The 112,198-nt window shown below is 54.1% G+C and overlaps 2 protein-coding genes and 1 long non-coding RNA gene across 10 annotated transcripts; 2 read left to right on the top strand and 1 right to left on the bottom strand.

The window, feature by feature from the left end:
* Positions 1 to 8,680: 8,680 nt before the first annotated feature.
* Positions 8,681 to 20,472, top strand: TBATA (thymus, brain and testes associated; the record flags this gene model as incomplete). Its single annotated transcript, XM_081268230.1, has 10 exons — positions 8,681 to 8,771; positions 9,575 to 9,590; positions 9,913 to 10,148; positions 11,660 to 11,815; positions 12,726 to 12,805; positions 13,988 to 14,164; positions 16,066 to 16,147; positions 16,876 to 17,020; positions 19,398 to 19,450; positions 20,432 to 20,472. 10 exons carry the CDS (start codon positions 8,681 to 8,683, stop codon positions 20,470 to 20,472), a joined length of 1,077 nt encoding a protein of 358 aa, XP_081124356.1.
* Positions 20,473 to 30,701: 10,229 nt separating this feature from the next.
* On the bottom strand, positions 30,702 to 109,419 carry ADAMTS14 (ADAM metallopeptidase with thrombospondin type 1 motif 14). 8 transcript variants are annotated; one of them, XM_081266912.1, is made up of 23 exons: positions 109,150 to 109,419; positions 107,173 to 107,606; positions 86,392 to 86,548; positions 82,121 to 82,311; positions 64,937 to 65,020; positions 64,188 to 64,344; positions 61,708 to 61,813; positions 61,087 to 61,179; positions 60,048 to 60,191; positions 59,079 to 59,211; positions 57,716 to 57,829; positions 55,546 to 55,694; positions 53,667 to 53,842; positions 51,368 to 51,501; positions 50,864 to 50,987; positions 49,752 to 49,835; positions 45,202 to 45,365; positions 43,029 to 43,197; positions 42,449 to 42,581; positions 40,762 to 40,969; positions 38,482 to 38,581; positions 37,206 to 37,310; positions 30,703 to 35,097 (listed from the first exon to the last, which is right to left on the bottom strand). In XM_081266912.1, the coding sequence occupies exons 1-23, from the start codon at positions 109,229 to 109,231 to the stop codon at positions 34,604 to 34,606; spliced, it is 3,735 nt and encodes a 1,244-aa protein (XP_081123038.1). In that variant the 5' UTR covers positions 109,232 to 109,419; the 3' UTR covers positions 30,703 to 34,603. The 8 variants fall into 8 exon arrangements, 7 of the variants coding, with proteins under 7 accessions (XP_081123039.1, XP_081123042.1, XP_081123041.1 ...); XM_081266910.1 differs by having other exon boundaries at positions 30,704 to 35,097; positions 38,482 to 38,611; XM_081266911.1 differs by having other exon boundaries at positions 30,704 to 35,097; positions 38,482 to 38,611; positions 64,197 to 64,344.
* On the top strand, positions 107,499 to 109,125 carry LOC308633816. The gene is made up of 3 exons (XR_014018876.1): positions 107,499 to 107,615; positions 108,535 to 108,646; positions 109,002 to 109,125. It is a non-coding gene; the product is annotated as an uncharacterized lncRNA (long non-coding RNA).
* Positions 109,420 to 112,198: the final 2,779 nt, after the last annotated feature.

Genomic DNA, 112,198 nt, shown 5'->3' with positions numbered 1-112,198 from the left:
TAGTGTACATCCACAAGACTGGGGTCCTATTTAGAATAAGATATATTCCATAGTTGAATAATTACATCAAAATGGACGAATGTATAACTAAAAAAACCCCAAAAAACCCCATAGGCTTTCCTTATCTTGATGTTTTTAAATTACTGCTGTGCCTAATATGGCTCTAAATATATATGAAATATATATATATATATATATTTATAAACAGGGAAGGCTAAAGAGACATAAAGGGAAGTAAGCCTCTATACTTCACCTGAACTGGTAAAGCAAGAGTACTAATGGTCTGTGATAAATTATATGCATATAATATAATACCTAATGCAATCACCAGTAACTACACAAAGAGATATGCTCAAAAACATTATAGATAAATCAAAATATGATTCTTCAAAAAGTCCAAATAATCCACAGGAAAGCAGGAAAAATAAAACAAAAAAAATTGGTTAAGTGAATCTAAAAACCTTATATACACTGTCTATAAGAAACTCACTTAATATTATCAATATAGATGCCCTTCAATAGACAAATGGGTAAATAAAATGTGGTATATATATACACAATGGAATATTGCTCAGCATTAAAAGAGAATAAAATTATGGCATTTGCAGGTAAACGGATGGAGTTGGAGAATATCATACTAAGCAAAGTATGCCAATCCCCCCAAACCAAAGGTTGAATGTTCTCTCTGATAAGTGGATGCTAATCTATAATGAGGGGGATGGGGCATGAGAAAAATGGAGGAACTTTGGGCAAAGGAGAGGAAGGGGAGAAGAGGGGGTATGGGGCAGGAAAGATGGTGGAATGAGATGGACATCATTACCCTAGGTACATGTATGACTGCACATATGAAGTGACACTACATCATGTACAACCAGATAAATGAAAAGTTGTGCTGCAGTTGTGTACAATGAATCAAAATGCATTCTGCTGTCATATATACCTAATTAAAATTAATTAATTAATTAATTAAAAAATAAAAGAACATTGAAGAAAAATATAGATAGGTTGAAAGTAAAATGATGGAACAAGATGAATCATGCAAACATTAATAAAGGAAAATAGGAATGGCTATGTTAATATCAGATAAAGTACACTTCAGAGCAAAGAAAACCACTGGAGACGGAGGGGAAATCATATAATGATGAGTGCCAACCCACTAAAAAGACAAAAAATTTCTAAATGTGTAGGCACCAAAAAAGAGTCATAAAAGAAAAAAATGATAAAAATGAAAAGAGAACTAAGTAGACATATTCACAATTACAGTTGGAAGTTCCTAACGTCTCTCAGTACTTGATAGAACCAGCCAGAAAATCAGCAAGGGTGTAGAAGAACCCAATAACATGACCAGTCAACAGATCTAATCAGCATTATAGAAAACTTTACCCAGAAACAGCATAATACACATTCCTTCAAGAATATGTAGAATATTTTATAGAATGTATATTAATATAGACCATATCCTGAGCCATTAAACAAACCTCAACAAATTAAAATAATTCAAATTCTAGTGGAATCAAACTAGAAACCAATAGTAGGATGATAACAGGGTAATCTCCAAATATTTGAAAATTAAATAATAGACTTCTAAACAACTCATGGGTCAAAGAGGAAGTTTCAAAGGAATTTAAAATATACATTGAACTGAATGAAAAAAGGAGATAGCACATATCCAAATTTGTGACACATTACTAAAGCAGGGTCCGGAGGAAATTTTAGAGTGTTAAATGCATACATTAGAAAAGAGAAAAAGTGTAACTCCTTCATCCTACATGAAAAAAAATTGATGGTTTAGGAGTAATGGACCACGTCCTTGAAAAACACAAACTATTACAACTCACTCGATGTGAAGTAGATCATGGGAAGAGTAATATAACAAGCAAATGAATTTATAATTTTAACCTTTCCCTCAAATAAATCTCCAGACCCAGATGGTTTTGCAGAAGAAATCTAACAAATGTTTTTAGAGAGGAATTAACACAAATATTGCACAACTTCTTTCAGAAAATAGAAAACTTCTAAATTCATTTTATGAAGCTAGAATTACTCTAATACCAAAATGAGACAAAGTCAGTACATAAATTCAATAATCCTTAAGAAAATATTAGCAAATAGAATTCTGTAAAATATAAAAGATACTATACACCATGACCATTTGGGATTTATTTCAGGGATACAAGACTCGTTCACTATTCGAATATCTGTAATCAATCACAATAATAGGTTAAAGAAGAAAAATCAAATAATCAGGGCTGGGGATATGGCTCAAGCGGTAGCGCGCTCGCCTGGCATGAGTGCGGCCCAGGTTGGATCCTCAGCACCACATACAAAGATGTTGTGTCTGCCGAGAACTAAAAAATAAACATTAAAAAAAAAGAGAAAAAAAAAGAAAAATCAAATAATCATATAAACTGATGCAGAAAAAGTACTTGACAAAATTTAATACTCATTCATGACAAAAAAAATTATCAGAAAAATGGAACAAGAAGGGAATTTCTTCAATTTGATACAAAACATTTGCAAAAATCCTAAAATTACCATGATATTTAGTGATTAAGACTTAATGCTTACCTCCTGAGATTAGGAAGAAGGCAATGATGTCCACTTTCACCACTTATTCAACATAGTATTAGAAGCTGTAGGAGTTCAATAAGGCAAGAAAGGGGAACTAAAAGCATATAGATTAGAAAGAAAGAAATGAAATTATTTCTATTTGCAGATGATATTATTATTTACATCGAAAATCTCAGTGAATCTACAACCCATCTCCCAGAATTAATAAATGAGTTCAGTCAGATAATAGGATACAAAACTAATATACAAAAATCAATTGTATTTTCATATACTAACAATGTACACATGGACATCAAAATAAAAATTGAATACCATTTACAATCATAAAAGTACTTGAAATAGGTAAAAATCTCACGTGGTTTATATTACGAAAACTACACAACATTGACCGAAGAAAGCAAAGAAGATTGAAATAAATAGGGGCTGGGGTGTAGTTCAGTGGTAGAGTGCGAATTTAGCATAAATGGGGCTGAGTTCAATCCCTAGCACCAATAAATAAATGGCAACATACCATGTTCACGGATTGAAAGATTCAATATAGTAAAGACTTTAATTCTTCTCAAATAGACGCACAGGATTAACTCAACTACCTATTAAAATTCCAGCAAAGTCCTAGGCATGGTGGCATATGCCTATAATTCCAAGTACTCAGGAGGCTAAGGCAGGAGGATCACAAGTTCAAGGTCAGCTTGGGCAATTTAGTGAACCCTGTCTCAAAATAAAATAATAAATAAGGGCCAGGGATACAGCTTAGTTGGAGAATGCCCCTGGGTTCAATCCCAGCACTGCAAAACAAAAGCAAAATCAAAATCCAGCAAAATTTGTTGTAGATATTGATATGATCACTCTAAAATTTATATGGAAAGGCAAAGGAAATAGAATAGTCAGATAATCTTGAAAAACAAAGATGGAGGTCTTACACCACCAAATATCAAGATGTATTTATAGGTACGGTAATTAAGAGAGTATAGTATTGGTGCAATGACAGGTGAAGTCCAGTCCCACAGATATATGGACCCTTGAATTTGGATGAAGATGGTACTACAGGAAAGCAGGACAATGATAGTGTTTTAAATAATAATGCTGGGTTAAAAGAACATTTGTGTGGAAAAAAAATATGAATCTTGACCCCTATTTTACACCACACTCAAAAACCTATTTCCAATTGATCATAGATATAAATTTGAAAGGTCAAACAATGAATCTTCTAGAAAACAATATGGAAACTGTCTTCATAAACTCAAGTAGGCAAAGATCTCTTAAATAGAACACATGACCCATTAACTATTAAGGACAAGGTTAATAAATTGGGCTATACTGGAATTAGAAATTTATCTTTCTCAGGAAATTGCATTAGAGACCAAAGAACAAGTCACAGGTGGAGAATACAGTAGCAACATAGAGCCAAGGATTCCTCTGATCATCAGTTTCCTCATCTACAGGATTAAACGAGATAATCCACCTGAAGGCTTAGCACAGTGCTTGGTACAAAGGAAGTGCTCCTCAAAGCTTACATTGCTACTCTTACAACTGAGGCATCGAAGCAAAGGACTGTACCCCAAACCATTCCCAAGTGGACAGATCTCTCTCCTGTTCCTGGTGTTCTGCAAAGAAGAACCTCAGAGGGTTCTTCAGCTCTTCCAGGGTTAAAGATGGGTCTTTCGGCACCCCTCCCTCCCCCTCAGCTGCAGCTGGCTTGCAGACTCCCCGTTCAGCTCTGAACACAAGGGAAGCCATCAAAGGAGCCCGGGGAGGATGGGAGTGGGGGTATTGCATTCAGGTGTGTCAGCTCACAAGGTGGAAATTCCCCCAGAGAACTGAAAGCCACAGAGAGGGACTGGTCACAAGGAAGAAAGCTTCTTTTCTTTCAAACCCAATATTATTTATCTCAATAGTCACTAGGATACCCAAAAGCAATGCAAGAGGGGGTTTTCCGAATGATTTCTAAAAGGTCACCTCAATCCTGGGCAGACTGGCCCAGGAAGTCAAAATTCAGGGAACATTCTGACCTGAGTGGATGGAGAAGCATTCGGAGCAAGGCCAAGACCAGAGGCCACCCTCCCTTCCTGGCTGGGAGGAACAGAACTTCAGAAGAGCTTGGGTTTGCCTCCAGCGGCCCACCTTCCTATCCTTGCTTCCCAAGGGTTAGCCAGAGAATCAGACTCCTCAAGGTGCTGGTCTGAAGCCCCAGGTGCTGAGTACCAAGCCCCTTGAATATTCAGGTTTTGAGGGCCAGCAGCCTCATTCCCGGGCCAGCACCACCTGCAAACCTTCTGTAGTGTACACAGCCTGTGGCACCCCGCACGGCCTCTGATCTCATCACAGCCCCGTGGGCCAGGGGTTGTCCTTACCCCCTTTCTACAGAGGAGTCCTCACTGAGCTTCAGAAATAAAGTGAATTATCCAAGGTGGTTCCGACTAAGTGTTATGGAAAATCCCACTCGGCAAGAGACCAAGCGCCACTCGGAGGGTTGGAGAAGTCAAGTTTGTTTTCACCGAGGGACCCAGACGAGCTAGTGCTCTGAAGTTCTGAGTCATGAGCTGGGGTTAAGGGCGCTCTTTTTTTTTTTTTTAAAGAGAGAGTGAGAGAGGAGAGAGAGAGAGAGAGAGAGAGAGAGAGAGAGAGAGAGAGAATTTTTAATATTTATTTATTTATGTTTTTTAGTTCTCGGCGGACACAACATCTTTGTTGGTATGTGGTGCTGAGGATCGAACCCGGGCCGTACGCATGCCAGGCGAGCGCGCTACCGCTTGAGCCACATCCCCAGCCCTGGGGCGCTCTTTATAGGAAACTTGACATCAATCCTTAACCATTACAGCGTTGGTGGGTTAGAGCTCTTGACCTTAGGATCAAGGACTTTGTACAGAAATTCTACAATAAGTAGTTCACAGGCGCAGAACAAAGATGGCAAAGCATTTTTGTTTGTTTTGTTTTGCTTTTTTTTGGGGGGGGGGTGGGTACCAGAACATTTTCAAGTGTCATCATGAAGTGTCCTTTTCCACCGGCAGCAGCTACTCAAGATGACTTGAGTTTATCTCCCTAAGAGCTCTATTTCTAAGAACTGAGCCTATGCGGTTACAGTTTAGACGGCAGTTAATTGGCATAATGACCTAAAAATTATACTAACCATTAAGTGATGTAGCTACATTCCCAGAAGGCTTACAGAGTAGGAGAAGAAACTTCACGGGCATCTGTTGCATCTCTGGCCTTGAAATCCTGTCTCAGAGATGTTAAGTTATCCAGGGAAAGTGGTCAGTCTCCTTGAGATAGCTATTTACAACCCAATAGGTAGGGACCCAGGGTTAATTAGGCTCTCTGAAGAGAGGCTGGCCTGGGGACAGGGGGAATGAACCCTCTCCCCAGGCCTTGATTCTTTATCATAATGTTCTGATAATTTCATTTATAATCGAGTCTGGTATCTCCGCTACATAAAGACTTTCTGCTTGTATAATTCTGTCTTCATCAAGTTACCCTAACAATAATAATGATCATCTTTGGTAGGCATCTCTTATATACCAGGCTGATAACTAGGCACTTCACTTCCATTAGCTCTTCAGAACAAACCCCGGAGTAGGCGGAGGCCCCGTTTTACAGGCCCGATGAGCTAACACTAGCCAGAGATCCTAGTCGGTGCCACACGCACTATTCTAAATGCTTTAACGTGTATCGACTCACTTAATAGTTCCAAGAGAGAATAAGTGGGAGTGTCATCTCTATTTCAGAGGCAGGGAAACTGGAGCTCAGAGACATTATGTAAACTGTCTGGGACCACACAGCTAGGAAGGAGCAGAACGGGAATTTAAGCAGAGTGTTCTCCCCACTGTCCCTCATCTCTGGAGGTACAGGCACCTCACCCAGGTGACACATCTCAGAGGTGTAGAACTCTGATGGAACCTTAGCCTAGTTGAAAACTCAGTCTCTTCACCCAGCTATCGAGTGAGACTGCAGGGGACACTCTGGAGCTCTCAGTCGGTTTCCTGTTCTCTAAGTGACATCCTTTGGGCGTGCATCCCCAGAACCACGTGCACAGAGGCAGAGCTGTACGCGGCAGCACCGGGTTGGGTTGGGTTGACAAGGCTGGGCCCCCACCCAGCCAGCATCCTTGGCCAGACTTCCTCAGCCTGCCCGGTGCCTGGTGCTGAACCAGATATTCCATCCCAGGGGGTTGGGGGGGTCCCCATTGGAAGCTTTGATGGGAGGTGGAGGAGAAGCGGGGAGGGAAGAGAGCAAGAGGGAAAGAGGAGCTGGTGGGTGGTGAGGGCGAGGGGTTCTGGGGAGTGCCTCTGGAGTTGTGGGGAGGGGTAACCTAGCAACCACCAGACTCACGGAGTCACAAAGCACAGACTTGCCCACAGACCGACAAAACCCACTCCTGGCTTGTCCTCGTGCTCCCTCCTGCTCGGTAAGCAGGGGCTTCTTGCTCACATGCTATAGCAGCCACCTTCCCGGTGAGTCCAGGGACCTTTCCCAGAGGAAAGAGATCCTGGAGCCCCAGACGGGGACCCAGGGAGGACCCAGGGGAGGGACAGAGGTGGTGGCTGGATTGGTAGAAGCCTTGTGGCTGGCTCTCTGGAGCCCAGGGACAGAGGCAGGACAGGGCAGACACTGGTCACAGTGGTCCCCCCTGTGCCGCCCTGGAGATGGCAGACCTGGCCTGAGTCCCAGCTGACCTCTCTGAAGCAGCTGTGGGTAGGGATTCATCAGAAGCTTGTTGAAGCACTTTAATGAGCCATGTCTAATAGTCACCAATGAAAACAAAAATCAGTGTGTGTCCCACGAACGTCTCTGTTACAAAGAGTCCCTTTTTTTGGTAGGCAGGTGGATTCGGGGCTTCCAAACACCCCCTCCTCAAGCATCAGCATCTAATGTGCCAGGGGCCGCCTCCTGTCTTCAGGATGCCCAAGCCTTCCTTAAAAGGAAGATGAGAGGTCTGAGAGTCCCCTGGGCTCTGGTCCCCTGGCTATGTGGCCTCAGCAAGTCTTTCCCCTTCCGTGATCTCAGACAAGGCCAGCCCATTGTACCCTAACCCAGCAGAGGTGGGCACTGCGGCGGTTCTCTGGGGTCCATTTTCAGAATATGCTGATTTCCTAACCCAACCCCATCCCTAGCACTTTGGGATATATTTATTTATTTGTCAGGTCAATAGATTTAGCTAGATCATAATTTTTGGTTTCAGCCTCTGCCATCTTTCCCCTCCCCCTCACTTAGTTTATTTAATAGTCGAGCAAGCGCCCGTCAATGTAGTGCCCACACCAAGGACTAGAATGTCTGCACTGGACATCTCCGCTCTTTCCCTACCCAGAAATAGCCGCACTGGGAATTTTACATTTCCTTGTTTTTTTTTGTTTTGTTTTGTTTTTGCTTTTGTTTTGTCATTTGATCAAATTTATGATCATTTTGCTTGTCTTTGAACTTCTATTTATAGAAAGCCTTTTGTGCTACAAGGTCTTCTGAAACATACTTTCCTCAACCTAGCATTGTATTTTTTGGGGGTTGGGGGTGTTGGGGATTGAACTCAGGGGCACTCGACCACTGAGCCACATTCCCCAGCCCTATTTTGTATTTTATGTAGAGACAGGGTCTCACTGAGTTGTGTAGTGGCTCGTCATTGCTGAGGCTGGCTTTGAATTCACGACCTCCTGCCTCAGCCTCCCAAGCCACCGGTATGACAGGTGTGCGCCACTGCACCCGGCCTAGCATTATATTTAAAAGCGACGTCATGTGTAGCCATGGTTCTCTTATTTTCCATAGCAACAGAATGTTCCCTGGTCTGAAGGTAACACAGCCTATTAGTTCACTCTCCTGTCGTTGTACTCTTGGGTTGATGCAAGTCTTTGCTATTTGAGACAATGTAAGGAATATTCTTAAGAATGGCTAGGTGATATAGAAGTCAAGGTTCAATTTCACAAGATATTGTCCCCTTTGGTTCTGTTTCTCCCTCCTGCCGCTAGTCCATGAGAGCTCCGGTTAACCATCTGGTACGCCGGGCTTACCCATTAGAAATCTTACAATGGCCACGGAGGTGAGGTCTCTGGATGAACAGCCACTGAGGTAAAGCCCTGAATTGTCACCTGCAGACTGAGGAGTGGGGGCAGAGCAGGGCAGGTGGATGACCAAGGCCACCCTGGGGAAACTCCAAGAGTGGGGCTCCAAGAGAAGCAGCCTCTCCTCGCCTTCTGAGGCCAACAGCCAGGACCCCAGTGGGTCTTCAGCTAAGTGAACACAGGGTGCAGGCACCCCACCCCACACCCCTGCCCCAGCTGCCACCAGACAGGGAGAAGACATTAACAAGAGACAGTGCGCTGATCGCTGGCATGTGGGGACTTCAGGAGGCGGCTTCTGGGACAGAGGAAGCAGCTAACTGTGGCTTTCAGAGAAGGTTTGCTTTATTTCTTTAACTCTCAGATACCACAGAAGCAAATCAAGAATGGGACAGGAAACGCAGGGGCCCAGGCACCAACATCCTCCTCGGAGGGTCCAAGGACATCCAGACCTGCTGAACATATCCAGGGTCCACCTACACGCCTCCAGAGGGATTTCCTTCAGCCAGGGACACCTGGAGAAGGAAATACAGACAACCACCAGGCAGGTGGGAGTGGCCCGCTTTGGATCCTTGCTGAACTGACCTTGACCTCTCCCTGTGGGGCAGAGACAGCTCCTCCAGAAGTGGCAGGGGGCAGGGACCTGAGAGGCTGGCCTTTAGCCGAGTCCAGTGAGAGCCTGTGGGAGGCTTCCCTGCAGTGTCACAGCCCTGACATGTGCCCATCAGCTCTGCGTCTCCTGGGAAGGGGCCCTAATGGGGGGCAGGGGCTTGCCTGACTCCAGATCTTGTTCCTGGACGCTGGGTCTGGGCCAGGACTGTCCCTGAGGGCCTGGGGGAGGATGACAGCCTGCAGCTGGCTTCTCTGGAGCTGCCAACAGTTTGGCTTGGGGAGAGGCCCTTGCTGGGGCCAGCCCCCCTGCCCCGGTGGGTGTACATAAGGGGCCTGCGGCTCCATCCCAGCTGTCTGGAAAACTGGGTGGGTCTGAGGCTTCTCTTTCTGGTTTTAAATTTGATCTCTGGGAGAAAACTGGGGTCTTGAGAGATTTCCTCTGAGCTCTCTCAAATGGATCCTAGTTCCCTGCGGAGGCATCTTAGGAAGACAGAGGCTTCCCAGGACTGGATTGCACCATTGGGAAAGACTCTGGGGGAGCTAAGCTGGATGCCGTGGGTGGGGGGAGAGGTTTGATTTCTGAGTGTCTGGGGACCGGGCTCTAGGATGAGCTCAGAGCACTGGGTTTGGGTGGGCCCTGATGCCAGGAGGAGGCGCTGTTCATTTCTCTTTAAACACTCTCCTCCAGTCCAAAGGCTGAGCTGAACCTCGAGAAGAAGCCAAGGCACTGGCCACAGAGCCTAGGGGACAGTGGGCCACAGAAAGAGTCGGTGGTCCCAGGCATTGTGGATTTGGAGCTGACCCGAGAGAAGATGAGGAGCCCCAAGGCCATGCCCTCTGGCACCTACCGCTTTGGCCGGCTCAGCCACCACTCCTTCTTCTCCCGGCACCACCCCCACCCCCATCACGTGACCCACATCCCAGGTAGGGCCAGGTCAACTGGGTCTGGCTGGGGGTGGGGGGATGACTGGGGAGACCACTAATTGACCCTGAGGACTGAGTCCAGCCCACTTCCAGGCCCAGGCCCAGAGAGCAGGGGCCTGGCCAGTGACCAAGCCAGGATGAGTGAAGCACAGGCTCCAAAGGCAGCCCTGGGGTCCCCCATGGGGTTCCCTCACTGCTCTCTAGCACAGGCCCTCGGCCACCCGCTTGCCCGTCACCAGCATTGACTGGGTTTGAACTAGAGGATGATGCTTTCGAGGTCCTGGGGATAAAACAGGCACAGGGGCTGCTGCCTGGGAGCTGGCACCCAGAAGGGAAAGGGTCGGAAGCAGGTCGGGGCAAGTGCCATTTTTAAAAGGTGTCAGGCAAGACCAGGCCAATAACCAGACATTGAGTCAGGAACCAAAGGAAAGAAGTGTGGGGACTGTGTGCGTATCAGGGACAAGCATGCCCCAGGCGGAGGGATCAGCACATACAGAAGCCCCGAGGCCAGAACACCCTGGTTGTGCCCGAGGGACAGCCAGGAGAAGTCCCCGCTCTGACCACAGCAGAGGAAGGACAGGGAGATGAAATGACATCAGAGGGCAGCAGGGCCAGATCAGGTGGGCCTTGCCGGCCACTGGGTTAACCATTAAGCCACCTCGCTGCATCAGATGGCATCTCCATACCGCTCAGTGTACAGAAGTGAAGGAAGTGAGATATTTTTCTGGGCACAGTGGCATAAGCCTGTCATCATCCCTGCCACTCAGGAGCTGAGGTGGGATGGCGAGTTGGAGGCCAGCCTCAGAACTTGGCAAGACCTTGGCTCAAAATTTAAAAATAAAAAGGGCCGGGGAGGTAGCTCAGTGGTAGCCCCCTGGGTTCAATCTCCAAGGCTGCAAAAAGTAGAAAATTAAACAAAGAGGTGAGGCCTGGGGAGGGTGGGGAGGAACTGGTGTGGGTCATGGGCAGGAGAGAAGTGAAATGCCAGGTGGCGTTCAGACGACAGGTGGAGGTTGATCCAGGTGGAAGCTGATTGAAGTCAGAGGGAGGTGTAAATGTGACGGCCATGAGAGGACAGCTGGTGTTTGAAGTCACAGTCACCCGCACTCTAGGGGGACAGGTTCTCCACCCGTGAGCCACCCCTCCCCATCTCCAGACTGATAGAAGGCCAAAGTTCTCTCCAGAGGGTCTCTCCATCTCTTTCCCTGTGGATCCATGGCCCTGCCATAGGAAGCCAGAAGGACCCCAGGACCCGGGTCCCATGAAGGATGGGATCTTGTCTCGCCTCTGCCCAACTTGCTGCATGACCCTGAGCAGGTCTCCCCTGACCCCCACCGATTCTCAGTGTCCTGTGGCTGAGGCGGTGGTTGGTTCCGGGGGTTGCAGGGGCCCTCCTGCCTCTGACGACCTATGGAGCCAGAGCTCTCCCTGCCCCACAGCCTTTCTCTGGCCTCCCAGAGTTCCCAGGGTCCACTCAGACCCTCCATCCCACAACCTCTAACTCTTCACAGATTTCACAGGGAGGCCTGTCTGTATCGTCAGGAACAAGCTCTCTGCAAGCCCCTTGCCTCATTCCTCAATCTTATCCCAGTGTCTGAAGGTGGTACCCAGCATCTCTGTCCCCATTGGGGACCCACAGTCCAATCGGAACCCCCAGCTTTCTTATGGTGGGTACTTGGGCCACACCCTTCTCCTTGGGGGCTCCCACCTGTACCCCAGGGCTGCCTCACTTGGGTGGATGTCTGAGAAGGAAAGGGCCATTTCTCTTAGGTCAGCTGAGTCCATCAGGAGGACCCTGCTTCCCCCCACTTTCTTGGTGGGCCTCATCTCTGTATCCCTACCTCAGCCCCAGGTCCTAGTCCTCAGAGAGGCACCCCTGCTTGGATTTGAGGTGATTGACGAATAATAAAAAGCAGAAGACAAGTTGATACTGGCAAAGTCATGTGACCGACAGCTACAGACAGGAATGACATTTAAAATATTTAGTATTTCAAATACGCACAGGCCCCAGCCCATCCGAGCCAACCACCTGGGTGCTAGAGCAGCACTCCGCGGCTTCCCCCTGCCAAGCCCGCCCTCCCTCTGCTACTGCCGGGTGGGAGAGTCAGGTTAGTGGGGGGGGGGGGGCCTGGGGAAAGGGCTGGCCAGACAGGCTTGGAGGGCTGGCTGCAGAGCTTTATGCCCACCCCTCTCAGAGTTGCTTGGGGTCTTAATAACTGGCTCAGCATACCTCCCGAATCTCAGTCCTGGCCTCAGGTTCCCCAGGAGGCACAGCTAGACAGACCACAGGTATGTAGTCGCAGTAGCCCAGTGTCTCCTGGACCTCCCAGCAATGCCGCAGGCAGGACAATCCACATCATCAGTCCCTTGTAGAAGTGAAGTGACCACACACCTCCCACCTGTGGGGCAATTCCTAAGGCTCCTCCTCCAGGACCCCACCCCCCCTCTCCCTTGAGACTGGGCAGGGAAGCCTGGAAAGGAGTGGGGAACTCTTCTACCTAGAACCTTCCCCACCCTCCCAGCCCTGGGGCCCACAGGGGAGGAGCAGGGGCCCAGGATCTTCTCCCCTCCTCTCAGAGGCCTGGAAGAAGGAGCTGAAGGAGCTGACTTCAAGGGTGGTCACGTTCACCAAGGAGACAGAGCAGAACAACAAAGAGGTGGGTGCGGAACAAAAGTGCCAGGCTAGGGTGACAGGAAGTCGATCCGCACCTTTGTACAGAAGTTCCTTCAGAGCATGGCTGGAGGCCCTGGGAGAAGGGGCCAGAACACAGGCACTAGGAGCGGGGTGAGGGTCAGAGGAGGACAGGAACAGACCTCCTGGGGAAACCCAAGCAGGGCTCCCTGAGAAGTGGGTGTTTCCCAGGGAGGCCTTCTGAGCAAGATCTCAGACGCTGGCAGCTGCAGGACCTCTCTAGACACCAGGAGCTGGAGGACAGGGAAGGAGTGGGCAGCGATAGGGGAGGAGGAGCCTGACTTTGAATGTGGGGAGCACTTCACTTCCCAGCTTGGAGGGTCTGACCTCACAAGGAGCAGAGAATCATGGGAAGGCTTCAAACCAGATGGGGTGACCTCATGGGTACGTTTGATAAAATGGCAGAGACAATTCAAAGGCAGCTGAAGGTGCTCCAAGGACAGGCCTGGACTCTTGCAGCAGAGGCTTGGACTCTTGCAGCTGAGGCTGGCCCTGACCCTTGTCTTGGGCAACCAGAATGGAAAGGCCGGGGCCTGGCTTCTGGTTCCTACACTGAGTGCACTCATTCAGGGCAACTGAGCTGTCTGGGCCTCCGTTTCTTATCTTTTAAACGGGGAGATGGATACTACAAGACTTAGCTGAAATTTTAAGGGAAGGAGGCCCCAGGCCTTGTGCCCAGAGGCCAGACTGTCCGAGACAGAGAGTGGCAAGCGGAGGGGCCTGACTGGAGGTATCTGAGCTATGAATGGAGGTGGGCAGAGGGTCCTTGATGCAGGGTGCTGTGTTCCAATCTCTGATGGGCTGAGGGGAGGGGCAGCCAGGAGGTCCGGCCTGAGAGGAAGAAGCAGAGCCACTAGGTGTCCCAGCTGCCAATCTTAGATACTGCGTTACTGGGAAAAAAGGCTCTGCAAGGTTGAGCCTGTGGTGAAGGGCTCACTGGGGCTGAGCCTGGGATACTCAAAGATGGGCCTAGGACAGGGTGGGCGTGGCCTGGCTGGCATCCTGGGTCCCCAGCAATGCTATGACACTGGGATTTGGGGAGGCAGGTAGCACCCAAGAAGTGTGAACTGGCCTCCTCATCTTGTCCCCTCTGTCCTCTCCCTACCTTCTCACTGGCTCCTGGAGTCTCTGGTCACTTTTGTCCCAGCAGAAAGAGGAGCCTTCGAGGGAGCAGGGAGCAAGGTACTCAGCGGAGACGGGTAGGCTCATCCCGGCTTCCGCCCAAGCTCTCAATCGCCATGGCTCCCAGCAGGACCAGCGGAGCCACCTTTCCAGCAGAGATAGAGGAGTCCAGACCTCTGTCTTGCAGAACCAGGAGCTGCTGGTGAGCCCCACTCTGGGGGCAGAGACTGTCGAAGTCCCTGTCCCCAGGCTACCACTCTTCCAGACTGCTTTAGGGCATGGCCTGTCCTGGGAATGCCCACTCCAGCAACTGTCAGGAAAACCCCCACCCTGGGAGTCAGCAGCCTGGGCTCCAGGGCCCTCTGCCTCTGGAGGACCCTGTCCCGTTCTGTGTAAGTCCTTCCCTCTTCTGGGCCTTGGTTACCTGATGCATCCAAACTGGGCGCAGGCGCACGTTCCCCCGGAAGGTGCCTTAGGCTGTTCATGAAGGCCGCTGCAGGGGTGGAGGACTGAGACCCCTGCAGGTGGAGGTCCTGCCTGGGGCACTGGCAGATCACCCTGGAGGCTGAGTCTCGCAGCCTGCAGACCCCACTGAGAGGGGTTTAGCCTGCTCAGAGCCCCCTTCTCCATGCTCAAGTTTACCATCACAGCTGAGATGAGTCCTTGCCTCATCCAGGGGGTCAGCACACTGCAGGTCCCTGGGACGCTGACCTATGTCTTCTAGGAAAGGTCAGACTAGCATCTCGTCACCTTCCTGCCACCAGTGTACTCAGGCAGGCCGGGCCTTTGGGGCCTTCTGACTGTCTAGCACCGTGGACAGAGCAGACAGGGCCGGGGATCCCCATTCCACAGATGGGGGGAAGTGGCTGCTGAGGCCTTGCCAAGTGGGTTCTGTGGCCCAGGTCCCCAAAGAAGGAGCAGCATAGCAGGTACTAGAACCAGCACTTTCTCCACCGCAGGGCGGCCCCACCGCGCCTGGAGTTAGGTTCTCAGGTCCTGTGGGGAGGGGGCACAGGGCAGGTAAGTTGGATGCGGAGCACGGAGAAGGGCCCAGGGGCAGATCAGGGTGGGTCATACACAAGTAGGTCTTGGGGGTGAGGGTGGGCACCCAAGCAGGCAGAGGCCTGGGGAGGGGTCCAGCCCATTTCCCATTCTGCCAAGGACAAGACAGACCTGCTGGGGTCTGAGAGGCCCCAGGAAGACTGCCCGCCAACTACTGAGGGAACCCACGTTTCCTAGGACTCCAGGGGCTCCATCTCCCTCCATGGGCCCAAACTCCAGTCCGCCATAGCCACTTCCACCGTAAACCGCTCGGCCGAGGAAGCACTTGGGTCTCATCCGAGGCCGAGGTGGAGCTCCTCCTGATGCTACCTGGCTGGCGAGCACAGGGGAAAACGGGCCCCGAAGTGGCAAAGATGCCAGAGGCTGAGGATGCGGGGATGAGCCCTGGGTGCCCACTGACCGGCAGGAAGGAGTCCCACGCTGAGCAGCTTGCAGAACCAGCCTGCCCCGACCCTCAGGCTGCCCACCGCCAACTCCCCACCACTTTGATATCACCTTCAGGCACTGAGAGCTCGGGTGGGATGGCCTCTGGGGTACCCGGAATTCCCAGATAACGGACCCGGGCTTGTGGGACTCAGTGCGTCTCTGAGGAGGTGACTGGCCAGCTCTGCCTGTGCCTTCCCAGGGAGGGACCCTGGGGTACAGCCGGCCCAATGAGGCTCTGGGAATGAGGTGTCCAGGGAGCTGATGTGTGAGGCTTCCCTCCGCCAGACTCCCTGTCGGGGGTCTTCCTCTCTCCAGGCCTTGGAGTCCTTCCCTGTCCAGTGAGGAGGTTAAGAATCTCCCTCCAGGGGACTAGGGGGGTGACTCAGTGGTAGAGCACTTGCCTAGCATGTGTGAGGCCCAGGGTTTGGAAAAAAAGGAATCCATGGCGTTGTGAGAGGAAGTCCTCCATAAGAGGCAGACAAAAACCTCTTGCTGGTTTGGGAACAGCTTGTGGCTCTGGGAGCCCACTGCAGGGGGAGGAGCCCTTGGTGCCCCAAGTCCACACCTGCCCGCACTCCTGGCTGGGCCTGAGTCAGGCCCGTCATCCGCCTGCAGATCCTGGAGCTCCTTTGTCAGATCCTTCAGACGGATTCGCTGAGTGCCGTCCAGTACTGGCTGCTGTATGCCACCCCCACGGGTGAGGACCTGGCCACAGGGCCCCCTGCCTGAGTGGACACTGCCAAGGCCCCGCCCTTCTTCTTGGGCTCTGCAGGACTCAGATGTCCCAGAACTCCCGCCCCAGGGCCTTCCCTCCAATTTTCTGCAGCTCCAAAGTAGCCTTCCCCTCCTCCCTGCGCCGCAGCAGGTTTCTGAGGCCACCTTGGAGTTGACCCCTCCTTTGAGCTGACCCCAGGGCTAAGCAAGGAGGGAAACATTCAAAGATCACACTTAGCAGACATAGTCCTTCACACATCACAGTGGGAAACACACACACACGTGCAAATACAAGAACACTCGTGCACTCACAAGAGAGTACAAATACACTCCAGATACAGATTGGGACAGTGGACGGAGGGCGCCTCTCAGGGGCAAGGTGAGGACTGGGGAGAGCTGTGAGACGGAGAAGACTTCCTGGGTGGGAGAGTGAAGGAGGAGGGAGAGGGGGACGGGAAGGAGGAGGAGGAGGACCCCCAGGGGAGGATGGTGGCCAAGGAGGGGGGTGGGCAGGATGGAGTGGGGATGGAGGCAGAGACGGACGTGGAAGGACTAAGTGCTTCCCGAGGCGGGAGAGGTAGGGGCCTCCTCTGCAGGGACCCGTGGGCAGAACGTGGGATGGTTACAGAAGGCTGCCCTTGACCTTGGCGCTAGACACCCGTCGGGGACAGGAAGCGGCTGGGGCTGACTCTGCCTGTGCTGTGCTTTCAGAGAAGGACCTTGCTCTGGCCCTCCTGCAGAGGGAGGTGTCTCAGCTTCTCCCTCAGCCCTCAGCCTCCCCTCCAGCAGAAAGACTCTTGAACCAGCCTCAGCAAATTCAAGAAGCACCTCAAGAGAAGCTGCACTCACCCTCCAGGTGGGCCCCACACCTGCCCTTCTGTTCCTAGAACTGCTTCCTCAGGCTCAGCAGCTGGCCTCCGGGGTGAGGCCTGCAGAGCCCAGAGACGGGAGCTTGGCTTTGGCCAGCGCCTGGGCTGACAGTGACCGTCCTGGAGCAAGAGCCCCTCCCCCAGGAGGGACCCTGCGGTTGTAGCTGAGCTGTCTGGAGGTCCAGTCAGCCTAGACTCCGCTGCCTGCTGTGTGTGGGGAGGAATGGGTCCCAAGGCAGGGCGGGCAGGCTAAAGTAAATGTTCAGAGTTTTACTGGAGCAGCTGACTGGGTGTATTAATGCTGATGTGTATTGACTTGGGGCTGGCTTGGAAAGAATAAGTTAATTGGAAGCTGGAAAGGTTGGGGTATCTAGGAGGTATTTAGGTGACCCTTCTAGTCTAGAACTCTGAAGGCTGCCTGGGGGTAGTGGCATACACTTCAGTCCCCAATGGCTGGAGGAAAAAGGGATGAATCAGGAATTAGGGAAGGACCCACAAAGCAGGTGGCTGGAGTCTGCATTCAGGGAGGCTACCAGCAAGGTGGAGGGCACATTTGCTTGAAGCTACTGACATCTTACACATCTTGAGTTTAACAACAACCCACAGAGGCAGTATCATCTCCATTTCACAAATGAGAAAATGGGCTTAGGAACATTTGAATAATGTGCCCGAAGCCACCTGGCTAGTCAGCAGAAGAGCTGGGATTCAGCCTCAGGCCTGTCTGACCACCAGCCCAGGAGCACCCAGATTCATCCAGGAAGCTTGTTAAAAATGTACTAGCTCAGCGGCAGCATGTTTGGCCCGCACCAAGGCCCAGGTTCAATCTCCAGCTCTGTAGAAAAGAAAAGGGCAGATCCTTGGAGATTCTAATACAGCAGCATGTGGGTGAAGGAAGCAGGCTGTATTTGAAAAAAAAAAAAAAATGGTTGTTCTTTTTAGATACACATGACAGTAGAGTGTATTTTGATGTACCATACATACATGGAGCATAACTTCCCATTCTTGGGGTTGAACATGATGTGGAGATTCACTGTTTTGTATTCATATATGAGCAAAGGAAATTGATGTCTGATTCATTCTACTGTCTTTCCCATTCCCCTTCCCTTCGTTTCCCTTTGTCTGATCCAAAGAACTCCTAGTCTTCCCTCCCTCCACCCTTACTGTGAATCAGCACCTGCACATCAGAGAGAACATTCAGCCTTTGGTTTTTTGGGACTGGCTTATTTCACTTAGTATGATAATCTCCAGTTCCATCCATTTACTGGCAAATGCCATGATTTCATTCTTTTTTGAGGCTGAGCAATATTTTGTTGTATATATATGCCACAATTTCTTCACCCACTCATCTGTTGAAGGGCACCTAGTTTGGTTCCATAGCTTAGCTATCGTGAATTGAGCTGCTGTAAACATTGATGGCAGTGTCCCTGTAGTACGCTGTTTTATGTCGAGGAGTAGCATAAGTGGGTCAAATGGTGGTTCCATTCCTAGTTTTCTGAGGAATGGGAAGCTGTATTTTTAATAATCACCCAAGTATTTTTGGCAGAGACTAGGAACACTAATGGCATTTGAATGAGCAAATCAAAGGATGGGGAAAGGCCATCTCAGGGAGAGGGAGGAGCCCGGTGATGGCATGGATGTCAAGAATGCATGCATTTCTGGGAATGCACAGATTTCCCGGGAGGTGAAGCTTGGGATGGCTGGAGCGCCGGTTTGTGGGCTTGGGCAGGAGACAGCGCTAGAGAGAGGGCTGAGGCTTGTCGCGGGCCTGGGTTTTGTCACTGGCCCTGAACTTGGTTTGCTTTGCCTTGTGGAGCGTCCAGGGGAGGAACACCACAGTGAGAAAGGGAGGCCCACTGTGACCTTGGCCGAGCGATCCCTATGAGTGGCTGTTTCACCCTCTCTCTGCCCTCCCTGGAGTCACAGTGGGGAAATGACAGTCTGCCCAAGAGGTTGGGACTGCGTAAAGCCACATGAAACAGGGAGCTCTCCGCAGGCTTGGAGCTCAGGAGGGAGCTCTGTTCCTCACTCCAACCGAAGGCTGTGTTCTCCTGTCCTCCAGGAGGATGCCAGGGGCTGAGCCAGGGGCCACCTACTGTGGCACCATCCCACAACTTCAGGGATAGGAGGGCATGGTTCCCAGTGGCCACAGCAGGCATGGGATGGCATCACCTGAGTCCTGCTTGGGAGAGGGAGGCAGGCAGGCCGCCTGGGCCCAGCCACGGACAGCCCACTTCCAGCCCTCCAGGAGACGCGGTTTCCCTCTCTCCAGAGCATGCGGCTCAGTGCACATGTGTCACCCACCTCCCCGCCACCCACCCCCTCTGGGGCCTGCCTCCCTAGCCTCTCCTTTGTTTATGTTTATAGTCAACTTCTGAAGGCAATGAGAACATCACGGGTACTGAAAACCGGAAACCCAGGTAAGATTCCATGCAGCGGGGCATTCTGGGGGCTCACTGAGGCCGAGTCTGGCTGGATTCCTCAGGGCAGTCAAGGCAGCGTGGAGACGGGTCCCTGCCCAGGGAAGCTGCTCATTTCACCCATTCATTTAATATATATTTATTGAGCACCTACTATGTGCTGGGCTCTGGGGAGCCACTGGAGAAGAATTCCTGCACCCTGGGCTTGCACCTTAGTGAGGAGTACAGACACCTGAGGGGGTGCTCACTGTAGGGTGGATGCAGCGGGTGAGGAAGACTGGGGAGGGGAGGGTTCCCTGAGCTGCACCACAGGCAGGACCCAGCCCTGCTCAGCTCCACGAAGAGCCGCTAGCAGAACCCAGCCCCGACCTGGTGCATTGGTGGGGAGCAAGCAGGCCAGGGTGGCTGGGGCCTATGGATGGGTGACAGTGGCAAGAGGTAATAGGACCCAGGCAGGCAGGGCTGTCCTGTCAGACAACAGGTGTGTGGTGTCACAAAGAGGGCATGGGGTGCTCTGGAGGGTTATAGACAGGGTGGGGTGTGTCCCTCTGACTGCCTTGAGGGGGGTGGACCGTGGGAGACGAGAGGGGGTGAGGGAAATAAGGGCAGGGGCTGCCACACCATCCTGGTGCCTGAGACCAGGGGAGGGGATGGGTGGGCTAGAGGGGAGACAGGGGGACACTCAACCTCCATGTACCTAGGCCTTGAGGGCCTGGAACAGTGTGGCATACAGCAAGCACTTAATCGACAATGTTACCTGGAGTTGCAAGAAGAGAGGGAGGTGGCGAGGCTCAGAGTCCCAGGTCCCAGCACAACCAAGAGCGGAGGCTGGGCCTGACCCCGGCCTCCCTCCCTACATGTGCTCATGCAGTTAACTGAGGCCCTTTCCAGAAGAGGGGTCTGCCCTGGACTCTCGGGCAGCTGCTCAGGAGGCCCAGCCCTCCACGTTCTCTCCTGCTGCTCTCTCTCCCTGTCCCCCAGATTACGTGGGAAAAGCCCAAGTCCTCCGGGTGTACTCGTGAGAGGACACAGAGAAGGCGCCCCCGCTGAAGGCAGAGCGCAGAGGGGCCTCCAGCTGAGTCAGAAGACCCTGTGTTTCCGGTTCAAGCGCAGCCCCCCAGGTTCAGACCCTGCACCTCAACAGCAGCCCCGGCTTTCCTACCATAAAAAGTCTACTAAATAAAACCCTGGCCTCCCTGCCAGAGGGCAGTGCACTCTCCTCGCCGCAGCGGCTGTGTGCTGGGGGGTTGGTTCAGAGGGGGGAGGGCTGCGCTGAATCCCCCTCCCACCTGGAGCCCAGGCACCGCTGCTGCCTCCATGGGGCTGACCCGGTTCTTCTGTCTGGAGACCTGAAGGGCAGAGACCTGGGGTGGCCTGAGGAAGGTGCTCTGTCCTGCCTGGGGCCAGCGCACACAGTGCTGTGGGTGCTTAGCCCAGAGGTCAGGGAACCTACAGGCCCCCTGAGAACGGCCATTACCATTGTTGAGTTTCTACCATGTCCCGGGCACAGAGGCAGCGATAGGATGGCTGATAGCACTGTGTGAGCTGTCCTACCTAGTTCATATGCAGTGCTGTATTTGATTCTCCCCAAGCCCCACGAGGCCGAATATTGATATCATTGCTCCATTTTGTAGATGAATAAACTGAGGCTAGGACCCTAGAAGTCGGACTCTAGAATCCCAGCTCAGAACCCCTGCCCTCTACTGTCACCAAAGCCATGGTCACACTCCTGAAGAGCATGAGCATTCACTAAACGGCAGTTGGCAAAATCAAGGAGCAAAGGGACATTATATAAATGTCACCCAGGTGGTAGCTGAGATGTCTCTACCTTTTGAGGTCTGGAGACGCTGGGATTGTCTGCAAATTCCCTGGAAAGCTGGGGTGGGTGGGTGAGGGTCATGGTCCCCTGTGGCTCTGAACTCCTGCTCCGCACACTAGTTCCTGGGCCAAGTTCATGTGCTCCTGGTGACTTCCAAGCCGCCGTGCTGCTCCTCCGCAGGCTCAGGGGGATGCTGCTGCCACCCCCACCCCCAGCCTTCCCAAATACCCCACAGGACTTCCTGTGCAGTGGGCTTCGATCAGGATCAGCAGGTGGAAGGGGATTTGCAGTGAATCTGGCAAACAGCTTCACATTCACTGTCCAACACTGTTAATCCATCAGTTACCTGACACTGGGGACGGAGTTCAGGGGCAAATTCCCAAGGCTGGCCTTGAACCAGCTAACCGCCTTGTTTTTAAAGTCCTTGGTCACTCTTTTACTATGCCCTTGTCACCTCCCTGGCTTTATCCTCACCCCTGCCACAAGTTTGTCCCCAGAAAGCCCACATTTTCCTTCCAGTTTAAAAAAATTGTAATATAGGTATTCCATGATGTGTGTGTGTGTGTGTGTGTGTGTGTGTGTGTGTAAGGGAATTTACCATCATTTCTAAGGTCACAGTTCCAAGGCATTAAACTTGCTGTTGTTACAAAGCTGGGGGCTTCTGAGAAACTGAGGCAGTGTGAAGACCCCGCTTCAAACCCTGATTCTTGCCATCAAGTCAGAAAGATTTCAGACATGTCACTCGAGTAACAGGCATGAGTTTTACTGAAGGGTTAGGAAAGGGGAAGGGGACGCTCTCAAGGAAGAGGGTGGGTCCTTTCAGAGAAGAGAGGGACCATATGCCTCTCCCGCACTCCAGTTTTATTGGGGATCCTAGAGAAATTTCCAGAGAGTTCTGCCCAGACCCACCTCTTGGCTTTTGACTGACAGCAGGGTGACATCAGACTTTCAAGTCCCCATATATTCCTACAGATTTTATGGTTGGGGGGACTATCCTTATCTCCCAGAGTTTCAGGTCTCAAAGTTCTCCCCCTTGAGGGTAACTTGGGTTCCTCGTATGGACATTATTTGGGGCCTGTGTTTCTCCTGCAGGTAGCAGGTCGTTTGCTGAGGAATGTGACTGTCCTGTCCTCTGAGGCCAGGCAGGGCTGCAGGTAAACTGATTCTTGGGAAAGAAAGGATGTGGGGTCAGCACAGGGGGCCCACTCTCTTAACCGTGAGTTCCCACCGCCTCATCCAAGCTGCTGGGGTCACAGGTGGGTGCCACCGCCCGGCTCTCAGATTCCGGAGGCTGGACAGTGTAGAAAGGGTAGAGATTCATGCCTGGGGTTCTGAAGCTCGGCAGCCCGAGGTCGAGGGGCCCACATCTGGCAAGGGCTTCTTGCTGTGCCGTTCCAGAGCAGAAGGCGAAGGTCAAGCGCATGCACAAGTGAGAGACAGAAGGGAAGGGAGCCCACCGTCCTTTCACCAGGAACCCGCTGCAGAGACGACGTGTTGACCCATTTCCCAGGGCTCAGCCCTCGCTGACATTCACACCCCCAAGGTCCCACCTCTCAGCACTGCTGTGCCGGGGACTAGGCCCCCAGCACGTGAACTCTGGGGTCCCGCTCACACCAGAGCATGCTGCTCCTGTCCCGAGGAGGTCGCAGAGCTGTGGCCCAATCTCCTGTCGTTCCCACCCTGAATCCAGAGCACAGCTGCCCAGGCCCGTTTACGCAGAAGGGTAGCTTCTGCCTTCACTCTGCCAGGCTCCTGCTGCGGCCCACGGAAACGTGCTCGAGGGCCGAGGGCTCCTGGCTCCCATTCTGCGTTTCGACTTCAGCAGCCTGGGACAGAGGAGCTGGGGAAGACTGAGTCCGGGGAAGCCAGTAAATGAAGGGGGATCCACTCTCTTCATTTTTTATTTTTTAAAAACCTAAAATTTTGAACAGGTTTAGGTTTATAGAAGCTTTGTGAAAATAGAGAATTCGAACCTACTCCCTCACTCCATTGCCCATTTTATTTTTAATATAATAGTTCTATGGAGACATAATCCACACTCTGTAAAATTCACCCATTTAAAGTGTATGACTCAATGGCTTCAGTATGCACAATTCCAGAACATTCTCATGGCTCCAAGAAGAATTCTGGTTCAGCTGTCACTCCCCTCTTCCCTGCAAGCTCCCTTTGCCCTGGAAACCACTGATATTTTCTTGCCTCTGTCAATTTGCCTATTTTGGCTGTAAATGGAATCATGCAGTCTTTAGTGTCTGGCTTCCTTCATTCAGCATGATACTGTCAGGGTCCATCCACGTCGCAGTGTGCTATTACTATTTCATTTTTTAAGGCTGAGTAATATTCCAAGCATGGACAGACCACAGTTTGTTTATCCGTTCATCAGCCAATGGATTTTGGCTTATTTTCACCTTTCAGCTATTGTGAATACTGTTGCTAGGAACATTTCGTGTACAAGTTTTCTGTGTGTGTATGTGTGTGTGTGTGCATGTGAAGACACATTTTCAATTCTCAAGTATCTACCTAGGAGTAGATTATTGGGTCATATGATAACTCTACTTTTAACTTTTTGAGGAACTTCCAGACCATTTTCCAAAGTGACTACACCATTTTAATTCCCATCAGCAGGCATGAGTTTTGGATCTACATCCTGTCAATACCTGTCATTATCTAGCTTTCAAATTACAACCGTCCTCGTGAGCACAGAGTGGAGTATTGTTGTTCTGATCTGCATCCCCCTGATGGTTAAGGAGGTTGACCTGGTTGATGATGCTGAGCTGGTGCACGCCTGCAATCCCAGCAACTTGGGAGGCTGAGGCAGGAGGATTGCAAGTTCAAAGCCAGCCTCAGCAACTCACTGAGACCCTGTCTCTAAATAAAACACAAAATCGGGCTGGGGATATGGCTCAGTGGTCAAGTGCCCCTGAGTTCAATCCCTGGTACCCCCATCCCCCCCCCAAAAAAAGGGCTGGGGATGTGACTTAGTGGTGAAGCACCCCTGGGTGAAATACCTGGTAGTAATAATAATGATGATGATGTTGAGTTTCTTTCCATGAACTTTAGTGGCCATTTGTGATCTGCTTTGGAGAAACAGCTATTTAGATATAATCGTGTTTTTATAAGTAAAACTCCTGTGTGGCCCATGAGGATGCTCCATTTTGCTGGGACTTTCTAGCCCTCAAAGGAAAGCTCGTCGGACATGTTGGTACGAGGACCTGGTGTTTTTGTTTGCTTTGAGCTCCAGCCTGCTCAGGTCAATAATGGGAGATTATTAATACAGGGTAATTACTGCCTACTTACCTTCTTCCTGCCAGCCGGGGCGAAGACAATAGTGCACATGAGCAGTTTTTCTATCACCATCTGAGAGGCTCTTCGTCCCTAGTGGGAGAGGAGTGGCAGGAGTCCTGGGGCCCATCTTTTCCCTGGGCTCCCCAAACCCACCACTCTTTTTCCATCAAACCACAAGGTCTGCCGACTTCTCTCCGCGCACCGCTTTGGGGAACCAGTCTCCGGGGCACCCTGGAGTCCCCGCCCCACTGGGTCTCAGCCATTCCTTCTCCTTGACTCTTTACACAGCAGGTGCTTTTGATTGACACTCTGAGCGATGGGAGCCGTGCTCTGTGTCTGTCCCTGGGGTCAATCCCACAGGTGAAAGGCAGTGAAATCCCACAGAGACGCCATGGCCATGATTGCGCTTGCATGGTCACCGCCGGATTGGGAAGGAGTGAAAATCTGAACAGGACCGGAAGCACGGAAACCAACCCGGACCAGGAAAACAGCAGCCCTGCCGCTCCCCAAGCTGGGGACAGACAGGGAGGGACACGGCCAGCTGCAAAGCTAACAGGAAATGTGGTCCCTCCTGGCAGCTGTAGAATGCCATAATCACCCTCTCTCCAAGCAACTACTGGTCTTGCCAGGGCGGCCCCCAGAGCCACCGTGACTATCTCCAGGCATTCCTGTGGCTCCCCAGTGGCTTGGCCCCCTCTGTGGTTCCCAACCCCTAGTTAATCCTCGCAGCTCCGACTCTCCCTCCCAGGCCATCCAACCTGGAGCCGATCCTGCCTCTCTGGGAACCTCTGCAGCCTGCCTCAACGGACCCTGGAAGACACACTCCCGCCTCCCTCTTGGCCGTCCAGCCAGTCGACACATTAGATTGAACTCCGATGCCCTGGGCTGATTGGACTTTAATAGTTGGTATAGCCTCTGTGGAGCCCTGCTCTCTTTGGCCGCCGGTGCATTTTGTCCATCCAGCTAAGATTTGATTGCGGTTAGATCATGAATCCAGGGTGGCGATGGCTTAGGCTTGTCTTCCTGCAGCAGGAAGCTGGACAAAAAATCACACCTGTTGCTGGGTGTGGTGGCGCACACCTGTGATCCCAGCAGCTCAGGAGGCTGAGGCAGGAGGATGGTGAGTTCAAAGCCAGCCTCAGCAAAAAGCAAGGCGCTAAGCAACTCAGTGAGACCCTGTCTCTAAATAAAATGCAAAATAGGGCTGGGGGTGTGGCTCAGTGGTTGAGAGTCCCTGAGTGCAATCCCTGGCACCTCCCATCCCCCCCTCCCCCGGGGCTGCAAAAGAAAAATATGGCACCTGTGAGCTCCTTTCTCAATCTGGTCATTTCCAGATTAGGGGTGGACCACTAAAAATGCTGGCTTTTGACAGTTTCGTTGCCCATGCAGGATTGTGGACAATTGTCCAGCCCGGACGTTGGGCAGCACTTGGGTAAAGGGCTGATGATCAGCGTACACTGCAGAGCCACTCCCCAAGCCCCGCCAGGGACTGTGGTCACCTCACCCTGCCTCTGAATTCCCTCCCGTTTGTCCCTGAGCAAGTGTCTTCTCTCTTTGAGCCTTAGTCTGCCACTCAGCCATGCCCCTTCTTAAAAGGTGGAAAATCTGTGATTCTAAATTCAAACTCCAGAATCATGTGGGGTTCCCAGAAGTAAAAATCACTAGGATTTGTTTCATGCTTTCTATGTTCCCGACTCGAGGCTTAGCATTGTATACAAATTTTCCCACTTAGTCCTCATAACAAAGAAATTAAATGTTGTTTATTATTGTTACAGTTTCTTCTGACACGTCCCCAAAGGCTTGATCCACAGGGCACCAGTGTTCCAAGGGGGAAAGTCAACCTTTGTACTTCGCTGGAAAGAGACTGGATCGTGAGGGCTCTGAGCAACCAATGGGAGGTGGTGGAAACCTAAGAGGTGGAACCTCGTTGGAGGGAGAGAACTTTGAGAGCGTGTCCTTGGGGACTGTATCTTGTCCCTGGCCTCTCTCTGCTTTCTGGCCACAAGGAGGCGAGCAGCTTTCTTGTACCACAGTCTTCTGTCATAATGCTCTGTCACCTCAGGCCCAGAGCAGTGCAGTCAACCAACCGTGGGCTGAAAACTCTGACACTGTGCACCAAAATCAATATTTCATTTTTTTTTCCTCAGGTATTTTGTTATAGCAATGAAAAGCTGACTAATACAATTACACTCATTTTTGATAAGGAAGGTGAAGCAGAGAGAGGTTAAGTGATTTGATGTGCAGCTAGCAAGTGACACCTATGCATTTAATTGGCACAGCTCACTGCTTCCTTAAGTGTCACAGAGAAATCAAAAAGAAACCAAGGCATAGGGAGAGATGTGATTCCCCTCGGCCATACCACCAGAACCCAAGTGTCTTGGCTTCCTAGTCCAATACCCTCTCTCAGCCTCCCACTCTTTCCAGAATGGCCAGCAACATCCCTTCCAAGAGCCTGACCCTTTAAAACAGACTGACCTGGACCTGCCCACTTGAGACTTGGAAGCCAAGGCAAGGCCAAGGAGGATGGGGGAGGGGCTCCCAGGTAAGATGCTCCTTCGTTGGAGGCTCTGGGGGACTAGGCCCACCCAGTCCGGCAGGCCATCTTCTCTTCAGCAGCTCAGCAGCCCAGAGGTTGCTTACCAAAGCCACAGACCAAATCCAGAGCATTGATGGGTTTGCTGTGACCTTTGGAGGTTTTTGTAGTTGTTGTTTTGGTAACTCTCTGTCTATCTATGGCACCAGGGATTGAATCCAGGGCTCTCAACCCCTGAGCCACATCCCCAGCCCTTTTTGTATTTTATTTAGAGACAGGGTCTCACTGAGTTGCTCAGGGCTTTGCTAAGTTGCTGAAGCTGGCTTTGAACTCACGATCCTCCTGCCTCAGCCTCCTGAGCCACTGGGATTACAGGTGTGCGCCACTGTGCCTAGATGGAATATTTGTTTTTGAGAATTTGAAAATCAGTAGTTGGCACTAGGATTTCATCTCACTCCTGTCAGAATGGCAATCATCAATAATACAGGAAACAATGAATGTTGGCCAGGATGTGGGGGGAAAGGCACACTCATACACTGCTGGTGGGACTGCAAGTTGGTGCAACCACTCTGGAAAGCAGTATGGAGATTCCTCAGAAACCTGGGAATGGAACCACCATTTGACCCAGCTATCCCACTCCTCGGTTTATACCCAAAGGACTTAAAATCAGCACACTACAGTGACGCAGCCACATCAATGTTTATAGCAGCTCAATTCACAATAGCTAAACTGTGGAACCAACCTAGATGTCCCTCAATAGGACATAAAGAAAATGTGGTACATATACTCAGCTTTAAAGAAGAGTGAAATTATGGCATTTGCCAGTAAATGGTTGGAGTTGGAGAATATCATGCTAAGCGAAATAAGTCAATCCCACAAAATCAAAGGCCAAATGTTCTCTTTAATATGCAGATACTGATTCCCAATAAGGTGGAGGCACTTAGATTAGGTAGAGGGATGTGATGGGAGGGAAGGGGAGGGTTTGTGGGGTTAGGAGAGATAGTAGAATGACACAGACATTATAACTGTATGTACACATGTGACTGCATGACCCATATGATTCTGCAACATGTACACTCAGAAAATGAGAAATTATATCCCATCTACGTATGGTTCATCAAAGTGCATAAATGCATTCTACTGTCATGTATGACTAATCAAAACAAATTAAAAAGTTAATAAAAAAAAAGAAGAAAATCAGTAGCTGGGTCTTCCAACAAAGCCCCAGAAACACCGGGTCCTTGCTCCTCAAGGCCTCAGCCGAGGTGGACCCCACAGTCCCCATCCTCATTTACAAGGTCACTGGTGTTGGAGAGCCTTGCTGGCCGACCTGCCCTCCCCAGCAGGCCCCAGTGTGCCCAGCCCCCCGCACCCTGGCCTCCAGGCTCCACTCAGGCAGCTCAAGTGCTTCCCACCTTGTCCCGGCTGGACCCGTGGCCCTGGGAGCCTCCAGTCAATCACTGTTTTATAGAAGCAGCTGGGCCCCGGCCAGGGGAAGGGTTTTGCCCGCACTCACAGCAGGGTGATCTGTGAACTGTGTTTTATTGCGTTGTAAGTCACAGGAAATGAGCAGGGGATCCAATTCAGCCATTGCAAAAAGTGTCTGGTGATGGCTTAGCTTTTGTCTAGTGGCCAGTGCTGTAGTTCCTTGGCCAAGGGGAAGGAGGGCAGACTCCATGGCTCCAGAGCCAGGCTTGGCCACTCCCTCTTTTCTTGGAGCTGTTTCCAGCCAGAACATTAGATTTGGCACTGTCTTCTGTCCTGAGAGCCTCAGGTCTTGTTCTTTTTTCTCTTTTTTTGCAAACACTGTCACTTCCTAGATAGCAGGGGCTGTCCTCCGTACAGAGTTCCAGGTGTGTATTTTGTCAGCTGTGTGGTCTCTCCCCAGCTGCCTATATGGAGATTAGCTCTGTGCTCTTCTGGCTGTGTGACTTTAGATAAGTGACCCAATCTCTCTGAGCCTCAGTTTCTTCATCTGGGAAATAGGGACAATAAGAATACCAACTTCTAGGGTTATGGTAAGAATCTAGTGAAACATTAGGTCAAGGGTATTACATAGTGCCTGGCACAAGTCTCTGCTGCATACAACATCAGCTGGAATTAATCTAGAACAAAAGCCACGTTACTAGTACCACGCCACCTTCCTGACAACTTGTTATACAGGGGACAGGGGACGCTTACAAAGGCTGTCACAGCCACCTCCACGGAACCTTCACGGCTAGAGATCAGGCCAGAGGTGGTTGTCCCCCGTCTTGCAGGCTTGAAGGCAGCCACGGCCTCCCTCCCAGACGGTGCTCCACCCCCTGCATCCTGCCCAACACATGTGGGGAGCTCAGCTGATGCTGACGATTCAGAAAGCCCAGGAATGTCCCAGCTCATGGGGACATGGTCATGAATGCCAATTCTTGCCATGCAGATGGCAAATTCACAAGGTTCTGGAAATAGCATCTGTTCGGATGCCTAGGTCTTCTTCTGTAGGTGTTTTGAGAGAAGATAAAAATAAAACTTTTGCATGTTTGGGGTTATTGCAACAATTTGTAGGAGGCAGTTTGGAAACGCGTATGGAGTAATTTTGAGATGCAGTTTTGGTGCATTCTGCACCCGGTAAACTCTCCTTAGGTGTGATAAAAGTTTTCCCTACCCGCTGTTTATGATACCAAAATTGAGACATAACCAAAATTGACAGTGCTAGGGGATTGGGTTAAATAAATGATCACTTAGCCATAGGGTAAGGTACTGTGTGGTCCTTAGAATTGTAGACGCAGCTCAACATGTTTCAGGGTGAAAATGTGTCCTTATATTGTTGTGCAGTGGTGGGGGGAGGGGACAAGTTGCTGATGGCCTTAATAGCTGGTTGGTGTGTGTGTGTGAATATACACCTAAGCACATGTATCTAGAAGGGTGATCAAATTGTTAATGTGGTTTTTGCTATATTAAAAAAAATGGATTTTTTTATCATCAAGTTTTAAATTTTGTCAATAATAAACATATAATTTTTTTCCTGGGCTTTTGTTGTTGTTTTGGTACCAGAGATTGAACCCAGGGGTACTTAACCACTGAGCCACATCTCCAGTTCTTTAAAAAATTTTTTTGTTTTGAGACAGGGGCTCGCTAAGTTGCTTAGGACCTTGCTCAGATGCTGAGGCTGGTTTTGAACTTACAATCCTCCTGCCTCAGCCTCCAGAGCTGCTGGGATTATGGGTATATGCCACCACCACGTTCAGCCACAAATATGTAATTTTTTCATAATTTTTTTAAAAGAGAGAAGAAAGTGGGGGGCAGGCCCAGGAGATATCAAGTTAGTGACAGTACTGACCAGCTATGTTCTTATCTGTCCTTTCTCTTCCTCATCCCTCCACCCTGGGTGTCTCCACCTTTGCCCAAGCCTCAGGCACCTGAAGCCAGGTAGGGAGTAGGGGCTTCTAAGAAGAGCCCACAGAGTTCCAGGTCAGGTGACGCAGACTCTGTGCTGTCCCCGCTTCCCCTGCCACCAAACCCAGTGGTTTGCAAAAAGAAAGAGTCTAGAGGCCAAACTGCCCCGTGGAGACCAGGCTGCTCCCCAGGAACAGGACAAGGCTGAGTGGCCCGTCTTCCCCACTGGAAGAATGGGAAGGCCTTCCCATCCTCTCCCACCAAGAGCCCACAGGTCTGGTTAGCTGAGACCCAAATGAAATCACAGGCCAAAGTCCCAAAGAAGCCTGCTGGACAAAGACAGCCTTAGTGGAGGCCCGGGTAAGGGAGGCCCATTCTGCACCTCGATCACCTGGGGAAGCATGGCATCTTAACAACGGCAGGGCTGCTGACTTACTAACACGGTCTACTGTCATGTAGACAATCACACTTAAGTTCAGTGTTCTCTGTGATGCTGCAGAGATTTGGGTATACCAGTGTCTGCTGTTCGTGGTGCTCCTGGAAATGGATATTGCTTTTTAAACTTTCCCTCTGAAACTTGGTCAGGGTCTCAAGAAGGCCAGGGCTGTCCCGGGGCTCCTGTCCTGACTTACATGTTTCTTAGGCACATCCAGTGCAGGCCTGCAGAGGAGAGCCACGGTTGGGCACAGACTCCTCTCATGGCGGGGGCTGCCAATGCCTGTAAAGGCCACATTCACTATTAAACCTCTATCAACATTTCAGGTGGCTTTTCTTACCTGCTCTTAAGGCAGGTAAGAAACATCATAATAGCGTGCAGACCTCGTGCACACTGCCTGTGTCCTTGTCACCCTTTGGAATTCAGTTAGCTTGCTTGCTTTACAACCTCAGTTCTGAGGGACTCAAAGAGAACTTTGTAGGTTATCAGGTTTTGTTCATTATTAAGGTAGAGTGAGGAGTGAGGGGTTTTTTGTTTGTTTTGTTTTGTCTCAGTGCTGATGGTGGACACACAGGTCCTTGTGCATGCTAGGTCCACGCTCAGCAGCTGAACCACACCCCCTGCCCTCAGGCAGGGTGTAGGAAACCTGCCATCACGGTCCCAAGGCCCAGGCTGCCTGCCCAACACCTCAGAGCTGCAGAGAGGGGGACCAAAGAGAGATTGGAGAAGGGAGAGGACCCCACAGGCTGAGGTCAGGGGCTCTGGGACAAGCTCCCCTATCCCCAAGGTGATTTGATCCGTAATCCCTATTTAGGAAGACCCAATGATCCATCCCACCCCAGGAGGCACCCACGACACCATAATAGCCTGCATTTGCTGTCGCTCTCTCTTGGTTCTTCCACAGAGAGGCAAGGAAATAAATGCCTTCATTCTTTTCTTTTGGATGAACAGAGGGTCAATGTGTCCCCCCCACCCGAGTATGGGACAAATGCTAGAGTCCTGAAGTTCGCAGGCAATGTCTCCTCCCCATACTGGGCTCCGTGGGCCCTGGAGCTCCATGGCGGTTCCTCAGGATGGCTTCTAGAACCTTCTTCCTCCACGCCCATGTTGCAGCTCTGCTTCTAGATGTTAAGCTTCTGCCGGAGATGCTGATTAGTGAGGGTTTCCAGTGCTCTAAAATATAAATTTCTGACCCACCACCCCTGCTCCTTGTCCCTACAATAGCAAGATCAGTGGTCACTATGGGAAAAAAAGGATTCTTAGGGGAATCTGGCTCGGGAGGGAAGAGCGCAGTGATGGATTGGCAATGTCTGCCTTGGGCACAAGATGGGGAGACACATCAGCATAGGGTTTCCATGTGTTGTCCCTGCCCATGCAATGGACCAGCACTGCTGTTAGAGCTGGGCTACGGGGGCACTTAGAAGGCCCCCATCTGCCCATACGACCTCTTATGGCAGAAATTGTACTGGGCCAAGGGACACTCCCATCCAGGGCCCAGGCTCTCCATCTTAGCAGGCCCACAGAATTTCCTGCCGCAGCCATCCTGAGGCAGCCTCAGGGTCCTATGCCAGCACCTTCCAACGTCAGTCCCCTTGGGGTGTGACTGGGTCACCACATGCGTTCTCTGAGGCTCATGTGGCCGCCATTTGCAAACAGGTAGCTCTCAAGGAGGGGCAGTCTTCTGAAGGATGTAAATGGCACTTGGCCATGAGGGCTGGGTTGTCCACACACACGTTCAGTCCTTGGAGGTGGGAAGAGAAGGAGCATGTGCTCTGGGAACAAGGGTCTCTCTACTCTTTGGATCAAGAGTTAGAGTGAAGTGTGAAGAAGGGAACTGTGTATGTGCAGTGAAACAGTGTGGTGATTGATTAGTGATGTCTGACACGGACAGGACGGGGTGAGGTGGGATGGGCACTTTTAAATTACATAGCGGGCTCCCAATCAGCCCTCCTTGTCCAATAAGACATACTGAATTCCTTCCTACCACCTGGAATCCAATCCTGCCAGGATCCCTCCTAAGGAAAGAGTGTGCATCACCTTTCAAGGAAGCCGCCTCATGCAGGTTTGGAAAGCTCTGGCCATTTAAATACTTTTCTCACTGTGGAGCCCCAAACCACCTCCCAGGTATCGCCACCCTCTGAGTGGTGCTTTGCCCAGGGCTGCGCAGCTCCATCAGGTCCCCTCCCTGACTGTCTCCACCCCCAGATCTCGCCACAGCCCAGCCTGAGAGCTGGCTTCACTGTCTCCTTCCTCCAAAACACAGAAAAAAAAAAAAAGCACACACACACCAGCACTTTGGGGAAGGTTAAAACAAATCACCAAGAGCAATGTTAATAAATACACGACACTGGAAAGACCTGACCTCCCAGGCCAGGGGCTCACCTCCCCAACCCAGGCCCAGCTGGCTCTCACAGGAATGTTCGGTGTGTGCCCAGCAGTCTATGGAGGGGACCCCCCAGAGCTTCTGTTCTCCAGGAGGTCCCAGGCCAGGGCCCACTGCTCCCCTCCCACCAGCCCGGGAAGGCATGAACCACAAGCACCTCTAACCTGTGAAGGGTCTGAGAGAGACCCTCCAGCACCTTGGAGTGAGGACCCCCAGGAACAGCCTGAAAACCTGAGAGCCAAGGGGCCGAGGACTGGTACCTGCCCCTTGGAGGTGGCCAGGAGGCTGCTGACCTGACTGAGGCCCTAGAGCACCATGGGTCAATGTGTCCCCCCACCCGAGCATGGGACAGAGGCTGGCATCCTGGTCTGTCATCCCCAGAGCCTGGCTGGGTGGACTCTCTCCGCCTGGGAGCCCCTTGGAGCACCAGGCCTCTGGCTGAGCTCCAGTCAGGTGGGAGAGACCCCAACTCCAGCAGGAGTGGGCTCTGATGGAGGGCGCAGACTGAGGGACACGGCCTAGGAAATCACATCCCCCTCCCCGCCCCGTGTCCCAAGCCAGGCCCTCCAAACCCTGGAGTAAGGACTGAAGTCGCCATTCCTGGTCTCGCCAGGGATCAAGCACCAGTTTGGAGGCCCCTGACGAGGACGTGGGGTCAGGGTGCCCTGGGCCCTCTTCTCTGGACATCTGGGTCTGCAATTGCAAGGCCAATTTGTAACCTGGAGTCATCATAAATAGTAGAAGTGACATCTGCAGGGACAGAGTGTGGCCACAAGTGCTGCTCTCTAGTTGGCAAAGGTGAGGGGCCTCCGTCCTGGCCTCAGCCAGGGGAGCTGCGAGGGGAGCTGGGCCTGAGACCAACGAACTTGTCGCCTGCCACCCTGCAGCAGGGAGCCTCCCCCCAGGCCCACCCTGGCCCCTTCCTCAGCCTGCCCTCGGGGGAGCCCCCCAACTTCCCTCGGCCCCACTCTGCCTTTCTGGGGCCTGCATGGGGGCCCAGCAGCCCTAGGAAAGCAGAAGCCCTACAGCTCCCAGCACGGCTTTGGTCCTGCCTGGGCCCAGGGCTGTGGGGAGGGCTGTCACCAACCCTCAGTCCTGGTGGAGCCACCGCGGGAGGCCCTGAGAGGTCCTGTCTGGGCCCGGCTGGCTGAGGTATCCCACCCCCCAACGTGGGGGAAAGAGCCTCACGGCCCCAAACAAGAACAAAAAGGCAAATAACTTAAAAAGGAAGCCTGCGCTTGCCCCTATCCCTCAGTGGGTGTCCTGAGCTGGGGACACGGGGCAGCAACAGAGTGTGAACATGACTGGCCGGAGGCGTGTGGCATGGCTCATGTCACCGGGGAGGTGGCAGGAAGGCCAGTGCCTGGATGCCCTGGGTCTTCCCTGGACTGCCCTTGGCCCTCAGAGGCTGGTACAGGTGGCTGGGTCCAGCCCCAAGGTGGTCCCTGAGGAGTGGTAGGGGAGGTGCCCCCAAATGCTCTAGGGCTCAGAGTCTGGGAGGCCATGTGGAGCTGGGCCACTGAGGAGCCCCTGTCCCGTGGTCCCGGGAGCTGGGTGGGTCGGCCTTGCTGATGGCTGTCCAACTCTCCTGGCCCCCTGGTGGGCTGCACAGCCTCCGGAGTGGCCTTGGGTTCTGGTAAGGAGGTCCCAGGAGTGGAGAATGGAGGAGGCGAGGCCGGGCTGGGGTCCGGGCTAGTGGCAGGGCCCGAGGCCTTCTTGGTGCAGGATTCGCAGCACAGGCGGTGGTAGCCAGGGATGGTGCAGTAGCGACTGAGCACTTCCAGGTGGCAGAAGATGGACCTGTCCCCCGCGCAGGGCTCCACTGCATATACCACACAAGGACCAAGGCCGGGGCGTGCCCGTCAGCCAGGCGACCCTGCCACAGGGCCCCACCTCCCGCTCACCCACACCTGCCTGCCCTCCAGCCCCTACCCTGCCAGACTCACTACAGGGCTTTTCCTAGAGGGGCCACCACGGGTCCCCAGATAGGAGAGAACCCTCCTTGGTGGGCTGGAATGGTGATCTCAACGTGTGCCCCCTGCACACAGCATGGGCCTCCCCTGGCACTGGGTGGCCAGATAAACCATCAGGCCCACCAGGAACTCTGAGCCCCTGCAATGCTTTAACAGAACCCTCCAGGGACTCTGATGGGGGACCCGAGAGCCGTGCTCAGCACCATTCATCACAGGCCGTCCAGCGGAATCGAGGGGAGCCTCACAGACAGCCGTGCCTGCGTCCTTCCCAGAAAACCTGGGCACAGAGGCGCTTCCAACCTGCAGCAGAACGTGAGAGCCCCATTCTGGATGGAAGTGGGACTCCACACCCCTGACTGCCAGTCAACCCAGAGGACTCCGACCCCTCCAGGCATGGCCAGGCTAACGTCCAGGGAGCTCACACCTGGAACAAGCAGATGGACATTCAGCCACATCCGGGACAGCTGGGTCGTTAAGCTCTCTACCACTGACTCTGGAGTGAGGCAAATCAAGGCTCAAATCCAGGCTCTGCCACTTAACAGTGGTGAAACCTTGGGGAAAATCCCTTAAATTCCCCAAGCCTGGTTCTCCACCTGCCACGTCCCAGTGAATGACAACACTGCATTATAATAAACACCTGGCACGGAGGGGCACTCCCCATCCCAATTTGCTTTGCTTTAAATGGCATCTCGAATGTTTCTGTGATTAATCCAGGGAGGTGTCTCTAGGCGGAATAGGAAGACAAGAGCAGAGAGGGCTACTAATTTCGGCCAGAGAACACCGTGGGTGGTGGGTAGGCTACAGGAACAGATCACAGAAAACGGAAGCCCAGTAGCCTCTAGATGGCACCCAAGTTCCAGGACCTTCCTCTTCGCTTTTGGGAAGAGGAAGGAACCCCAGGAAATTGCCCAGCTTGAGCCTTAGCATAGGAGCAGAGAAACAGAGAAGTTCAGGGATTTCCCAAGGTCACACAGCTATCTGATCCTCTTTCTAGGAGCTGAGGTCTGATCTTTCTGCCACTCACTTTGTCAGACCCTGGATCTTGGGAGAGAAAAAGAGAGAAAACCTAAGAAGGGAGCAAAAAACATAAATCCTGCCATATAGCAGGTGCTCAGCAAATCTTTATTCATGGAGGACTGAATGGAGAGATGGGAGGATGAACTGACAGGCTCCCGGACATAAAGTAGAAAGAAATGGCTACTCCTATTTTGTTGGCCAACAGCTGGGTGGGGGCGTTCCTTCATTTAATTTTCTCAAGAGCCCTACAAAGGGGTGACCTATAGTTGCTCATCCAAAAATCGTGGAACCAGATGATTCAGAATTGGGACTTGGGCAAAGGGGGGTGGTCAGAAAATTAATCCTCTATGTATTTATATTACAGAACATCCTCAGTAGACTGATAGATATCACCTTGTAACCAAATATGGCAAAGTTTCAATAGCAAAAGACTAAGTCACCTCATTAGGTCTAGTCTGATTTTGCAACAAAAGGAGTTTGCACAAAATTTAGGATAAAAACTTTTCTAAGTTTGTTTGTGTGTGTGTTGTATTGGGGATTGAATCCAGGAGCGCTTAACCACTGAGCCACATCCCCAGTGATTTTTTGTACTTTATCTAGAGACAGGTCTCACTGAGTTGCTTAGGGTCTCACTAAGTTGCCGGGGCTGGCTTTGAATTCACGATCCTCCCGCCTCAGCCTCCCGAGCCCCTGGGATTGCAGGTGTGTGCCCAGTTGTTCCTAAGCATTTTGGAATCCCAGATAAGAGGTTATGGACCAGTACAGGACCATCCCACTTCCCAGCTGCAGACTTGGAGGCTCAAGAAGCTGAGGTCACACAGACAGATGTCAGGCTGGGTCCGCTTTGCTACATGCATGGCCCATGCTTAGATGCCTGGGCCCCCCGAAAGGTTTGGGGAGGGAGGGAGGGAGGGAGGGAGGAGTCCATTCAGTCACTTACCTGATGCTATCTTGTTCGTGGGAGGCGACGGCCCTGACTGTGGTACCCACTGCCCCTCTGGAGTCACAGGCTCCTTGGCCTTCACTGTGGAGTTCTGGAGATTTCCTGGGAGCAAGGAGAAGCAGCTCTAGTACAGGTAAGCACCCCTTATCCAAAATGCTTGAGACCAGAAATAGTTCACAGTGTAGATGATTTCAGATTTTTCAATATTTTCATGCACATAATGAAATATATTGGTGAAGACACAAGTCTAAACACGAGATTCACTTGCTCCTTGTACCATGGTGAGAGGGTAACTTTACACGATATTTTAAAGATAATTTGGGGAATGAAAGTTTGTGTATCACATTCCCCTTGAGGATGCTATGTTCTACATAGGAATTTTTTATTTGTATGTATGTTTTATTTTTGCAGCACCGAGGATTGAGCCCAGGTACTCCATCACTGAGCTACATCCACAGCTCCCCAGCCCTTTTAACTTTTATTTGAGACAGGGTCTCACCAAGTTTCCCAGGCTGGCCTCAAACTTGGTTGTTTTGTTTGTTTGGTTGGTTTTTATCTTTATTTTATTTATTTATTTCTATTCGGTGCTGAGGATCGAACCCAGGGCCTCGCACATGCTAGGCGAGCACTCTACTGCGGAGCCACAACCCCAGCCCTGAACTTGGTTGTTTTTTGTTTGTTTGGTCCAGGGATTAAACCCATGGGCACCTAACCATGGAGCCACATCCTTAACCCCCTTTAAAAATTTATTTATTTATTTATTTAGAGGCTGGATCTTGCTAAGTTGCTTATGGCCTCACTAAGTTGCTGAGGCTGGCCCTGAATTTTTTTTTTTTTAATATTTATTTTTTTTTTTAGTTTTCGGCAGACACAACACCTTTGTTTGTATGTGGTGCTGAGGATCGAACCCGGGCCGCACACATGCTAGGCGAGCGCGCTACCGCTTGAGCCACATCCCCAGCCCCTGGCCCTGAATTTTTGATCCTCCTGTCTCAGCCTCCTCAGTGGCTGGGTTTATAGGTGTGTGCCACCGTGCCAAGCTGTGCATCTGAGTTTTGACCATAGCTTGCCCCATGAGGTCAGATATGGACTTTTCTACTGTGGCATCATGCCAGCACTCAAAACGTTTTGGATTTTATAGCACTTTAGATTTCATATTTTTGGATTAGGGATGCTTAGCCTATATCTGGGATTCCTAAGGGCCACAATCCAAGGCAGGTCTGGGTACAAGGTCAAGGCCTTGCTGGGCCAGGCCTCCCCATCCCCGGCTCACCTCCACAGGCTGGCAGGCTGCAGACCTGGACAGTGTCTGGCTTGTCCCCCTCACACTGGCCAAGGCTGTTGGTGTTGGTCCGGCACACCACCTGCCGCTGCTGGATGCCCTCTCCGCAGGTGGCCGAGCACTGCCAGGAAAGGGTGGGGGCCAGGACGGCACCAGGCAGGACAGGTGGAAGGAGAGACAGAGGGAGGACCAGTGAGCTCAGAATCCAGCTAAAGCCGAAGGACAGAAAGGTACAAAGGAGGGTGCCATGCCTTCACCTGACCAAAGGGACTTGCAAGGACGGCTTCTAAGGAACCTCGCCCAGCCACCACACCATTGTCAGATTGTCCTTAATCAGTGATGAAGAGCAACTGCCCTGAGCTTGGGACTCCAAAGACCCTCCCACAATCTCCATGGTAAATTCTCATCTCAGGAGGGGACTTCTGGGACCCCCTTCCAGCTACTAACACCTGTGTTAATTGAGCCTGGTCTATGCTCCTCCTAGTCGTCGTCGTCGTCCTCCTCCTCCTCCTCCTCCTCCTCCTCCACTGCCTCCTTCTTCTTTTTTAATATTTTTAGTTGTAGTTGGACACAACACCTTTATTTTATTTGTTTATTTTTATGTGGTGCTGAGGATCGAACCCAGTGCCTCACATGGGCCAGGAAAGCGCTCCCCTCCTGAGCCCCAGCCCCAGCCCTGTGCCTGGGTTCTTAAATATTTTGTGTATCCCCCTAGCAAGCTCCCCTGCGGCCCACCCCATGGTGTGACCCAGGCAGGATGATTCACTCGATGGCACCTTGTTAAGGACACATAGGAGCCTTAACTAGCAGCCTCATTATTTCAGTTCCCAACTCTGTCAATCAAGAGACCTAAGGGACAGGGTCTCTCTGGCCCCTTCTAGCTCTGACATGCCATGATCTTGTGACTCAGTTTACCCCACTTGCAGAGGTCTGCCCAATGTCTCCTTCCCCCCAGGCATGAGTGCCAGAAGCAGAGGTAACAGGTATCAGGGGCTCGGGCTGTCACACATGCCACCTCTGGGTCGGACATACTTCCTACTCTGATAAATGGGTCACGGGGTGGGGGGGTGGGATTCTGGGGTGGAGAGGCAGGCCCCCAGAGAACAAGGCTGCCCAATCAGGTCACATTTTAGGCACTGACCACATCCTCCTAGCTTACTTCTCATCCTGGAGCATGTGACCACTGGGTGAGGCACAAGGGTCCCGGGGCCACAGACAACCACAGGACGAACATGGCTCCTCCCCCCAGGATGAATAATGACCAAGAGCAGCCTCCAGACCTGAGTGTTTACCAGGCTCACCATCCGTTTTCTCTCTGGGGCCTTGGAGGACTAGCAATCTTTATTTTATATCAAAATGAATGAAGCTGTATGTTATGGAGATAAATATAAAATCTGCACGAGTAGGGATTTTTGTCTTTTATTTATTTTTGCTTTTTATTTGTATTGGTACTGGGGCTGGCACTCAGAGGCCCTTACATGCTGGGCAAGTACTCTTCCACTGAGCTGCACCCGAGCCCTGGGTAGGAGGGTTGGACTCTCTTTTTCTTTTGGTACCGGGGATTGAAACTAGGGGGCTTAACCACGGTGCTATATTCTCAGCCCTTTTTATATTTTACTTAGAGACAGGGTCTTGCTGAATTGCTTAGGGTTTTGCTAAGTTACTGAGGCTGCCTCCGAACTTGCCATCCTCCTGCCTCAGCCTCCTGAGCTTCTGGGATTAAAGGCGTGCACAGCCATGCCTGGTGGGATTGGACTCTTTAAGAAGACCCGGTTAATACTCTTTCACGTAGGCCCTCCCTGACCACCCTCTGTCCTTGTCCTGGGTCACATTCCCTGTCACCCTGCACAGCTCCACCTGGATCTGTACTCTCGACCTTTGTCTACTCTGTCCCCCATCTGGACGGTGAGCTCCAGGAGGGCGAGGATCTTGCCTGGTGCTCTGTTCCCGGCATTCCTTGTACAATGCCTAGCATGCAGTTGGCACTCAGCATGTAAGAATATGCATTCATATGCTCATCTGGGACTTGGGGATATGGACCCGTGCCTCTTGATGCTGTGTGAGCCTTAAAGGAAAGGGACACGCCCCACACAGAGCCGCGTCCCTGTGTGTGGGAGCGTTCCATTTTGTTTTGAGAAAAACAGCATCAGATGCCAGGAGAGGTGCAGACAGAAGCTCTCTGCCTCCAGGGAGCCCCAGGAAGGCCCCTGGAGCCTCTCCACTCTGGCTCCCCCCTTTCCAAGCATGGCCAGCCTCCTGAGGCCAACTCACCTGGGACCAGGCTCCTGTCCGCCACTGGGCTGGGCAGGGCACGCGAAGGCAGGGCCTCCGGGCCTCGGGACGGTCACCAGGGCACACCTTGGCTGGCAGGGCTTTGCGAGTGCCATTGGAGAGGGGCAAAAAGCAGTGCACCTCCCGGGTCTGCACCCCCAGCTTCCCGCAGCTCCGGCTGCAGGTACTCCACTCATCGGTCACCCACCTGAGAAGGGGCAAGAGGCGGAGGGAAGGGGACCAAGGGAATGCTTCCCTCCAGGTGTCACCTCCCACCCCAAGAAGGCCACACAGAAGGGGTGCAGGGTGGGTTTGAGCTTCAAATGACCCTCCACCTGCTCTGCAGCTGCCTGGCTGGGTGACCTCAGGGAGGCCACTATTCTCCACCGCTCTGTCTCCTCATTGGCAAAACCAGAAAGAGGCATATTTAAATTCTGTACCCCGCATGTCCTGGGGTCAGCTGTTAAGGCCACTAAGCCTCAGTGACACCCCATCTTTACGTCAGGATATTTCAATATCCCATAAATATTCGAGGCACCATTCTGGGTCCTGAGACAGAGTGGTGCTCAAAACGGACCAAAGACATATTCCACACAAGAGCAAGTGTGTAGTACGGTCATCACCACCCTCAGGGGGGCAGCACCCGCAGCTCCACGGGTGGTCTGCAAACATCTCGGAGCAGCAAAGCAACTTCCACCAGCATCTCAAGCGGCCATGGCCATCATCGGAGGAGACAGACAAAAGCCAAACCGCTGGGTGGGGATGGGGGAGGGCAGCCCAACACCTTCTTCCCTGGGTTTCCTGAGGTCTCTTTTAGTCAACTAGAGCTCTTTGAAGCACATATTCAAAGTCAACCCCTTTCTTTAAAAAAAAAAAAGACTCAAGATTTGGGGGGAGGGGACAGCCCACCCAGGACCCCAGGCCGGTTCACCCTGCATGCAGGCCCTGTGAGCACCACATTTGTGGGACAGTGGTCTGAGTGACAGTGTAAAGGGACAAGTGGAAGGGAAGCACGGGGGCTGGTGATGAGGCTGTCCCTGGCACAGGACAGCCACCCAGCTCTTGTCCTGGCCCCTGATGGCATGTCCAGCCCAAGGGTACAGGAATGGCTCTAGTGTGGAGCCTTGGCCAGCACCCCCGCCCTGCCCCAGTCGTCCCCTGGGGGGTGGAGAGGAGAACAAGGGACAAGGCCCTCTGTACCTCCCTATGGGAAGCTGCCCTCGGTCCTGCGTGGGGGCACAGGGACGCCAGGTGGAGCTGAGGAGGTCCTGAGGCTGGATCCAAGGTCTGGGCCTGAGTCCTCCAAAAACCACTGCACTAACCTCCCCCTGAAGGTCCCTCCAAATAACCCCAAGGGCATGACCTTGTGCTCAGAAGGGCCTGTGCTCTCAGGCTAGGGAATCTTAAATCAGGCTAGGCCATGTTGGGGCTGGCAGGCCAGGTCCCTGGACTCCTGATGACCAGACTGAGGAGATGGTGGACACCACCGTGACCAGAGCCAGGGGCCTGGAGGCACTGAAAACTTGTCACTGAGGGGAAGTCAGTGATTCTGAAAGCCCAGAGTGCACGGCCAGGCACAGAGGGGCAGAACCTGCTGCACGGGCTGCTCTCTCCCTGGGAGACCTGGCCACAGGCTGTCCCCAGGAGGCAGTGCAGGGCCAGGCTCCCAGCATCCCTGAGCACTCACACAGGCTGGGAGCACGGGTGCTGGTTGCAGCGCCTGCGGATGGGCTTGGGTCGCTTCCTGTGGTCACACAGGTGTCTCTGCACCGTGTGGTGATCGCGTCTTCGCCGGCATCCATATTTGGTGAACTGGATGCCTGTGGAGGGCAGGCTGCTGTGAGTCTGCTCCAGGCTCCCACTGGCCTGTCCAAGTCCTCAGGAGGGGACCTTCTGGAGATGCTGGAGACTCCTCCTACCTCCCTCTGGGCCCCACAGCCCCTCCGGCCTGAGCTGCTTTCTGCAGAATACCCTCCTTGATGGGTCTCCCACGCTCCCAAGAAGGGCTGCTGGGGAAGTGACTTTGGATGCCACCTGTCCCGCTGAGGGGAAGCTCTTACAGGCCGGGTCCCCGGCCTGCAGACTGCTCCGGCAGCCCCTGGTCTCCGCCCCAAAGCCCTGCTCTGAACGTTTCCACACACTGGAGATCTTTAAAGAGAAACTGAGGCATGAGGAGGGACGGTCAACGTCCAGTGGAAACATCACCCCCACACTCTGCCTCCCCACTCCTCCCCCCACAAGGAGCTGGAGGGTCAGGGGGCTGGTACCTCCTCCGCAGGCCTTGGTGCAGGGTGCCCAGCTCTTGAGCGCCCACTCATAGGTGTCCGTCTCCTCTAGAAGGACGTTGTTGCTCCCGATGAGCGGCAGCAGGTCCTCGTGGATGACATACTTGTAGGCCAGGCTGCCGCGGGGGCCACCCTCAGTGGGAGGCAGTACCTAAAGGGAGATGAGAAGGAGGAGGTGGCACAGAACCAGAGAGAGAGGCAGGGCTGGTAGAGGGGGTGAAGGGGCCAAAGAGAAGGACAGGGTCAGGATTGGGAGGGGTCGGCTCTGGGACTGGCAGACGGGCAGGATTCACACCAGCAGCCAAGTGACAAACTTCTGCCCCCAAATTAAGCACCTACTATGTGTCAGGCCCTAGAGCAGCCCATGCTGGGCTCTGCGTGCTTTTCCCTCCCTGGGTTCTAGTGGGCAGGACCTGCTCCCTGGCTGACTCCAGAAGATGGCCAGCCGATGCCAAATCCTTATCAAATAATGAATTGCAAATGCTTTCTCCCATCTTGTGGCTGGTCTTTTCCTTTTTTGACAGGGCTCTTTGATGCACATAGTGTTTAATTTTTTGGAGGGGATAGGTACTGGGGATTGAACTCAGGGGCACTCGACCTCTGAGCCCCATCCCCAGCCCTATTTTGTATTTAGAGACAGGGTCTCGCTGAGTTGCTTAGGGCCTCGCCATTGCTGAGGCTGGCTTTGAACTCTCAGTCCTCCTGTCTCAGCCTCCCTAGCCACAGGGATTACAGGCGTGCACCACTGTGCCCAGCTATAAACTATAAGCGTTTAATTTTGATGAAGTCTAATTCATCTAGGTCTTCTTTTGTGGTTTATGCTTTTGACGTCGAGGAGGACCCAAGATCATGGAGATTTACCCCTCTGCTTTCTTCTAAGAGCTGTCTGGTTTCGGCCTCACATTTCGGTCTTTGATCTATTTGGATCTATTTTGAGCTAATAGCTGCCCGAGGGGTGAGGTGGAGGTACAACTCTGTCCTTTAGCATGTGAATATCCAGTGGTCTCACCACCATTTGTTGAAGAGACTATTTTTTTTTCTCCTTGAACAGCCTTTGTGCCCTTGAAAACCAGCTAGCCTAGATCAATGGCTGGTCCATAAAAACAAATTGAATAGAAAAGTACTGTGTTGGGTGGAATCTCCATGCCGACACCGACAGAGGCCGAGCCTGCCCTCCAGGCTTCCCTGACAGGAAGGGGCCGCACAGGAAGAAGCCCACCCAGGGTCTCCCCGCCACCCAAGGTTTCTCCCCGAAACCCAAGGGCACATGGTCACAGGTCTTGTGGGCCAATCTGCTGGCCTAACAATGCCTGGTCCACAAGCCCTGGCCAGGCCTAGGAAGGACGTGTGGGCAGAGATGGGCCCCATCCAGGACAATGGCCATGTCCCCCTTTTTTTAATATTTATTTTTTAGATATTTTTTTTAGGTGGACACAATATCTTTATTTTACATTTATGTGGTGCTGAGGATGGAACCCAGTGCCTCATGCATGTTAGGTGAGCACTCTACCACTGAGCCACAAATCCCAGCCCCCATGTCCCCTTTTTAGGAGGCCAACACTGCCAGATAGCACCCCCTGGTCAGTTGCCTTCAAGTCCTGAGAAAGCGATGTCAGGACTCACGTACTGACCATGCCGTGTGCACGCTGACTCTCAATGAAGCCAGGTGACCTGGGAGCCAGCCCTGCCCTCACCACACACCTCTGACCAGAACCCTTTCCAATATTGCTATAAAAAACAGACTTCCTGCGTGTGACCTCCTGGGGTGTGACATTGAGGGGACAACCATTTCCTTTTCCCTCCTCACTTGTCATCCTGCCAGCTTATGTGTGAGTGTGTTCACATACGTGCTCTCCCACTCCGCTACACCCTCAGCTCATTTTATCTTTTATTTCGAGAGTTAGAGGTAGAGGCTGGCCTTTAACTTAGGATCCTCCTGCCTCGGCCTCCTGAGAAGCCGGGATTACAGGGATATCCCACTGGGTCCCGCTCACCCTGACAGCTTTTAAGCACAAATGAGGAGCTGTCTCCAGAACAGAGGGTGCCATGGCCTCCTGCAGACACAGGAGTGGGCTCTTTCCTCTGGACTGGTGGAGTGGAGACGGTGAGGGGGTACAAGGAGCGGGCAGGGGCCACCTCAGGGAGCGGGGCTCACCAGGACAGCGATGGCTTCGGGCAGAGGCCCACTGGTCTTGAGGCTGTCTTTGGAGTCCTCCACCGTGTGCTCCCACTCCAGGCCCAGCGCGGTGAAGGTCCGGCCTGTGGCCTCCTTGCCCTTGGGGTTGAGGATGAAGCTGCCCGTGACCTGGTTCTTCACCACTGGGCGGGGGAGAGGGTCACACAGATTTCTATCCCCTGCTACGGGGGCCAGTGCATATGCCAGTCAAGGCCTTCCCATGGGGCCCTCGGGGCTCCTCTCCAGCTGCCCCGCCTTCCACCAGAGCCCTCTGTACACAGGTCAACACAGTGCCCCCTGCACGCGCTGTCCCTGCCTCTGGACCCTGCTGCACCACGGCTCCCCTTCACTGCCTTCCCTGCATCCTGACTCACCTCTGCCCACCACCAAGGCCCAGCATAACCCCCTCCTCAGATAGCCCGGCTCAGGGACGCGGCCCTCTCTGAAGCTTCTGCAGCAGAGCAGAGGCTGGGCCCAGGTTCTGGAGTCAGACCGACCAGGGGGAAGTCATGCAGCACGCCCGGATGCTGCCTCCGCCTCTCCACCTGTGAGATGGGACTGGTGATCGTCCCCAGTCCACAGGCTGCCATCCCAGGCGGATACTAGCATACCCCACCCCCTGTGGGGCTGCTGGGCAGGGAAGGAGTTCACAGGGGCAGGAGCCCTGGCAGAGGAGGCATGTGCCCAGGCACTGGGGGCTTCACAGGCTGTGGGTTATCACAGACGCCTCGCCCTGCCCAGCAGCCTGACGGCACAGCGCCAGCTCCCGCCCAGCCCAGGGCCACAGGGAGCAGGAGGTTTGAGAATATCCATGAATTTCTATCCCTATACGTCCCAGTCAGTGAGGAACTTGTTACTAAAGAGGCTGAGCGGCAGGTGGGTGGAGTCGTGCCCAAGCAGAGGCCCAGCCAAGGCCCGTGGGTGTTCCCTTGGCCACCCTAGAAGCAACCAAGGTAGGGGAAGGGTAGAAACATGGGACCCCAGCCCCTTAGCCGAAGAGTGAGAGGGGAGCAAAGGATTGGCGCCCTGGGGTGTCCAGATGGGAGGCCCTTCAGAGCCCCATCGTCTAGATTAAAATGAGGATAATCAAGCCGGGCACGGTGGCACAGGTCCCAGCGGCTCCCAAGCCTGAGGCAGGAGGATCTCGAGTTCAAAGCCAGCCTCAGCAACTTAGCAAGGCACTAAGCAACTCAGTGAGACCCTGTCTCTAAATAAAATACAAAATAGGGCTGGGGTGTGGATCAGAGTTAAGTACCCCTGGGTTCAGTCCCCAGTACCAAAAAATAATAATAAAAAATAATAAGAGGGTAGTTGCAACCAAAGAGCTAACCAGGAGCCAGTCACTCTGCTAGCTCTTCAGGTGACCCCTTGCTGACATCCTAAGGGCCAGGCTACTACAATGCACACAGGGGGTCTGAGGCTCCCTGGGGGCGGGGGTCTGCCCTGGCGGGAGGGGAGGCAGCAACCATAGGGAAGGGGGAAGGGAGCAGAGTCTCCCCTTCCTGGGAGCTGCCCCTCACCTCCTTCCCTCCAGGGCCTTTTCCACGCTGCCCAGTCCCTCTGCCCTCAGACTGCCTGCCCTAGTGCTGGGCAGCACCTCAGGCCAGGTTCAGCCCGAGTTCCCCACTGCCCTCGGCCACTCCTGCAGCTCATGGCCACTATCACGGTCACCTGGCTGTAACTTCTCATTCCAGGGGTGAGGTTGGGCCAGCGTGACTCTACCACCCAGACCCAGCTCTGCCCCGAGCTTCTTGTCACCACCAGCCACTACCTAACCTTTCTGAGCCTATTTCCTCAACTGTAAAAATGGGGTCACAGTTTCCTTCCTAGATTATCGTGAGGCTCACATAAGATAATGGAAGAAAGAGGGTTCAAGTTTGGACAGAGCCTTGGCCTTCAGTGCAGAGGCTGCTACCCGTCCCGGGCTTCTGCAGAGAGCACACGCCCTGCAGGCCATGCGCACGCATGCGCACACACACATGCACACGTACCTATTCTCACTCGTGTACCTACTGAGGGCCACCATGAACCTACACACATAAATGAGTGGCACAAATAGATCTCATCCCTAAGGTGGCCCTGCTCCTGCTCCCTCCAGGATCCCAGAATGTTCCCACCCTTCGCCTGGTCCCATGAGAACAGCTCAGCTACATGGACTGTTCCCCACCTGTGGGGATCAAGGACCTAGACTTCTGGAGGGTAGAGGGGCTGACTGCTAATGCAGCCTCATCTGCAGGGAGGCAGGAGAGGCATCTGGGGAAAACGTGCCTCCCCCCTGCCCCCGACCCAGCCCCATCCCCACATCCTGCAGGAGATCTCTGAACTGTCCCCAAAGCTCATGCTATAGCACAGACCCAGACTGGCTCTGCCCCCACTCCTGGGCTAACTGGAGCACACAGAGGGCCTGAGCGTCCATTCGTGCCTATGGCCTGTGTGTACCGCATCCTTTCGGGGGCCGCCCAGAGCAGGTGAGGCAAACATCTTCTCCAGGGAACACAAGTTCTCCAGGAAAAGTTTTAAAATTTTTATAGCATTATATTAACAATAATCTAAAAATCTGGTTGTTGGCATTTTCATGATATTTGAGCTCACCGATAAATGTTTCGTGTTAGTGTTTATGATGGAGAAGGTGCCAAGCAGTGCGACCTAGGGGCATAATAGAACAGAGGAGCCTCTGTGACAAACCAAGGTGACATTGCAGTGCTTGGGCCCTCTGTGAGGACTCTGAACGCAGGCGTGTGTTCAGAGGATAGCCCACCTGCTACCTGCTGCTGGTGGCCCCCAGGCCCTGCTCCAAACCGTGGAGCAACACGTCTGCCTCTCAGGTAGAGTTCACAGTGGCACAGTCCACCCTGAGGAAGTGTGCAATTCAGTGATGCTTTAGAACATTCACCACATCACTGTGTGTCAGGGTTTAGGTGTGGTGACCCCCGAGTGCTCACACGTGAGACAATGCAAGAAGGTTTGGAGGAGAAATGATTGGGTTACAGCTTTAACCTCATCAGTCAATCCCTGCAGTGGCAGGGAGTGGCTGCAGGAGGTGGGAACTGGGGCGTGGCTTTGGGGTATATATTTGTATCTGGCAAGTGGAGTCTCCCCTGCTCTCTGATCATGATGTGAGCTGCTTCCCTCTGCCACACTCTTCCACCATGATGGTCAGCCTCCCCTTGAACCCCAAAGAGCTGGCGGAGCCAGGCTTCTATGGACTAAGAACTCTGAAACCAAGAGCCTTCAAATAAACTTTTCCTCCTCTCCAGTTGTGCTGGTCATATCCTTTAGTCACAGCCATTGCAATTCCAGAACATTTTCATTACCCCCAAAAGAAACCCAATACCCATTACTTATTACCCATTTCCTCCCCGTGGGCCCTGGCCACCACAAATCTATTTTACATGGATGTGGATACGCTTATTTATTATTTTACTTTTGGTTCATGTGTTGCTGGGGATGGAACTCAGGGCCTAGCACATGCTAAGCACATACTTTACTACTGAGCTACACGCCCCCACCCCAAGGTCTGGATGCATTTATTTTTCTGACTGCCCAATTTGGTTTCATCAAAACTAAAACAAAATAAATCAACAAAAAATATCTCTTACATTATGTTAATATTCTTAGTTTGAATTATTTTAACTAATTTGAATCTTTTCATTTCTCTCAGGGTTCTAATTTTTAATCTGTCCTGGCTTCATAGCTCTGTGACCGTGACAAGCATGGAGGGTAGACACCTCACATAGTGACTGTGTTTAAGTATCATTATAACAGGAGTAACTTAAGGGTCTCCAGGTGGAAAGCAGAAATGCTACAAGTTCCCCCTATTCCTACAGGCAAGGCCCCCCGGTACTGTGACTTGACTATTTCTCCCAACCACAATCTGATTTTCTTCCCTTTGAGCTTGGCTGTGTGACTTGGACCAAAGGGACATTGGAAACATGCTGTGAATAATCCCAGTTAGCCTGTTGTCACATATGGCCCTGTCACCCTTATGACCCCAGCTGAGAACCAGCACCAACCTCACACATCCTAGACCAACTAGTCCCCAACAGACCTACCAGCTGACAGGATTTGCACAGGTCCATCTAAGCAGCAGCAGAACCACCCAGCTGAGCCCAGCCCTGAGACTGACTCATAGAACTGTGAGCTAAGAAATGACTGTTGTTTGGAGCTACTGTTTTGAGGGCTGTATGTTATGCAGCAAAAGCTGACAGATACACTCTGTGAAAATGGTTTTCCTTTAAAAGCCATCCACATGGACAAGAAGTTTAAACAGTGGTTTCCCCTGAGGAAAAAAACAATCTCTGTGTGACAGGGGTGCAAGGGGGACTCTTAACTAGATTTCCTTCTAGACCTTCTGAAATTTGAACCAAGGGACAAGTCACCCATTCAGCAGATGTTTAGAAATAAAATAAAAGGGATTCTGTGTCATCATTCAAGTCTGTGGACGTCCACCTGTCCTCTGTTCTCCCAGAATTCCTGGACCTGCAGGCAGGGCCTGGGGCCTGCCACCTCTCCCAGCACCCAGCACTCACCAATGCGGTGGGGGGCCTTCTCCAGCGCCTCCATCTGGATGTGCCTGGCACCTGCCGGGATCTGCACCAGTTTGGCAGCTGCTCCTGCACAGAAGGTTCCAGAAAAGCAGAAATCGCCCTGAGTTGGTGGCCCATTGCCTGTCACCCCACCTTATTCACTTGCAGAACCTCTAACTTAATCAGGAACATCTTACTTAACCCCAGAACCTCTCTGAACTTGTGTCCTCCTCGGCAAAGCAGGGATGGGACCTGCTCCCCTAGGGGATCCAATGGCAGGTCACAGCTTCAGGCACCCTATAAACACGTGGGCAAGGTGTGGCTATTATGTCCCCCTCCCTTGGCCCAGTTCTGTCACTTCTCCCCTGTCTCCTCCTTTCCCCCCTCTGGCCTCAGCTCCCCTTCTTTTCACACCTTAGAATACTAGGGGGATTTCAATGAAATAGGCCACAAGATCCCAGGTGGCTGTCCTGGGCCCCCGTGGCCCTCCCACTCCGAGGCCTGGAACCAAGCCTTTCTCAGAGTCGCCAACCTTCTGCCGTCACATACAAGGAAAGACAAAGCAAAACTATAAAATCCCCACCCCGGGGACCTAGAGAGGGAGATCTAGTTCACACTAACATGTAAAGGACTACTACCAGATGCCCTTTCCACTTCGAGTTTGATCAGATTGGAGGTGGGGAGCCAAGGAACTCAGAGATACCAGGAGTCCAAAGCCAGAGGTACCACAGGTTTAAAGAAGATGAGAGAGGGGAGAAGGAGGAAGAGGAGAATGAGGAGGAGGAGGAGGAGAAAGAGGAAGAAGAAGACAGATGACCAATCTTGTGGCCCTGGCCACACTTTCAGACCTATCTGACCCTCGCCCCACCAACAGCCCTGATGCCAATGAGACGGCGGGGCTCCCAGCGTGACACACCACCCAGCAGGAGGGTGCTTCTCTGAGATCCCAGGCCCAGTGTGCAGCCGCAGCATGCCCGGAAGACGGGGTGAGGGCTGCTGCTTCTGGCTCACCAACCCCTGGGCAGCCTGGAGAGGTCTGGGGACAGGCTCAGGGGCCCCTCCACCCCACACTGAACCATGGCACAGATCAAGGAGGAGGGCCCAGCCCAGCTCACCTGCCTGCTTGGAAGCTTTGCCCAGAGTCCCCTTCACGGTCCTGCAGTGGGAGTTGTCACCGCCGCAGACCCCACACTTGTCATCAGCCTTCATGGACCCCACCTCCTTGTCACAGCCAACAGGCTGCGGCCAGAGGTGAGATGAGCGGAAAGAACCCTGCACCCAGCCCCTGAAGCCCCTGGCTCCCTCCCGGTCCCCAGGCCTCAGCCTAGAGAGGAACTCTACGCAGAAAGTATCCAAAGACAGGTCGCCCACAGATTTGCCATGAAACCTGGTCTTGAACCCCGTGTGGTGAGGATTTTTGACATCTCCTCTCCCCTTGAATGGGCTAGACAGTAAGTGACCCCTTCTAGCACCCCAGGACTGTGTCAAGGACCAAGGGGGTGTCCTGAGTGCAGCAGGTGCAGGCATGCTTATCTTCCTAAGGAGCACGGGACGGGGATGGAGCCCCCCTCCAGTCTCCAAGAACCAGCAGAGGTGGGTGACCTGGAGGGGGCACCCACCACACACTCGCCACGGGCACAGAGGCTGTAAGGGTCCCGGTAGCTGCAGCGCGTCCCGTCGTGGACCACCTGGTTCATGAACACCACGTCTCCCGTGTCTGCCGACTGGCAGATGAGCTCACACTTCTGGGTGTCTGTGGGGAGAGATACCACGGTGATCCCCGCACTGGGCTTGCAGAGAGCAGGCAGCCCAGGACGACATCAGCCTGCCATCAGCCTGCGGTGCAGCCCAGAAGCCCCCCCACAACCCCGTACACCACCCCCCACCGGCTCTGCACAGCAGGGGGATCACTGTGTGTGTGTGTGTGTGTGTGTGTGTGTGTGTGTGGAGCCTGGGCAGAAAATCCCTGCTCTGGTGCGTGTTAATTAGTCACGTCTGTCTCCGTCTCCCGTCTCCCAGGGCGAGTGCTTTGGCCTCTCACAGCTTATTTCATTATCCCTGGTCAGCAGAGTGCCACATCGGGATATCGAGAAAAATCAAGTGACAAAATAATACCCAAAATAATAAGCCAAGGCTTAGTGGCTGCTTCCTAGGTATCAAAGCCTACGCATACCCTGATGTACAACCTGAAATGCTTTTTGTGAAACTAACTCGTTTAACCCTCTCAACACCCCAGGGAGGTAGGTTCTAGAATGACAGAGGAGGAAACCGAGAGAAGAGGCCACACGGTGATTCAGCAGGACCTGCCCCAGCAGCCGAGCACACCGTGGTCTGACCCTGCAACTGAACACATTTATACACCTCAAAAGTGGTGGACAAGCCAGGCAGGCGGTGGGCTGGATTGGGGTTTGTAAATGGAGCGGCAGAAAGGGAGGGAAGAGGGCCCTTTCTGGTTCAAACTATGAAAATGTTCTCTTCTCTATCTGGGCTGCTGATGACCTAAGAAGGAGGCTCCAGAGAAAACATAAACACTTGCTGTGCTTCTTAGAAAAAGCGAGACTGGGGGCTTAACCAGCTTCCTGAAATTTGTCTAGAAGTCCTGGGAAAAGCCCAAAGTCCAGCTGCCCAGCCTTCCCCTCCCTGCCCCATTTTGCTACTGACCAGACCTGGAAGCTTTCCAAGTCCAGCCTCTCTCTCCCACAGCCCATTTCTAAGGAACCTGTCTGGCTCCTGCTTCCAGACCCTGAGCTCCCAGGCCACTCGGTGACTCGCCACCAGCATTCAGGCCCCCAGCCTGGAGCCCGACACACACACTGCCTTGGTTTCTCTGCACAGGAGTCAGGCAGGGTCCTGGCCAGTGCAACCAGGCAGGAGGGGTCTGGGAGTCCAGGGGAGCCAGCCGACTTCCAAGATATCCCCTGCAAGGGTGCTCCAAAGGGTGTGGCCATGACAGGCCCCTGAGTTCCCTTCCAATTTGAGGATTCTGTCATTCTAAACATGAGCCAGGGAGCATGGGGTCCTGGGGTCAACCCTGGGCTCAGGGAATGAGAGGCCACTCTCACGGGAGCTGTCTGGAGCCCAGGGCGGCACGGCAAGCAGCATCTACCGACAGGGAAACATAGGAGCTTGGGGCAAGAGATGGGCTCCGAGGGCTGGGAAGGGCCCCCCAGCCTGAAGGCTCCAAGATGCCATGAACATGGGGCCCCACAAGAGGACCCAACGCAGACAGCGACTGACACCAGCACGGTCCCCAAACTCAGACCCTCTGCGTGAGTGCAGAGGCCTGTGTGACCATCCAAGGCAGCCTGGAGGGGTCCCTCTGCCTGCCTTTCAAATCACCTCCAGTGACCGCTGGAACGGAGACCTGGTCAGTACCAGATAAGAACCTGGCATGTGATACAACTGAGCTTCTGGGGACACTGGTCACGTGAAGTGAGAGGCGCCTGAAGCCCTGGGGAGGGCTGGGAGACCCCAGGGACAAATTCCAGGAAGTGATCTGAGCTCCAACCTCACTTTTTCTAGGGAGCACAGTGTTCCTGTGTTCTCTGGAACATTCTTAGGACAGATGCTCACCCATGCAGGCAAGCACAGATGTCTGAAAGGCACCGGCCCCAACTGCAGCCTGCAGGATTCTACAGCATCCCTGGGAAAAGCACCCCCCCCCCGCCCCCAGCCACTTGTATCTGCAGGGAAACCGTGATCAGAGCATGTGATCAAGGGATGGTCCAGATGGGGACCCCAGGGTCACCACACACAGGCCTACACAAAGATCTGTGGCCACACTCATGACGGCAATGTCCCTTTCGGCACCTCCACGTCCCACACCTCCACGGATGGGAACACCTGAGGGAGGAACTTCCTGGGAACACATAGCCCCGGTGGACACCAGGAGTGGGGAGTGGGCGCAAGGCCGCTCACCATCCTCAGACTCGTAGGGGAGCCAGCTGTGCTTGGTGTTCTGGTGGGTGTAGTAGGAGTTCCGCTTGGCACACTGCTGGGCCCGGAAGTCCTCGTAGGGCCCGGGGCACTCCTCGGGGTTGCAGACCTGGTACTCGAAGGAGGGCCCTGAGCACAGGCGGCCTCCGTAGGCTGGGCTAGGGTGGCACAGAGAGACCAGGTGACCTGGCGGGTTGATGGGGCAGGTGGGGGCTTTCAGGGGCAGCTCAGCCAGCATCAAAGGGCTCCACTAACTTATCAAGCAACCTGCAGCACGGCCGCTGAGCTGCACCTCCCAGACCCTCCCTCCCCCTCCTTGGGGCACACATCACCTGTTCCACTGTGTGCCGGGGTGAGGGGGCAGGCAGATGGACACTAGGACCGATTAACCATGCAGTAGGCACTTAATAAATAACTCAATGCTGTCTATTTGCATCCGCATCCATTTAATCTCATAATACACTAAAGAGTGGTCCAGGAGACTTGGATTGGAATCAGAAGAGCATGGCGCCCAAGTCCTGGCCATGCACCTTGATCAAGTCACTTGGCTTTGCCTGAATTTCCCTTTGAAAAGAGGGCCCATCGTACCTGCCTACTGGTGTCTGTAAAAATGATAAAAAAGGGTGTGGGAAAGCGATCTATACTCTTTTCTCCATGAAGTCAAGAGGATTAAAGCTACTGATACAAGAATCCAAGGGCATGAGGTTAATCACACCCTGCTCACAGATGCTGGAGAATTACAGGGGCGTCTGCGATTAAGTGCTTAGCATCCTGTCTAGCCCCGACCAAATGCTCAGTGTACTCTGTTAATAATAATTGTAACGACTATCTTGATATTCGCTAGCGTCTATTAAGTGCTTAATCTCTGCTGGGCATGGTGCTGAGGGCACATGTTATTTCATTTAAGCCTCAAAAAATAAAACCAGCTATTATTACAAAGGAGCACAATGGACGGCTGCTTTGAGCCAGGGGATAACTGCAGGTCATGACTGTGAGGTGATGGAGCGGGGGTGCCACTGGGCCTTCCCGTCACCTTGGCTTTTGTATCTCCCACAGGTGAAGACTACAAGGAGGTCCACCTCGGCTCCATCTGCAGGAGGTCAGTACAGCTGTCTATGAAGGCGCGGCTGTCTCAGTAAGCGGTGAGCCTCTATCCCCACGGGGAAGCAGTGGAGTGTAGGGTCATACCTAGGAGGATGCTAGAGCCACTGTGGTCCTGTGATCTGCCCTTTGGCAGTATTCATCACACCACTTGGAGCCAGGAGGAAGCTGGACCAGGCCCTGTCCATGTGAAGGTCCCTAGGAACAGCTGACCCGCCAGGCAACCTCTGCCAGTCCCCATCTCTCATGAGGCTACCCTAAGCAAGCTGCTTTGGCTTGGGAGATGGGGACCATGAAGAGCTGGGAAATTCTGAAACCATGGAGCAGGGGAGGGGATCCCACAGAGGGGATGAGAAGGGACAAATGTCTCTCCAGAATGCTGAGGTTGGGTAGGGGCACAAGGACCTTGTTAGAAAGAGGTAAGTTAAGAAAAAGGAAGTTCTGTTCCATGCGGCAGAAAATAAACTTGGGGATCATGTGCAACACATTTCACGGGGGAGGGGGGTCTTGACTGACAGTGTCTTGGGTCCACCCAGACCCTCTGGAGAATCTTCTATACATGAGAATTTGAGAATCCCAATTCCGAAACACACACACACGAGTGAGAAATGATGGGTCACTGGGGAATGCTGGTGGGAATGACCTGCCCCACCCTTGACAATCTTGGGTCCTCATCCATAGAACACACAGGAGCCATTCTCTGTCCCCCACCACCACCTTCCCCTCCAAGACCCTCAGCCCACCCACCAAGTGCACTCACGGGGGGTTGTCACAGCTCCGGCTGCGGGATCTCACTCCACCCCCACAGGACCGAGAACATGACCCAAACTTGGTCCAGGAGCTCCAGCCTCCATCCTGGCCATAAATCTGCTCCGGCGACTTCCAGATGCAGTAACCTTTGAAACACCACTGGGGTGAAGTAGAGGGCACGAGGTCACCCTGGACCACTGCAGCAGAGCCTGCTCGGGAGGGTACTCAAGAGGACACAAGGCACAGCTGGGGAGCCCAGAAAAAGAGACACTGAGAGAGGAGCCGGGGGTGGACAGGGTCCCACCCCTGTCACCAGCTGAGCAACCTCAGACAGGGGGTTCGCCTTCCTGAGCCTCATCTTCAACAGTACCATGGGGATAACTGCCCCTCACTACAGAATTCAGTGCAGGGAGCACGCACAGCTCCAGAAATAGCAGAGCGTATTGAATGAGATTAATGAGGAGAATAAATATGCAATTAGTTCAATCATCATCCAGGAGCAATAAAAGGAGGAGGAGACCAACCTTCCCAGGCTATCTAGATCTGATCTTGACTTTCCTTCCTGGGGCCACAAGCAGATGTGTCCCTGGAGTCAAGCTGGCCAGGAGGGCCTGCCCTGCAGTGTGGGCAGCAGAAGCATGGAGTCCCAGAGGCCCAGGCTGGAGCCCCAGTTCAGCCATGACCAGCTGGGTGGGCCACTATTCCTGCTGAGCCTGGGTGCACTCACCTGCTCAACAGGGCTATTGCAGAGCAGCAGCACCAGCCCCTGCAGAGCAGGAGCTGGGCTCTCCAAGGAGGGAAACACCCTCTCTTTTGCTTTAGGCTAATGTGAAAGAGCCAAAGCAAAGCTCTCTGGGCCTTTCTCAAGAAATGAGCTCAGCAATTCTCAACCTTGGAGTCATGGGGTGGGGGGTGGGGGGCCCTTAAAACTCCAGATGCCTGGGCTTCCTGCAGACAGCTAAGCTGGAATCCCCAGGGGAAAGGGCTCTCAGAAGCTATGGTGGGGCACGGTTTACAAACCATAAAAGTCACTCATTGTGGGAGTCGTGCAACTTTCACCAAAATCCAATTTCAGAATACTTCCACCACCCCCAAAAGACCCTCTGGGTCCACGTGCAGTCACTCCCTGTTCTAGGGGTGGGGAGTTTAAAAGCTCCCTGGGTGATTCCAACATGCAGCCCAAACTGAGACTCACGGATTAACTCTTTATGTGAAATTGTGACCGGGGAGGGCCTGGGACTTTGAAACCACCTGGGAAATTTTAAGAAGCAGAAAGACCTGGAGCAGATAAAGCTGTCTAGGAAGGGAACCAACCAGGTTTGGAGCCCACGGGGCACATCCAGGGCTAGGGAAGCCCCATCCATCTGTGAAGGCACAAACCTGGGAGATGCCCAGCAGGGCCAGTAGGAGGGCTGAGCCTGGCTAGGGCAGAGGCCACAGGTCAGAGGGCAACCTGGGGGTAGGGCACTGGGCTCATGGCTGATGCTAAGCAAAAACCTCTCTGAACCGTCCTGCTTCTCCTTGGCTCCTTTACTTGCTTTGACCTGACCCTATAACCTCCATCTTGAGGCACGGGAAGGAGGCTTGGTCAGGGATAAGCAGCCTCAGCAGGGCTGGAGAAGTTCAATGAATGGCCCAAGGTCACCAACACACAAGGGCAGGGCCAGCAAGAGAGCAGAACCCCAGCTCAGGGTCCTCAGACCCAGGAACGAGGTCCCCTGACCAAAGCAGCCCTGGCACCCAGGCATGCACAAGGGAGCAAACACCCACCAGGAATATCTCAACACTGAGGGAGAAAGGGACAGCTTGGGGCTGGGAGTGGATGCCTGGAGTCTTCCTTCATCCCCCGTAGGCTAATCACTCCTTATGTGGCCCTGACAAATTCCTTGACCTGCTCGGACCTCATTTTTCTCATCTGTAAAACGGGGCAAGCATTCCTGCTGACCGGTTATGAGATCCTGCTACACTTGGCCAACTGCGGAGGCGAAGGGCTCCCGTGCGGAGGGGAAGCGTAGCACGTGGGAGGCTGCAGGAGACTCCTGGCAGATCTGCTGCCCTGTCCTTTGGCACTGCCCCTCCTTCACGTATACACAGGCCTTGGGCCTCCAGGATCTGCACCTGTCCCGGCCAGGGATGTCCCACCCCCGGGGAAGCACTTCCACTGCAGACCCTGCAGCTACCTTGCCTGGTGCACACTCGGTCCCATCCAGCGGGGGCCCCTTCTTGGTCTTGCAGAAGTATGGGTTGTCCGGGTGGCTGCACCACAGCTGTTTGCAGGGCTCAAAGGTCCTGAACTGTGTGGCAAAAGGATTGGGTCACCAGGCTGACTCTCCAGCCCTCACAAGTTGTCCAAGGGGCAGGAGGTGGCAGTGCAGAGAGGGAGGTGTGGTGGATGCCCAGGAAACCTTGAGGAAACCAGAGCTCACACACTCTCAAGCTCCTCTCACCCCAAGTGCCACTGGCTCCCAGGACTCCTCTTCTCCCCATTAGGAGCGGTCCTCTCCTGGCTATCTTTCCCTAATCTGCAGAAGCTACCTTGTCACTGACCTGGGACAAGAGTTTCAGGCTCTGAGGAGTTCTCAAATTCCTGTGCATATGGGGGATGCTAAAGGGACACCGCTGAGGTTGAGGCCCCCATCTCCCTCTAAGGTGGACATCCAGCGAAGCCAGAGGTTGGTGATCGTATGTTCTAGACTGTCCTGGAAAGCCCCAGGGGCCTCATCCCCACCCGCCAGACGAGCATCCCACCAACACAGCATTTGGGCACTGAAATCCCACACCCTGTCCTTCCATCCCAAAGCTGTGCTGTGTCAGACCACACGCCCCAGCATGGCCTGAGAGAAGGGAAGGTGACCACATACAGGGGCTCCTCGTGGTACCAAAGAGAGCCTCTGTCCCATGCAGGTGAGGGCTCTGAATACCCTACATGGGGGGTACAAAGCACTTGGATCACCCAGGCCTCCCCTTCAGAAAGTGCCCTGCCCTCTGATGTCACCTTATCAGAGCCTCAGCCAGGGCCACAGGTAGCACAGTTTGGTTCTTTCCCGGGTGATTTGAGCTGATCTCTAGGCTTAAGGGCCTCCCTTCCTGTCCTGCAGGGTGGACCAGGGTTATGCTCCTGGTATCTGCAGTCTTGGGCATAAGGATGGGGGCGGGGGAAAGGACGTGACCCCCCTGGAGAGAGGTGATATGCGGGTACAGAGGTGCTCCCAAGGACCAGAACCTGATCTAACACCTGGACGGCTCCCCAGGTGAACCCCCAGGGCGCAGCCAGCCAGGACCTCCCTCCCTGGGCTACTCCTACCATCTTTCCCAGGGCAGAGGCTGTTCAAGCCCCCTGACATACCTGTCCCCACAAGCAGACCCGGGCAGGGCCTGCGTCCTGTCCACCCTGCTCCTCCCTGGTGGCCAGCACTAGGCCTGCGGGCCCATCCCCAGGCTGACTGACGGTCCAGGTGGAAGGTACCCTGTGAACGACTAGCTTGGCTCATGGAATGACATGGCCCGGCCTTCCTGGCCTGCAGAGGCCCAGGGAATACTCACTGCCAAGCAGGTCTGGTAGCCGGTGCCGAAGTCAAAGCGGCACTGTTCGTCCATTGAGTAGTCAATCCCGGGCAGCTCCGGGGGCTGCGGCCAGGTGGGTTCGAAGGGGTCATCCAGGAGGCAGTCGTAGGAGCTGCCAGAGAAACAAGGGGGTGAGCCGGGCCGCGGGCAGGAGGTCCCTCGCTCTTCCTTGCCGGGGCTGGGGTTTCCAACAGGCACGCAGCCTGCAGGGATGGCAGGCCGCTCCTCCAGGGAGGAAGGCTGACCCGAGCAGCCCTGGCCGGGGGCTTGGTCTCTCCCAGTGACTGCGTGGGAGGGCTCCATCAGCAGAAGGGCAAGAGACCCAGGACTGGGGCTAGGAACTCGGTCACAGCTGGCTTAGGAGACCAATTTGACTCATGTTAAAGGGACAGGCACACCACAGCAAGATTAAATTCAATTGGTGGATAATGTGAGGGCTTTCTGTGCCCTGAGGGGAGGGGCAAAGCCCAGCCCCTGGGCAGGAAGTGCACCAGGAAGCCTGGCCAGCTCCCTGCAGAGGTCACGACAGCATCCCTGCCTCCAGCTGCCCACCATGTCCACTCCGGCCCCTTCTCAGGCCTGGATCTCAACACTGGCCTTGCCCCTGGACATGCCCTCTCAGCCTGCCCCTTCTCTGGGCCTCTGGGGAGACAGAGATACCCCAGCCCGGGCCTGAGGCTCCCAGCCTTCAGCCTGGGTACTGCCTGCAGGCTCGGTGAATCCAGAGTCCCAGGAGGACTGCCAGCTGACTCTCATTAGCATCTTGGGTGGGGCAGGGGTCTGGGTTTTTAATAAGAATTAAATGCAAGCCGTCTCCCGTGCACACCACCCCCTTGTGATGCTGAGGGGGGTGTTTAGGTCAGATGGCTGGAGAAGGCCAGGTAGGGTATCGGTGGGAGAAAGCCACCCGCTCCCCAGCCCCAGCCCCGGGGGGCAGAGGTGGCCTACGGGAGGTAGCGGCTGAGCTCCAGCTTGCTGCAGCGGGACCAGTGGAAGCGGTGGAAGGCAGCCTGCACCAGGGGCGCCATGACGCTGCCCAGGCTGGTCTCGTCCGCACAGCCGTTCCCCTGCCCGTCGTGCTCCATGCCGAGCCTGGAAGGCAGGGGACAGAGGGGAGGCCTGAGTCGTGCTGGGGTGCCTACCCCAGGGAAGACAGGCAGGCAGGCCGGAGGCAGGAGGCTATGGGCCCTGGGGAGGCAGAGTCCTCTCTCTCCAAGGCCACCGGGTGCAAAGCTGTGTCTGCCTGGGGCTCCTCTGTTCTCTCCTCCCAGCACCCGTCTCCCTCCTCAAACCCCACCCTCATCACTATCTCCCATGGCTAGCCCAACCCACTGCTGCTCCAGGACACCAGCCCAGGCCACCTGCCCGTGGGCTGTCGGCTACAGCACCCCCCCGCCCCCCTGGTCCTGCCACCATCAACTGGAGCGCCACGCACGTCTCCCACCAGGCTGAAGGCACAGACTTAGGTCAGGAGATCTAGACCCTTCCCTGAGCCCTCCAGGTGCCACCCTTAAACTCTCCCAGACCCCAGACATACCCCAGAGCTCCGTGCTTGGTAGGCACTGCCCAAGATAGTTAAATTTTAGAACTTTGCTCTTTGTGGCTAGTATTTAATGCCAAAGCCCAAACCTCCCCATATTTTTAATAATTCCAGGTGGCGGCATCTGGCCCGGACCCCCAGGCAGACACATGGACCCCCTAAGCTCATCCTTGTCTCTCCACAGGGAGGAGCCTCTGCTCAGGAAGAGTGGGCGCCCCCTGTGCTCTCCAGGAAGAGGAACTCCTGGCTCCAGAGAGATGCAACCATCAGCTTCCACAGCAGGGAGGCACCTCTGTGTCGCTGGTGCCAGCCCCTGTGTCACAGTGGAGGTAACTAAGACCCAGAGAGAGGAGGCACCACTGCTGTGGGAGAAACAGAGCCAAGGGCATCCCTTAGCCGTGCCTCTGTGGATGGAAGCCCAGACGCGTGGCCTGTGCACATTGTCACCTGACACAGGGGACGTGGCTCTTTCTTTCCAGTCCGTCTGTTTCGGGTGTCTCTCTTGGGCTCTCCACTGCAGCCCTGTTCCTAGAACAGGGCCTGCAAGAAACACCGGTTGAATGAATGAATGAATCTGCTGTAAACAACCTCGGTGCAGAGCCCACAGCCAGCCCCTGCTGGCCTGCTGCCTGGGCTTAAGTGTGCCTGTTTGTGATGGGCTCAGGCCAGCTCTCCCGTGAGCACAGGGCCCTGGTGTGAGCTGGATCGGGTCTCACCAGGACCTTGAGGCGAGGGCAGATGGAGGGAAGCCAGGGACAGAGACCACCCAGAAAACAAGCCCCAGCCTATGACAGGGACACTGCCACTGAACTTCCCAAAGGCAGGGCCACATCTGGTCCCCAGGCCCAGAATTGTTGTGGGGCCCTTGTTCCCTCTCCCTCAGGGCAGGGCCTCCCTCTCTGGGCACTCTGAGACCCCAGGCCTCAGGGGTAGACCAGCCTCACAGGTCTACCTGGGACGCTGGGACCAGATCTGGGGAAAGCCTTCCCCCACAGGATTCCCTGGCGTTCATGGCCCAGCCCCCAGCACAGACCCACCGGCACCGCCCACCCTCCTGGTGCCACTTACACGTGGCCGGTCTCGTGGGCCACCACAAAGGCAGAGGAGAAGCCATCCTCGTGGTTGAGGGCACAGCTTCTCAGGGGGTGACACATGCCAGTGACAGGCGCATACCCTGCCAGGGAGAGGGAAGAGGGCAGAGAGAGAAGTCATAGGCAGATGAGGCAGGACAGGCCAGGGTCGGTGCCCAGCCTGGCCACCTCAGGGACAGCCTGGCCTGTGCTGGAGGGTCCCTAGAGAAGAAGGATGCTCCCAAAGTTCTACCCACAGCAGAGCAGACCTGGGTAGCTGCCCCCACACCCTAGGGCTTGGTGGCTCCCTCCTGGCCTGGAGGCTCCTGCTGCCTCCTCCTCTAAGCAGAGGCGGGATTTCCAGGCAGATCTGAGCCTGCGCACACTCTAAGTCCACACCGACTCCCTCCAGTCCTGGCGTCAGTCAGTCAGTCTGCAAACAAGCTTGGGAGGCCTTCTACGCGGAGGTAGAGGGTGACACTGTGTTAGACAGTATGGGGGGGCTAGGCACGGTGGTGTGTGCCTCAGGTCCTAGCTGTTTGGAAGGCTGAGGCAGGAGGATGGCTTGAGCCCAGGAAGGTTTTTTTGGTTGTTTTTGTTTTATTTTGTTTGTACCAGGGATGGAACTCAGGAGCACTCAACCACTGAGCTACACCCCCAGCCCTTTTTAAAGTTTTATTTAGAGACAGGTCTCTCTGAGTTGCTTAGGGCCTCGCTAAGTTGCCAGGGCTGGCTTTGAACTCGCGATCCTTCTACCTCAGCCTTCCAAGCCACTAGGATTAGAGGTGTAGGCCACCGTGCCCAGCCAAGCTCAGGAGTTTGAGACCAGTCTGGGCAACACAGCAAGACCCCATTTCAGGGGAAAAACAAACTTCTCTAGATATCATGGAGAAATCAGAGAAGAATCAAATCCATGCTCCTGCTCCCACCCCAGCACCCACCATTAAGGGAGGTCTGGTTTCAGGAGGACTCGGTGATTAGATTGGAGGAGGGGTGGTGAAGTGCTAGAGTTAGAGAGTGAGGGGTGGGGACAGTCCTGGATGAGCTGAAGGAAGGGGAAAGGAGTGGCTTCCAATGCAGGGGTTGAGGGGAGCAGGGAATGACATGTGGGCAGCAGAGGTGGCCTGGAGGACAGGAAAGATGACTCCCTAGAGGTCACAAAATACTGACTAAGGTGCAGTCAGGCCACACAGGAACCGTGGCAAGGCAGCAGGCTGGCTTGAGCAACGACGGCGATGGGCAACGCTTACCAAGCGCCACTGTGTGCTAAGGCGCTACTTTCAAGACCAGCCCAGGGGCTGAGCTGGGGCTCAGTGGTAGAGCATGTGCTTAGCATGCATGAGGCCCTGAGTTCCATCCCCAGCACCACCAAGCCAAACAGAAACAAAAACTCCTAACCAGGTTATGGGCTGGGAGGGCAGATGGAACTGGGCCTGCAGAGAGAACATCCCCTGACCTAGAGCTGCTAAGCGCTCTCTCATTTGACACAGTCTGGGGAGCCTAATGAAAAGCTGTGGTGGGAAGGAGGTTTGGAGTCCCTGATGTCTTGGAGGTCTGGGACTGGCCACATGCCATGTCATTACATACGTAAGTGTGTGTGCATGTGTGTGTATCTGTGGGTATGTACATGGGTCTGGGTATCCACATGTGTGTCTGTACGCGTGCATGCTGCATCTTGCATCTGCATGCATGCATGTGTCTGTCCGCCACATTCGGGGCATCAGTGATTCGTACGAGAAACCCTTGGATAGGCAGGGTGGGCTCACTTATTTCCAGCATTAAAACCAGAAAAAAAACTAGAAAGCCCTCAACGTAGGGCCTGGAGAGCCAGTGTGGGCTCAGGCCTGTCTCCCAACTGCGGGGGGGGGGGGCATGGGCAAGACTCTTCTCCATGCTCTGCCTCAGTTTCCCCATATGGGAAACCCGGGGGTCAAAGTCACACGTTTGCAGATGCTCAGCTGCCGGTACACTGTCACGGACATTTCATGCCTTCCACGGCCCTTTGAGCAGCCATGGAACGAAGGAAGACATATAGTACTGTTCTCCCCATTTGAGAGGTGGAATAACCCAGAGGATGATGAGATCTTGGATCCCTGGGCAGTGATGCTTGGAGCAGGGTGGACTGCCTTTCCTGCAGGCCACACGACTGTCCCCCAAGTGCTCACAATCTACAACAAGGATAGCAGGACATGATGTGGACAGAAATATCTTAAAAGTCACCAGGGGGGTCTTTAAGAAGCCAGGCTCTGGGACATTAAGCACCAGGCCCAGGGCTTGACCACTCCCAGCTGCCTGCAGGCTGAACTAAAAGAATGGGCACCTGAGCGGGGACCCTTTGACTCGCCCTGGTCTCCAAATTTGACTTTGACTTGCCTACTCCAAGTTCACCCATCTGTCCACCCAGGTCCTGAACCCTCCCACTGACCTGGGGCAGGCCCCACAGGAAGCCAGTCCACCCCCTGGCCCAGCCCATGGTACCTTGCATACCTGAGGGCCCAAAGTTCTGCCGGGTGAGAAAGATGACGTAGTCATGGTGCTCCGCATGGCCGGGGTCCTGGCGCTGCTGGGAGTGCGCCCAGCGACACACCTGTTCCAGGCTGCGCGAGGGGTTCCCACGCTCGATCAGGCTCAGAGACTGCAGGGGGAGGGGCACCAACAGCAGAGTGGTCAGAGCCCGGGTGCCAAAGGCTGCTCTCCCTCCACTATGTTGGATGCCCCAAGGCCCAGGGGACAGCAGTGCGCATTCCAGAGATTCCCAGCTCTGTGCACGTGGCTGTCCCTGCTTCAGGGGTGTTCACCAGCCACCCCCGTGCCGTGCCCATGCGTGTGTCCCTGAGGAATGACACATGCTATTCCTAACCCCTCAACTAAGCGTCCAAGCGGAGCTGTTCTGAGCGTCACAGGACACTACATTCACTTCCTCCTCTGGTCTTCGCAGCTGCCCTTGGAGGAAAGTTCAGCTGTTACCCCATATGGAGAATGAGTGACTGGCCTAAGAGTGTAGAGCCGGGGCTCAGCCTGTCAGGGCCTGCCTTGGTCAGTGCCTCAGTTTCCCTTCAGGTCCCCAAGAAGAGGGACCTCCCTCTGTGAGGAACCAGGACTGTCAGTCCCCCTCCTGAAGACATGGCAGGTTCCCTGACACCTGCAGCCTGGTTTCCCGGATGCTTGCCCACATGGCTGCTCCTACCCTCGCTCCAAACCCCACCTGCTGATAGGTGGGGCCTCACCTGGCGGTAGCCAACCATAACCAAACGGACGAGGGCGATGTTCACGTGGGCCCCCAGGGACTCGTCGTGGTAAATCTCATCCACCTGCAAGGACAAGAGCGCACATTCACCAGGAGCTTTCAACACGCCAGGTCCTGGGTCCGGTATCCACCGGTGGTACCCCACTTCACCCCACCATGGCCTCATCAGACAGGCATTCCTATCCCCACTTTACCAGGGAGGAAACTGAGGTTGAGAGAGGTCACCTGACTTGCCCAGGGACACACAGCCAACAGGAGCTGGGAGTCGGGTCCTGGAGCCCTCAATTCCAGTGCTGAGCTCTTTCTGTGATGCCAAAGCGAGTGTGGGGAGGTAAAGTGGGCACAGTGTCCAACTCAAGCCCCTGACCAGACGCTCATCTTTCCACATCCCTGAAGAGGCCCTTCCTGGGAACCCTGGCTCGAGCCCCCAGGCCTTTTCAATTGCCCCTGGAACAGCAGCTTTTCCCCTACTGCCAGGCAGAGATCACATTTTGCTTGTTTCATGGAAAATATTCTGTGTCTTTACAAGCATGATAAATGCATGGGGTGTGCTGTCATTCCTGTAAATAATTCCCCAGATGGAGCTTCAGAGACTCACAGAGAAATGACTTGCTCAAGAAGAGACACAGCAATGATGAAGTGTCTCCTAGAGTCCTTAATTCAAGTCCCAGCCCTGCCCTTTGTGAGCCGGCTGATTGGGACACAACAGGGAATCCCTTAGAACCTCTGTTTCTTTTTCTGCAGAATGGGGATAATAATGGCTATCTCAACATCTGGAAACCACAAAGGAGTGGCATAAGCCCAGAGGCTTGGTCAGCCATCAGCGATGGAGGCAGAAGTGGAGGCCAGCCTCTGACTCTTGCTCATATGGCTTGCTTCACAAGGAGCAGAAATGGAGTTTCATGCCCTAGTCTTACCACTTTGATCTCCCCCAGCCATCCAGTCATCAATTCTTTTCCACTCATAAGTAAAGAAACCTCACTTACAAAGGGACTGTTGTCCCCCAAACAGAAGAACAATGCTTCCCACCACATGTGTGTGGGAGTCCCATGGGGGAGGGGAAGGCTGGAGGGGACCTGGAGACCTGCTCCCGTGGACACACCCCTCCAGGGCCAGCCAAGGCTGGAGCCAGGCTGTGGGCTCAGAGCTGCAGCAGCAGAAGCTCATGCACCACGGAGCCCCAGCCCAGCCTACTCTCCCAGTGCCCAGAACTGGCACCTGACCAGTTCATCAACATGCGGACTCCACAGCAGCCAGCATCAGGCTTCCTCACAAACCTTCCTGGCGCCCATGTCTGGATCCAGTTGAGTAATGAGACCAAAGCTTGTGCCCGCTGTGGGCAGGCAGCCCCTGCCAACTCCCCGCCACAAGGCAGGACAGACAGACCAATGGGCACAGGGCTCCTCCCACCCTCCTGCCCTCCCCAGCAGGAGCGAAGACCTCATGGGAACAAAGAGCCACAATGTGTAGAGATGGTGTCCTCTTGACCTGCCTTCCCAAGACGTATCCTAGGAGGGCCTGCAGGTCCCACCAGCCACACAGCAGAATTCCAACCCAAGGATGCTTGGCTGCCGGCTGAAATGATAATCCACCTGCAGTGGAGTGACTTTCAACGAAACCCAACTCTCCTGCGCCCCAAGGCTGGGACTAGCCTTCCTTCAACACTGAGGTGTGGTCAGTGTTGTGGTCCTCCCTGGTCTGATGTGCTGTTAGCAGACCAAGGATGCACCACTAACAAAACAACCTTGGTGTTGAGAGCCACAGCCGAAGGGGCCCCAGCAAACTTCCAGCTGATTGGCTCACAGCAGCCCCAGCAAACTTCCAACTGCCAGCTGATTGGCTCCTCTGCCGTGATGATCATTGGGCTGTTTCCCCGCCCTTTCAGACCGTGGAGCTGCTCATTGGGGAACTCTTTTGGCTCCGCCCATGCGACCCAGCCAATCGGCCTCAAGAGCAGGAGGAGAGAGGGGTTGAGAGGCTTGTAGGAAGCCAGTGGTGGCAGTTGGGCTCTGAGGGAATTCCTGAAGAGCTCCTGTGGTGTGGTGTGTGTGTTCTAAAAATAAAGTTCGTTTCTGCTTGACAAGTGGCTCCTGAATTGTGCCCAGCCAGACTGCGGCACCCGTGCATGCCTCACTAGTACCTGAAAGCCCACCAGCTGTCCTGAACAAACCAGGAACAGAAGAGAAGAGAGGAGAGAGAAGCAGAGGAGAGCTGTCATTGGGACTTGGGTTAGGGCATCTGCTGGGTCTCTGCCTTCCTGCACATGTCCGTCAAGCAAGTTGGACCATGCAGACAGCTGCCAGGAGCCCTGTCACCTGTCAGACACCCTGTCTCCACTGTCCGCCTCCACAGGTTCAATCAACTGTGGACTGAAAATCTATGAAACACACTGTCTATATTGACATGTTCCCTGTTTTTTTTTTCTTCTTCTTGCCATTATTGCTTAAACAGTGCACTGTAATAACTATTTATGTAGCATTTAAATGCATCAGGCTGTATAACCTAGAAATGACAAAGTACATAGAAAAACTGCACAGGAGACACAGGGAACTTGAGCTCCCACAGATTTTGGTTTCCACAGGGATCTTAGACCCAGTTCCCCTCCCCAAACTCTGATGGATGGCTGCCATTCATTTCTGTCCCTGAGCAGGATAAGTCCACTCATGGAAGACTTCAGTGACCTTTGTTCCAATGGCCACCACCTCGAGCCAAGGACCGCTATTGGTGGGGTTGGCCTTGCCGTTCTGAGTTCCCTGCTCGGGTCCCTCTCTGGAGCCCTGGCACGCCCAACTGCACTCGGCTGTCAGCTCACCCTGGCAGCAGGGACCTCCCTGGCACTGGCTCCGCTGGAACTGCTTTGGGGTTTGTGCAAGCCAAGGAAGTGGCTGGCCAGGGCTGCCGTGTTGGCGGGCACTACAGGGGGCAGCTGGCACACGGCGCCACAGCCAGGTGTGGCTAGCTGGGACGCCCGGAACCCCAGCCCCTCTGGAACACACTCACAGGCTGCCTGACGGGCTCCAGCCTGGATGTGCACCCAGGGCCTGGCCATGTCAGCTACAGCCTCCCATGGCTGCCCCACAATGCCAGAGGTAAGGCCAGGGAGCCAGCTCTGGGGAGATCAGGCCAAAAGACACCCCCACAGGGCAGAAAGAACAATGCTGCTGGTTTTCTTGCCTCTCCTCCCTGAGCCAAGTTCAAGGTCACCTCTGCTAGGACACCCCCCCAACCTCCCAGGTTAGGGTTTGACACAGTATATTAACCTGAGATAGCCTCTGGGTGTGCACTAGAAAAACAAGCAAAGGTCGGGACTCTGGCCGGAGAAACAACAGCAGAGCGATGGGGTTGAAGAGCAAGCTGATATTTCCCAAGCACCTACTATGTGCCAGCACTGGGCCAAGTGGCTTTGAATACAACCTCACAACAACCCTGTGGAGAGAGGAATTATTCCCACCTCATAGGCAAGATATCCGAGGTTCAGGGAAATGAAGTAACTTGCCCAAGGCCCCCCAGCTGGGAAGTGGAAAGGCTAGAATTTGAACTCAGATCTCTGTGGTTCTGTGGACCCTAGTTATACTCAGTAGATGTTCCAAACCTGGCTGTTCTGGGCCAGATGGACTAGTATGGGCTTCCTCTGGCCTGGGAAAGAAGAGGAGCAGAGCTGGGAGGAAAGCAGGCCCTTCTCCTGGTCTTGGCCAACTGTGGCACCAGCAGGAAGCAGGTAGAAAGAGGCCTTCAGGGGCCTGGGGCCACGAGGCAGCCTCCATAGGTTCAATCGATCTGTCCCGCAGCACACTGCTCCTGAGCCATGTCTCCTCCGCCCTACTCCACAAGTTGGGGCTCCCTGTGAGGGTGGAAACCCAGGAAGATCCCGACCTCAAAACTGTGCAGTCCAGCTGAGACAGGAGGGTTGATGAAGAGGGATGTGAGATTAGGGCCCTGGGGACCTTGGGACAGCCGACACAGAGGCCAAGGTGGAGGGGACATGCCAAGACCTGGATGGGGAAGGAGAGAACGGCCCAGGGGCGGGAAACAGGACCAGGGGACAACTCAGCAAGGCAGGCAGGAAGACAGGCTGGATCCCCTGCCTCGGGGCTTTCTGGAACCTCCTCCCCAACACTTCCTCCCACTATCAAAACTTAGCACACAGACTTCTGGATCACAAAAAGGCCTCCTTGTTTCCAAATGTGTGTGTGTGGGGGGTGCTCCCCATTCAGCAAACAGGCTACACGCCAGACAAGGGAAACGGCAAGGACACCCCCACCCCACCCCCTGGTCCCCGCAACCTGCATGGCCAGGAGCTCAGTCCTGTCGTCCTCCTCCAAAGGGAGGGTCAGACGCCACTTCTAAGGCAAAAAAGCTGGGGTTTCACTTGTGGTGGTGGGGAGCAGCCAGGCCTCCAGGGGGCGCCAGGGAGGCAGTGGGCAGCTCTCCTACACCAAGGCCGGGCTCCTTGGCAGAGCAGGGGCAGGGGGAGCCTGGCAGAGAACCCAGAGTTCCCTCTCTCCTAGGGAACATTGCTCCCCAGGAGCTACAGAGCAGACTGTCCTCCTCCTATGTGGTGGTCAGGTAAGGCAGGTCTCAACCAAGAAGGGAACAGCAGGTGGGGACAACACTAAGAAAGCGAGACCCTGGGGTATTAAACCACCTGTGCTCACACAGAAGCAAGGACACTAACTGACACCAAGGACTGGCAAGCCTGCAGGGTGCCTCCCCTGACCCCCACAACCTGCCCAGAGCGCTGTACTCACCCTTCTCTTTTCAATTACAGGTTGAGTATCCCTAACCTGAAAATCCAAAACCTGAAATGCTCCAAAATCCAAAACTCTTTTGAGCACCCGCCTGATGCTCCAAGTGGAAAATTCCACACCTGGCTTTTTGTAACATGTCATAGTCAAATGCAGGTGCACTCAAAATGCTGTATAAAATTACCTTGGGGTTACGTGTCTAAGATGAATCTGAAACATAAATGAATTTCATGTTTAAACATGCATCTCATCTCCAGGATAGCTCATTATGTGGATATTCCAAAACCCAAAACACTCCTGGTCCCAAGCACTTAGATAAAGGATTTCCACCTGCAATAAACCCTTAACTTGAGAATAGCTTTAGATTCGTAGAAAGTTGGTGCAGAGATTGCTCATGCACTCTGCAACCACTAGCAACACCTGTAACTCTGGTGCATTTGTTCCAACTACTGAGCCAATACTGATACATTGTTAACTTTCTGTAAATCCCCCTAATTATTCCCTAATATCCTCCATATCCCCCAGGTACCAGGGATTGAACCCAGGGGCATTTAACCACTGAGCCACATCCCAGCCCCTTTTTATATTTTATTTAGAGACAGGGGCTCACTGAGTTGCTTAGGGCCTCGCTAAGTTGCTCAGGCTGGTTTTGAACACGAGCCTGCCTCAGCCTCCTGAGTCACTGGGATTACAGGTGTGTGCCACCACACCCAGCCTAATGTCCTTTTTTGCTCCAGGGTCCCATTCAGGACATGACACTGCATTTTGTGATCTGTCTCTGAAGGTTGCCTTGGTCTGTTCCTCCTCTGTGGTGGTTTCTTAGACTTCCTGGCTTTTGACGGCCTTAGTGGTTTTGTGGGAGACTGGCCAGGTCTTTCATAGACTCGGCTTCAATTTGGGCCTGTTCTTCTCATGGTCAGACTGAGCTTCTGGACTTGGGAGAGGACGATCTCCGAGGTAAAGCACTGTCTCCTCACACCACGTGGAGACTACAGACCGTGGCATGACATCCTTGTGGAGGTCTGACCATGGCCACCAGCCTATGACAGTGCTGGTCAGGTTTTCCTTGCTGTAAAGTTACTCTTTCCCTCTTTCTACACTGAACTCTTCAGGAAAAAGTCACTGTGCGCAGCCTACATTAAAGGAGTAAGCGATTAAACGTCACTTCCTCACCAGTGAGGAAGCTACCTGAATTATCCAGAATCCCTCTGCGCAGATGATCTCATCTCCCTGATTTGTTTACTTACCAGCATGGACTCGGGGATATTTGTTTTGTACTTTGGGTTATAATTTAATGCTCAATGATTTCTCTTGTTGTTCAAAATTGCCCAGTTCTGGCCACTGGGGGCTCCTTCCATTGACTCCTGTGTACCTTTGAAGCGCTCCAAAGTTTGGGGGCTTTTTGTGCATTTGGTTTTTGGCTTTTGGGGTCTTTGTTACTTTCTGGCACTACAAAGTACTCCAAGCTCCTCCTGTACACCCCCACCCCATTTCTAGAGGCCCCCACCTTTCCCAGGCTCCAAGGAGAATGGTACCTAGTCTCTATTCTCATGCTGAAAAACAAGTGGTCCCAAATGATGGAGAAGCTTGCTGAAGGTCAGCAAGCACAGTCAGAGGCCAAGCCCAGACCAATAGGGGCTGGACTCACACCTTCCCCAGTCACATGCTGCCTCAGAACAGGACAGAGGGGGGAAGCATTGCTGGAAGGCAGGTGGATGGCCACAATGATCTCTCCTGCCCTTTTTCAGGCTTACAAAGATGACAGCAATGTTGAGGTTCAGGCCCTTAGATCAGGCCTTAGTCTCTGTGTCCTGACCCTCCTGACAACAGGACACAAGGACTTTGCAGATGCCCTGGGTACCAGAGACACCCTGCATGTCACCTGGTCTCAGACGCCTTTCTTTTCTTGCCTTTATAATCACTGGTGACAGGTGGCCGTTACAATGTGGCAGTCACCACCTGTGCAAGGCAGAACCTCTTCCCTATGTCTGGTGGCTTTGCACAGCAACCACAACCTCTGAGGAGGGATGCGAGTCCTGGTGGCTGTCTGGAAACCTCGTGGACAGCTCCCTGGGAGACCAGGTGGGCCCCCGCATCAAGCTTGCAGAATGGATGCTGTGGCTCGGATGAAAACACGGAGATGACCGTGGAGCAGTCACACTGCCCTGTTCCTGATGGTGGCCAACTGGCTGAGAGGGAGCTGGAGGGGTGGGCCTCAAAGTGCAGAAGGAACCGGAAACCCTGAGCTCCTCGTGCCATCACAGCTGCACACTCCCAAGAATAACAGGACAAAACCCTGAGTCCCCTGGAGGCTGAGGCTCCTCTGAGGGGATAGAAACATGCTAGGTGATGGTAAAGCACGAGAGCAGAGTTTAATTAGGAGCACATATTTTTCTTTCTTTTTCTTTGTAGTACTTGGGATTGAACCCAGAGGTGCTCTACCACTGAACTACACTCTCAGTGCTTTTAATTTTTTTTATTTTGAGACAGGGACTTGCTAAGTTGCCCAGGCTGACCTTGAACTTGAGATCCTCCTGGGCTTCATCTCCCAAGTTGCTGGGAATAGAGGCATGTGCTACCGTGCCCGGCTTACTTTTTTCTTTCTTAGGTGCATTAAATAATGCGGCATCTGACAACCGTGTCTTACAGTTGATGAAATGTGTTAAGTATGTGTTCACACACGTGTGAACCCGTCTGTGTTCACACCTCTTATTTGGTATGGTATACACAGGTACCAAAGGTGTTTTTCCCGTGTGGACGAGTAGATATGTTCATGTGCTCAGGCATACATGTCACACGTGTGTATGAATGTGTGTGTGTGTGTTTCTGTGTGTGTGTGTGGTGTGGATAAACATCAGCAATATGCTGCTGTCTGTGGCCTGAGACCCCTGCCCTCACTGGCCCGTGGGCTGAGCCACACTGTAGCCAGGCTGGGCCAGGTTTCCCCTGGGTCTGAGCACAGACCTCACCAGGCACCACACTCCCTGTTGTGACGCATTGGCAAGCCCTGTCCCCATGGTCACTATTGAGGTCTTGGAGAATACGGTTGCTCTCATGGCCACAGGAGGAAGGTGCTGGGTCACCTGAGTTGTTTCCTGTTGATACATGTCCCCTCATCCAAGTTCATGACATGGCTCTGTATTTCCAAGGGCTGGTGTGGGCTGCCTTCTAACCAACACACTTCTGAAAGGTGTGGCTGTCTCCAGGACTCCCTGGAGCCTACAGGCTGGCCTGGCCCATTCCCCTGGGAGCCAAATGCTCAGTCCACCTCACACCCAGGCTGTTTGGGCAGGGTGGCTCCAGAAGGCACAGGGACGGAACCACCCAGCTCAACAGAGTTCCTTTCACAAGTCCACAATGCTGGGCATTTATCCCCCACAACCTATTTGTAAAATGCGGCAGCCTTTATGTGCGGAGCTGACCTGTGTGTAAACAGGCAGCCTGGGGGCCCGGACGCCTGAGCCCTGCCACCCCCTACAGCTGCATGAGCTCACCTCCCTGAGCCCAGCTGCACTCACCTGTGGGTGTGGAGGAAACACACCTTTCTAAGGATGGAGGACGGAAGGCGAGGGCTGTCATCATTTGGAGCAAGAGCTGACCCAGAGCACATGCTCAGTCAACAAGCTCTGTTAGTTTAAGACTCTGCTTTCCAGTTTGGGAGCCCTTTAGATCATCCCAGAAATAGTCTCAGAAGTGTCACCTCCAACAGGTGGGCTCCAGTACTGGGAAGCACTTGGTGGACCATCAAGCTCACTTCCCTTGGAAGTACTCCTTATTAAATGTCTCTCGTGACAGAACTGCAGCACATCCTTTCTCTTGGATAAGCAACTGTTTTGAAGACATAAATACCTGCACACAGCAACTGCGGTGAATACCATAGGGCAGGGGTCTCCACTTGCCGCCACCCACAAGGTTGATAATTGTTGGTAGCGGGGAGCTGCCTGTCCACCGTAGGGAGTTCAGCAGCACTCCTGGCCTCTACTCCCTAGATGCCAATAGATCCCCTCCTCCAGCTGTAACAACAATAATAGCAATGAAAATCTCTCCAGCCAGGCGTGGTGGTGCACACCCATAATCCTAGCGGCTCTGGAGGCTGAGGCAGGAGGATCTCGAATTCAAAGCCAGCCTCAGCAACTTAGCACAGTGATAAGCTACTCCGTGACATCCTGTCTCTAAAGTATAAAAAAGGGGCTGGGGATGTGGCTCAGTGGTTAAGCGCCTCTGGGTTCAATTCCTGGTACAGGAAAAAAAAAAGAACCAGTGCCTTGGGCTTGGGGTGTGGCTCAGAGGTAGAGCACTTACCCTAGAGGCCCCGAGTTTGATTCTGAGCACTGCCAAAAAAGGGGGGGGAAACCCACACTGCCTTAAAGTGAATGTGCTTTTGCCTCTAATAAGGCCGTGGAAGGTATTTGAAGAGACAAAACAAAAACAAACAAACAAACAAAAAAAAAAACCAGAAAGAACCAAAACAGGGAGGGGAGGATTGGAAGTCTGCATCCCGCCAATGTCAGGGATAAGGAGGCCCTTTGCAGGTTTACCTGCACCCCAAAGGAAAAGGTTTCTCATGTACCCTCCCTCAGCACAGAAGCAGTGTTTGGGGGACTCCAAATCAGCTTTTATCATGATATTTGACACATGTCACATGCCAAAAAAAAAAAAAACGCCACCTTAATAGGTGAGACCACCAAGACCCTGGTCCGACAGCCATGGGCACTGAACCTCCTAGGTCTAGGAGGGGTGTGGAGCTCTTCTGAGCGGGCACCTGGGTGGGTCCCAGCAGATCAACAGAGCTGGTAGCTCACTATGATTGGCAGAGGCACCAGCCAACATCTCCCAGGCAACTGACCCCAACACCACTGTACTGTCAGCCAGGTGAGGCCGGCGGGGAGCAGAGACAGGTGGGCTGCCGAGAGGGGTCCTAGGGAGAACAGGCTGGCAGTATCCAGCTGCAGCCTGTGTGGGTGAGGAAGGATGAGGGGGCCTCTTTGTCTCTCCTCTCCTTTTCCCTCTGCTCCAGCTCCGGGCCCTGGATCCCCACATCCAAGGCAGCACCCCTGGGCAAGGAGAGGGTCCTGGTAGCACCTGGCAGGCACAGCCGGGATCCAGGAACTGGAACCTGCCCAGGGGAGAGGCTCTGGTAACTGACTCTCCAGGGGAACCCATCATGGGCAGACACTCCTTCTAGAAAGACACCACACTCTTCCCACCTCCCAGCTGTGAGCTGGGGTCTCCCTTCTCCCCGTCCTGAGAGCTGTTTGAGGTCAAGCTCTGCAAGGCGACAAAATAGAGGGGGTATGATCTTTGGATTCAGAGAGATGGGCCCTCAAAGCCTGCCTCTGTCACTCATGAGCTGTGCCAATTCTGAGCAAGTGCTTGGTCAGCTCCCCGACCCTCAGAGGAGGTAACAAGGATGAGACCACATAAGGCCTCAGGTGGGGACTCCATCTGTCAGCGTGGGCTCCACAGGCCACACCGGGCTGGAGCAGGCCCTCCACTGGCCCACCACAGCCTCCACTGGCCTTGGCCACCCTCTCTTCCCCAAGAGAAGGGACATCATCAGGACTCTTACTCCTGCTCTTGACACCTGTGCTGCCTCACATACTGTCCCTCCACAGCCAAACCGCCAAAGCTCTCTGCTTGCTTTTGCCACCTGTCCCACGCAGCTCAGGCTGCCTCCAGGCCCTGCCCGCTGTCAATGTCAGGGAGAAGGAGTCCCTGGAGGCCCGGCCAGCACTCTCCTCACCCCAGTCATTCTCTGCCTCCCCCAAGGCTGGCTTGGCTCTCACCCCTGAAGTCTGCAGGAAGCACACCCCCTCTAAGCCCCTTAAGCACTGTCCTCGATGGTTCCCTAATTATTCCAGATTGAGGGTGATCTGCAGCCAGACCAAAGCTTCTAGAACTGAAGTCTGTGTCAACAGGCACTCACTGAATGCTAGAAGCCCTCAGGAAAGTGACCTAGTAAAATGGGCAAACTGAGGCACAGAGACAGGTCCACCCATGGACGGAGGGATGCGCAGCTGTGAATATTCACAGCCCATCTCTAAGTTAATGCAAAAGAAAACAGGAGGGCAGGACAGCGCCGGCACGTCCTCAGAGCTGCCCCTGACAACAGCAGTGCCCAGGCCTGGTCAAGTGATCACCAGCACCTTGCCAACAGCTTCAGCCCTCCTCCAGGTCAGCACAATGGGGCCATCCATCCTGGGAACCAGAGCTCCTCTCCAACCCTACCAGCCAGTCCTGGCCCCCCAAAGCAGGATCAGACATGGTCATGGGCAGACAGGAGCTGCGAGGCACCAGCCAAGGGACACTCTTTCCATGGGCATGGTGAAGTCCCAAGGGGAGTGGTGCTGACCACATTCCAGCCAAATAAAGCCCACACACACTGATGAGCTATGGGTCCCCATGGGAGGGAGAGGCTGTCGGCTGTCCATCTGCTCACCTTCAGGGGTGGGAACTCAGTTTGGCTGTCCCTCCCCTGTGCCTGGGAAGCCACAACCCCACACCACCCACTTAGCCAGATGGCAGTGGCAGATCTGCAAGGCCATGCCCATCTCGATGGCCTGAGCCTCTCCCTGGAAGATCAGGGGCCCATGGGAAGCGCTGCTCAACAGGCTCAGCCTATCGCAGGCCCGCGTTCCCCCACTCTCAGGGGCAGCCACAGCCTGGCCTTCAGCCCCCTGGAAGCTCTGGGAAGACAACCGCTCTCCTCCGCACCCTGCTCCTGCGGGCAGACGACCCAAACAGCAGTCTCCAGGGCAGGCCCTCAGGGCACAGTCTTTAGGAGAAGCTGTCCGTGCTTCCTGCCAAGCTTGTGAGTCATGAGCTAGAGGTCAAGGGTCAAAAGCCAGAACATGATAATTGGGCCAAGAGAGCTGGATAGAGCCATGTTACCCTCCTCCCAGTGAAGTTCCTGGGACATGAGGCGGGGCCCAGGGAAGGACAGACAGGTGGCTGGCCTCCACACCAGGAGCCTGGAGGACTGACAGAGGAGCCTCCCACCCTTCCCCACGGCTATCCAAGTCTCCCACAGCTCCAGATCTGAGGATCTTCCGGATCCTTCTGAGTCATCCTGGTTTAGTCTGAGCAATCTTCAAAAGTGCTCTTTGGCCTGAGGAAAGAAACAGCTCCTTTTATGACCCATCAAAAGACCCTCATTCTTGTCCAAGGGAAGCCCCCAAACGCTGGCTGGAGAACAAGTTCCTGTCCACCCCACGGCCTTCCTAGCAGTTCCGCCTTCAGCCTATGGCACCTTTTGCCATAGCCCCTGAGGACAACCCCTCTACCCACCAGGTCACCTGAGCCCCTCAGGGCCTCTAGAGGGACTCAGACCTGAGCAGTCAATGGGTCTGGTGGCAAGGGGCGGGTACAGCTAAAGGCACACGGTGGCCCAGAACCCACAAATACAGCCCACTGCAAGCAGTGACCTTGGGGACCAGCACAGGGTCAAGGCCCTCCAGGATACATGCATCTCCAAGGGCGCTTCTTGGGGGCCGCTCCTGGACTATGGGGACCCACCTGGCACCTCAGTGGTAGAGAGATGACTGTAAGCTCGATATTCAGTAGAGGCAGAAAGAAGCCTCCTCAGAGCCTCCCCGCCTGGCTAACAGCAGCAAGTTCTAGGAAGTGAGGCCCCCAGAAATCCTCCTGGGGAGCCTCATGCCATAAAGAATGACCCCTGGAGCCTGCGTAAGCAAGGTCGCCACAACCTCCTCATCTCCTCTGTCCTAAAAATCCATTTGCCTGGTCTAAAGAAGCCAATTTGTCCTTCTGGGGGCCTCTTCCCCTCTCTCTATTTCTCTCCCTACTAAGTTAGTTATGGATCCCCAAATGGAGACCACCCTTCACTCACTGAGCAGGCCCTCCAGGGCTGAACCTAAGGCTTCCCCCCTGATGCCTGGTCAGCCACGACATCACCACCTGGCCGAGGTCCCTGAAGGGTGACCCCCATCCCAGGCCCACGGGAGCCCCGAGTGACAGACAGTCCGTGGCAGCCCAGTTTCTACAAGAACAGGAGGACACGCAGACCTTCATGAGGTTCTTGGGAGACTTGAATAAGTGAGTTCGAGCTTATCAAGAATCTGACTCTCAGAAAACCATTCTAACGATTACTGCAGCGATCCACTGGCCACTGTCGGGGACACATGGCAATGCCACCCCTGAGCGCCGGGGGCTCCACAAGCTATTTGAGTGTGTTGGGGGGTGGAACGAGTGACTGAATTGAGAGACACTCTTCTTTTGTCTGCTTGCTTCCTGGGAATGGGTCCTACTCCACCTCATTCCCACATGCAGTGTTGGGCTCTGACCTGGTGGGTTCAAGTCAACTCTGTCCTGATAGCAGTGAGTCCAGGGATGGCCATGATGTGCCCTGAGAGGACCAGAGGGTCCCTTTAGCCTCTAAGTCCAAGGAGCAGGAGGTGTGAGCATCTCCACCATGAGAGAGAGCGTTGGTTCCCACCACCAAGAACAGAGAGGGGAGAGGATGCCTGAGGCTACAGTCTCCCGGTCCCCAGAGCCGGCATGTCCTGCAGCTCTTACATGAACTGTGGGCACGTGAGCAGCTTCCTTCCAATAGGCCCCTCTTCCACTGAAGATGGTGTGAGCTGAGTCTCCCCCTGGTAATCACAAGAGCCCGGAACACCCACCCCATCCTGCCCAGCAGCCGGGGGGCCTACTGAGGCAGCAAGGCACCCAGGAACCTGGCTCAGGATGGATGACAACCAAGATTAGGCCTGAGGCCAGCGGGGAGTGGAGCCCCAGAAAGCCTAGTCCAGCTCTCCAGAACAGCCAAGTCCCTGAGGAAGCCAAGCCAGGGCTTCTCAATGGCGGGAAGATGAGGAAGAGCTCCCTCCCCGCCCTGGCGCTCTCTAGGCCCCGCCCCGAGCTGGAATCCAGACAGCAAGCCAGTCTCCTCACACCTAGTCGGCCTCCAACTCAGGGAACGAGGACTTGAGCTTCAGTGGAAACTAGGCACGGTCCACCTCACACCACGCCACCCCCACCTCTGAGTCAGGTTCTGAGGAAGCCACTCCACACAGAGGGCTTTGCAGGTGACCAAGAGCCACCAGGCAAAACTCACATCTCCCTGAGCAAATCCCTTCTTGGCCTGTAGGGGTGAGGTGTCTGCCTCCCCTGACCCCAAACACAGTGGGTTCATTTGCGTATTTGCTTCAAAATTCCTAATCACCATCGTTGTTTCTGCTCTTGGGTTTTCTTTTACAACATCTGCCCGATTCTCTCATTGGTTAAGTAAAACCTTAAGCACACATTTCTTATTTCTGTAGGACAGTCATGATTTAATCTTATTTTGGGAATTATCCTCTAAGAAACGGAAGAGCTCTCGGGCAGAGACAGGGTCCAGCTCACACCCTGGGGTCTTGGGCCCCAGCTCTGGATCCGAGGGCCTGGGCTCTGGACCCTCTCAGGCACCCTAGGTTGTCCTCACGGCCGGCTCTCCTGTTCTCCATGCAGGGCCCAATATGGCTCTCAGGCTGGCCTCCCACCAATGGGATTCCACCATGCAGTCCCGGGTTGGGCCCACCATCTGTAGGGCGTGGGGCGTCCGTGGGGCAATGTGTTCCCCTTCGCGGCCATCATCTCCTCCTTCCTCTTCCTCTCCCTGAGGGAGCCTTTGTTCGCATCCAGACACAGGCTCAGAGGAGACGCGATAAGCATCCACACAGAGGTGTCCAGGGCCAGAGTTCCAGGGGCCTGCCCCTCCCCAGGCCCCTGTCACTGGAGCTGATGTCAAGCCCCGCCCTTTGATCCATGCCAGTGCTAGGGACAGCAATCTGCTGCCTTGGGCTGGGGATGAGGTTCAGTGTGTGAGGTCCTGGGTTTGATCCCCAGAATCATGAGAGAAAGAAAAAGCGGGGGGGAGGGGATGGAGGGAGGGAGAGAGGGAGAGAAGCAGGAAAAAAGGAAGGGAGGGAAGGAGGAAGGGAGGGGAAGAAATTAAATCGAAGGAAAAAGAAATTTGCCTTCTTTTCCCATGTCCTGCTCCTCTCGGACACTATTCACTTCCACATTTATCACTCACCTGCCAGGTCTCAGATACCATGTTGGGTGCCACTGGGATTCCAGAAGTACCTCCCCTTGAGGGACTCACCTTCAGAGACTCAAGCAAAGAGCAACTTATACAGAAGACACAAAGACAAATAGAATAGCTAACGATAATGATGGGCAACATCACCAGAGCACTTGCAATGAGCTGGGTATAACGTCGAAAACTATATACAGAGCAGTGGCGCACGCCTGTAATCCCAGAGGCTCTGGAGGCTGAGGCAGGAGGATCGTGAGTTCAAAACCAGCCTCAGCAGAAACGCGACACTAAGCAACTCAGTGAGACCCTGTCTCTAAATAAAATACAAAAGAAGGCTGGGGAGGTGGCTCATTGGTTAAGCACCCCTGGGTTTAATCCCTGGTACCAAAAAAAAGTGCACATATTTAACCTGCATGATGGACCCAAAAATAGATGGAAAGTGGAGATGTCAAGGGATTGATGTTAACAGCACTAACTGAGGAGTCTGAATCCAATCCCTCCCTACCTCTGGAAAATTGTCTCTTTCACTGACAAATAGCATTTGGGTCAAAGAGCAGGCACGTGACCCAAGTCAGACCAGAGTCCTGCTGGGAATTTTCGCCTGGGAACTGGGGGAGAATCTTCTTTCATCTCTGGCCAGGGAGCTATGGGGATAGGAGTCGGGCTCAAGCTGCTGCTAGTGGCCAGAATCTGTCTTGTAGAAACGTTGCTCAGAGAGAATTAGGATGTCACAGAGAGACAAAGACACACAAACAGAGTCCCTGGGAGCCTCCACTTCCAATAACTCTTCAGCCAGCTCCAACAGTCCCTCCTGCAATTCCACCCGTGAGCCACCAAATTACCCTATTTTTCTTAATCTAGATCCAGTTGATTTTCCACCACTTGCAACCTACAGAATCCTAATCGAGGTAGGTCCCTTGCTCAAGGTCACACAGGTAATTAGGGGCTACTCTCCCAGAAGCCACCTCGCCTAAGGTGCAGTCAAGTTATGGACCACAGGCAGCAGCAGCAGCACCCCACGGTTTTATTACCTCCAGATGTTTCCAGGAGGCCTGGTATGACCGTGGAGTTGGTGATGCTCCTCAGTCATCCATTCCCACTCATGTCCCTGAAGTTACATCATTATCAACAGCCACTTACAGAGAGCTGCTACATAAGAGGCCATGCTAAGCACCATGAGCCACATTTAATCTGCCCCGAAACCTTCTGTAGTAAGTCAGGCTGACGCTGCTCTAAAAGTTCAGGGGCAGAGGCTGCGGCTGGGTGCTTCTGCACTAGGGCTCGTTCAGCAGGACCCGAGGTCCTGCACCCTCCACAGCACTGGGCCCTGCCTGGGACTGTTTCCACCTGGGGTCTTGCTTCACCAGGTTGGTCCCCATCCTTCCCAGGGCCATGGCCACAGGCACCCAGATGAAGGCGCCCACCCAGTAGAGAAGCAGCGCAAGCTCGACCGCCAACGCCAAGAGCTCCTTGCTCTCTGCTCCCTGCTCCGCAGCCTGCAGGCCGAGGGGGCGCAGAGGGGTGTTCTGTTTGGCATTCACAGTGGTTTTTTATTTTAAAATTTAAAGGTTGGGAATTTTCAGTTAGAGACATGGATGTAAACTTTCCATTACAACTTTTTTTAAATACCTTTTAAAAAAAAATACATTTTTAGCTTTTCTTGAAAACTTGGCCTTTCTGTGACCAGAGCCCCCCATCTGCAGGACAGAAGTAACAGATAAACAATCAGATGGTAACAATAAACAAGGTGAGGAGCCCTTATGGGAAAGGGCTGGGACCAGAGTGGCACTGAGTAGCAGCAGCCCCCTTTGCACAGGGCAAGGCTCTTACCACCCATCTGCCGCCGGCCTCCCCCTCCTTCCTGGCGGGTCCCTATGAACATCACAGCCTGCCTGGGGACGGGAAGCCCTCCACAGATGGACGGCTCTCTGCATTTTTTATACCTTTATTTTAGTTGTTTTTTATTTTTCTGTGACTGCGGGGATGGGACCCAGTGCCTCACGCATGCTAGGCAAGCGCTCCACCACCGAGCCCCAGCCCCAGCCCAGAGTTGGGCACTTTTAAGGGATGAACCTGAGGAAGTCCCTTCAACTCCAGAGCAGGCATGTTTGGCCAAGTTCTGAATGGTCCAAGCCCAGAACCTCCTGTCCACAGGCTCCTGGCTGATGGCCTGGGGGCCCCCTCAGCACAGGTAGGTGCCCACAGCCTGGGACGGATGTCAGGCCAGCCGGGCAGCCATGTCACAGCACGTGGCTGGGAGGGGGTGCCCTCTGGCTGGGGAGCGAGCAGCGACTCCCCCACATCCTCCCTGGGAAACCGCAGGCCTGAGAGGCCAGCAGGACGGCCCGGCCCGCCCTCCCCAGGGCACAGGAATACTCACGATGTTCATGAGGGTGAGCACGTAGTTCTGCACGTGCTCCTTGCCATGGAAGCGAACCACTGAGTCGTCCACGGCCAGCAGCACCTCGATGCTGTAGCTGCCGGGCTTGGCATGGCGCCGCTTCCGCTCCGCGTCGCCCAGCCGGGCCCCCGCCAGGCCCAGCAGGTTGGGGAGGTTGCCCAGGCCGAAGGCTGGAACGAGATGGGAAGAGAGTGAAGCTCGTGGAACTGATTTCTAAGAACATTCACGTCTCCACAGTTACAGGAGAAGCCCCGATGGGTGGCCAGGGCAGGGAGGTCACCATGTCACCACTACCCTCCCAGCATGCACTAAGGTGAGTCTGCAGGAGGGCCCCACCCTCACTAGATGGATGGATGGGGGTGGGTGATGAGTGGGGGGGCCCTGCCTTTAAGTCCACGGCCTAGAGGAGGTGGCAGAGAAGTCAGACAGGAACAATAAACCAGGTGATGATCCCTTATTGGAATGCTTGGGACCAGAGTTTTTCAGATTTTGGAATATTTGTCTAGCCTTTGCCAGTCGAGCATCCCGAATCCAAAAATTGAGTGTGACAGCTCCTGATGGCTATGCCCACCAGTGAGTGCATCAGCTCACACACACACACACACACACACACACAAACACACACATTGCTAGGAAAAAAGAGGGAAAGCCCCTAAGAAGGGAGGACAAGGGGCAAGTACACTCTCCAGGGAGTGGGGAGAAATAACGGCTACCTCACGATGTGAGCAGAGTCTGGAAATTTCAAATGCTGCAAGTGAAATACTGGACTTGATCCTTGGGACCCTCCAGGTCTGTCCAACAGAGGCTCAGAGAAGTTACCTGATTCACCCTCAGTCACATAGCAAGTTAAAGGCAAGAGCCCAGATGTACACCTATGTCTCTCCCTCCTCCATTACCAGCCATACCAAGGCCCACCCAGACTTCCCTCCCAGCAGTCACGTGGGGAATTAAAGGGAAAGGGAGCTGACATCAGCCATAGATGCTGGAAATGTCCCACCCACATTCTTCTATGTGTCCCTCCTCCATCCGGCCCTCAGGGCCACACCAGGGGCCCACCAGACCTGGGAGGCTCCAATGAGCCCACCCAAGATGCCCCAAGTGAATATAAAGTGGTGCAGTTGCTTTGCAAGAACAATTGGCCGTCCCCCCAAAATTTGAACCTAGACTTACCATATGACCCATTAATTGCACTTCTAGGTACATACCCAGGAGAACCGAAAGCATATGTTCACATAAAACTTGCACACAGACACTCAGAGAAGCACCGTCCTAAAAGCCGAGCGTGGAAACCATCCAACTGTGCTGACGAATGGGCAAATAAAAGGTGGTGTATTCATATAATGGAATATCACTCGGTCATAAAAAATGAGTGAAGAGTTAATGCACACCAGAATGGGGAAGGACCTTGAAAACATGCTAAATAAAAGAAGCCAGTCACCACGGGCCACAGGTTACATGATTCCATTTGCAGGAACATCCTGAACAGGAAGTCCACAGAGATAGAAAGTTTCCAGGACCTGGAGGGGGCGGAACAGAAGGGACTACTAAAAGGGGATTTTTATGGGGCTGATGGAGATGTTCTGGAATCAGAGAGGGTGATGGCTGACAACATTGTGAATACAGGGGAAAATGAATTGAATCTTTAAAATAGTTAAAATAGTGAATTGTGATTTAATTTTTAAAAAGCAGCAGTGAGTTGGGCATAGTGGACCTGCCTGTAATCCCAGCTACTCAGGAGGTTAAGGCAGAGGGATTGCAAGTTCCAGACCAGCCTCAGCAACTCAGCAAGACTCTCTCAAAATGAACAAATAAGAAGAGCTGGGGATGTAGCTCCATTCCAGGGCACCCCTGGGTTCCTGGGTTCAATCCCCAGGGCCACAGATAAACAAATGGTGGCAGCAGGCCCGGGGCAGGGCCAGAGCCTGGGCCACAAGACTGCACGCCCTGATCATGCCCAGTTCCCTCCTGGGGGCACTGGGGGAGGGAACGGGGTTACAGAACAGGCTCTGCTTGAAGAAGGGAAGACTGTTGGGATCAGGGGGTGTCCAGGGCACAGCTGCAAGGTCAAGGCAGGGTCCTCAGGCAGTCCCGGGGGTCTGAGTGAGGTGCTATGCACCTAGAGGTCCAGTCAAGCGAACTCCCAACTCTGGACTCAGGAAGGTCTTGATTTCTCACTGAGCCCTCCAGGGGAGCACTGCCTACCTCTACTTTGGGGCCTATCAAAGACGCGTGAGAGCACGTGAGTCTGAAGAGGGGTGTGTTAGCATGTGCAGGCACGAGTGCGTGCAGGGTATGAGAGTGTGTGGGTGTGCTAGTGCAACAGTGTGTGTGTGTGTGCAAGTGTGGGGTTAAATGGGTATACACAGTGTGTACATGGAGGTAGGTGTAAGTGTGTGTGTACAAGTTCATCTGTGTGTGTGTGTGTGTGTGTGTGTGTGTGTGTGAGAAGGAGGCAGGAAGCCCCCAGGGACTCAGCTAAGCTAGCAAGCCTGTCCAGTGGAGCCCTGAGCCTCCCCTCCCGCTCCCCAGCACGGGGAGAGGAGCCACAGAATGACGGGCCCACGGAGCCTGAGTATGTGTCCTCCGTGACCTCCCGGCCTGCATGGGGAAGGAGCAAGCAGCACTCCAGGGCCTGGTGGACTAGGAGAGGGGCACCTGACAGGATGGGGACAGGCAGAGATGGGGCTGCCCAGGCTGAGGGCAAGTCCTCCAAGGGCTGGCTGCTGACCTGCTCTGGGCCATTTCCTTCCCTCCAGGCTGAGAAGCAGACCCAGAGCCAGAGGAAGCCTTTCCTCTCCCTCCAGCAGGGGACATGGAGAAAGGCAGGCCCAGGCACATGTCCCCACATGCAGGGTGCACGCCCATTGCTGCTCTCAAATCAGGTCACAGGTGTGCAAGAAAGTCCTCTATTGTCCCTTGTGTTTCTGAGGAAGGGCCACAGGTGGGCTGCCCACGTGAGTTTCAGCCTGAGGTGTTAAAGAGACACATCCCCGTTTCCCTGCACCTGGACTCCGACTCTGGAGCTCAGCACTTGGGCTGCCTACCACCAGGCCCGTGGGCAGATGAGGAGTTTCGCTCCGGTTCACAGCAGTGGGGCTGGACTTCCCTCAGGCCTCTCCCCAGAAGGAGGATTTATGGTCTATTGATTCAAAATTGACCTCGAATAAAATCCAAGGGAGATTTATGGCCCTTCCCAGCCATGGTGGGGACAGTGCCCACCGCCAGCTGCCTCCTGAGCTCCATGCCAGTCCTCAGAGCTCACACCCCCCAGGCCTGCAGAACCCTCTGTGGTTCCTCTTCTGAGTGACACTCAGGGAGCAGCTGGGGCTTCAAGGGAGGCACTGTATGTGGGGACAGCTGGTTTCCAGGCATTCCTTCACGGGGCCCAGGCATGAGGGTGTGGCTCTCCCAGGACCAGATTCCACCCAGGTCTCGTCACCAACTCTTGGCCAAAGGGGCTTCACGAGAAAGCTGAGTGTGACCTGAAGTTGGCAACGCGCCCAGGACGAGCACCCGTCACGCTTGGTCTCATTCACTCAGCCATGCATGGGTCCTGAGTGCTGCCCGTGTACAGGCCCCTGTTGGCCACCAGGATGCAGGGGTGCCCACCCTGACATGCCAGTAGTTACCCCCAGGAACAAGTATGAGTGCTACCATTTATCAAGCACCTACTATATGCCAAGTCCGTGCTGGGATTTCTATAGTCATTCTCATCAATACAAATAATATCTAGCAGGTAGACACTGATCGTCTTCACTTCCCTGGTTAGGAAAACGAGGCTCAGAGACATTCAGGAACTTGACAAAGGTCACAGCGTAGAGAGTTGGAGGCAGGAGTTTGAAATGGGCCACTGGAGGCTAAGCTGATCTCAATGGCCTGACATCAGGCAGCTTCCCCAAGCTCCTTGAGAACTTCCTTCCTGCGGCTTCTACAGGGTGGAATTAGTGTTAGGGGAGCCACTCCACCTCCCTCCTTGCTCAGAGATAGCCCTGGGGAGGAAGGCCAGCCCCTCAGCGAGTCTAGAGGACCAAGGATCAGAGTTCAGGACATGAGTGGCTCCCGGGGCCCCCATTCCAGCCAGTCGGAGAGGCTCCTCCAACCCACTGGGGTTTCTCACTGGTACTGCAGGTCTGTGTGGCCCAGTCTCATTTTATAGGTGAGAAAACTGTGGCTGGGCACTGAGAGATTGAGGCAGAAGTTACCCAAGAAGTGCAGACAGGGTCACGTTTGGGGCCCTGCCCACATCCTACCTTCATTGTGAAGGTCCCCGTGAGGTTCTGCCCACTCCCGCTGGACGGCTTCCCGGCGGTACACCACATGTGTCCTCCCGCTGGCCTCCGTCTCCTGCTGCCCTCGCTCCAGAGGCTCGATGAAGTAGTCAGAGCTGTCTGTGCGGATGAGGCCCGCCTGGGAGGGGTGCGGCCAGCAGGAGGGAAGAAAGAGAAGAGATGTGAAGACACGGCACAAGACGGGCGGGCGTCCATCAGTGCCAATGGGTGGCCTTTGGCCGGCCTCCTGACCTGGGATCCAGGACGTTGTACATCAGGGAAGCGGAGGGAGTGGGTGGGAAGCGGAGAGGGTGGGGCCATCCCTACCTGGAGCAAAGTAGAGCCACGTTTACTGTGAAGGACTCTGATAAAATTTTATTTGAACCAAGGGTCAGTGGCTCTAAAAGTGGCAGAAGCGTGAAAGTCAACAAGGGATGAGCTCACACACCAAGGGCCACATCCCAATCAAAGGACATCACGTGGATTTGGCCTTACCAGTGAGCAGAGTGGGAAATCCTAGCAACAAAGGCTGGTCACCTCTCAGGTGGGCGGTGGCCCCCACTCCAGAGTAAAGGGCCCCTGTTTCAGACGTAAAGCATGTGTGCACTTACGCCAGGGCAGGGGGCAGCTAATGCTCCCCCATGAGAAATGATTTCACACAAGACCACACATTCTGTTTTCCATCTAATTTTTTGCATGCATTAAAATATTCCCTTAAAAAAAAAAAAACAGGGGTCAGCTGTGGAAATAAAAACATAATCTTGGCCAAGCCAGGCAAATGTGATATTAGCCACCAAGGAAGGCAATAATCAAAGGGGCCAATAAAACATAGAAATAAACGTGCGTTAACATATGTGTGTTTGCCTGCAAATGCGGAGACAGGAGCACACACACACCTCGACTGTGTGAGACCAGCCCACCTACCACAGTGCGTGGAAAAGATTAGGCGTTAATAAATAAATACGTGTGGGAACTGTTCACTCATTCAACAAACATCCACTGAGTGCGTACAGCATTCGGGGCATGGGACATGTCAATTTCCATAAGTCAACTGGACCCTGGCCATTTGCATTTCTTTTTCTTTCTGCTTCTTGCTTTGCTTTGCTTTGTTTTGTTTTGTTGAGATGGGGGATCTTGCCATGTTGCCAAGGCTGGCCTTGACCTCCTCGTCCTCCATCTCGGCCTCCCAGCTGGACTACAGGTGTGCACCACCGCACCTGGCTCTGAACTCCCTTTTTAAAGCAGCCACTTTAGGCAACTCGATTTCACCCGTTTCTCCAGCTCAGCCTGTTGTGGAGCTGCATCTCAGGGAGTCCCTCCCAGTCCACTGAACACCCACCCCAGCAACAACCCATCTTTTAAACACCCTCTCACACGAGAGGATGAAAATGAAAACATGCTTCTGGGTCAAAACCAAGAAGGCAGCCTTCCAGAGCTCATCACAGTCCCCATCAGGAGGCCGAGAATCTTCCAGGGAAAAGGGCAGCATTATTGTAATGAGTTTGCAGCTTTCCCAGGAACCATCTGATCAGATGACAAGCAGTGGCGTGCAAAGGTCCCAGTGCCTGTTAAAATGTCAGCATCGAGCCTGACACCGAGCACATTTTCATTCACTCAAAGCACTTTGACTTTGCACTACTCTGTGCCCTGGGCAGGGAAGAAGAAGCAGCCTTTGGCTAGGAGTGGCTTGTCCTCTGAGTGACCAACTGCCCTGCCCAGTGCTACGTCGGGGTGGGACCAGGTGTCCCAGAGGAGTCCTGGAGGATGGGTATGCACCAGGTTGCAAGAAATAAAAATCCAACTCGAACCCCTCTGGCCCAAAGGGGAATGTGTAGGCCCCATAACAAACCCCAGCAGGGACAGGGACTGAAGTAAAGGAACCAGATGCCCTCGGCTGCCCCGAGTCAGCTCCATCCTCTCAGGCAGGTAGAGATTTGCTTGCAGACACATTACCTTCTGCCACCAGAGACGAGACCCTCCCCTCACGGTCCCATAAGCACAATCCAAGGGAGGGCTGTGGGGTCCAGGTTGAGTCACATAGTCACCCTGAGATCGGCAGCCACTGGACATCCATAGCCAGAGGAGGGGGACAAATGCAAGGAAAGATGGGAGAAGTTGGTGGGGCTTCAAAAGCAGCCCACCTAGGACGGAAGGGCAGACTACGTAGAGGGCCCCCTGGGCCACGATGTGGAGGCATAAGGGACAATACAGGGCCTCTGCCACCTGCAGAACCTCCCGAGGGAAGCCTGTCTTCAGGGTACACCAGGGATGGAGGACAGAAGGGACAGTGGGCGGTCTCCAGGGCACACGCCAGAACTGCTGCAGCCTGTGGACATGAGGGCTTCTGAAGAGGCTCTGGGCCATGCCCCCACCATGCCCTCCTGCACCGCTGTCTGAACGGGAGGTTGGGGGCCGTTCCTGCTCCCAGAACAGGCAAAGCCAGAGACCCTCCCTTCCCAGGCTCACCCAGAGTCAGCCCAGGCAGGTGGACTGAGGAGTCTGGCCCTCACCCCTCTCTGAAGCAGGCTGACAAGAAGAACCCTCCAGACCAGAAGGCAGAAGTCTCACCCAAACCTCTGGGGCCCATGCTGGACGCCTCGCCCAGGCCCTCCTCTATTCTGGGACTTCATTAACCAACCACACAAAGGGTCCCCTCCAAACCTGCCACTCCCTGCCTCACTCCACATGGCCTGTCAGTGGAACGAGTTCCAGAATGACCTGCACGGTGAAGGGCTGAGCTGTGAGCCACAATGCCCCACGGACCCCAAGGGCCACGGACCCCAAGGGCCTCCTGCCTGTCCGTCTGAGGCTTCCCGCCCCAAGGACAAAACCAGCAGGGGCTCTTCTTTTGCATGGACGCCTCCCTTGACAGAGAGCTTCCTTCCTCCCACAACACACTCTGTGAGGTCACTCCTCACATTTTACTGAGCCAAAGAGCACTCCCTACATCCCGCCCTCTATAAACAGTCTTATTGTCACCGTTATTATTGATGGTAGTGCCCGCCACTCACGTTTACACAGATGATCTCACCATCGTTGTGTGCGCAGCCTGTGGCATAGGCACTAATGTGAGGCCCATTTCGTGGATGAGCAAACACGTTCAGAAAGATTAAGTAATCTGCCCAAAGTCACCCAGCCAGGGTCAGCACGAGGACAAGACCAGCTCTGTGCAGCCCTTAACCACTCTGTTCCATTACCTCAGGTCACCCCTGGACCTGCCTCTGCCCTCGTGGGCCACTGGGCACAAGGAAGCAGCCCTTCCCTAATCCCACCTACAGATCCCAGGCCTCTGTGTGACACTGCAGGGCAGGGATGCGCCTTCCTGCTCTGGGCCCACCCCCCACAGCACACGACCCGTAAGAGGAACAATCCCTTCCTGCTTCTCAGTGGCCTTGGCCTAAAAGGATTCTGATCCCCACAAAGCCCCTTGGTGTCCCTCACTCTTCCCCTCCACAGGTAGACTCCATAGGCTCCTGGGTCTGGTCCAGCCTCCCTGTCCCCAGGCCTCACCTCAGGGTGAAGACTCTGCCTGCCCTTGACTGTTGAGGACAAAGGAGCCGAGCAAGCTGGGAAATGAGTTTCTGAGTTCCTTTGGGACTGTGTGTCCTACCAGCCTTTCCAGGGATCAAGGGCAGACCTTTCCCAGAGACTGTCCTTGTCCTGCCTGTGCATCGTGCCTGGGCCTTGACCAGGTTCGGCTCCCTGGGCCTCAGGGATGCTCGTCCTGGACAGGACGGCTGGGCAAGGTCGGCCCTAGCGCCCGGCGTCAGCTATCATTAAACTTCATCAAGGACTCCTAGGTGTGACCCACCTGGGCAGCCTGGGCCCAGCCTGCCCCACAGACCCCTGCTCCCCCCTGCACAGTGAGAGGTTTGGCCCAAGTTCCCTTGAATCTCTGCCCTGGCCAGGAAGCCAGGCACCACTCAGGGCAGACAGACTGGCAAGCAGCGCTTTCTGGCTCCCTGCCTCTTCACTAAATCACTCCCATTTCTCTCAATTTATGAGATGTTTATATTTCTGAAAAGTGGTGGTTAATTTGAAAGCACTAAAATCAAATCAAATTTTGGGATAAGAAATCAAGAATAAGGGAAAATATAAACTCTGGTAGGCTGGAAAATAAAAGCCAGCCATATCTATTTTCACCAACTTTTTGCAAACAGTTCAAAAGTAGGAAATACACCCTGGAAAGGCTCTTCATGCAATAAAAACAAAACAAAAAAATCACTGATGACATGCCATGGAGCCACATGCCACACGGCCCCCAGCCAGTCTCTCCATGAGCGGGCCCGGCCACCCCAGCCTTGATCTAAACTCCCTTTCATGTGGTCGTTCTTCGGTGTCTTTCCTGGGAGGTGGGTGGCTGATTGGGGGTCAGGGTGAGGAGGACTATTTGAATTTTCCGTTGTAACTGGTGCATCGTTTGATCCAGAGGCCTCCAGGCCACACTCTCTGAGGTTTTCCATTCTAGGCTCCCCTCGGGGAGGCCCCAAGTCCAGGGAGTAATTCCAGAGCACTGAAGAAGACCTGGTCACATGGTAAGTGGAGAGGTGAGGGCTGGCTTAGACGTCCCCTTGTGACCTGCTCTGGGCCTAACTGAGCAAATTCAGTCGGTCACCGGTCGGTAGATGTCTACTGGCAGAATGAAGTCCCAAATACGGTAGCACAGAGTGAAAGCCAAGTCATTTTGAGATCTGTACACACGTGCACATGCGTACACGCAGATGTGTTCACTTCTAAAGTTGCATGTGCGTGCTTGTCAATTGGGAGGCAAGGGTGCACCGAGCCAACCAGCAGACCTCAAGGGAGGCCAGAGGAAGAGATCCACGGGGACCAGAAACCTTCTCGGATGGACCAGAAGTCCAGGCTTAGACATGGGGGCCTCTAACTGTGCCATCAGGTGCAGAGACAATGAGGAAGGACAATCTATAGTCCAGATAGGTCCAGATGGCTCTGAAAGGGTAGCCACAGGCCCTCTAGGAAGGGGCGTCCCGAGTCCCCTTGCTGTCCCCTTGGGTGCCCCAACCTTCCCCATATACCTAGAGAGGGGACCCATTTCAAGACAGCAGTCCGTGGAGCCAATCACGGGGTGGGCTGGGGCTCCTCCACTTCCTCCTTGCATGGCTAGCTTATCTTGTGCCTCTCAGAAGAGAAAAAAGGTGGAAAAGCTACCTGCTAGCCAGCCATCCTACCACTGCCTAAGGAGAGCCATCCTGAACTCGTTCCAGAAACTTCATCATGAGGGTCTAATTGCCACCGGGAACCCTGGGCTGGCTGTGCTGTCCCAGGTTCTAAGCTTCCAGCAAATCTAGCCTTGAGGCTGCTTCCTCTGAACAAATGAGAGGAAGCTGGAGTGTGGGGTGAGGAACAGAGATGGTTTCCACCGGGTTCCTGAGGGCGCTGGATGTCCCCCACCCAGCCCCCTGCATCTCTCCCAGCCACCTCCACCTCACTCTCTCCCTAGACCATGCGTCTCCTGCAACTGCTAAAACCTCGACCACCTTGAGTGCAGTGCCTCCTTGCTTCCCACCACCGCCTGGCTCACTCGACCCAGCACAGCTAGCCCCCTCCCCCATCAAGGCCTCACCCCCTCCCCCATCAAGGCCTCACCCCCTCCCCCATGCCTCACACCTCGAGTTCCAAGATTCCCATACGAACACCCATAACTCTCTCCCCCAACCCATCCTGCTGTCCCAGAGAAGCTCCTCTGCCCTGGTCCAGCCCAACCACACCACCCTACTCGATGGTCACACATTGATGGAGGTGACACACGCAGATATCCTCGGCTCTCACCTGAAACCCAACCACACATCGCACGTGGGCGAGACGCTGGCTGGGGTCCTGCTGCATTCCTGTGGTCCGTGTCCATTCCAGGTCTCCCAAATGGCCAGACTCCCAGCACTGCCCCAGCCCCAACTCCAGGGCTCCCACCACCTGACTATGAACAGCCCTGCCCCACTGGGCCCTCCTCCGGCACCCTGTGCCCAGGGTCACCTCCCTCTTGCCTCCTCAAGGGCTCAGCTCCTGTAGTCAGTATCCCTCTTCCCAGCATCACATGCTGTCCCCTCTGTCCCTGCCCCCATCCCTGCCCAGCTGCCACCCCAGTATACCACCTGCCTCCACACCCACTCCCTCTGTGCCCCTTTACACACCCCAAGTGACTTTTAGAGCCACTACTTCCTGGAGGCTCCTCACCTGTGACCACTACGTGACCAAAGCTAGTGATCACTTATTTTTCTGGTCTCCTCTAACCACACACTCTCCTGGGCATTTCTGCAATCCTGGCTTAAGAGACTAGGTGTTCGCAGGTGATTCCCAAATTATATCCACAGCCCTGACGGAAGTCCTTATGTGATCATCCAACAGCCCACGATGGAGTCCTGGTCTCCTGGGAAACCGGTGTGACTCCCAGACTCACTCCTTTCCCTGTCTTTCCCAACTCTGCAAACAGCGCTACCCTTTTCCTGCTTGCTCAAACCAAAATCAAGGGGGAAGCGTGAGCCCAGGGATCAAATCCCCCAACCTCTGGTGGTTCCTGCAAAGGGGTTCAGCTGAAAACAGCACCCAACGTAAACTGCAGGGTGCAGACCCCCTGAGGGGTCAGGCTGGGCTGCTGTCTGTGGTTCATGACAAGGGAGGGCAGCCCCACCCTACACACCCGACACCCTGGGACCCGTCTCCTGCCAGGACTCTTCCAGATGGCCCAGATCCCTTCTCCCGGCAAGTCCTCACGTCTGCACAGAGCACCTACTGCGTGCCAGGGCTGACGGGGTGGGGTGCAAAAAAGACACCAGCGAAGCCTCTGCTCTCCTAATGAGGACTTGGGTCTGGAATATATTTTTAAAACTCTTAAAACTTGATAATTAAAAGACAAATAACCCCATTTAAAAATGGGCAAGGGATCTGAATAGACATGTCTCCAAGGAATATATCTTAATGGCCAATAAGCACATGAAAAAATGTTCAGTATCATTAGTCACCAGGGTGATGCCAATCAAAACCACCCTTTACGCTCACTGGAACGGCTAGAGTCCAAGTCCAATAACAGCAAGGATGTGGAGAAATCAGAACCCCAGGCTTTGCTGGTGGGAATGTAACATGGTGTGGTCACTTGGAAAATAGTCTGGCAGTTCCTCAAGTGACTTAATGGAATGGCCGCCTGATCCAGAAACTTCACTTCTTGGAATAAGCCCAAAGAAACAAAAACATATGTCCACAACAAAACCATGCCAGTGGGTGTTTATAGAAGCATTACTCCCAGCAGCCAAATGGTGGAAATCTTTATGCCCATCTATGAAAGAACAAATAAACCAAGCCTGGCATATCGCACCATGGAATATTACCCAGTCGTGAAAAGGAATGAAGTACTGATACACAACATAACACGAATGAACTCAGAAAACACTATGCCACCTCAAAGAACCAGACACCAAAGACCAGATATAAGTGCATTTATATAAATGTATAGAAGTCAGAAATAGGTTAGTGGTTGCCAGGGGCTGGGTAAGGAGGAGTTGTGGCAGGGAGAAGCTAAAGGGCCCATATTTCTTTTTGAGCTGATGAATATCTTCTAAAATTGACTGTGAGGATGGTTGCATATATCAGGGAATACAACAAAATCCATTGAATTGTACACTTTACACAGGGTGAGTTACATGGTACATGACTTACATCTCATCAAGGTAGTTAAAAAAAAAAAAATAGCCAGATACAGTGGCACCTGCCTATAATCCCAGCAACTCAGGAGGCTGAGGAAGGAGGATCATGAGTTCAAGGCCAGCCTCAGCAACTTAGTGAGACCCAAAGCAATTTAGTGAGACCCTGTCTCAACATAAAACATAAGAAGGGCTGGGGATGTGGCTCAATGGTCAAATGCCCCTGGGTTAAATCTCTGGTATGAAAAAAAAATGCACATTAGGGAGAAGAGAGACACAGGGAGACACATACACAGCACGTAGGTCACCCGCCACCGTGCAGCGTGAGTCAGCGTGGCTGGGTTGAAAGCACGCAGACGCAGAGATTCCATATAATTCAAACCTGATGTGGAAGCCCCAACCACAGGAGCGCTGCTGGAGGCTGGGGCAGCCAAGACCTTGGCCCCAGCCAAGGAAAGTCTACAAGCCGATTCAGACCGAGCTACAGCCCTAGGGGACAGGCAGGAACAAGGAGCCCTTGGAGGATGGGGCCCAAAACAGTCAGACTTGCCCTCCACTGGCATGTTCTGCCATGCCCCGGAGGGGCGGCAGGAGCATTCCCAGAGTGGGCCAACACCCGGGGGGAACACCGGGAAGAGCGAGGCCGCAGCAGCTGCAGGCGGTCATCTGGGGTGACCACTGGGCTCATTTCCCAGGGTCATGTCCTCGGCAGGCCCTGGGAGGGACCAGGTGAAAGGCTGCTGAGGTCTTGCAGAGTCCAGCCCAGTGTGGCGCGAATCTCTCCTTCTAGGAGAGGCAACCCAGTGGTTGGGTGGGCAACATGGTGGGTGGGCAACACGGTGGGTGGGTGGGTGAACACAGACCCTAGGGCCCGGAGCCAAGTAGCAGAGCCAGGAGAGTTGAGATTCTGGTTCTGCTGTCCAAATAAAATAATCTGGGGGAAGTTGCTGGACATCCTGTGCTCTGGGATTATAGCAGCACCCATCTTGTAGAGATTGTACCTGGGGACCTAGCACGGACCTGGCCATGCGCCCAGGACAAGTAAGGGTTTGCATTTGCCATCATGATCATCATCATCATCATTTGAACTACGCTTGGAACCCCTGTCACTCAAGAAGGGAGCAGTGGGCTCAGGGCTGGGAGCAACACTCTGGAACCACAGGAGGGTTTGACCCTAACTTCTGGCTGCATGTGGCCTGGGTTTGCCTGCTTAGTAAATGGGACGATATCCCTGGGGGAGGAGGGGGTACCAGTGGTTGAGCATGCTTAGGGGAAAAGTCTGGAAGAGGATGATTTTAAAGGTAAAAAAGAATATGTACAGATGAAAGGTGGGGTGGAGACATACCCAGCTGCTAGGGAGTTGTCTCTGGATGGCAGAATCATATGCAATTTCCTTCTTTTTAAATTTCCAGGTATTATCTAACTTTTCTATGATTTCCTTGTTGCAAAAGGAAAGCCGATTCTGCACAGAATGATTGCCTACTAAAATGAGCGGGCAATAATTATGTAACTTCCCTTTCCTAAGACCATTTGGGGGTGGTGGGGGGAGGAAACAAACTCGTGTTCAATGTCTGACCCTGTGACAAAATGCCTGAGATAATGAACTTAAAAAGAGAAAAGGTTTATTCTGGCTTCGTTTCAGTGGTTCCAGTCTGTGTGGCTCTATTGTCTTGGGCCTGTGGCAAAGCAGAACACTGTGGTGGGGAGCATGTGGTGGAGCAAAGCTGCTCACCTCACAGCAGCAGGAAGTAAAGAGAGAGACAGGAAGGGACCACAGTCCCAATATCCCCAGTGACCTCACTTCCTTCTACAGGCCACACCTCCCCAGGTTCCACCAGCTCCAAGAGCACCACAGGCTGGCCACCAAGCCTTCAACTCGGGCCTTTGGAGGAAGCTCCCGATTCAAACCATAGCCCCCACACAACAGAACCCTCCTTCCCTGTTCCCCACTGTCCTGCCAAGTGGTTCAGAGGCTGGGGAATGACACACCTGAGGTTCCATCCCCAGCTGGGGCCCTTCCCAGATGGCGGCACACCTGAGGCCTTCTCCAAGCCTCGGTTTCCACATCCAAGGCCAAAGCTTTGGGGGATGAACTGAAATAAGGCCCGTGGGACGTCCCTCCTGGGCCCGGCCTGCCGCAGAGGGAGGTCTTCTCTTTCCCTCCTTCCTCGGCCTGGCTCTCCCGCCCCCCACATCATGACCCTAGTTTCTCTGTCAAGCACACAGTCTACTTTCCGGAAGGCTACAGCAGTGGTCCTTGTACTCTGATGCTCATCAAAGTCACCTGAGGAATTTGCAGAACTGTCACCCAGGCCAGACGCCAGACCCATGGAATCAACTCTCAGTGGGTGGGGCTTGGCCATCAGCATGTTCTTGGAGACGCCCAGGGGTTCAGATGTCCAGCCAGGGCCGAGAGCCACTCGCCTAAATTCTGACATTAAATGTCTGACATTAAAAGGAATGTCTAAGGGACATTCTGTGTCTCTTCTTAGAAAGAAGAAGCTGGGCATGGTGGCACAGGCTTGTAATCCCAGCACCCAGGAGGCTGAGGCAGGAGGATCACTGGTTCACAGCCAACCTCAGCAACTTAGCAAGACCCTGTCTCTAAATAAAGTATTTAAAAAGTCGGGCTGGGGATGTGGTTCAGTGTTTAAGGGCCCCTGGGTTCAATCGCCCAGATCAAAAAGGAAAAAGAAAAAGAAGACAGCATGGGGTGGGTGGGTGGAGGCTCAACCAGAATGAGTCTGTTGTATGGTAGGAAGTGCGCAAGAAAGAGGGGAAATGAGTGGACCACGTATGTGTGCCCTGAATGGGGCAGGGGGAGGGGTGGTGTCCAGACAGGCTGGGTTCTCACACCTCTCCCGCTGCCACCAAGGCCCTCGAGATCACACTGGACCTGTGCCCAGTGCTGTCTCAGGACCTAATCATCTCCTCCCTGCAAGGTGCCACTCTTCTGTGAGTGAAGAATAATTTGCCAAAATTGCCCCGACAAGGGAGGTGGACCCCAGAAGGAGTTAGGGATGAGGGGCTGTGATTTCCTGGTAGCCAAGGGCAAGTCAATGCCACAGCCAGCCACGCTGGGAAGCCCACAGCGTAAGGACAATCATCAGCAGTACCTCTCTAATGACAATAATTAGTGGCATCTCTGATGTTTTCAATGACGATGATGGTGGAGACTAGTAACTCTGTTCTCTAGCAAACTAGAAATAAGTGGCTCAGGTCATCGAAGCTTAATGACTGTTCTTAAAGAAGGGGGTGTGACTTTGTCTCCACCCTCATCCTCACCCGGCAGAGGCAGGGGTCCTGGCACAGAGGCAGGGCTCTCATCTGCAGGCCTCAGAAGCTCGCCTTCGGCCGCAAATCCTTCCCCGGAGCCCAGGAGAGTGCGGACCTCGCTGGGCCTGCAGTCACCCCCAATTTCCACTTCCCAGTGCCCAGGAGCCACGTGGCTTGGAGGCGCCACCATTATAGCCCACCATGCTTGGCCGGGAGCACTGCCGAGCCCCCTGCTTGGCCCCAAGTCCTGGCTGCGGCTGTAGCTTCGGGACGAGGAGACAAGAAGAAGCCCGTGAGTGCCAGAAGGCGGCGGGGCTGCCAGGCCTGGGCCAAGGAGGGCTCCTGTCACGGAGGCTCTGCAGCTGAAGCCCACAGCTCCCCCGATGCCAGCACCAGGACACTAAGCAGCCAGCCCCTCAGCAGGGGAGGGCCAGCCTGAGGGGGCCCAGGAGGTCCCTGCTATGAGTTCCCAGGATGCCCTTCCAGCCGTCTCTCTTGTCACCTATCATCGCTCCTCCTCCACAGGCCCAGGGCCTCTGTACTGCTCCAGCTTCTCGGGGGATGAGAACTGATTCACCTCATGCCACCCGCTTTGTTGTGAGCCACCTTACACAAGCACCCTCTGGGCCAGACTTCAAAATGGACTCCCTCGGGCATGGGCCCCTCGTGAGAGACCACCACCTGCCTCCACCAGGTGGCTGTGGGTTGGGGGACAGCGTATTTCACCCAGAGCCTCCCCAATTCGGGGGTGATGGTGACACGGTATCCCATGTCCCACACCCCCAGGCCAGCAGACTTCCCGTGGGAGGTGCCCGGGCAGTGTGGGTGGGCTCCCGTCAGCCTCAAGGGGGTGGGGGGCCCTGGACAGGGGACAGGCTTTTTCTGGACAGAGGGAAGGTGTAAATATGCAGCTGGCTCAAAAGCCAAGCCTGACAAAGGCCTTCAGCAAGCTGCTGGGGACAAGTCTGCTTGGGGACCAGCCGAGTCCTGACAAAGGCTCTCACCTTCAGATCTTTCTCCACCAGGCACCTGTCAATGGCTCCCTCGGCGGCATGACAGCACATCACTTCAGGACGTTTCGGTCCCATGACAAGTGACATGTACCTCACACAAGTCCCTGCCACCTGCCCCCTCCCCCAACATTTTGAAAATGGTTAAAGCAGCAGCCATGGTGACTCGGGTGGAGAAACACCAGAGGGGTCCGTTTGTGCTTCAGATCCCTCTAACTGGGCCGTGGGCACCTGTTCTTTCTGAGCTGGCCTCCAAGTCTCGGGGAAGCTGAGCAGCCCCTCGAAGGGGGAGCCTCCTAGACACCTTACTGGGTACCCTGTCCCATCCAGGGGCTCCCGGGACGCCAGGGCCCATCTCCCTCATCCCGTGTCATCATCGGACATACCGTGGCTTATGGTCTTGAGTCACGCTCACGTAGACCAGGCCTCTTCCACTGACTCAGACAGGGCCGCTGGGACCGTAGGAGGAGCGTGGGGCCCCACCAGTCCTGATGGAACGGTCACCTGCTCTGCGTGACCCTGGGCCAGTCCTTGGCTCCCCTGAGCCTCCGCTCTCTCAGCTGGGAAATGAAGAGGGACACAGAGGCCCCCGGAGCCTTTTCCAGCCACAGCTGTTTCCAACTAGGTCAGAGTCGGGGGGAGGGTGGGGACCATGATGGCCTTAGACCACCAGGGAGGCTTCATGACCTGCGGCCGTCAGAAGACCCTGAGCCAGACATCCTGAGCCTGTTCTACAGGGAGCTCTGGGCTGCTGGGATTATGGTGGGTGGTGTTTCTTAGGGCTCGGAAGGCAGGGCAAGGCCCAGGGGCTGGAAACAGAACGCTGGGGCCTGCGAAGGGCTTTAGCACTTTCCACTATAAAGCCTGGGAAGCAGGGAAATCCTGAGGACCCTTGCTGAGAGCCCACCCGGGCCTCTGTGCCCTCAGGACGGGAGGAGAACAAGCTCAGCCCCTCCACGCTCACCAGCCCCCAGCGCCAGGGAACACCACAGCTGTCCAGGAAGAAAAATCAAACAAGCCCTCGCTGCAAGGGGAGGTGCTCAGCGCAGCAGTGAGGTGATGTCTGGCTCTTGCTCCATATCATAAATAAGTTATTAATCCCAGACAGCAAGGCCAGTCATGGGGAGGCCAGGGAGGTAGCCTGCAAGACAAGACAGTCTCAGGACTGGAAAGTCACAGCGCCGGATCACCTCCCTCAACAGGCCAGCCCGGGGGATGGGCCTCCAGGAAGGAAGAGGAAGAGCCCTGGGAGAGGCATCCGGGGTCCAGGGGCAAATCCACCGTGCACCCCCACTGCACATCCCCCGCTGCGCACCCCCACTATGCACCCCCCCACTGCACATCCCCCACTGTGCACCCCCCACTGCACATCCCCCACTGTGCACCCCCCACTGCACATCCCCCACTGCGCACCTCCCACTTTTTTTTTGGTACCAGGGAATAAACCCGGGGGTGCTCAACCACTAAGCCACATCCCCAGCCCTTTTTATGTTTCATTTAGAGACAGGGTCTCACTGAATTGCTTAGAGCCTCTCTAATTTCTGAGGCTGGCTTTGAACTCGTGACCCTCCTGCCTCGGCCTCGGGATTGTTACAGGCACGTGCCACCGCACCTGGCTCTGTGAACACACTTCTACAGTATGATTTCTAACCACCTTACACAACTGAGGCTCAGAGAAGTCGAGTTACTTGCCCCTAGCGTCAGTATGGAGGAATGTTTGCGAAGATGGTTGCCGCTGTCCCTCCGGTCCCTGTGCATAGTCTCTGCAATGAGTCTCTCTGCCTACCTTCCCCTCAAGAGATGGAGTCCATCTCCCCATTCTGGAAAAATTCTAGCCTAGCCTTGAGACTCACTTTGACCAACACAATGATCAGAACCATGTCAGGCAACTAACTCCCAAGGTTGGGTCTAAGGGGTCCCCTAGTTTGGGCCTTCCTCTCTTGGACTGCTGCTCATAGACTGCAGTGGAGGAAGCCAGTTGCCTGCTGGAGGACAAGAAGTGACAGAATAAGGCCACCCACCAACAGCCAGCACGCACTGGCACTGAGGAGGCCCACTGAGACCCTCTGGCTCAGTCCACCATCAGACTGAATGCAGCCACACTGGAGTCCAGGAGCAAGCAGGAGAGGAGCCCCGCAGCCAGCCTGCAGGACCAGGCCAGGGCAGCAGCTGCTGTCGAAGTTCCCCGGCCCTCGCTGTTTTGTCACATAGTCACTCGGTTCACTGTGCTGCCACCTCCCCAGTATATTCTGGGATCTGGCTGGAGTCACCCCATACTGAGTCCTGTCCTGCCCGTGGCCCAGGCCCTCACATGCCCACAGTCAGAAAGCAGGCCACCGACCAGGATCACCACAGTGGGGTGGGTCACGGGAAGCTCCGTGTCTCCCCAGTATCCGTTTCTGGTCTGCAAAGCTGCAAACTTAATTCCACAGGGGACCCGTGAGTCTCAGGGAGCCAGCCGGGTTGTCTAAATCTACACAACGAATATGAAAACCCAGCTCACGTGCCCAGAGGGTGTGAGTCCTGGGGACAGAGAGTCCCTGGGCAGTGGAGTACCGAGCACAGGAAAACAGGATCCCCTCACGGCCTACGGGGCCACAAGAGTGACAGCCTCGAGCACCACTGGGAGCACAAGGAGCTGCTGCGGAGCAGGAGGGCAAGGGGTGGTGTGCGTGCCACATTGGTCACCTCTGGCCCAGGGACAGGTGGGCGGCTGTGCATGGAGAAGAAGATGACAGAGGCGCTATCCTGCACACAGATGGGAATCAGCGTCACCTCCGAGAACAAGCCCCCACTTTCCTTTCCTGACATGCACCTGGAGAGTGCCTGGTAGATGGCCCCATGCTGGGGTCAAAGGGACACACAGATGACCACGCTGACACCCTGCCTTTGGGAACCACCAATGGGAAGGGTCACCGCAAGAATGCCAACTGGGGATAGGAGCCAGCTGCACCCTGAGAAAAACACAGTTTGGGGCGAGGCTGGGTCCCACCTGCTCAGCTGAGGGCTCAGAGAGCCCCTGGGCAGCAGTCAGACAAATAGTGCTCGACACTTCCACTCCTTCCCGCCACCATCCCCAGACCTAGTGGACTCAACCAATAAAGCCGGTAGCCAGGCTGACGGTCCAGAGCACCGCAGAACCTTCACACCATGACACGCTTTCCCGGGGAGCAAACTGGGGCCCCGCAGTTTAGGGGAGGCCCTGTGGGACAGCAGGCAGGTCAACCCAGGCAGCCTGATTCCAGGGGTCACACACGCATCCCCAGCATGTACTGCTCCACTGTTAGGGTGTGATTGGGCCCCCCAAATTCATGTTGAAACTTAACCAACAACAGGGTTGTATTATGACAAGTGGGCTTTAGGTGACTAAATCAGGAGGGCAGAGTTTCCATGAACAGGATGAGCAAACTTAAAACGGGCCAGAGGGAACTAGCGAGGCTCTTTTGTTCTTCCCCCACTTCCATCTCCTCTGCTTTCCTCCCCCGCAAGAGGACGCAGCAGCCAGGCTCCATCTTGGAAGCAGAGAGGCGCCCTCACCAGGCACCAAAGCTGCTAGTGCCTTGGCTTCCCAGCCTCCAGACCCCTGAGGAATCCTTTCTACTGTCTGTAATGTCCCGTCTCAGGTATTTTGTGACAGCAGCACCCAAGGCCTAAGTCGCTAATAGCAATCTAAGGCCGCTAACAGCTGCCCCGCTGTGGTTCATTACTGTTTTAAAACTTAGAACTTTATTTTAAAATCCTTATTTCTGATTTCTTCCCAAAATACTCACAGCTCTAGCAACACCAGACTGGACTGGAGAGGGCAGGTCCTCCCCCATTTGCCACAATCTCGCCTGCTCCTACCATCACCAGGCCTCCGCGGTTCCTCCTGTTACATGCTCATTCCACATCTACTCCTGGGGGCATCTGAACTCTCACCTCCTATTCCTCTGACCCCAGCAGCCCAGCCTCACACTTAGCACAAATTTAAGACATTCTGTGATTTTCAGGCTTCCGGAGTCTAGGAACAGTGGGCTGGGTTTTATCCCCGTAGCCTCAGGATCCTGAGCAGGGGGCCAACGGTTGTTAACAGGATGCCCCACGGGGCACCTCTCAGCACGCCTGTCCCGGCCTCGGGTCATTAAGAGCAGTGGTAACACTCATCCCCAGGCCCTGAGCAAGCACCCTCAGCACTTTCTGCACAGAACAGGGTGGGGCTCAAGGCTTGCCCAGCCTCAGAAGCAGAGATGGCCTGGGACTCAGGCCTACATAAGACAACACTAGGCCAGGTACACGCACACCTGTCATCCCAGAAGCTCGGGAGGCTGAGGCAGGAGGATGGCGAGTTCAAAACCAGCCTCAGCAACTTAGTGAGGCCCTAAGAAACTCAGTGTGGTCCTGTCTCTAAATAAAAAATTTTTTAAATGGGCTGGGGATGTGGCTCAATGGTTAACCACCCCTGGGTTCAACCCCTGGTACCAAAAAAGAAACCCTAAGATAACCCTTGGCCCTCACAGCCAAATGTCTATAGCATTGCAATATAAGGATATAGCAATAGTGGTAGTACTTATCATTATTAATCATTACTACCACAAGTACTAAATGTTACTTTGTTACTGGAAGAATCCCCACTTTTTAAGGCCCCAATATAAACCAGACACATTACATAATCTTATTTAATCTTCTGAATTCCCCTCCTTACAGATGAGGAACCTGAGCCCAGAGGGATTTTGCCACTTGCTCAGGGTCACAGAGCCAGTCTGTACCAGAGTTGAAGAGCCGGCACCTCCCAATCCCCTGGACCACCTCCTCATAATGAGAACTGGCTATGCCCTTCTGGGGCCCTTTTGTAGGCCAGACACTTTCTATAACAGCTTGTTGAGACACAGTTCACATGTCACACAATTTGCTACTCGACATGTACAACCTAATGGTCTGTGGTGTGTGCACACAGTGGCGTGAACACCAGCACGATCCACTTTTAGGGCATTCCCGTGACCTCACCCTTAACCAGTAGCCCACCCCCTCCCCACCGTCTGCTCCTGCACCCTGCCAGGTCTCCTCAGAGTAACCTGTCAAATACGCAGGGTCTGCTGGGGGCGGGAGTGGAAAGCAGAACCAGATGTGACAAATCTTACACGTGTGGCCACTGCGGTGCCAGGCCCTGACTCACAGAGGCACCAGGGCAAAGGGGAAGCACAGCCCAGCCAGGCCCCAGCCCACACAACACAGGGCATCAGGGCCCTGAGAAGGTGGGACCCCAACCTGCTGACCCCATCCCTGTACTCTGTGACCCTCCAGGACCCACAAGGAGCTGGCCTCCAGGCCAGGCCTCTGTGCTTCTCCCAGGTATGGAGCAACAGTGGTTCTGAGGAGCTCCCCTTTGGGTCACCACTGTCACCTGGACACATTCCCAGTCTGGGCTCTTAGGTGTGACAGCACCCCAGGCTAGCGCCCCAGACACCAGAGGAAGCATTTTGCAAACGGGACCAGTCTCCCCACATTCCTTACTTCCTGCCCCAAACATCCTCAAGACACTCTGAGTGACTGCTGGCCAGGGCCCAGCACTTTTGTTCACGTTTATGACATTCAAACACTCCCCAGGGAGCCCTGTGCAGCTCTGGCGCTGGTGCTTCATGAGCTGGGACGGGCCTGGCCCAGGGAGTGTAAAGCCAGGCCCTGTGACCCCACCGTTGTCATCTACCTCTGGACTGGTTCCAGGTGCCAGCTTTGGGCCAGGCCTGGGCAGGGCTGCAGGTGCAGAGGCCAGCCTCTGAGCTGGACCCTCACAGCCAAATAAGCCTGCAGTTGTAGAAGGGTCTGGAGGAAGCCCTCTTGGACAGACACGCAGCAATGTGGCATGTTCACTGCTCGGGTGAGAAGCGCAGTGTCTGAACCAGCCACTGCACCCTCGTTTGCAACCAGAACTTGCAGTAGTGACAGCAACCGTTGCCCTACCTCAGCCTTCCTCCTGCCTGGGCACTGGGCACAGACCGCACGGCAGTTACTCCGCCTAACACCGAGGTAGGGCACTTTTAACTTTGCATGTCTCCGTCATTTCCTTATGATCCTCATGATCTCCCTGTGGACCTTGTCCATGGCCAGTGCTCCAGAAATGAATTTCAGAACATATTTTTAAAGTCATTTTGTCATTTTGAAATGTTAGAGGAAAAGGGGTTAAAATCCAGAGACCACATACAAGTGCAGTTAACCTTATCATTGGAAATGCTGGCCTTGGAGGTGAGCTCTGCTGGGTCACGTGAGATGGCCCCTTGCTTTCACAGGACCTGGGCACTTCCCTGGCCTGGGCTGGGAGTGAGGAAACCCCCACATGGAGAGGCTTCTGGGCTAGGCTACGTGATGACAGGCCCTGGGGAGCACTACCCTGGGCCTGGAGGGGAGGCGTCCAGTCACTGGACTTCAGGACAGGCTTCTGGAGACAGCAGTGGCCTGGTGGCACAGCCTGAGGTTTAGCCCAGTAAGGTCCATTTTTGCCCCCATCCAAGGCAGGGAGGCAGAGGTAGGCCCCTCCCTGAGCCTCCGTTCTGTATAAGGTGCAGGACAGGGGCCTGGAAGCCCGCTCAAGGACAGTCTCTGAGACCTGGCCCAGCTCCTGCAAATGACCCAGAGTCAACTCCCACCCCAGGGGGCATCGTGTACTGCCCCTCTTTGGGTCCATGGAGTCCAGTCCAGAGGTGGGGAACAAGTCGCCCAAGGTCGTACAGCTAAGGAGGACATTTACTCAGAGGCCACTAAAGGTGAGCTACATAACCTCAGGAACGCTCAGCCTCAGGCCCACCAAAGAGCCCCACCTCCAGCATCCACCAGCCCCAGGCACCACAGTGCCATCTAGCACACTGCCCCACGTGGCCATGAGATGGGGCTTCATGGGGCACTGAGTAGAGCCCTTTATGGCTCTGTCCCTGCAGCATCCAGCGGTCAGCGGCAACTTATCAACAGACCATGGAGCCCATCCAATAACCAGGGAGGTGGTGATGATGATGATGGTGCACTTGCACCTTTGGGGGGTCCGAAGCGTGTGTGGATGACCACTCCTCCGTGCCTCACTGCAGGAGGGCAGAGAAGTGGGAGCTGAAAGGAAGAGGTAAGGGGGTTCTATGGGCCCCAGCTGCCAGCGTGCACCAGAGCTTCCTGCCTCTCCATCTGCACAGACACTACACCATTCAGAATTGTCAACCCAACTGTGGCCACGGCGCAGCTGCTGCACCCAAGACGCCGGTGGCACAGGACTTCGGGGTGAGTGTGGGCTGCCAGCAAGGCTGACCCCAGAACCAGGGCAGTATCTCCTGCTGACCCTACAACCTGGTCTCTCAGAGTCTGTCTTACAGAATCCTCGCCTCTGATCACCTGCAGAGTCTGATAGAAGGTGTCGGTCCCTCCCTGGAGAGCTGATGCGCTGACAGGGGCGTGGGAGATCCTAGCACACACTCAGCTTTGAAAACCAGCCCTGTCTAGACCGTGGCGCTCCGTGGCAGGCCTACTGCCTGCAGTGGTGTGAACATTTATTCAGGGTTTGAAGGAGGACCAAAAACAGTACTCTTTTTATATCTAAAGCCCAGATCGCCACACAGTATGTCGACATATCTATGGTATTCTGATTTCATGAAGGGGGAGGAAAGTATCTCACACGGCCTGTTATGGGGCTGATAACGAACAAGGCTGAGAAGCACAGGCCTAGACGCGGGCAGCCAGGACCCTGGGCAGCGAGACACCCCTGAGGATGGCAAGACGAGAGGATGAAGCCCCCAGCCCCACTAGTGAGGAAGGACTCCCTCATCCCTCACCCTCTCTCAAAGCTGAAGACCTCTCTGGGAGGCAGCACAGAGGGTCCGTGGATCCCTCCCAGGATACGACAGCTCCTACCTGACTGTGTGGACTCTGGAAAGAGCCAGCACCCAGGGCCCTGGGGCCACCATGCGAGCTCACGAGGGCTTGACACACTGAGGAGCGGGCAGCAGGGGCAAGCACCGGCTTGAAGCCACCCAGGGCTTTCTGGTTTGCAATGTGGAGCCAACCAGGAGGGGCACTCCCCGAGGAGGACAAGGGACCTAAGACAGGAACTGTGAAGGCTGCAGAGACAGAACAGACTGGCTGAGACAGAACAGGAGAGACAGGTAAGAGATGAGCAAGAATAAGGACGTTACATAACAACAGTGGTAATAATATCAGGGACTCCCCCTGAGCCCTGAGCCCTGAGCATGAGCCAGGTACACAGCGACCACGTGACGCATGATATCACTAGCCCATCGACTCTGTGAGGCCAGGGACCATGTCTGCCAGGGACACTACCATAACCCCGTCATGTACAATAGTAAATACCTGCAAAATGAACGAATTCCCACTTTACACACAAGGGAGGGACCCACAGAGATGTTAGTACCCAAATCCCCATTGCTAGCGAGTGCACAGCCATGATTCCAAGCCTGGCACTCCCACTGCAGAGCCTGCTTCCTCAGCTCTGTGCTGCCTGGGCCCAGAGGTTCCAGCCAGGTAGCTCATGCCTGGGTCAGGGGGGTCCATGGATGGTGAAGAGACGAGCGAGATAAAGGTGCCATCCCAAGGACACACATGGGGTGACCTGCCCACTTGGCTGAATGAAGTGTGAGGTCATGGCCCTTTCAGCAGCTTCCCATCTGGCTGAGCCTGAGCCTGGTGGCCAGGAAGAACATGGGGTGACCTCTCTGGGAAGCAGCACAGCTCCTGACTCTGTCCACACTGAGCAACAGGCCTGTAGGAATCCCAAACCCAGGGCAGCCAGGGAGGGGCGGGGGGGGGGGGGAAGGAGCCTGCAGCTCCAGAAGAGGGAGAGTGAGTGAGTCCCTTACCAATCCATCACAGTTGCTGATGGCAACAGCTGCCCCGGGCATTCCAGTGACACCTCCAGTGTACACACACTCCTGCTGCAAGGGTTGACGGAACAGCTCCCGAAAATCCTCTTGCCATTCCACGGAGGCTCCCGGCACCACCAACCTCCGGTTGGGACGCAGACACAAGTGCAGCTCCTTCCCAAAAACAGTCACGTTGAAGTAGAGAAAGTGACGCCCCACCTGGCCAGGCTTCAGGGTCTCTCCTTCTGGGTGCAGGGGGCTGCGAGCCACCCTGAGGTGACTGGAGTGCAATGGTGGCCTGTCCATTACCACGCTCCCCTTGGAGGCCGCTGCTGGGCCAGACACCACGTGGGAGAGGAAGCGGCCCCGGAAATCTGTGCTGAAGGGCACCGTCACACCATAGTCACTGAGCTTCCCAGAGAGGCGCAGCTCTGTTAAAGGTAAACAAAGAGTCACTTCAGTGGGCAGAGGTCAGGAGAAGGGACAACCCTGAGTGTCACCTGAGATGAATCCCTTAGCCCAAGTTCATTCATTCTGCACCCATCACTTTCTGAGCTCCTGGATCCTTACACTTGGATGAACGATGCTCAGGCACTTTGTGGACATGAAATGCTCCCTGAAGCCTTCAGGTCCTTTTTAAATTTAGCAGATGAAAACAAATGATGTCAAACAGTTCTGTCACTCTAGTAACAAGGCTCCCAACCTTGGGCACGGCCTAGGAAAGGACTGAAATTCTCCGAAGTCCCCCAGGGCAAGAGAGGAAAGAAGAGATCTGCCCAAACTTCCTCAATGAGCTGAGGTCACCAGCCCAGCCTGGGGTAAGGCCCTCCTCACCAAGCTCCCAAGAATGCAGCTGGCAAAACAAACACACCTAGAAACCCAGGGGATGGCAGGCCGTGTCAAGGAGAAAGGGGGAGCTGCAGAGCAGGGGAGGGAACGCATGGTTCTATATTTTTCCAAAGTTAGAAAGCAAACTTTTTAAAGCCACACAGTGGCTGCTGAGATTTTTGCATGGCCCAGCCCCAAACAGGATAAATATAGACCTTCAAAAATAAAAGGACACACAGGGGGTGACCTGCCCACTTGGCTGAATTAAGTGTGAGGTCATGTCCCCTGCTCCAGGCCCGGTGCCCAAGGGCCCCATCTTTACACTCTCTCTGCGCCCAGCAGGAGTGACAGCGTTCTGGCTGCCAGGCCTGGTGATCAAGGGGTACAACTTTGGGAGGTGTTTCCATTCCTACACAGCTCTACCCCTCCCTCCCCAGTTCACGGCACCCATAAAACACAGAAAATGAGGCGTCCTGAAAATCCCCAACACCCAAGACAGTTTCAGGCAAGCCTGTGCTACCTCTCTTCTAGCGTTCCCCAGGATAGCAGAGGTCACCAAGAGGCTGCAAGAAGAGTCCCACTTTGGCACTGAGTGGAAATGACCACAGCCTACCCCTCAGGCTCAGGTATCCCATAACGCAAGGTGAGGACAATGTAGGGCCTTTCCCTGAGAAAGCTTCTGTGGAGTCTGAGAATGCTACACGAAGGACTAGAGGGGTGTTTCTGTGCAGAAGTGTGGGTGCCCAGAGCTCTCTGTGATGGAGGGAAATCACCTGCTAACTGGATTCTGTGCGGGGAGGGGGTGGGGAACTAGACGCACGCTCACATGCATGCTCACCCAAGTTGGAAACGGAGCAGATTCAGAAAGAGAGACTCACTGGAGAGAGATGAGAGAGGAGGCAGAGAGACAAGCACACCCTCAAAGACAAAGGGACAGATCTGCACCCTAAGCAGAGACTCAGTGTTCCTAAATCCCCTCCTGGGGTCTCTATCTTTAGTGACATTACTGGAGAGAAAAAGAGCGGCAGTTCAGCCTCGACTGTGCGCACCGCCTCCCACAGGCTGCTGGGGTGGCTCAGGCACCCTGGGCCACCCTGAATGCATGCACCCTGATCCCACGCGTCCCCGCGCCCGACCCGCACGCACCTGGGGTCTGGCTGCCCACGGCGGCGCAGAGCGAGCAGTGCAAGGGCAGCAGGCAGGACAGCAGCGCGCAGAGCTGAGCCATGTGGCCGTGCCGGGTCGCGGGCCAGGCAGGCGGTGGAGCCCCAAGCCCAGGGTGCGGGTAAGGTCAGGGCGCGCCTGGGGCTGCCCGAGGGCTGGCCGGTCTCCGCCTCGCAGCCTCCCGCCTGCTCGCTGCCGACCCCTGCACGGCGCCGCCGCCTGGATCTCTGGCTCCCGGCGCCCGAGGCGGCCGGCGGGAGAGCGGAGTCGCGGACGCGCCAGCGCCCCGGGTGCCAACTGCCGGCGGGTGCGTCTGCCCGCGCTCGGGGATGCGGCGGGCGCCGGGCTGGGGGCTGCGGGGCGGGCCAGGGGTGGGCACACCGGGCGGGGCGGGGCCAGGAGCGGGTAGGAGCAGGGGGCGCCGCGCGCCCGGGGGCGGGGCGCGGGACTGGGGAGTGCCGCAGCGTGAGGCCGGGATCGGAAGTGCCACGCGGAGCAGGAGCAGGGGCTCCTGGCGCACTGGGCGACGGTCCCTTCAGAGCCAGAGCTCTCCTGAGTGACGGTTCGAATCCGCTTTCCCTGGCCTCGGCTGCAGGGCTGGCTCTCTGTGACCGCCTCAGAGCCACGGAGCCAAAGGAATGTCCGACTGCGTTTGGACGGTGGGGGGTGGTGGGCCCCTTAGGAGAAGACATCCCCCTCTTGCATAATGGTCTTGATGTCCCACCAACTACGGACCCCTTGGATCTACCCACTTTGCAGACTACAGTTCCCTGGGTCCCTGGATACACGGACTGTCCTGTGTCCTAGCCAAGAACAGGACTGAGCCAAGTGAGGAGGTAGCCCTGACTTTGCAGTCAGACAGCCCTGATTGAAATCCCAGCTCTGACCCTCATTTTCCTCATCTCTAAAATGAGTGTTAACCATAGCACATAGTAGATGCCCAATAAATAAGTGCCCTCCATTTCCACCCCTGGCACCAGTCGCATCTGCTGTGGCCCACAGTGAAAAGATCCAAGAGTCTGAGATCTGCGAGTGGGTGCTGGTCTGGCGGTGATGTTGAGACCAGGTCAGTGGTCAAGACCAACATCCAAAAGAAAATCCATATTCGTGCTTCATTCGGTAAATGTGTTCCGGTAATTTGAAAAAAAAAATTATATTTCAAAGGTGGGATCCAGAGATGGGAACTGGAGAAAGGGAGTTTGGTTTTGTTTGTTTTTATAAATGGAATAAAAAAAATCTTTGATGCTGAGGTTTTGGAGGTCTGGCTTTTTTTTAATATTTATTTTTTAGTTGTAGTTGAACACAATACCTTTTTTTTTTTTTTTTTTTTTTTTAATGTGGTGCTGAGGATCAAACCCAGGGCCTTGCAGTGCTAGGCCAGCACTCTACTGCTGAGCCACAACCCCAGCCCCAAGGCCAGCTCATTTCTAAAGTAGGTTCGGAGGGCTGAAGTGTGTTATATCTCTGAACAACACCAGAGCACCCGGTTTAGAAACGCCACCCACCAAACTGATTTATATGGAGTTCTGGAAGAAGGAATTGCTCTTCCTCCTCCTTCTGGTCCTGCAAAACCGTAAAGCCAAGACCCAGACAGGGCTATGTGCGTGAGGACCACCAGAGAAGGAATGCAGGGGTGAGGGGCACGTGGAGGAAAGACTGAGCCCAGATGGGAGGGTCCTGCGCTGGGTCTCTGCAAACCCACTTAATCATGGTGGGATAATGGCTTTCCTTTGCACCGTCTCAGTTTTCCGAGCTGCAGAATGGGGACTGAAGGGACACATGTCATAAGGATCACTCATTTTCTCCCTGCTGAAAGACCATTCCAGAGAAAATGTGGGGGCTCCACTCCACCCCCTTCTTCCTGCCTCAAGCAGGGCAAGTCAAGAGGGACAGATTGCAGCTGGGACCCCAGGTCTGACTCAGGAGCCGTGGGCTGGGGCCTTCCCTGGAGCCAGTGTTGGCAAACAGAAAGCAAAACCTCACCCTGCGTCTCCCCCGCCCCCTTCCCTGGGGCTACAATGGCTGCTTTTGTTGGCACATATTGTGCGTCCTAGCTCTGTTCCACTGAGGACGCTTTGTTAGGCAGAGGGGAATAACTCAGTCTGGGCCAGAAGGTGGGGGAATGGCTGGGTGGCCCATTTCTGTTGATGGACAGGGCCAAAGCAGAGAAGTCCACTGGCGTCGGCTGGGGACCCCACTAGGAAGGCAAGTTGTGGGTTGCCTTGGGACTTGGCGCAGGGGAGAAGGGCTTGGGTGTTTCTCTGGCTGGTGGTCTCCCCACGGTCATCCAACACCCAGCCCAAGGCCCTGAGGCAGGGAGAAGCCGGAAGTCGGTGCTACATCGAGCCAGCCAATGGGGGGACCTGGCACAAACAAGAGAAAGTCTGAAAACCAGGTGAGACAGGGCTAGAGAAATGTCCCCAGGTGAATGACAGGACCACCAGGGAGGAGTAGGGGGATTCCAAAAAGAAGGGACCCAAAGGGAGGAATTATGAAAGGCTGGATCTGAGCCAGGGCTTCCACAGCAGAGGGGAGAGGAGGAAGGGTCCTGGTTGGGGAATGGATGGTCCCAGCCCAGGGAAGAGTTGGCCAGTGTTGAGTGAGCGACCCAGGCAGGGGGAAGAAAAGTGGACCAGCTAGAACCGATGGATTCAGGAAGCCAGAAGGTTGAGGTGTTTAGCAGCAAGTTCAAGGATCAGACGGGCAGGCTGAGGCAGGGCCAAACCCCAGCACTGAGGAGGAAGGCAATCTTGGCCAATAGCCTACAGTGCTTTGAACAGAGACAGAACCCCAGAGATTTGGAGCTACGGGGGTTCTGATCAGTCTCCAATCCAATGCCCGGCTCCATTTTGCAGTTAGGTAAACTGAGGTCCAGAATGGAAAAGGGACTCACCTCTGGTCACAAATGGTTTGGAGTAGGGCCAGAGCCCCTGACCACAGACCTGGGACACCCACACTCTCACTCACACTCTCAACCTCCACCAGTTCCCAGCTCCCAGCCTCCTCATCCCTGACGGAATGAGGTGGAGCC

Source organism: Spermophilus citellus (assembly GCF_964194105.1).
Source record: "Spermophilus citellus genome assembly, chromosome: 15".
NCBI lineage: Eukaryota > Metazoa > Chordata > Mammalia > Rodentia > Sciuridae > Spermophilus > Spermophilus citellus.
Note: the sequence above shows the minus strand (reverse complement) of the source record. Positions and strands in the feature narration are given on the sequence as shown.

Excerpts from the sequence above, each read along its gene's own strand:
- ADAMTS14 (XM_081266910.1), bottom strand. The coding sequence starts at position 109,231 with ATGGCTCAGCTCTGCGCGCTGCTGTCCTGCCTGCTGCCCTTGCACTGC. Across the intron at positions 57,830-59,078 it reads GCTACCAGACCTGCTTGGCA|TTCAGGACCTTTGAGCCCTG; the intron begins GTGAGTATTCCC and ends TTTGCCACACAG. Across the intron at positions 43,198-45,201 it reads CCGAAGCCATCGCTGTCCTG|GTACTGCCTCCCACTGAGGG; the intron begins GTGAGCCCCGCT and ends ATCTCCCTTTAG.